Below are 144,179 nucleotides of genomic sequence, written 5' to 3' on the forward strand. Positions count from 1 at the left end.
ATACCTTAAAATACTTAATAATATATATTTATAATGAAAAAATATATATAAACATATACAATACATATATATAAACATATACAATCATGAAATTTTTTTAGATTCCTACCACAAAAATTAAATGTGAAAGCAAGTTAATGGTATTTGTCTTTTAATATTTGAAAAGTTCTCTTAATATTATTGTTTTGGAGTATATATATTTTATGCTTACATATCAGGTATGACTATATTATTTATGTTATCAGTGTAGAAGTAAAAATGTAAAATTATCACCACTTAACAAAAACTTTACTAAATTTGTCATCAAGCTCCATACAAGATAACTATGAAATGTTAAAACAAAATTGAGCAATATATGCAAGGATCCCATAGAATCTGAACTATTTATATGTAATATCACTCTTAGATCTAGGCAATATTAAGGCAACTATTTTCAATGCGTGTGTGTCTATGTACACATATGCACATACAGATATATGTGTATATACAAATACATACTAAGAATTCAATGAGCTAATTATTTTTATGAACATTAAACTTATGTATTCATTTAGCTATATATTTCATAACTGACTCTAGAAAATGTTCCCAATCATACACATAGTTTTAAAAAAAATGAATGTTTTAACTTGAATTATTTAAAAAATTGTTAAAATTAAATCACAAATCTTAATTTTAGAGATAATAATACAATTCAAAGTTGGATATCTGTTTAGTCTATATTTTACAAATTCCAAATATTAAGTGGATCAATCTGAGAAACCCAAGACATAAGTCATTGCTCTGTCCTGATTAAAATAGTGAGGATGTGATTATGATCCAAAATTAATGAATTGTGCTACATCAAATCATAAATAGACATATAATTTAGTTAATGGTCACTGTTTGAGATACACACACACACACACACACACACACACGTATATAAAACAAATGTTGGATTTACAGAAGAAAGTTCTTCAAGTGGTATCCTCTTAAACTTCAGTGGCAATGAAAACTGCTTAAATTTTCTCTGTCTCTGATACTATCTTTCAAATTATTGCATTATGAGAATAATAATCAAATTATTCAGTCAAGTACTGTATAATAATATGTATCAATCATTTCTATTCTGGTTTGATGTCAATACTATAAGAAAATTTTAAGACTCAAACTAACTGCAAAATTTTATATAAACATTATATAAAACTTGACAACCTGGAGGAAAGGGTTCAGGACAGTCAAATTTACAAGTTAACCCATTTTAAATAACATTTACAATTATTTAAACGTCTATGTATTTATTTATCAACGTGTTTGTGTTTATGTTTTATTTTCTTATAAAGGTAATTTTATATAATTTTAATGGAATATAACAAATTTGAATTGATTGGGGAAAAAAGAGTAAAACCAAGCAGCATTTTAATTGCAAAGACTAAAGATTTTATTACAAAATTACACATGTAAGAAATAATGTACTTGTTGGGGATGGGTTTCAGTGCAGTTCTTTGCTTTCCAGATGAACCTGGCCTTGGGTAAAAATGTAAATGGTTCATAAGATCAATGCCAATCTACTTGCTCAGGAAATGCATAAGCAATCTCAATTAAAAGAAACAGAAAAACAAAACAGAGAGTATTTTCTTCAAAGGAAATCTCTATTGCTTTGTAACCATAAATAATATGACTGTCAGTTGCTTTTCATGGAGATGGATTTACACAGTCACATAACTCAATAGCTGCAATTATTTCAAGAGAATTCAGAAGAACATGAGGTGATGCAATTACTCACTTTTCTTATTGTCTGAACTACTGAACAGTAGATTTCAGACTGTGGGAAGAACTGATAAACAGAACAGCCTTGGGGAAATGTGCCACAAATAGACTTCTCTCAGAAGAGTCTTTGATAGATAGATGTTGGGCAAAAGGGAATTTGAGATTGTATTCCCTGGCAAGTAATTGGAATAAAGCAATTCTATGCTGCCAGATAAATATTGACCTACATGTTATAAGAGACAGTCAAGCTCGGAATAGAGTTGACCTTCTCTCATGGAAATTGAATAGCCTAGCCAGGATATGTGGCTGAATGAAAGGCTATCTGACATCAATTTTATAGGTACTTGAATGAGCACCTGCAGGCAGGGCAATGTTCTCCTGAGCATAGTTCTAATCCACTACATTTTTCAGGGGTAGCCAACTAAATATTCAAAACTCTCCTATGGTTATCATAGTCACAGCTCCTTTAAGTAGAAAACTTTTAAGCTGATTGTTATATGTAGCTATACACCACACAATTAAAAGTGAAATAAAATAGAAAAATTAAATAAATTGAAAGTATCCATGGACCACTTATCATTTAAAATAGTTTCATATAATTTATTTTTCAGCTACTATAAATAATTGTAAACAGTGTTCAAATTATAAAAATAAATCTATTTATGACATGTTTGTGTGTTTTAAACACTGGGAGCAGTCAAAGATTGCAAAAATTGCGACTGTCTAATATTTCTCGTGGGAATGTAAAATGTTGAAACCACTATGGAAAACATATTAATGGCTCTTCAATAAGGTTAATGTAGAATTAAAATATCACTTCACAATTCTGACTCTAGTTAAAAAATAAGTGGTCAAGCACAAACATGTATAAAAAGATCATTTAGCAGCACTATTCATAATAGATAAAAGGTAGAAATAACCCAAATATTTATGACTGATGATAAGCCAAATGTACTACATCTATAAGATGGAATAATATTTGGCATGAAGAAAAAAGAATGATATATTTATGAATGTTACACATTGATAATTTTTTAATTCTTAAAAGCATTATGTTAAGTGGAATATGCCAGACACCAAAGGTGATGTGTGTGATGAAATATATGCTTTGTATGAAAGGTTCACAATAGACAAATCTACATAGAAAGCACTAGTGGCTGGCAGAGGCTCGGGCAGGAGCAAGTGAGGAGTGGCTGTGTAATGGACATTAGGCTTTCCTTCTGGGATGACTAAAAGTTTTGGAATTAGTGGTGTTGTGGTAGAACAGTGAGGATGTACCAAATATCACTGAATTATATAATCTAAAATGCAAAATGTTAAATTTTGTTGTATGTATTTTACTTCAGTGAAATATGGATATTACTATATTTACATGAAGAAAACTTGTTTTAAAGAAAAATCCAGCCTCTGATAAATGAGGGTTTAATTCTTTAAAACATTTGAGGAATAAACTGTACTACTTTTATACAAATGCTTCCAGTGAATAGAAAGATCCGATACTTTTCCCAACTATTAAAAATAGTTTGGTACAATTTATTTTTCATCTACTATAAATAATTGTAAACATTATTCAAGCTATTAGAAGAAATCTAATTATGACACGTTTCTGTGTTTTAAACACTGGATATGTCAAGGATATGGAAAAATTTCAACTATTTTCATATTTCTCATGGGAATATAAAATGTTGAAATCACTATGCAAAAGATATTAGTGGCTCTTCAATAAAGTTAATATAGAATTACAATATCACTAAGCAATTCTACTCCTAGGTTAAAAGTAAGTGGTCAAGCACAAATTTAAGGGCAATGTGAATTTGATATCAAAAATTGTCCAATATATTCCAGAAAACTATTATAGCTGATTAACACAAATTCCATATAAACATTTCCTGCTCATCAGTTCTAGTCAGGTCTTTAGTTAGAGCAGCAAATTTGAAAGCTGATAAAGGCTCTTTACCATTACATTTATTATAATAAATATTATAAACAATGGCAAAATCTCTTCCTGAGATCCCTAATGGTTCTAGAATTCCATAAAAAAATACATATTCAGGGATCCAACATGGCGGCCGGCGAGGAAACAGCACTCTCAATATCTCCAGATTAACGGGATCAGAAACACTCATTAAAACAGCTACATTCTACCTACTGAGGATCATCTAGCAAAATTCCATGGAAAGAAGACCTGCCGAGAATTAGTAAGTTTATTAGACGTGACAGTTTGCCCCAGACAAGTGAAACTTGACCAGCGGGCGCAGAGTCCAATCCCGCGGCCACCGGCCGCTTCTGCAAGCTGCAAGCGGCAGGCGGCCCAGAGCAGTGCGGCAGAAGGGTCCCCGCCCGCCTGGTTCTTAGCCATGAGGCTGCAGCCGCCCGGCTTTACAAGCGCCGCCGGCAGCCCTACTCGGCGAGAAGGGTCCCTGCCCAGCCGACAGACAGCTTCCGCCATCCCGGCTACCCTGGAGGCCCCGCTCTTGCCCTGCAAACAGCCACCCCGCCCGCCTGGTTCTTAGCCACGCAGCTGCAGCCACCCGGCTTTACAAGCGGCCCCCGGCGGCCCCGCTCGGCGAGAAGGGTCCCTGCCCGGCCGGCAGACAGCTCCCGCCATTCCCCTCTGGCTCTGCTAAGATAACAATGCAAAGATACAGCGCTATGGATTCTGCAGGCTCCCGCCAGCTGTGCAAATACTGTACTCAGAGCTGAATTCTGGGCTTGAGACAAGGAAGGAAGCCATCCAATTCGGTTCTCCACATCGGTCAGACCACAGAGGAAGCCAGCGGCCACCATCTTGGAGAGCTGACGTCATCATCTCTGTTTTTTTTGACTGATCACAGCTCTTTCAGCTATAGATCAGCGGGGAAAACTTAAGGGCCCCTCCCAGCTCTCCTGTGAGCGCAATAGCCAGACCGAGGGCGGCACGGGAGCCGGCGGCAGCCGCGGCTGCGGCGAGGGAGCCGGCGGCAGCCAGGGCAGCGGCATGGGAGCCGGCCGGAACCGGCGGGAGCCGCAGCAGCGGCGCGGGAGCCGGTGGGAGCCGCGGCGGCGCTGGCACAGGAGCCGGCAGGAACCGCGCGGCACGGGACTCCCAGCTACCGCTCCCACCAGTGCTGACAACTGAGGTCTCTTGCACCGACTCGCCTTGGCGTGGGACTCACGGCTACCACTCCCACCAGTGCTGACAACTGAGGTCTCTTGCATCAGATACGGGGGTGTGGCTACCAGAAGGTAAGCAAATTTGCTGGGGGTTCTCAGCCCCAAGCTCTACAAACTTAGGGCCTGAGGGAGGCAAACAAGGAGAGTGTTCCCAGGCACTAATGAAACAGATGCTCCACTAGTGTGCAAGGTAGGCGGAACTGTGACCACCGACAAAACAGGCCCAGTGGACTGCCAGACACATCGCTCAGATTGGGGGAGGGGCAGAGCCGCTGGGCGCCTGCAAGTTACGCAGACCTGCGAATCACCAGCAGATCAGGCCCAGCAACCGCGGAGCGGCAGAGCCACCCCCGGGCCTGCAAGGTAGTCGCACTTGCCACACACCAGCAGGTCAGGCCCAACAAACTGCGGAGGGGCACAGCTGCCCCATGATCCTGCTAGGTAGGCAGTACCCTGACCACCAACAGAACAGGCTCAGAGGACGGCCAGACACATCGCCCGCCCCGGTTGGGGGAGGGGCAGAGCCGCCAGGCGCCTGCAAGGTAGGCAAACCTGCGTCTCACCAGCATATCAGGCCCAGCAACCCGCGGAGCAGCAGAGCCACCCCCGGGCCTGCAAGGCAGGCGCACTTGCCACTCACCGGCAGGTTAGGCCCAGCAACTCTCGGAGGGACACAGCTGCTCCACGCACGTGCAAGGTAGGCGGAACCGTGACCACTGACAAAACAGGCCCAGTGGCCCGCCAGATACATCGCCCCGATTGGGGGAGGGGCAGAGCCGCCACCAGCGCCTTTTAGGTAGACAGACCTGCAACCGACAGACAGAACAGGCCTAGTGGCCAGCGGAGGGACAAAGCCGCTGCTCATGCCTGCAAGATAGGCGGACCTGTAACCACCGAAAGAACAGGCCCATCAAAAGTACAGGCACAGCGGCCTCCCGGCGTGGTAGACACATTGCCTCAATTGGAGGAGGGGCAGAACCACCACCAAAGCCTGCGAGGGAGACTTTGCAGCTATACAAGAGCAATATAAATATATAGGGGGAAAAATCAATAACACAACAGTTTCACCCAGCAGAAAGAAACGCGATCAATATGAAAAGACAAGGAAAGAAAGGACCACAAGCAATGCAGGTCAACTCAACTTTAGAAGAGGTAATATCTGCAGCAGATGGAATGTCAGATAAAGAATTCAGGATATACATGCTTCAGATGATCTGGAGTCTCAAGGAAGACATTAGACAGCAAAATCAGACAATGAAAGACCACTTCGACCACTTTGACAATAAATTACATAAACAAATCCAAGAAGCAAAAGATCAATTATACAGGGAGATAGAGGTTATAAAAAACAAACAAACAGAAATCCTGGAAATGCAGGAAACAATAAACCAACTTAAAAACTCAATTGAGAATACTACCAGCAGAGTAGAACACTTAGAAGATAGAACATCAGACAATGAAGACAAAGTATTTCAACTGGAGAAGAACATAGACAGCTCAGCAAAGCTGTTAAGAAACCATGAGCAGAACATTCAAGAAATATGGGATAACATAAAGAGACCAAACTTAAGAGTCATTGGGATACAAGAAGGTACTGAGGTCCAAACCAAAGGAATGAGCAATCTATTCAACGAAATAATACGAGAAAACTTCCCAGACTTGAAGAATGAGACAGAATCCCAAATCCTAGAAGCCTACAGGATGCCGAATGTGCAAAATCATAAGAGATCCACACCTAGACACATTATAATGAAGATGCCCAACATACAGAATAAGGAGAGAATTTTAAAAGCTACAAGAGAAAGGAAGCAGATTACATTTAGGGGTAAACCAATCAGGATAACAGCTGATCTTTCAACACAGACTCTCAAAGCTAGAAGATCCTGGAATAACATATTTCAAACACTGAAAGAAAATGGGTTCCAACCAAGAATCGTGTATCCCGCGAAATTAAGCTTCAGGATGGAAGATGAAATTAAAACCTTCCATGATAAACAAAAGTTAAAAGAATTTGCAGCTAGAAAACCATCTCTTCAAAACATCCTTGGCAAAATATTACAGGAAGAGGAAATGGAAAATATCAATGAAAACCAACAGCGGGAGGTAGTACAGTAAAGGGGGGGGAATAATCAAAGAGGAAAACAAACCATGTTTAGTAACATAAATAAACAAATATGGCTGGAAGAACAACCCATATCTCAATAATAACCCTAAATGTTAATGGCTTAAACTCACCAATTAAGAGACAAAGGCTAGTAGAATGGATCACAAAACAAGACCCAACAATATGCTGCCTTCAGGAGACGCATTTGATAGGAAAAGACATACATAGACTGAAGGTGAAAGGTTGGGAAAAATCATATCACTCATATGGACTTCGGAAACAAGCAGGAGTGTCCATACTCATATCAAATAAAATAGATTTCAAGCCAAAGTTAATCAAAAGGGATGAAGAGGAACACTACATACTTCTCAAGGGAACCATACATCAACAAGACATAACAATTATAAATATATATGCCCCAAACAATGGTGCAGCTATGTTCATCAAACAAACTCTTCTCAAGTTCAAGAGTCTAATAGACCACCATACAATAATCATGGGAGACTTAAACACACCTCTCTCACCACTGGACAGATCTTCCAAACAAAAGTTGAATAAGGAAACTATAGAGCTCAATAACACAATTAATAACCTAGATTAATTGACATATATAGAATATACCACCCAACATCAAGCAGTTACACTTTTTTCTCAGCAGCACATGGATCCTTCTCAAAAATAGATCATATATTATGTAACAGGGCAACTCTTAGACAATACAAAGGAGTAGAGATAATACCATGTATCTTATCTGACCATAATGGAATGCAATTGAAAATTAACGATAAAAGAAGTAAGGAAAAATCATGCATCACTTGGAGAATGAACAATAGGTTACTGAATGATCAATGGGTTATAGAAGACATCAAGGAGAAAATTTAAAAATTCTTAGAGATAAATGAAAACACAGACACAACATATCGGAATCTATGGGACACATTGAAAGCAGTTCTAAGAGGAAAATTTATTGCTTGGAGTTCATTCCTTAGAAAAAGAAAAAACCAACAAATAAATGATCTAATACTTCAACTCAAAATCCTAGAAAAAGAAGAGCAAAACAACAGCAAAAGAAGTAGAAGACAAGAAATAATTAAAATCCGAGCTGAAATTAATGAAATCGAAACGAAAGAAACAATTGAAAAAATTGACAAAGCTAAAAGTTGGTTCTTTGAAAAAATAAATAAAATCGACAGACCCTTAGCCACGCTAACGAAGAGAAGAAGAGAGAGAACTCAAATTACCAGCATACGGGATGAAAAAGGCAATATCACAACAGACACTTCAGAAATACAGAAGATTATCAGAAACTATTTTGAATCCTTATACTCCAATAAAATAGAAGATAGTGAAGGCATCGATAAATTTCTTAAGTCATATGATTTGCCCAGATTGAGTCAGGAGGATATTGACAACCTAAACAGACCAATATCAATTGAGGAAATAGAAGATACCATCAAAAGATTACCAACTAAGAAAAGCCCAGGACCGGATGGGTATACAGCAGAGTTTTACAAAACCCTTAAAGAGGAACTAATACCAATACTTTTCACGCTATTTCAGGAAATAGAAAAAGAGGGAGAACTTCCAAATTCATTCTATGAGGCCAACATCACCCTGATTCCTAAACCAGACAAAGACACTTCAAAGAAAGAAAACTACAGACCAATATCTCTAATGAACCTAGATGCAAAAATCCTCAATAAACTTCTGGCGAACCGGATACAAAAACATATCAAAAAAATTGTGCACCATGATCAGGTAGGATTTATCCCTGGGATGCAAGGCTGGTTCAATATACGGAAATCAATAAATGTTATTCACCACATCAATAGGCTTAAAAATAAGAACCATATGATCATCTCGATAGATGCGGAAAAAGCATTCGACAAAGTACAGCATCCCTTTATGTTCAAAACTCTAGAAAAAATAGGGATAACAGGAACATACCTCAATATTGTAAAAGCAATCTATGCCAAGCCTCAGGCTAGCATCATTCTGAATGGAGAAAAACTGAAGGCATTCCCTCTAAAATCTGGAACAAGACAGGGATGCCCTCTCTCACCACCTCTGTTCAACATAGTTCTCGAATCACTGGCCAGAGCAATTAGACAGACGAAAGAAATTAAAGGCATAAAAATAGGAAAAGAAGAACTCAAATTATCACTATTTGCAGATGACATGATTCTATACCTAGCAGACCCAAAAGGGTCTACAAAGAAACTATTAGAGCTAATAAATGAATTCAGCAAAGTGGCAGGCTATAAAATCAACACGCATAAATCAAAGGCATTCCTGTATATCAGGGACAAATCCTCTGAAATGGAAATGAGGACAACCACCCCATTCACAATATCCTCAAAAAAAATAAAATACTTGGGAATCAACCTAACAAAAGAGGTGAAAGACTTATACAATGAAAACTACAGAACCCTAAAGAGAGAAATAGAAGAAGATCTTAGAAGATGGAAAAATATACCCTGTTCATGGATAGGTAGAAGTAACATCATCAAAATGGCGATATTACCAAAAGTTCTCTATAGGTTTAATGCAATGCCAATCAAAATCCCAACGGCATTTCTTGTAGAAATAGAGAAAGCAATCATGAAATTCATATGGAAAAATAAAAGACCCAGAATAGCAAAAACAATGCTAAGCAGGAAGTGTGAATCAGGCGGTATAGCTATACCAGACTTCAAACTATACTACAGAGCAATAGTAACAAAAACAGCATGGTACTGGTACCAAAACAGGCGGGTGGACCAATGGTACAGAATAGAGGACACAGAAACCAATCCACAAAACTACAACTATCTTATATTCGATAAAGGGGCTAAAAGCATGCAATGGAAGAAGGATAGCATCTTCAACAAATGGTGTTGGGAAAACTGGAAATCCATTTGCAACAAAATGAAACTGAATCCCTTTCTCTCGCCATGCACAAAAGTTAACTCAAAGTGGATCAAGGAACTTGATATCAAATCAGAGACACAGCGTCTGATAGAAGAAAAAGTTGGCTATGATCTACATACTGTGGGGTCGGGCTCCAAATTCCTCAATAGGACACCCATAGCACAACACTTAATAACTAGAATCAACAAATGGGACTTACTCAAACTAAAAAGTTTTTTCTCAGCAAAAGAAACAATAAGAGAGGTAAATAGGGAGCCTACGTCCTGGGAACAAATCTTTACTCCTCACACTTCAGACAGAGCCCTAATATCCAGAATATACAAAGAACTAAAAAAATTAGACAATGAGATAATGAATAACCCAATCAACAAATGGGCCAAGGACCTGAACAGAAATTTCTCAGAGGAGGACATACAATCAATCAACAAGTATATGAAAAAATGCTCACCATCTCTAGCAGTCAGAGAAATGCAAATCAAAACCACCCTAAGATACCATCTCACTCCAGTAAGATTGGCAGCCATTAGGAAGTCAAACAGCAACAAGTGCTGGCGAGGATGTGGGGAAAAGGGTACTCTTGTACATTGCTGGTGGAAATGCAAATTGGTGCGGCCAATTTGGAAAGCAGTATGGAGATTTCTTGGAAAGCTCGGAATGGAACCACCATTTGATCCAGCTATTCCCCTACTCGGTCTATTCCCTAAAGACCTAAAAAGAGCACACTATAGGGACACTGCTACATCCATGTTCATAGCAGCACAATTCACAATAGCAAGACTGTGGAACCAACCTAGATGCCCTTCAATAGATGAATGGATAAAAAAAATGTGGCATTTATACACAATGGAGTATTACTCTGCATTAAGAAATGACAAAATCATAGAATTTGGAGGAAAATGGATGGTATTAGAGCAGATTATGCTAAGTGAAGCTAGCCAATCCCTTAAAAACAAATGCCAAATGTCTCCTTTGATATAAGGAGAGTAGCTAAGAACAGAGTAGGGACAAAGAGCATGAGAAGAAGATTAACATTAAACAGGGATGAGAGGTGGGAGGGAAAGGGAGAGAGAAGGGAAATTGCATGTAAATGGAAGGAGACCCTCAGGGGTATACAAAATTACATACAAGAGGAAGTGAGGGGAAAGGAGGAAAAATATAAGGGGGAGAAATGAATTACAGTAGAGGGGGTAGAGAGAGAAGAGGGGAGGGGAGGGGGGAGGGGGGATAGTAGAGGATAGGAAAGGCAGCAGAATACAACAGACACCAGAATGGCAATATGTAAATCAATGGTTGTGCAACTGATGTGATTCTGCAATCTGTATGTGGGGTAAAAATGGGAGCGCATATCCCACTTGAATCAAAGTGTGAAATATGTTATATCAAGAACTATGTAATGTTTTGAATAACCTACAATAAAAATTAATTAAAAAAAACAACAACAACAACAAAAAAAAACTACATATTCATCTCTTTCACAGTTAAAATGGAAAAATCAGGTAATACCAAAATAATTAGACTTATACTATTTAAGTCATAGAATAAACAAATAAAATGTTACTATTTGCAAATGGATAAGTATTTTAAATACTCAAAAATCTCCAGAAAAATTTTATAACTGATGAAATCTATCATCATAAAATGAATATACAAATACCAATTTTTCATCAACTTTATTGAACAGAAAATTTAAAAATTAAGTAATACAATTCAATATTTTATACACAAATCAAATAAATTTGACTCTTAAACAATGTTAATAAGTTAACACTAATGCAATTATACATTTTCACATCTGCACAATTATTGATACATTTAAAAACTGTAAATGTAGGGTTATGTGTTGCTCAAGTATTGAAATAATCAATTATAATAACCATATTATATTAGATAGAAATTGAATCTAAACACTATGATAGCATATTTGTACATGTGTCTCTCTGTGTGTATAAGAGACAGAGAAAGAAAATTAATAGTTCAATTTAAATATATATGTGAAAAAGAACTACTAACAGGAAAATTAATTGAGAAAAAAATTTGAAGGAATTATGTGACCATACATTAGGAATTATTGTAAAGCTATTCTAAATTTGACAACATTACATAGACAGAAAAATCAAAACTGTGAAACAAAGTAGAAATTCCAGGAATATCTTCTCTATGTGTGCTCATTTAATTTATGGCAGGAAATATTATAATATAATCAGGGAAGAAGATCTTTTTAAAATGGTGTAAAATGAATGGGATGCCTAATTGGGAAAAAAGTGATACTTGATTTCTACCTCATACCATGTATAAATATGAATTTAACATCTATTCTATACATATATAGAAGAATTAAAGAAGTAACTATCAGACACTAACATAGAAACCTATTATTATGAATTTGAGATAAGTCAATATAAGATAAAACAAAATATCTTTAATCATAATATTAAAGATTAACATATTTGATTACATGAAAGAAAGACTTTTTATTAATAAAAGGGATCCTAAAGAAAATGAAAACTCGTATCTTAATTATGTACAAGACATTTAATATCCATGCAAGCAACAAAATTCTTGTATCCACAATATATACAAGCATCTTCAAATCATACACACACAAAAAAGACAATCTGGTAAGAAATAATGGGGGGAGAAGGATTTGAATGAACACTTTGCTGTGATATTTAAATGATCAATATGGAAATTTCAAGATACTCATCTTCATTTATGTATATGTTAGACAAATTGAAGCCACAGTGAAGTATTTCTATCAGAATGATGAAAATATTACGGGCTCGATGGTGAGGACATAGAAAAACAGAAAGAATTCGACACAGGAGTTATGAGTAAATGTTTGTAAAAATCACTTTGGAAAACTTTTTCCATGGACATTACACATCACAAAATGGTGTAAAAACTACTAGATATATAAATGGATGCACATTATGACTCCTTTTATACTAAGTAAAAAGGGAAGTATTAATCTATGGTGATAGCAATCAGAGGTGAACTTGTTCTTGGGAGTTTGGGCAGTGTTTAAAGAAACCATCTAAAATGTTGTGTGTGTGTGTGTGTGTGTGTGTGTGTGTGTGTGGTTCAGGTAATATTCCTTTCACCTTTTTACAAATCTAAGTAATAGTAACACAGATGTGTTCATTCTGTGATAATGTATATTTTGTACATGTAAAATTTATGTACTTTCCCTATCTAATATTTCAATTTACCTAATAAACTAAAATGAAGAGGCAATCAAATGTGACACCTTTATATTAAGCCAAATTCTAGTTATGTGTCTTTTATATATGCTCTCTAGAATCCAAGATACAGAAAATTTAGATTTATAAATCTAAGGTTTGTAAAATGTGAGAAAAACCAGTATTAAATTGCATGATGCTAACAACTCTCTTCTATCACATCTGTGATGTAGTCATTCCAGGGCATAGAAGTTTAGTCAAATAGTGTGTATCAACAATGATGCTTTAAGTGTATATGAAAATAAAGGTGTTATAAACATTTTTATTCAAATTTAGCTTAACATTTAAAATTTGGCGTCAATAAAGTGAAACAACACTTAATAAAATGACCATAACATTTCCAAAAATACATATCACTTCATCCTAAACAGAAGACATACTCATGTTCCTTCATAAAAGATCTTTAAGCAAACCAACATTAGCTTTGTATCAATTATAAAACCAACCTTTGTAAAGCTCTATTTGTTCATGTTCACAGGAGTAGATATTTTATAGTCAAGTAAATATTCTGGTGAATTGAATACATTTTTTAAATGGAAAATTTCAATCATCCATCAAATTAAACCATATCTTAGGGAAAAATGGGACAGAGAAAGAAAAAAAGGAAGGAAGGAAGGAAGGAAGGGAGGGAGGGAGGGAGGAAGGACAGAAGGGAGAGAGGAAAGAAATTTCCGTTGTAGATTTTGTACTCCCATCTTAGATTCCCTGTTTAAAATTTCCACTTTGAAGTATACGGTGTGTATCACAAAACCAGCTCCTAGGATGGTTATGTTTTGTGAACTCTTCTTTAGTTTTCTTGTCTCTTCATGCAATGAATGTGGTTTGAACCTTTTCGTAGGACTTTTTTTATTTTTTTGCTGCACAATTTTATTTGCTGTCTTAAAATTGTTACATCTTAGTTTAATCTACTTGGCTTCCTAACACTCTGTTGCAATTGGTATTTATTTATTTTTATGTTGTTTCATAATAGTTATACATAAGAGTTATGCATAACATTAGGATTTGCATGGAGTTTATTTTGCTCCGAAGTCCCTAGTATTTCCCCTTTCTCTTCCTCTTCTTCATCCCTTTGTTCCCTTCCCTATACTCTATTGATCGTTTTAATTATTTACATTTTTTCAAAAGGATTAGCATTTTAGGAATATATGTAATGATGAGAGTCATTGTATATTTTCATATATGTACACTGGAAAGTTAGGCAAGTTTCATTTCTCTGTTTTTCTTATCCTGTCCCTACCCCCATCAACCTTCTTCTAATCATCTGATCTTTCTTTTATTTTGATGGAATTTCCCAGTTTCTTTTTTCTCTCTCCAACTGCCCCTCAACAATTTTGGCTTCCACATATCAGAGATAACATGAGTAATTTTGAGTCTGACTTATTTCACTTAGCATTATAGTCTCCAGTTCCATCCATTTAACAGTAAATGACATAATTTTATACATTGTCATGGCTGAATAATACTCTATTGTATGTGTATGTATATATATATATGTATATATATATATATATATATATATATATATATATATATATACATATATATATATACATATTTTTTTTTTTTCTTCATCCATTCATCTGTTGAAAGGCACCTGGTTTTGTTCCATAGTCTGGCTATTGTGAATGATGCTGATATAAGCATTTATATGGCTGTCTCCTTATACTATGCTCATTTTAGATCTCTTGAATAAATACCAAGGAGTAGGATAACTGGGTCATAAAGTGGTTTCATTCCTAGGTTTTTAGGACTTTCCATTCTGCCTTCCAGAATGGTTGCACTATTTTTTTTTCTTTTTAAATTCAACATTCAATAGGATTTTAATTGTTTGTGGAAGGAAGAGAGGAAAGAAAAAAGAAGGGACATAAAGGGAAAAATAGTAAAGAAACAGAGATTAGGAGTCACTACTTTGTCCTTGTCAATTGTAATGTACAAATAGAAACTATTTTCTTATCTAGTATTTTAACCCTATAGAATTATACCATTTTAAAAATATACTTTTCAGTTAATTTTTTTGTTATTATTTGTTATTACGAATTATTTTATTTAACAATATTTTGAATATTAGAGAATTTTTTTTTAGTGCTGGGGATTGAACCCAGGGTCTCTTGCATGCTAGGCAAATATTCTACCACTGGGCTACTCCTACACTCCCAGCCTATATTCTTAATATTAATTGTGAATCACAAAGAAAGCCAAAATAAACATAATCTGGGAAATAAAGATAAAAGTACTTTTCAAGCTTAAAAATAAAAGATATGCTGGTACATGATAGAATAAAACAAGAACTGACTCTCTTTACCTATTCATTAAATTTTGTTCCATATTACCCAGTAAAGGTAATTCCACCCAATTATCATATTCACCTTTTAGGCTTATGCTCTATAATCTTATCAGAATTGTACTCTACAACATATTAGAAAAGTCCTAAGTACAGACAATCTTGTTTAGTTATACAAAATATATGCCTTAGACAATTTGACAAGCTCTGATCTCAATCCTGATAAATCTTTCTTTGCAACGCAAAATGTCTCTGATGTATTTTTCAGAGTAAATGAGGGATTTATAAAAGTTGATTTTTTAATATTCAAAGCATTAATAGCATGTACATACTCTTTTCTCCCCAATTTCTGAATTCATATTTTATTAAAGATTTCAAATAAATCAAATCCAGGTGTTTTCAATACAAGATATTAACAGTTGTGAATTAATGATAATTATTTTATTTTAAAATTATTTTGTTCTTTTTAGATATATTTGACAATACGGCATATTTTGATATATCATATGTACATGAATTATAACTTATTCTAATTAGAATTCCAGACTTAAAGTTGTACATGATGTGGAATTTCACTGTGTTGTATTCATATATGAACATTAAAAAAAAAAAAAGGATTTTAAGATGGGCTACTCTGAAATCATAGAACTCCTCTTCAGGATCAAGGGTAGAATCTCCTGCCAAGTATGAGACAGAATTATAAGAAGTTACAGTTTTTGCTGTGGCCGAATCTAGCAATATGAACAAACTGAATAATCAATAGAGAGACAGTAAGAAATGTGATCTAACCAAGTTCTAACAGGAGCATGTGAAGTAATATTTTGTTGTTTTAATAGGCAAATAGAAGTGTGATGCAAATAGCAAAAAGTGACTGAGGAAAAGGTGTCTTTTGATCCCTGTCAGTCGTTCCTAAGGCTGAATTGCAAAGTCTGAGTAAGAGAGAAAGCTGACATGCTCAGGTAAGAGAGGTTTTATTTTGTTGAAAACAGTTTCAGGAGTTCTAAAAAACGAAAGTTTATCATGAGATGGCTTTTTTACAATGCAAATTCAATTTATTTTTAACTTTTTACAATTTTTTTAGCTTATACATAAAAACATACTAATCATACAGATTAAGGGGTATCATATAGTATTTCAATGCATGCATAAATTATGTAATGTTTAAATTGTGTTGAACATATCTATGTCCTCAAACATCCATGGTTCCTTTATGACAAAAGATTTCAAAAGTATTCCAGCATTTTGAAATGTAGAGTATCTAAATGCTACCTGTATCACCCTATCATGTAATAGCACACAAGAACTTTTAAAAAATACCATTTGTATTGGTGCGTATTTATTATGTAGAATAATGTATATGTGATTTATTATAAAATGAATGTGGCATCTTTATACATGAACATAACATAATTTGATCAATTTGTCTCCCCAGTACTATCTGTTACACTCCCGTCTTTCTTCTTCCTGAACACCTTCCTCAACCGTTATGGTTTCCCTTCTACTTTCAAGACATACCCCTCCCCCGCTTTTAAAAAAATTTTCCAACCAGATTCCACATATGAGAAGGAACTTTACAACACTCATCTGAGTTTGGCTTATTTTGCTTAACCTGTTATCAAGTCCCATGCATTTTCCTGCAAATGACTTCATTTCATATTTTTGTGGATGTGGCTGAACAAAATTCTACCATCTATGTATACCATGTTTTCTTTATCTAGTCATCTGTTAAATGGACACCAATGCTGGTTCTACAACTTGGTTGTTGTGAATTGTGCTGTGATAAACATGATATGCATGTGTCTCTAAATTAAGCTAACTTTAATCCTTTTGGAAAACATCAAGGAGTGATAAAATTGCATTGTATGAAAGTTCAATTTTTTATTTTGGGGGGAAACCTGCATTACTGACTTCCATAATGACTGCACTGCCAACAGTATATATGTTTCTTCCCCCACATTCTCATAAGCATTTTTTATTTGTATTATTGACAATTGCCTTTCTGGCCAGATGAGAATTTCAGTGTAGTTTTGATTTGCATTTGTCTGATAACTAAAGGTACCAAACATTTTTTTTCATATACTTTTGACTATTTGTACTTTTTTTGAGGATTGTCTGTTTGATTTGTTCATTTATTGAATAGGTTATTTTGGGGGAAAGAGTGAGTTTTTTTTTTTAGTTCCTTTTTCTGGATATCAATCCTTTGTTGGTGGACTAGTTGGTAAAGATTTTTTTCCCCTTCTGCAGACTTTTTATTCACACTATTGTTTCCCTGGTTGTACAGAATCTTTTTAATTAGATGCCATCCCATTTATTGATTCTTGGCCTCATTTCCTAAGTTATAGGAGCACTCTTCAGGGAGTCATTGACTTTGCCTTTGTGATGCAGTGTTTCCACCATGTTTTTACTATAATAGTTGTAAAGCTTCTGGTCTACACCTAAGTGTCTAACAGAATTTGAGCTAACTTTTGTGCAGGGTGAAACAAAGGGATTTAGTTTCATTCTTCTGCATGTAGATACCCAGGTTTCCCATAACTGTTTGTTCAGGAGGCTTTCTTTTCTCAAAACATTTATGCCAGAACTTCTTGACCTTATGTAACTATATCTTATACCTATTGATCAATCTTTCCATGTGGTGCTGAGGATCAAACCAGGGCCGCACGCATGCCAGGCGAACCCGCTACCGCTTGAGCCACATCCCCAGCCCTATTTCATTATTTCTTTTTATGGATCAAAGTATTCCATTTTGTTTATGCACCACATTTTGATTATCAATTCATCATCTGATGAAAACCTCAGTTGTTCTCAATTCTTGGCTCTTGTCAATAGTGCTGCAATGAACAAGGGGGTGTAGGTGTCTGTTGAGCAAACTGATTTCATTCCTTTGGGTAGATACTCAGTAATGGAATTACTGGGTCATGTGTTAGTACTATTTTTAATTTTGAGAAATCTCAATACTACTTTTTATATTGCCTATATAATTTGTATTGCACCAACAGAGTGTAGGTCTCCCCTATTCTTCATATTCTCACAAGCACTTATTATCTTTAATGTTTTACTAATAGCTATTCCTACTGGGGTTAGATGACATACATCATTGTAGATGTATTTTTAATTCACAAATGATTAGTACAATTGAGAAATATTCATATAGTTGTTGATCATTTGTATTTTTTTTTAGAAATGTCTATTTAGATGTATCATTCATTTTTTAAATTTATTTATTTGGGTTTTGTTCACTGTGGTATTTGTCTTTATCCTTGAAGTTTTGCTCCTTTATATGCCCTAAATAAGAACTCTTTTTCAGTTGTTACATATTCTTTTCCAGTCCACAGGTTGACCTTTCACTCTGCTGATTGTTTTATTTGCCCCACTGAAGCTTTTTACTTTGATGTATCCAGCTGCTTATACTTCTATTTTGTGTGCTTTTATGACCCCTTTTCAAAAATCTGTAAATTCCAATGTTGTAAAACATTTGCCCTATGTTTTCTTCTATTCATCTCATTGTTTTCATCTATGTTCAACTTTTTAACCCATGTGAGTTGATTTTGTAATTGATGAGTGGTTCTAGTTTCATTCTTCTGCCTTGTGAATATGCAATTCTTCTAGAACCTTTTATTGAAAGACTCTTCTTTGTCCAGTTCATAATCTCAGGTATATTTTGAAAATTGGTTGACTGTAGATGTGTGAGTTTGTTAGGATCTTTATTCTGTTTCATTAGCCCATTTGTCCATGTTTATGTCAATACCATACTGTTTTAATTACTACAGCTTTGTAGTGTTTTTCAAAATCAGATAGAGTAATGCTTCCTGCTTTATTCATTTTGCTTAGAATGGCTGTGGCTGTTTTGGATTTTTTTTTCTAATTCCATATAAAATTTAGTATTTTTCTCATTATTAGAAGAATGTTATTGATATATTGATAAGTATTGCATTTAATCTGTAGATTGTTTTGGATAGTATGGCCATTAAGCCAGGCTCATAAAATTAAGAGTTGTTCTTTATTGATCAATACAGAACCTAAAGCAAAATAAGGAAAAAGGGGAGGGGGTCAGATATCATAAAGCTATGAGAAGACCAGGGGATTAGGAGAGAGAAGCAGGAAGAAAAGGATAGGGGAGGAAGTGTGAAATGAATTTAACAAAACCATACAATTTGCATGTATCCATATACTGCAGTGAATTCTACCTTTCAGCGTATGTCTAAAGCACCAAGCAAAAATAAATGAGTGAAAGAAAGACCAGTGGAGGGGCTGGGGATGTGGCTCAAGTGGTAGCACGCTCGCCTGGCATGTGTGCAGCCCGGGTTCGATCCTCAGCACCACATACAGACAAAGATGTTGTGTCCGCCAATAACTAAAATAAATAAATATTAAAAATAAATAAATAAATAAATAAAGACCAGTGGAGAATGTTGAATGGGGGGAGAGTGGAGGAAAAGGAAAGTGAGGATGGACTGAAATGAAGTAAATCAGATTTCATGCATGTGTGATTTTATCAAAATGAACCCATCTGCTCTGCAGAAATAAAATACTCTAATAAAAAATAAAATAAGCTAAAAAATGTTTATATTGGGACTAGGGTTGTAGCTCAGTAGTTGAGCACTTGCCTCACATGTATGAGGCTCTGGGTTTGATCCTCAGCACCACATAAAAATAAATAAAATAAAAGTATTGTGTCCAACTACAACTACAAAATAAAATATTAAAAAAAGAAAAAAATGAAATGTATAATACTGCAAAGTCAAACCAAAGAAAATAGTATTTTACTTATCTTCTCACAAAGAAATATCTTATATTACAACTTTCACAGTGTATTCATAAATCTTGTTTGACTAGATTTACACAATTGGCTATTCATTGAAGTTATACTCTTAATTGTTATATACTAGTAATAGATAAAATAATTACATCAAGAACATTAAATAGCAATGCACTGAAAGTATATACACCAGATTCTTTGCATCCTTTAAGTTTATGGACACATAAGGATATTTGAAGATCCTATAGATGATTAATGCTAATTTTATTAAATTAAGTTTAGGGATGAATTTCTGTTCAATTTATAGAGCACCATCTCCGTTTGACTTTGTTTTAAAATTTTTATCATTGCTATTATAGTCTAATGAATTGAACATACGTCTAAAGTAATTTTTACTACCAAAATTGAGGAAATACATACTTCTTAATGGAAATTATTGTATATTTTCTACCACTTTGTTTCCAAGTAAATGCACCTGTAATCACTTCAAATTTTTAGACACTAATATTTTGATTAGGTACCCCTAAATTTGACAATGAACATGGATTGTTCCCCAGCAATATTGGGTTATATACTTATGTGCATTCACATAAGCCCAGCATGTGAGAAATATACATTTGATGGTAGAATCAACATACGTGTATAAGTTTTAGTAATAAGATAATTTCAGGCATATTAAAAAATAAATGAATCTATTTGAATGTTTTTGAAGTTTTCCTTTAATATTTTTAGGTCAATAGTGATCATTCATTTGTCTGGTTATATATGTGAAAAAGTATATTACTATAAAATTAAATGCTTTATTGTTCAAACACACTGAACTCAATATTATCTTACAAATTGAGCCAGTAGTGTATCATTTGGCTATCTATGCATTTTAAGAGAAATTATTCACTGAAGTAGTGACATGTTTCACTCTATAATGCCTTTCATTAATTTTTGTTGATCTGTATCTCATATGTCTTCAATACTCTTGGCTCTATATGCACCTAAATGTTATTGGTGGATTTTGTACATGGTTTTATGCACTTTGAATGAATAATAGTTTATTAGTTGTCTATTATTAATGTAACAACTTATAACAAGCCACAAGATTCCAAACAATAAAAATTGATCATCTTAAATTTCTAGAGTTCAGATTTCTGAAACTGACATTTTGGAGGAAATTTAAGGAGTATAAAATACTGCATTCCTTTTGGAGGCTCAAAAAAAAACATCACTTTCCTGATACTCAGAGCCAATAACATTCTCTTCCTTGTGATCCCATTCTTCCATTTTTAAGTAAAAAAATATATAAAATAAGCAAACAAGCATAGTCCTCATGCTTGTGTAAAATTATCAAGGGATATCTAGCTCACATTTCTGCCCATCTTTTCTTTTGGAGGGATCTTTTATTAGATTCCATGAGAGAATTGAACTCCAGTGTCTTTCTTCCTGTATCCATGAGATCACAATGGGTCTAAATTGATGTTTTCATTAATTTCTTGACATTACACTTCTATGAATTAAATCATAATACAAGTTACAAGAGATCACATAAACTCTCTCCCCTTGTCACCCAGATCAAATTCCTAATATGTTTGATCCCTTTAGTGTTCTTGTGTGACTAAAAAGTGATGTTTTATATATTTTGTCCTGTTATAATCAGTTTAGGGGCTCAATCTGATAGAAGAAAATCTGTGACAACTAGAAATGAAAATTAAATAGTTTTTTTTTATACTAATAATCATTATAGTTTACTTGGATCTTTACAGGGTTGGGTTCTCCTCCTTCTACTTCTCCTTCTTCTTCTTCTTCTCCCCATGGGTTTTTCCACTGAAATGTTGTATCAAAAAATAGTCCCTGATTATACTGTCAAAACTTGCCACTTGCTCAAATCTCTATTGCATGATATGTATACTTACTTTTTAGTGTCTTATTTGGCACTATTTATAATAAATGTGTGCTTGCACTTGTGTCTGTTTCATGTCACAATGAATTCCTGCGTTAAATCATTTGTCTTCAACATTTCAGTATCCTCAGCATGCATAATAGCATTATTCATTTCTCTGGTAAAATATATGTGGAAAAATATAATATTTTAAAATTAAAGGTAATTATAGTTATAATTAAAGGTAATTATAGTTATAATTTTATTGGTTATTCAAAACATTACAAAGATTTCAGAATCACATCAGTTACACATCCACATTTTTACATAATACCATAATAGTAACTGTTGTATTCTGCTACCTAAAAATGAATAATGCAACAATATCAAAAGACAAATGCAGATTTTTGTTGTATGATATTTTAATATATACAAAGTGATATTTTAAATTTACAAAGAAGGGTTATGCATTAAACTTGGCTCAGAAAATTGTCTATGCATTCAAGAAAGAAATGTAGTAAGAGTATTCTCTCATATATTAATAAATTCTGGATGGTTTGAAAAGATCTATATGGCCAAGTTATCAGAGGCACACATAAAGAATCTTGAACATCAGAAGACTTTGAGCATATTTTTCAATAATCAAGAAAAACAATTTAAGTCAAATATTCAAAATGTTTTAAAGGCAAAAAACTGGAAGTACAACTAGTAATAATTCAAATATTGGCAATATATTTTTACCATAATCAAATATGTCTGGAAGACCATTATCAATAGTTGTTTCAGGAGTCAATATCAGAACATGTCTGATATTTGTGGCATTTTTCATACCTCCTATATCACGGTTGTAAGTTATAAATATCACCTCTTTAAATATATAAAATTAATAAAGATGTATCATTCCTCCATTTTTAAAGTGTGAGCAGAAAGAGAATCATGATAGTTGACAATGGTTGGGGTAAACAATCAGCAAGATCTAACTTATGGAAATATAGATAGCACATAGTAAACTAAGTTTTAAAAGAATTACAAAAAAAGAGAAAAATCTCCAAATTAATAAAGAAAAAAACTTAGAAATAGTCAAATTTTTAAAAGGTTCCCAAATAAGAATCTACAAAAAATATTATAAGCTAAATCTACAGAATCTTTATAAGTTGCAACAGTGGAGTCTATTTGGTGAATTGTTGGGGAACCCTCAAGACAACAATTTATGTAAATATTTTAGAAGTACTTGGAAATCAGGGCTGAGGTTGGAGCTCAGTGGTAGAGCACTTGCCTGACATGTGTAAAACACTGGGTTTAATTCTCTCCACTGCATACAAATAAGTGAATAAAACAAAGGTCCATCAACAACTTAAAAAAAAATTTAAAAAGGAAGTACTTGTAAATCATTGAAATTTAAAATAATATCCTGTTTTATCTCTCACTTTAATTTGATGAAATCTGTATTAGAAATAAAAATTAACATTTATTAGTTAATTTTAGCCAAAATTATTTGAGGCATTTGCTTATAAAATTATTTAATTTAAAAATGATGTCATAAAGTATTTACTGGCACTGCCTTATCTTATGAATAAGAAATTAGAGGCAGAGAAGTCAAAGCAACTTTCCTGTTCACACAGGTCAACAGGAGATGAGAGTCTACTCAGGGCATTCCATCTTTTTAACATGACTCTTTAATGTAAAGAAATACATGCCCCTTGGGGTAAATATGCACAGATATGTTTTATAATTCTAATAAAATGGCAAATAAATTTTGTTTAATAGTGTAAGGCAGTTAAATATTAATTATCACACTCTAGAAAATTATGGATTTTTTCAAAAAAATGAGTTAAATAAAAAAGCAAGGGGATATAGAACAAAGACATTAAAAACTAAAACCAAAAATATACACACATGCAAACAAAAAGCAAATGACTTAAAAACAATTTCCTTTAGAGAAAAATGGAAATTGGGTGGAATTTTATGTTTTGATCATTATAATTCTGTTCTTTAATAAAGAACTAATAGAAATTTTAAATAAAAATGCCAATGTAATAATTTTGATTAACAATCAGAAACTATCAGCATACTAACTTTTAAATATGGTTAAATATGAGAAGCAGGGCTAAGAAATGTGGGGAAAGGAGCAGTAGATTTTAGCTCCTTTTCAATTTATAATGACATTATTTATTTTGAAACATGTGTGTGAATTGCTTTTGTAATATAAAAACAGCATTGCACAGCAGTATTGCTCTTAATGTCACTGAAAAATGGTCAAATGTAAAATTTTGTGTATTTGACCACTATGTAAAAAATAAGTAAATAAATAAAGCAATCAAAAGAAGAGCATGGTTAGCATAATCTTATTTTAATAAGATTTTTTTTCTTAATTCATCCATCAGTTCTTCTAGGTGTCCATTCATCAGTCTGTCTGTATGGATCAAGAGTAGTCCAGAGAAATGCCATCTAAGTTTATGAGATTTTTATTGACTGTAAGAGTTTGGACATTAACATTTTTTGTTTGTGTTCTCTTTTCTTTTTTATGCTTTAATATATTATTTGAAAAGTTCATTATGTACATATGTAATTTTTAAATGAGCTATACAAATATTTCAAAATACAAATTAATTATCCCAGTGGCTAATATAAAAATAGATTTATAACTGTATATGAAAAGAAAAGAACCTACAAAAATGATAACAACAATATATTTTTCAGATAGTATCTCCTTTGCTCATTTCATCACTTTCTAAAACTGGATTTTTTTTTCTTTTCTCCCATTAGAAAATTGAATGTAAAAGCCAAATTCCTAACGTGTCAGATGGAGGAGTTACATGTTCATTATAGCTTCAATCCATTTTCTTAATTACATTGAATTTTATTGTCTTATTACTTTCTGTCTCCATTTTCTGATCCAGAATTTGTATTTTTTGTTTCTTTGCTAGTCAACTGCTATCTAACCATCTGCCAGCAGAGAAAAAAATGTCACAGATGACAAAATATACAGGATACTCCATTGCTTCCAATATGAAGCATGTAGTGCTCTTGTTTACCAAGTCTCATTACAATGTTGTTTTTTTACATTTGGCAAAATGTATTTCAATTTAATCCAAAATGTTCATTTCACTGCAGCATCATTGCTTTTAAGCAATTATTCAGACATTATGTTAATTTAATGGTTTGCTTTTGTCCCATCCACAATTCACCTCTCTCTAACCTTCCATTCTACAGTCCCAACTTCAATGCTGTGGTCAACAACTAAACATAAACAAGACTATCCTTATCTATTAAGAAGGGAAATTTTTTTGTCCTATGTGTATTCTTGAGATTAAGTATTTTTCACAAGAGTAGTATTAGTAGAGTCTGCTTATATTACTATTATTTATTTGTTATTCTTTCCTTAATTTTAGCTCTATAAGCAGAATAAACATTAAGAATAAAGAGAGTGATATAAATTATTCTTTTTTAATAGACAGTACAGTGTTTAATATATAACATTTATCACATTGTAATTCTTTTAAAATACTTCTTTTTAAGGTAAATCATTATCTCTAGTTTTGCTTCAGTGAAAAGTTAATTCTAAATATCTCAGAAGCCATGTTGAAATAAGCTTTCATTATTAAATCATCCGGTGTACTAAGTCTTTCAATTATTATTGAAAGAGGAAAGTCAAAAATGTTCTCCACTTCCAGACAATGGTTTGGCTTCAAGTGACAAAAATAATGAGGTAAATTAAAATGTTTACTTAGATAAGGAAAGTAAAAGTGAAGATCTTGTTTAACTGGTGCTTGCCAAAATTTTATTGAAAATCCACCATGTGTTTGGATATCTTTTGCATGATTGAAACAGCAGATAGTTATTATTGGGTGTGATCACTGTCCCAATATAGCATTTGCTCTCAAGTGAAGAGGTCAGCAGGCAATTGTCCTGAAGTGTGACTAGGGCTACCAGACAGTATGTATAAAACCTTATGAAAGCAAAGAGGGTGTTTCTCAAGAAAACTGCAGGCTAGTTGAATAGTTTTCAGTGTCTGAGTAAAACTAGCATGTGTAAAATGAAGCTTTAGGTAGTATAATATGAGTGATAGTTGAATCAGTTGCTTGAGGAAAGGGTAAGGAGATGGCAAGATATTCGAATGTCTGATATAAAATACATGTAAAACAAATTTGCCATGACTGTGGTCCATCACACAATGCTGTCTCCCTGATCTATTTAGTAGCCTCCTATCCAGGACCTCACCTCTTCCCCTTAGATAGTAAAAAGTATGACTATATTTTTAAAATACTAAACAGATATTCATAGTTACTCTCTTGAACTATTCTATTTTTAACCAATTATGAAAGCCCATGGGTCTTGTTTCCCATTCAAGTTTCACTTATTTCCATCTATTTATTGTTTTCCAGGCATAGTAAACTTGCAAATTCTCAAAATCAATGAGATCTTTCCCTTGTAAGAGTCTTCAAATTTACTTTTTTGTGCATCTTAAATCCCTCTTCTGTCATCATTTTTTTTTACTAGCATCTATGTATTCTTTCATACTCAGATTGAGTATTTTTAACAGGGTGTTATGTGTCAGACCCAGTGATTTACCCTATTTATTGTATTCATTCCCACATGATCTTAAAAAAATAAGAAATAAGAGCAGAAATAAGAGCTCAGTATGCGCTTATGTGGAAAGATAAATAACACTACAAGAATAAATAGAAAATGGAGAGCTCTAAATTAAGCCTTCTGACATGGGAATATATAGGAGAATGTTAATCTGAAACTGGAAGATGATTAGGAGAGGTGTTGACAAGAGTATTTTAAATCATCCCGGAGCAGTGCTTAAAATATACTGGGCTTAAGGTGTGCACGTTTATGATTTTTCAGTATTACTTCTATAAAAGAGAAGAGAAAAATGTGAACTGTAGAGAGAAGGAAACTTACAAAGTATTTTTGATGCAGCATAGACTTACATAATGTTAAAACTTATGAGAAGGACCTAATTAGGAAGTAGATGCAAAAGAAAAACTGATAGCTAGGTAAGGAAATTCCACTCTTGTGAAAGCACAAATACTTGGGACTCATATATTAGAATTAAGAATTTGGTTTAGAAGCCAAGAGGAAGAGGGAGGTTCAGAAAAATTTACATGCTTAGTGTCAAACAAATATGTTAATTTATATCTAGTGTCATTAACTCATGAGAAATGGAAATTCATGTCATCTTCTGAAAGTGACACCAAGTTGAAATGGTCAAAGGAAACAGAAAACTAAAAATTTAAAACTGCTACCTGATACTATACTGAATGAAAATATGAGGTTATTTTTATTTGTTTTCAAAATAGTCAACTAGCTTTAATTTATATTCTCATGAATTTTCAAATGTTTTGCTCTGTTAATTCACATTAAGTAAAATTATTGCATATTGTAGAATAGAAGAGGTAAGAATATCACATTTCTTCTTTTTCTGGGGGTGAGGGATGGTACAGGAGATTGAAGTCAGGAACACTCAACCAATGAGCTACATTCCCAGCCCTATTTTGTATTTTATTTAGAGAAAGTGTTTTTACTGAGTTGCTTAGCACCTCACTGTTGCTGACTTTGAAGCCACGATCCGATCCTCCTTTCTCAGCCTCCCAAGCTGCTAGGATTACAGGCATGTACCACTGCCCCTGGCCACATTTCTTATTATTAAGTCTATTCCTGACTGTACCTGGTGGGATTGTTCAAAACTGCAATTGTCAAGTGGGAAGGTATTACAGTAGGAAGTGGAAGTTCACTGAATTCAGATCATCAGTTTTGATTAGCCAGATTTTTGTGAGTTGAAGATAGAATATACACTTGAGTAACACTGTTAAGTTAAATCAAATTGTCCAGTTTTAGGATGGGAGAACCCCCACTTTGTCAAATTCCCCACATGATATATTTTTAAATAAAAAAAATACCTTAAAATTTGTACATTAAATGGGTTCAGTTTAATTTATATTGCAGTTAAATTGTAATAATTTCCATAAAATACTTTAATGTGTTTAATTTTTTTAAAGAGAGGAGAGAGAGAGAGAGAGAGGAAAGAGAGAGAGAGAGAGAGAGAGAGAGAGAGAGAGAGAGAATTTTTTTAATATCTATCTATTTATTTATTTATTTATTAGTTTTCGGCAGACACAACATCTTTGTTTGTATGTGGTGCTGAGGATCAAACCCAGGGCGCACACATACCAGGCGAGCACGCTACCACTTGAGCCACATCCCCAGCCCAATGTGTTTAATTTTTAAATAAAAGAAGACTTTGAAAACATTTGCAGCTTTATAATACTGTCTACAGGTGTCTTATTCCCTGCTATCTCCATATAGTTGGAGATTCATTACTTCTAGAGATCTCATCTTATGTAAATGATTAACTGAGAAATAATTGCATTCAAAGAATGTGGCTTCATTAAAGAATACAAAAATAAGCACTAAATCCCTAATTTTTCCATATCAACTTTTTATTGTTGCTATAAGAAAGTCTAATGGGAAAACATACATCAAAATGTGTTGTATTGCTTTTGTTATTATGTTTCTCTATCAACCTCTAGAGAAAGTATTATTATTAATAGCAGTTATTGCTATTGAACCTATATTGCTTTTCCAATAAAACATAATCCAGAAATCCAGAACTTTTTGAAACTAGCTAGGTAACAGATGTAATAGTAGCAAAGGTATCTATGGCTTTCACCCCAAAATCATAAAAGTAATTACAAGAGATGCTGTCTAGGCTAAATCCCCTTGATGATTTTACAGAATAATATTTTTATTTATTCCCTATGCTACAGAATGATTTTATTTTTTCCACTGAATATGTAGTTGTGAACCAATTTCTTGATTTCTGACAAACCAGGACCAATTTCTTGAATCTCCTTGAAAAATCAGGTGTCTCTGTGGACACAGATTATAGCTTTTATCATTTATTTATTGACTGATTAATTATTTGAAGATATGCATTCCAGATTTTCTTGATGGGTTGGTTACACTCAAAAGATATTGAAATGAAGATATAATTTATTCAAGTGTATGAATTAGTAAAATGCATCAAGATTTTGGAAAAGTTCTTTTTTTCAGTTTTTGGCTAGTTTACTGAAATCAGTTAACATACTATTCTTGGGCTTGAAATCTGTCTCTCAAGAGTTTACAGAAGGAAATTTGGAAGACGTTTGAAGTCACCTTGTGGAATGAAAAATAATTAAGGAGTATGTGCATTAATAATAACATTTTAAATAATCTGTGGTAAAATTCAATCGTAAAAGTCTGGATTCTCCATTAAGAGAAAACAATATAACTACTATGCAAGGTAGCCAGGCAGACAGATTCTGCTTGAACACAGGATGAATTCCACAATTTGTTTTTAGTGAATTTGACTACCTATTTCCAGGTCTTAAGGCCTTCTTAGCTTCACTGTATTCTACACAGGAGCAATCCTGCCCTGGGATCAGAAAACTTTTTGATTCTCTTCAGATTATCATAGTCACTACTCAGAATTATCCTAGTAAAACCTCATTAGTGGATCTTGCAGAGGTTGGTAAATCCCCTTTGTATACACTCTGAGAAATGCCTACTTCTGTTTGCTTAATGATTTCACATTTTCCCCATATCTAGGAGTAGTACTTTAGGTCTGTTTCATCTCTCCCCTGATATGTCTATAAATTGAAAAGAAAAAAAATTTCAGCATCTCCATCAACAAAGAAGATTTTATGGTTTTGAGATAAGATATGAAGGATCCCTCTTTGGAACTAACTACAGATATCATGACACTTTGAGAGAGAAAATTTATTTTCCTTCTTCACAGTAGCAACTAATGAAATGTTCTCTGTTTATCCAAAGAAAAATAAAACATGGAATACTGGTTTGGTGGAAATACGTAGGAGTGTGTTAAAGAGATTGAAATAATAAGTAAATACATATTTAATTCATAATCTTTGCATTTTTACAATATTTATATTTTTGCAATATAGAATATTTTTTTCCATTTTATTTATTTATTTATTACATAGATGACAATAGTGGAGCGAATTACATTCATAATTATCCATTCACAGCACAATTTTTATGGAATAATTTGGCATGAGCATTCTTTGTATACAGAACATGTTTATGACTGAACTTCTAAGCCTAACATTTCAAAAAACATCAGGCTTAACGAAAATAGTTGAAGATTCAAAATGGTTCATTCACAAAGGGTTTGGGATTTAATTGTGTGTTCTTTTTCAGCTGCTGAGCCTAAAAATGATAGTAAATTTCACATTGCCAATTAGTAAAAAAATTATATTTTATATAAAAAATATACAATTTCGTGAGGGAAAAATGGCTCATTAGATTTTGAGATCTTAAATATATTTTGAATATTTTCACAATATTTTCATGATTAATTTGCTAAAGCACACTGTTGTCATATTTCTATTTCATGTGTCCAGAATACACAGTGTCCTAGGGCATCTGCTATGCACCAAATATGAGATTGTAAATAAGATGTGTGTGTCCACTCCTGATCTCACAGGGTATTTTGCCAATTTGGTTTAAGGGAGAAAAATGCAATGGTACAAAATATGTAGTGAAAATATGTAGCAACACAAATGTATGAAATTGCTATAAGGGAAAAACTGGATTTAAATGTTGTAAAGAAATAATAATAATAAAGGAAGACACAGAGACAAGGTGCAAAGGAAGGGAAGGTGGCAGAGTTGCCCTATGTTCAAGGGGCCAGGTTTATTTATACCAATAGGTTACATTAGGTCATTAGTACCATAACTATATTATTGTTTATAGTATCAGTGAGGTTGCTTATTCTATAGTTATATTCTACTTTAAAGGGACATCTAACCACCTACTGTAATTACTTAAATAAAAGTTATAAACTGTGAAACTGACCTAATCTTTTAAGAATTTGCAACAAATTGCCATCATTTTAAAACTGAGATGTAAGAGGAAAGTTGGTATTCAGGATTAGTTTTGAAGAAATGGAAAATGTGAAAACAACAGATAAGAGCCAATGTGATATTAGTCCCCTGGATCTGGGCAGGTTTTTCTAATTTTGGACAAAGGATACATCAGCCTAGGTATGTCCACTGCTCCATTTCATGTTTTCCTGTTGACTCTGAGATTAAAATTTGGTATTTCTTAATATATATATATATATATATATATATATATATATATATATATATATATATATATGTATATTTCTTATTTTACTTAATTTGTAAAATGAGGCAAGAATTTAATGTGGTAATATTTACAATGGACTTACAGAATCACTTAATATATAAACTTAACACATATATAAAATTATGACGTGAAATTGCAAAAATTACACAAATAGAGAAAAGAAAAAGAAACAACTCAAATAATGTGCTTTGTTTTCTTGAATAATAGGCCCTTGCAAGTCATATATGATCCTTCCATAATAAATGAATAAAGGCTTTCTGGAGGAAAGCTGAATGGGTTGAAACCTGAAGCATAAACAGGGTGATAAACAAAATCATTTAGCTATTACACATTTATCCTCTCAGGTAATACATGTTTACTGAATATGTGGTGGGGGAAATTGTGGTACACTGGGTTAGAAACATAACTGCTCCCTCTTTGCCTGAGAATAGTATCCTGAAGGAAAAATATATGCCACGTCCCAGGATTTGGCAATAAATAACACAAGAAATTTGAATAAGTTTAGTATGGTTTCAGATAGTATCTAAGAACGTGAATACACTATTTTGGAACATAAAACAAGATCTATATTAAGAAATCATATGATTGTGATATTAAGAAAATCTATTTTATCCTGAGGAGGATCATAAATGGAAGGCATTTCAGGGTCATAATATAAGTGTGTGTGTGTGTGTGTGGGGGGGGTGTGTGTGTACATGCTTGATAAGAATTCCTTGACTGCAGATTGAAGAACTAATTGAAGAGGTAGAAGACAATGCTATGTAAGCTGTTTAGCTTACTACATCATTACAACAAGTGAGGTTCCCTGGAATATTGATGGTGGTGTTGATAAGCAGTGAACTGAATAGAGAGTGACATGTTACTTAAATAAACATGAACATGTAGAAATCCGTTTCAATTTCCTCAGTATCTAATACATTTGGGGAAACAGGTGACATCTGTGATTATATTATGCACTGTTTTGTTATAAATCATCTTATGTATTACACACTGTGCCTGTCCCAGAATATGTCTCCAGTAAGTGTTACCTATAAAACAGTCAGTAAGGGTAATGTAAGTAACTATTTGGAACTGGAATTCAGACTGTTTATTCAACCAACTTCTACTTATTAGCTGTATGACATGGATACATATTGTTTATTATCGTGCCTCAATTACTTCATTTGTAAAATGAGGCAAGAATTTAATGTGGTAATGTTTACAATGGACTTACAGAATCATGTAACATATGGAAATAAATTAGAATTTCAGGATCCATCTTAGTAATGTATTTTGGTCATCTTAGTAATGTATTTGTCACTGTGATCTAAAGATCTGTCAAGAACCATTAGAGGAGAGGAAGTTTATTTGGGACTTATAGTTTCAAAGTTCTCGTCCGTAGATGGCCAACTGCATTGTTCTAAGACTAACGGAGGCAGAACATCATTGTGGAAAGGTATGGAGGAGGAAAGCAGCCTAAAACATGGCAACAAGGAAGCTTACCAGCAACACATTATATATCCCAAAGGCACACTCCCAATGACCAGCTTCCTCCAGCCACACCTTGCATGTCTACAGGTATCACCCAGTTAATCCATTCAAGAGGATAAATGCACTGATTACTTTAAGATTCTCATAATCTGATCATTTTGCCTCTGAATTTTCTTGCATTGTCTCACACATGAGCTTTTGGGGGACACCTCATATCTAAACCATAATAGTGAGATTGGCAATGATGCCTCTCTAACCCTTTCATGTGATAATACTTTATGACAATTTACATTGCCATTCTTATTCAGAGACCTCAAAGAAGTTCTTGTTTTAAAAACAAAGGTGGTATGAAGATAAGAGGTAATAGGGATGTGTAGTTCCCATGAACAAATTTGCAGTTTCAAACCTAGTAGCCACATGCAAAAATGATGGATAAATATACCAACTGAACTGTTGTTTCTCATGAATGACAATGTTCCATATATTAAAGAAATATAAAGAACACAGAAAGTAGGATTATCTTATTTCTTAAAAAAATTCAAAGAACATAGAAAGTAGGATTACCTTAATTCTTAAATTCTTCAATAAAAAAGCTACAAAGAGGGTAACTACTAGAAAGGAAAAAATAATAAAAGAACTGCTACTTTTAGATCTGAAAGGCAATTTAATTAGCAAATCAGTTGACAAAAAATACATACATGTAGCTCAATTTTGTTTATAGTTTAACATTTAGTCTAAATAAATGTTGCCCTATATAATAATGAGTAAAATTTATCCAGATACAGCAAACTAAGAATAATATCGGTAAAGGAGTGTCCAGACAATTGAAAGAAACATTAGTAAAATATTACTGGACAAATATTTGTGAATAGAAATCTTTTGTTATTTTTGATTAAAAGGATCTTTCTAAAGCAGAAATATAGTTCAGTCTGTGATCACTCATGCTCTACACCAACCCTTCGACAAAGAAGATTATGAACCAAAGACTTGCATGTTGATAGCTTTTTTCCCAAATGGTACCAAAGGAGCAAGATTAAGGATGATGTGGAACATGGAGAAATCGAAATTCAACTAATAAATTAGATATGAAGGATAGTTTGATGGTTAAAATGTTTGTGTCCCTAAACAATTTATGTTTTAATCTAATCCCCAATGTGGTGGTGTTAACAAGTGGGGCTTTTGGGCCTTTGAGAGGTGAATATATCATGAGAGTTTTGTCCTAACCTATGGGATTAGTGTCTTCATAAAAGAGACCTGAGAAATCTGCTTCTCTCCTTTGCCAGGTAAGGATACAGCTAGAAGGCACCATTTAAGAAACAGGGAGCTCTAATCAGACACTGAATCTGAGGGTACACTGATCTTGAACTTTCCAGCCTCCAGATTTGTGAAAAACAAATTTCTGTTGTTTTAAATTATCCAGTTGTTTATTATATCAACGCCAACCAACCAACAAACAAAAAGTAGATGTTTGAAGATGAAATTGGGGTTTCAATTTGGTAACTGGTGAATAACCTCTGTGAGATGTGCTGTTGAACATTTGGAAATGAGTCTCAGAACTTCAAACAGTAAAGGGTAACACCAATTGGTTGCCTGGCATTGATAATGAGGCATTGGTAATGAATGTCACTTACAGGATACTTATGAATGAATGGTAGTTGAGCCACATGTCAAAGAACTAAGTAAGATGAACTGAGTGGGGTAAACATGAAATAATCCAGTCACTTCAACAGTGGCTTATAAACATTAAATAATCCAGTCACTTCAACAGTGGCTTGTCATGGCTAAGGGGATTTAACTGGTATCCCAGAGAAATTGAATTATGTTCTCTAACTCCATCCATTTACCTGCAAATTCCATGATTTTATTCATGAGCAATATTCCATTGTGCAGGTGGCATCACTATACCAGACCTTAAACTATACCACAGAGCAATAATAAAAAGAAAGAAAGAAAGAAAGAAAGAAAGAAAGAAAGAAAGAAAGAAAGAAAGAAAGAAAGAAAGAAAGAAAGAAAACAGCATGGTATGGGCACCAAAACAGACTGGTAGACCAATAGTACAAAATAGAGGACACAAGGGCTGGGGCTGTAGCTCAGTGGCAGAGTGCTTTCCGAGCACATGTGAAGCACTGGGTTCAATCCTCAGCTACACCACATAAAATAAATAAAAGTTTTGAGAAAATAGAGGACATCGAGACTCACCCACAAAAATACAATTATCTTATATTAGACAGAGGTGCCAAAAACTTGCATTGGAGAAATGATAGCATCTTCAACAAATGGTGCTGGGAAAACTGGAAATCTATATGCAACAAAATGAAATTAAACCCCTATCTCTCATCGTGCCAAAAACTCAATTCAACATGGATCAAGGACTTAGGAAAAAACAGAGACCCTGCTTCTAACAGAAGAAAAAGCAGGCTATAATCTCTATCATGTGGGATTAGGACCCAATTTAATTAAATTTATTTTTTGAAACGAATAGATACAAATTTGATATCAATAAATGATTCTTATATCACAGTATTATATATTATATATATATATATTTCTTTAAAAAATCATGTAGATTTGATTATTTTGTTTTGTGTTCTTCATTATATTTACAACTTTTGTGCAAGTAAATTTGTTCTTGAGAAATATTATCAAATAATCAATAAAGCCCTGTACAGATAATATCAGCACGAGTGGTAATTCAAACTCTAATAGAGAAAGGTTTTGTGGAGCAATTAGATTAATTTCTAAAAGTTTTATCTGGAGATTCAATTTGTAATCTGAACTCAAGATGGTAACTGGTAGCTTTAAAAATATTGCACTGAATCTAGTATTCTCTTGAAACTATTTTCATCTGTATCCTTAGATAATTTATGTTGAGAAAAAGAGAAATGATTCTCTGAAATTTAATTACAACATTAATTGGCATTCAGACAAAATTCTAAGCAAGGTGGTGTTAAATAGACCTAGATCAAAATAATGTAAACTGTACACATGATAGATTTTAATTTTCATTTTTTAAGAGAAGATACTCATTTTTCTCAGGCTAAGTGAATTATTTAAATACTATAACAGGACAGAATATTATTTCAACACAGATACACACATTGCCAGCTGATGATTTTGTAACATTTAGAATCCTTAAGTAATAGAATTATAAGTGTATGCATTATTGAAACATAAATGATCAATGTGTCTACATGTAGTCAGTGACAGAACAAAATTAACATGCTAGTCATTCTGGCTCCATGGCCCAAGTTCAATTTCTTCTCCTTTTTCTTCTTCTTCTTCTTTTTTTTTTTTTTTAAACACACAATGAATCTATCAGCATCACTGTTTGAATGTTACCATACACACTGGGAAAATAAAAGCTGCAAGTGTATATTTGATAAGAGTAATTATTAAAAATTTATAGATATAGAGTAATTGTTAAAAATTTTCAAAATATAAATCTGAGTGGAGAAATAATGTGTATCTTGTTGGGAGAAAAACATATTTGTATGTAATGAGGGTTCAATTAAGTGGATCCAAAAAGGGTATCTGAAATCATCTGTAGGTACAGTCATAAGGAAGCAGTATGACAGGAAGTAGCTTGCTAAAGGAGATACTACCGTTTTGAAAATATGGAAAAGTGTTTTTTAAATTTGCTACTTAATTAATTTCTACACTGTAGGAGGTCCAAGAGAACCTAATTAATTACCCCTCCTCCCTAATGAATTCTAACTGATTAGAACTTCATTGAATAGACATATTCAAATATTAACAAAAACAGCATCTTATTTCTGCTATAGCTGCATAGGAGAACTTGCTTTTATTGTAGGAATAAAAATTGTACCAAACCATCTCCATAAATGAATTAAAATAATTATCTCTCTCTCTCTCTCTGTCCTCCACTTCTTATATGAGATGAACAGGTGGAGAATAGGCCCCCATGGTTGGTGATAAATGTAGGGTCTCATCTTGGGAGTGAGGAAGCAGGAAGCAAGGAACACCTGCCCCAAGGACCTTAAGTATCAGAAAAGGAGAGAAAAAAAGCACAGCTTGGACCTACCCCAGATACAAACTTGATAGAGAGCCCAGATCTGCACACTTTCAAATAAGATGCTACCATACTGTCTGCTGAAATATCTGCTTCAAAGGAGAACCATCTCTAAGGAGCTAGCTGCAGTGCTTGAACTGGGAAAGGAACGCAAGGTAAATACAGAAGTCAACTTACTGACAATTTGGTAAATATCATCTAAAATGGCTGAGTAACCAGAAAAAAAGGAAATTCTTGGACATTGTAAGTCTTAGAATGAAAAGATAAATTGAATCAGACATTTTGATTTTCTGTTTAACAAAAAATTGTAGCTAACACTTGGGTGCTTCCTAAGGGAGAGATACACTTAATCCTTAAAACAGCTCTGAAAGCCAGTTACTGTTCATTACCCTTTTTCCTAAATGAAAAATCCAGATACAGAGAATTTAAATACCTCGCCCAGATTATTTAGTGCAATTAAGATTGGTGAAGCTTTTACATAACCCAAGACAACTGAACGTTAGGATTATGTTTTTCATCATCTTATAATAATAATTTTAAGATCTAATATACTATCAAACATTGTTTGTACACTACTATGTTTACTCAATAAAACTATTGAGCAGTATGTTGAATTCAATATATTATTCAAAATAATAAGGATGCCATAATATTAATTTCCACATGAAAAACTAAAAAATAAAGCTTTATTATTTCTCAAATTCTTGAATTTAGTTTCATCGGGAATTCCCATTTGACTAAGTTTTTTTTTAACATTCTGAGAATAATTTCATTAATATATAATATATAAAAGACAGTATCATAATACATTTTTCCTACTCTTAGTAGCTATACAGTCATCTTTAGTTTTGCATCATATAATTTGTAGTTTAAATTAGAAAAACAAAAATTAACATTATGCTTATCACACGATTATAATATAACATAGAGAATAGTATGTGAAGTTAATGAATGTACCTGTAAATAAATGAATGAAATAATGGAATGGGTAGTGAAAAATACAGCCTACAGAAATTTGTTAATCTAAAAAGTTTTTATGTATAAAAGTAAGTGAACATATAAGAAAAACATCAATATATATAAGAAAAACATCAATATATATAAGAAAAACATCTATTGTAAGCTAATACAATGTGTCTTAAACTATCACAGAGCATAATAAGTGGGAAAATCTTTTTAATCAGTTTTTTAATGAAAGAATAAAATTATTTCAAAATTGTCAACAAATACACCAAACAAATAAAGACATATACCAAACTAATTCATGAACACTAGTGTATCAATATTAAATGAAATATTGTATAAAATAAATAGCATATAGAAAGTAAAATGTTAAAAAATAAATTGTGACTTAATGGAATTTGTACCAATCCAAATTCAAGTGTATTAGTATTATTTAATGCTTCACCTAATCTATCATAATATGATAAGAGAAAAGGCAAATGGTAATCATAAATTACAAAAACAAAAAAGATTTGAATATTCATTTATATTAAGAACCCTAAATAAAATGATAAGTGATAGAATTGTATAGTTTTAATCAAAGTCCTCCATTTTGTTTAATGGAATTACAAATACATGTTTCTGCTAAAATCAAATATATAATGTCCTCTTTTTTCATTGCTCTTTACAGTATGGTGGATGATATTGCAATTAGACAAGAACAAAGAAAAAGCCACACAATCTGATAGAAGTGAAGCAAATATAATTGATGATAAGATATATTTTTTTCCTGGAAATTTTAAGAAATCAATGGAAAAACTACAAGGAAACTTAGCATAGTAATATAATATAGATAAGTTGTTGAGTTTTCTGCCCTTGCCCCCTTCCCTACATTTATTATTCCTTGGCTCTCTATCCTTGTCTGGGTTTGAGCAAAGGATTGCTTCTTGGTGCCTGGTCAATTTGTGACCAGTCACCACCACACAGGTTTGGTTGGTTGGAAGCCTATCAGTAAGACTTGTTAGCTGAAATGTTTATACTGATTATGGTCTCCCACTACTAAAAAAAAAAAAAAAACATAGTGTGTTTGAGCATCAGGAAAGCACTAGTTAGGAGCTGAAGATCCCCAAATTAAAAAGTGCCTGAGAGAAAGAAACTACTTCAAATGTTTATCTCTTGGTCTACTGTTTTAGTTTTACAGTGAGACTATGAGGAGAAGACTGAAATCACCCAAGGGAGTGTGCTAACCTGAGGCAGAAACTAGAATCATGTTTCACATTGTCCCCACCCATTCACAACCACAACAAACCCAAGGCCATGGGTAAGAAAGTTTGTAAGTAAGCAAAAATAAAGGCAGCCACGTAAGAGTTTTTAGTATCTGTCCACAGAATTTTAGCCAGAATGCAGGCAACCTGTACAATGCAAAATGCTGCTCAGAACAACAGATGTAAATAAGGAACAGGACATTATTTTTTAAGTCAGGAAGTGAGTCCGTTGACTTTGGATAATAAGAGATTCCTCCAGCTCCAGCTCTTCTTTCCGTCTTTACTTCAAAATCAGGTCTCATTGTCAACCCACCACAACATAAATTAATCTCTTGTGATGCTGAATGGTGGCAGTGAACCCAGCTTTTAGTCAGTCCTACAATATTGAGGAAAAACAACTAATACTCTACAGCGTATGTTGCTAAGCTGCAGTGTGCAGTCTATGTTGCTAGGCTACAATGCTTGATAGGTAAGGTGTATCAAATGCATTTTTGATTTACAATGAGTTTATCAGAATAAAATCTCATCATAAATGAAAGTGCATCTGTAATTTGAATGTGAAGAATGAAGATAAAGAATAACTCAAAAATAGTTAATACTTCTTAAAAAATGGTATTTTTGGTTAGGCTTACTGCTATAGTGGGTGAAGGTTAGATTATATTTGATTGATATTTCATTTCTATATATAACTATCAAAGCCAAATGATGGAGTCATTACTGTCTAGTTTTTTTGCATTTTTAAAAAAATTCTATAAATTATTAAAAAATATTTTGTATATAAAAAAAGAAACCTGAATTAGGATTAGAAAGTACATTCAAAATAAAGTAAAAATGGGAAAAACAATTTACAAGCAAATCATTTCAGTTCCTAAAAGGTTATTTACATTTCAGATTAATTTATGGAATAGTGACAGAAATATATAATTTCTGTGAAAATCAATAAAAGAGTTATCTCATTTTAAAGAGATCAACTCAGAAATACTCAGGCAAGGCTGAAAAATTCAAAATATAAAATAAATGCAAGGTCTGTGGCCCAAATACACTCAGGTGAAGGTGGACTTGAAGATGGTGAACATAACCAAATTAATTAGAATCTGAAAGGGTCACTTCAGAGATTAGCAGAACAATTTCCTCGTTTTATAAGTAAGTAGAAAAAACTGGAGAAACATAGTGAGAAGAGGGTCAAGATCACATTCCTGATGCTCTTTGCAGTTATATATATTTAAAATATGCTTAAAATATATAGTTAAAAGTATAAAGAGATTGCTGGGTGTAGTTTTGTAATCCCAGCAGATCTGGAAGTTGAGGCAAGAAGATGACCAAGTTGAGGCTATCCTCAGCAACTCATCGATGCTCTAAGGAACTTATGGGACCTGCAGTAAAATAATTAAAAAAAAATTGGGGTGTGTAGTTTAGTGGTACAGCAACCTTGGGTAAAGTCTCCCATAGCAAAACAAAATGAAAATATATAAAAGGTGATAAATATCCAGAACACATTAAGCTCAATGATTTAAAACATTTCAAGAGGGGGACTGGGGATGTGGCTCAAGCGGTAGTGCACTCGCCTGGCATGCGTGCAGCCCAGGTTCGATCCTCAGCACCATATACAAACAAAGATGTTGTGTCCACTGAAAACTGAAAAATAAATATTAAAAAAAATTCTCTCTCTCTCTTTAACAACAACAACAAAAAAAACATTTCAAGAGGGATGAACAGGTAGAGGGTGAAATTGTTAATAGAGAGCAGCAGCTCACCTCACATGTTAAAGAGATTAAACAGAAAGAAATGATCTCTCAAAGATGTCAGTGCTCAGTTTTCATAGAAATAGTCAATTTTCTATCCAAAATTCCTATTGAAAATTTGGTACCTTAAAAACTGTGCAGAGCTGGAGATGTGGCTCAAGTGGTAGCACACTTGCCTGGCATGTGCGGGGCACTGGATTTGATCCTCAGCACCATATAAAAATAAAATAAAAATATTGTGTCCACCTAAAACTAATAAATAAATAAATAAAAACTGTGCTTTCTTAATCAATTGATTACACTTCATTTTCTTTCTTATCTTTTTAAATAGAACACTGGGTGCTTCTAACCTAAGCAACATTATGTTGTATGTGCATTTTAATTGCATGTCTTAGGAAAAAATGGAATTCATGATGTTTTGGTAACTCAGAGTGTTTTTTTTTTATAAAAATGAAAATCTTTCTATCAGAATATACTTTGTACTGGGAAAAATAAAATAAACAATAAAATAGACCTATTCAGGGTAAACATTAATTTTTGTAGATTTTAGTATAGGAGAGTCTGTTGTTTCAAAGTGGCTCAACTTCCAATTTAAGATTTTTTATTAGTTGATATTATATTATATTGTCATTTCTTCTTATACTACATCATCTTCAAGCCAGCTCTGAGCACTTAACATTTATTCTGATTAATTGTTGCAAACTTTGTCAGAAACATCTGAAACACTGGTGGTGAAAAAGTTTGCTACAACATGTCCAGCAATTGCTGTGGTTGTCCACAGATAACAATTGCATTTGTCAGGCTCACCTTGAGCTAGTCACTCTTAACCAAGTTGTATTTCTCTGAGGGAGAATTATTGAACGGATTCAGTTTCTATATGGTCAGGTACCTTGGAAAGCCCAGCTCTCTGCTTGACAAGCTTGTTTCTCTCTTTTTTCTCAAAGTCTGTTCTTGAAGTTGGAGTCAGCCTTTGCCAGTTAAAATAGATGCAGTATTCAATAAAGAGGGCCCTGAACACTCACTGGCAATGGCACCAGTCTATCCCACCATCTTCTCTTGCATCTAGAGTGACATAAAGAGAGAGAATCACCTTGATTCTGACTGCTGCTCAGAGTTATGGTTGCATAAATAAATGTTTCAATTCTGAAAAAGGCAGTAAATCGAAGGTTGATATGGTTAACACAGCATCCTGTAGAGCACACGACTCTATAATACAAGGACCACCACAGTATGGCCAAAAGAAGTAAAGAGAAAGTTAACAAAAACTATACCAATGACTAATAATCACATAAATATGTATTCCAACAGCATTAATGTCAGAGAAATACAGATTAAAATTATAATACTGTATGAAAAATGATAAATAGTTCAACATCAAAAACTGAGACCCTATTGTATTGGCAATTATTTGAGTGTGCAGAAGCTCTCATCAACCATTGCTGGTGAAAGTATAATACATTGCAACTGCTTGAAAAATAAAAAGTCTTAGCAAAGTTACAAATATACCCATCATGTGAAAATAAATTTTTCTCTGCAGTGAGTCAAGAAAAATGAAAACATGCAATCAAAAGAGATTTGCCATAGTAGCTTAAAATTGGAAACAGCCCAATAGGTCATCTATAAGTAGATAAGGAAGTAAATTGTGGAGTATTCAACATAATAGAATATTACCTAATATTTAAGTAACTGATAAATTCAATATATAGATGAATCTCATTATATTGAATAAAAGATTTTGGTTATAAATGCTACATATTAAATAATGTCAAAACAAGGAGGTAAGGAAACAACCAAAATTTATGTCTAGTTAGAGAACTAGAAATGTAGCTTGTAGTTGATTATGGAGGAAAAATTGCCCTGAAATGTGCCCAAATAATCAATCTTCCTATTACTTAGACCCATTTAATTTAATTAACTTAATTTTTTCTCTAAATAGTATTTAATATTTGTGTTCTAATTCCTGAAACTTAAACTGAAGTGGGTTTCAATATATAAATAGTATCCTGACATTCCTCTTGTGTTTATATATTTAATATATGTTTGAATTCATTTTTATAAGGAAGGACTTTTCTGTCCATTTTCTGTGTGGAATCTATAGATCTTTGACTCAGGAAGAGTATGCATGATTAATAAAAGTGTTTTAAAAGATAAAGCTGTAAGTAACATTACTATTTTAACACATGTAATGTTTCCATCCACCATTTTACTTGAGGAAAACTATGGTAACATCATTTAAATTGCAATGTTAATAACATAATTTTTTAAAAAAAAGGATCTATGGGAGATATAAATGTAACTGTTTTGTTTTGTTTTTTAATTAGATTTGGCAAAAATCCTTTCCTGTAAAATACCTATATTTAGGTTAATTATCAATTCTTAAAATGACCTTGAAAAAATGTGCCTGTCTAGAGACTAAAGACAGATGGAATTTTATGGATTTGAAAGAGCAGTTTAATTTTGCTTATAAAATATAACAGGAAACAAAATGGGATAGTGAATTTTTTAGTATCACTAATTAGACATACAATAAAGATATTGCAATGCCATAAGATTAAAACTAAATCACTTTTTTCCCCAATTTTCTGATGAAACTTATATGATACATTATACTACTCTCTTCATTTAAAGTATGAGTATTTAATATGTATAATCTATGTCAAAATTTTGTCTGGGAGACAAAATACATTGGTGGCTAATAGCACCATATTTAAAGTAAGAGAGAACAGATTGATTTTTCTCAAATCCTCCCCATGCTCTGTGTCCCACATACATTTGGGCATTATCTGGATATAGCTTTGGTTATCATAATGAGGGCAGGGGTGGAGAGTGTTGCTAGTTTCTAGTGGGTAGAGCCCAGGATGTTAATCCTGTGAGGCATAGAATGTCTCACCACAAGAATTATCTAGCCCTATGAGATCAATAGTGCTAAGGTATATAAACCCTGGATTATAGTGTATTCTACTCTCTGCCACAAAATGCTCATGCCTATCAATTTTATAAGACTGTTTCCCTGTCTTTGGAAATATGTTCAAAATAAAGTCTATTCTGAAAGGTAATATAAAAATTCAGTAAAGCAGCATATCTAAAATATAATAACTTGGTGCATGCATACAACAAAGAACACAACTGATGCCTGTTATTTATTTTCATTACAAAATTTGTTACGTACCTGTATATCCTGAAATGCTTAAGATTTCTGTACTATTCAGTCACATAAAGAGGAAACACAGATTTTTTTTTGTCTACTTCTGGAAGTTCTCCAAAATAAATCAATTGTTAATTAAGTCCCTTCTTCTTTGTGAGTCTAACATTGCTTTTTACAGTCTTATTACAATTTTCTCCATTAGAATTCTAAAAATTTTTTACTTGAGCTTACTCCAAATTTATATACCTACAGTCTCATATCCCTCAGAAGCATTGTGTTATTGATCCCACAAAAAATCTTAGAGAACATCAGTTTCAAAAAGAGAGAGAGATGTGTTGAGTAGAGATTTATGTCATTCAGCTAAATCAGAATGGAACAGAGCTCAGTTTTAGAAACAGTGTCCTGTTGTGCCAAAAATCTCTAAAATATGGCCAAAGAGTCTAGTGTGCAACTGTGTTTTCTAGGTAGGACTTAGAAAGTTTGAAACATCACTCCCTCCTTAATCACACACAAACAAACACATGCAAAACACTAGGACATTTGCAAATCCACAATTTTCTTGAATTCATTTAACATATGGTGTCACTAGGTAATCATCCCCAAAAACCTAAAAAAGAAAGAAAGAAAGAAAGAAAGAGACATATTTAAATATAAAAATGATACTGATACTATACAACTTGGAACATGTGGTACTAAACACCAGTAAGAATTCAGTAAAAAAAATGTTGTATTCATCATTAAAAGAGGGAAAGCCAAACATTATAAAAATTTCAACATCATCTACATAGAGAAATTCATCATCTCTCTCAGAACCCTTTATTAGGACAATAATGTGTGTGTACAAAAATGAAGTAAATGATGGTTGTCATAACCAGGGCAGGGGTGGAGAGTGTTTTTATACTTAAAGATTTCTCACGACCCCTGAGAGCACCCCTCAGTAGAGTGGACACTATGTTAGGAGCACACACACAGATTGTTCTTTCTCAGCCCTCCTTCAAAGCTGAAAAAGTGAAGCCTAAAACTACTGGAAATGAAACAATAATTAACAAAGCCAAAAAATATATTACACAGGTTAAGATATGATTCAGTAGTAAAGTATTTGCCTGGCATATGTGAGGTCCTGGTTTTGATCCCCAGCATGATACACACACACACATATGTGTGTATGTGTGTGTGTATATATATATATATATATATATATATATATATATATATATATATATATATATATATGAGTTTTATGTTGTCCATACCCTATGCTGAAACATATTAAAAAGTTTAATTAATCTCAATATTGTATTATAATCATGCATACCTTGTTATTTTTCTTGTTGACTATATTTCTTATGATCTTTGTGGAGCACTATATGAAGATTTCATTATGTTCTAGTTAAAAATTTGTATGTTTTCATTAAAACATTTATCTTCTTTTTTTGTGAGTTAAGGGTACTGGTTAGGATGTAAAGAATAAAAGTTACAGGGGCTGCTACACCTCTGCCCATATGATGAAGGAGGCTTCATGTCTCAAGTGATATATATATTTAAAAGATAGTAAACCATCCTCAGTCTAAAGTCTCAGAAGGACAGGTTTGCCAATCCTCTGCCACCTACTTGTGACATGAGAAAATATAGGCATACAGATCAATAAAAGAGAATCTATAACCTAGAAACACTACCTGTTTGTCCATCAAGGGAAATTCAATATGATTCAGTACGATGAGTAAAAAGAAAGAAAATCTTTCAAATGTAAGCCTGGCATATTCTAAACTTTTAAATTCAAACAAACAAAGAAACAAAAAACTAGACTAAAATTAACTGAAAACAAATCATTGTCCTAAATGTAAAATCTAAAAATGAAATTTCTTAAATATGCATAAGAGAAAATATTTGTGTCTTCAGTTTAGTTAATCATTTTTAGATATGTGATTGGAAACATTATTTAACAAATTGGACTATATTAATATTTAAATAATTTGCTCTTCAAAAATTACCATTTAAAAAGTAAAAGGAAAAGGTATTAAATATGGGGTTATATTTGAGAACAGCATTTCTGTGTTTGAATTCTATACTGAATTTCTTGAAATGTCAATAAGTAATAGTAAAATAAACAAAGCTACAGTGTAAAGGCACAAAGTCATGTGAAGATGTGGTCCAGAATAAAGGAAAATTTAATGGTACTATTTTTTCCCCAGTTTGTTGTGAATCCTGTGGCCTATATTTTTGAATTTTGTGTAGGAATACAAGATTCAGTAAAGTGGAGACAGTCAGATCAGAAGTTGAATCAGCCATCTCTGTAGGAAGAACTGTACTCAAAATATACCATTTTCAGTGAATAGAACAGTATAATGTTATATAACTTCAGAAATAAGGATCTTCTATTATAACTTTCCTGTTCTTTACATCTTAAGCAGTACTCTTAAATCATAAAAAAAAGAGATTAAATAAACTTTTAAAGGAAACACATAAATTTATTATTAGGATATTTTTAAAAAACTATTCTTATACTACGCCACAAATATTATAAGAAATCTAATTAACTAATATACAGAGATTCAGATATTCTTTCTTGCTCTGAAATTTCCAGCCCATTGCAGTTAGATAGAGTGATCAGAAAGATCCTGGATAATGAAATTTAAGCATAAATCAAATATTTTAATTCCAAGTGTCAGAACAATCTTTGTGTTTCATTCCCCTTACTTTGCCTTCATGATGGAAGAGGTTGCTTGTCCCATGAGCTGTAGTTAAAAGACAATAAATTCTCCATGCCTAAAATCTCACAATGACAGATTTGCCGATCTTCCTCTGACATTATATGTGAAAAACAATATTTTTTGTTATAAGAATTCATTGCAGACTCCAGAATGGCAATATGTAAATCAATGGTTGTGCAACTGAAGTGATTCTGCAATCTGTATATGGGGTAAAAATGGGAGTTCATATCCCACTTGAATCAAAGTGTGAAATATGATATATCAAGAACTATGTAATGTTTTGAACAACCTAAAATAAAAATTAATTTAAAAAAAAAAAAAGAATTCATTGCATTTGCTGCTGTCATTGTAGTAGTGGTTTTAGCAGCATGATTTCATCCACTCTTACTAGTTACCATATTTGTTTCAGTAATTGGTTATTGTATGTATAAAACATCTGAATGTGTGGCACTGGCTGAGAAATTGAGTTTCAAGTATGAGGAGCTTCATGGATAAGATAGAACAGATGGAATTACCTGTTATATAGTGGCAAAATAGTCCTATGATGTAAAAAAAAAAAGTATAAAATCTAGGTGAACAAGTTTGAAAACCAAACCTAATATTGAATGGAGAAAATTATTATGAGGTTTACTCAATCTAATAAAGAAATGAGGAGCTTAGATAAAGGCCCATTTAAAAATGGGAAAAAAACAAACAAATAAAACATAAAGGAATAAAAACATAACTAGCATTAAAAAATCGTCCCTCACACAAAACATAAAAACAAACAAACAAAACACAAAAAACAGTGAATGATGTCTTCATTCTTTTCTTTTTCCTGGAACCCAATGTCTCTTCTCACAAATTTGCACTTATATACACAAATTGTTGTCTCCAAATATGATTTTCCAGTCTTTTTATTATCTTATACTACTTATTTTCTCATCTTCTATACAATGAGACTTTATCTACCAAACCAATGCTGACTTTGTCTACTAGATTCCACTCAAATAAATTTTCTTACCCTTTCAGAACTCTCTTTTTTCCAGAAAAGAAAGATGTATCTCTTACTTTTCGCATCTCCATGACGTCCTGGAATTATACCTTCTATAAAACTATACTTTCACTTTGACTATTACGCATTTTAATATAACTTTGTCTCACCAAGGCTGAAGTGCCCTTGAAGTCAGATTCTGTTTTTTTACACAATTTTCCACTTAGTACCCAGCATTTAGTACAAGCTAAATCAAAACTTAGAAATGGCTGAATTAACCAGACAGTTTCATTTCTTGCATTAACTGAAGAAAAATATATTTTGTGTGGCAATATTTTAAAATTAAAAATAATTAGGTGGCATATTGTAATTAATGATATTTTTTGACATTTTATTTCTTTTGGATTCCTCATTTTTACTTATTGATTTCTTTCTTAATGGAAGCTAATTAATGAGATACCTCAATTTCTATTCAGCCTGAAACCTCTCAGATCTTTCAATAGAATTTTACTACTTTTCTTGCTATGCTTTGATATAATGCAATTTTTTTTCTTTCTGGTTGTATAAATAGCTATGTTAAGAAAATAGTATTTGAACTTTTCATCTCATGTTTTCTACTTGTTCTTCTAAGAATCACTATGTTAGAAGAGTGGTATTAGACTTTTCCAGAAAAATAGAACCAGAGTGCATGGGTATGTACATAGACACATAGATAGAAATATTTCTAGATGTAGATAAGAGAGATAAGAGAGACAGAAAGGAAGAGAAAGAGAGGTTTACCATTAGAGATTGATTTCTCATGCATGTTGACACACACATGTAATTCCAGAAACTTGGGAAGCTGAGGCAGTAGGAATGCAAATTTGAGCCAGCTTGGGCAAATTAGCAGGACTATATCAAAATGAAAATGAAAAAACCAAGGTAACATAGGCCAGTGAATACAGTACCCCAGAGTTTAATTGCTCAGTTCCATACTGAAAGGAAGAAAACAAAGAGAAGGAATGAGGGTGGGGGGAAAAGTTGACTCATAAAATGTGGGATCATGTCCCAAGTTCTGTAGAGTAAGTCAGAAAGCTGAAGACTCAGAAGAGTCACTGGTTAATTCTGCTCTGAGTGCCAAGGCCTGAAAGCCTGGAGAACCAGCCTCAGCAAGTGAAGGCTGAAGATCCAACAAGTTACACTGCTTCAGAATGTATTTGGAGGTGAGGGATTGTCAAATTACTGTTCAAAAGTTTTTTATCAGAAAAAAAATTTTCTTAGTGGAGAAATCATTTCATTTTTCTTTTTTTTTTGTTTTCTATTCGGGCCTTCAACTAGATTGGATGAGTCTGCCAAGGGACCAGTGCTGGCTTCATTAAAGAAGGTTGGATTCCTGAGTAAAATGCTAGAGAGTTTTAAATTAAAGAGACAAGACTCTAATTACCTTTAAAACCAGCTCCAGGACAGCTTCTCCTAGCTCCAGCCTCCAGCCACCTAATCGGTAGCAAGGTTTACTGGAGAGTCAAGAGAGAGAGAGAGAGAGAGAAGAGAGGAGGGGGGGAGAGAGGGGGAGAGAGAGATAGAGGAGAAGAAAGGAGAGGGAGGAAGGGGAGAGGGAAAGAGAGGGAGAAGGAGAGAGAGTGAGAGAGAGAGAGAGAGGGAGAAGGAGGGGGAGAGGGGGAGGAGGAGAGGGATAGGGAGGGGGAGAGGGGAAGAGTTGGCAGGGGAGGGGGAGAGGGAAGAAGGGAAGGAATGAGGGAGGGGGAGGGGGAGAGGGAGGTAGGGAGTGAGGGAGGTGAGGGGAGGATGGGGAGAGAACATGTCAGGGAGTGGACTTTTATTGGGGAACTAAAAATTCTGGGGAAAATCTCGTCCAACGAAGGTTAAGGGAGGCAGCATCCCAAGGTCAGGAGCAATGATTGGGTCTTCAGGGCAGTGGCCAAACATGCCTCTGCACTAACAAGCCCTTGGACCTGGAGAAGGGTGGGGAAAGCTCTGACACAACTGTGTCTAAGCATCTCTCACACAGCCAGGGAGGTAACTCAAATCATGTGCCAGGATGGCCACCCACAGATGAGATTCTCTTATATTAGGGATGGGGATATGCTTTATATATCTGCTCATTAAATTGATTACCTCAAAAAAAACACATTTAAAAAATGAATAATATTTGACTAAATAACTGAGTACCATGTGCCTCAATTAGACTCATAAAAATAACCATTTATTTCATTTTCGTAATACACGTAAAGTTTACATCTATAACTAAATTATATAATGATTTTTAATTCAATATTTAGCTATAAATGTCAAATTTTAAAAACTGTGGAAGAATTTCAGAGTTATTTAAGAATATAATATTTTCATAGTTGGTACTGGCTATGAGGAAGGTCAGAAAATAATTGAATATTGAAGTTCAGTAGTGGAGCAGAAGTACAAATTCACCATGATTTAAAGGAGAAATTAGTTATGCCCCCATGACCAAACAGAAAACAAGAAATTAGGGTTCTGTTTTGTTTTGTTTTTGTGTGTGTGTTTCAGGAAAGACAGCACATGCCTATAATTCCAGAGATTTGGGAGGCTGAAGAAGTAAGATAGTTAGTTCAAAGCCAGCTTCAAAATAAGCATAATGGGCTGGGGCTGTAGATCAGTGGCAGAGCACCTCATGAGTGAGGCACTGGGTTTGATCCTCAGCACCACATAAAAATAAAGATATATAAAAAAATAAGCATGATGATGTAAATAAGGATGGCATATTTAAAGTGATTTGTTTTTCTCTTCTTGAAAAAGGAACTGTAGACGCAATTGGCTAAATGTCTAATTCAAATGTTTTTTAAAAGTTCACTGTCTTGAGGCTGGGGCTATGACTCAGTGGCACTGTGCTTGCCTGGCTTATGTGAGGCTCTGGGTTTGATTCTCAGCAGCACATGTAAATAAATGAAATAAAGATCTATCAACAACTAAAAAAAATTTTTAAAAAATAGTTCACTGTCTGAAATGGTTCCAGCTTATTATACATAGAAAGAATGTGGAGATGAGTTGGGACAGAACCATCCACTTAGTAGTTTTAAGTAAAAGTTATCTGGGTTTTGTTGTTGTTGTTGTTGTTGTTTTGTTTTGTTTTTGTTGTTGTTGAATCATACTATTTAGTAAAATAAACATAATCAATGTTTAAAAATTTTTTATATGAACTATTTTAAATTATATTTAGAAAATAATAAGGATATTTGCCAGGCACAGTGGTGTACACCTATAATCTCAGCAACTTCAGAGGCTGAGGCAGGAGGATATGTAGGTCAAAGACAGATTCAGCAAAAGCAAGATGCTAAGCAACTCAGTGAGACCCTGTCTCCAAATAAAATACAAAATAAAGCTATGGAGGTGGCTCAGTGTTCAAGTAGCCCTGAGTTCAATCCCTGGTACCCTCCCCCCATAAAAGAAAATAATAAAGATATTTGGAATATCATAAATAAAGATTATTGTGGCTGGTAAATTATGCTGGATAAGAAATCAGTCAAAAATATAAATGTTTTCTAATTTAAACCTTTATATAGTAGGCTTATTTTAAATGAATTTCAAAATTATTTTTCTCTCAGTTGTCTAGAAGTGTCCCTTTTTTATTGACTCTTTTTAGGATACATTTTGATATAATCACAGAAGCCTGGAACCTAATTTGTTCTAATTCAGCCTTTAGCATTGCCTCCCTTCCCTCCTCCCTCCCCCTTTACCGCTTTGTCTACTCTACTGATCTTTCTGCAATTTACTTACAGGTTTGTTTTTGTTGTTGGTTTTGAATGAGTGTCCACTGGATTAGCTTATCTGCATTCCTTATGTTTGGCAAGCTGCCAATAGTAGGGGAAGATTGAAGGCATACATAATTCTGTGAAGGTGAAAATTGCAGTGTGACAATATCATTTAAATTAAAAAAAGGTTTATTGTTTTAATGTATTTAATCATTATTTGTTAGTTTAATGCAACTGAAGTTTTTTTTTTCTTTCTTTCTTACTCATGTGAACCTGAAATGGATTTTCTTGGTCAGGAGTCTTTCATATAATAATCAGGGACCCATGTTCAATCCCCAGTTTGATGTGCCCTCCTTCAGAAATCAACATTCTGTGAATTCAGCAAAAAGGTTGCATAAAGTATAAGATTCACTCTTGGGAGATATCTAGGACTAGACCCACATTTAGAAGTAATCCATAGCTTCTTACTACATTATGTTTTCCACAGCTCAGTCACATGACCAAAGATAACTGCAAGGTAACTGGGCAGAAATCTGCAATGGAAAGATGAAATTTCTCATCTATATTTCAGGAGACCCATAATTTTCAATTGTAAACTTCTTCAGAAATGAAATGATTTATACAAATTAGCTAATATATAAATGTAAGTAGGTATACTAGTTGGATTAAAAAAATATTCCTAAAGACATATAATAATCCATCATAGGATTTTTCCGTAATAGCATATTCCTAAATTTCATAAGTAATATTTTTAACCCCAAGTCAGCCACAGAAAACATAAAGTAATAATTTAGACTGTGACTAAAAAGAGAATCTCTAAAACTCCATGGAAATCAATAGGGATTTTTGAAAAACAATAAAAAAATTACACAGAGCCTTGCTTCATTGTCGGATATCACAAAAATTAGAGGAAAAATGTTAATTATCCCATACAATATGTTTGATTTTGCTATTAGAATTTGGAAAGATAATTATGAAATATACACCAAACATGAACGCCAATTTGAACAGGCAAATATTAATTCTGAAAATTAAAGTTCAAGACATTTAAATATATAGAAAATTGAAGTGAAAAGTTGTGATTTGCCTCAACAAGATTCTTATTAGTGTGAAAATCAGATCCACACACATGGCTATAGGAATTCGTTTTTGTGAGCATGGAAAATATATATATCTCATATGTATTGATTTGGGACTTTATACTTTAGTTACTGACATTATTGTCAATTATATTCTATACTATAACCACATGAATAGCTTGATAAATGCTAATGAGCTTAAGGTACTGTCATCACATATTATCTAGTATAAAATATCAATTACTTAAACCATTATTCATTATAAAATATTTTAGTTTTATTTAGAGATGATAGTAATGTATCATTTGTAATTAAATATAAGAATAATATGAAATAAATGAAATAGTTTTGATGTTCTAAATCTTTCTCACATTCTGCCTTTCCTGAATCACATTTGGATGATTTTCCCCCTACGTATTTAAACATTTTATATAGTTTTTAAAATTAAGAAATTCAACATATGAATTCAGTCTCATTGCGAAAGTACAAAATACACAAATCTGATATGATTACAATCAAGATAATAAACATGTTCCCTTGTGTCCCTTAGTCTTCTTATTGTTTGTTTATTTGGTGGGTTTTCAGAGTTTTTTTTTGGGGAAGGGTAAGAATATAATGTGAAATCTTCCCCCTTCACAGATTTTTTAGTGCACAGTACCATATTACTATTTCTAATTATAGGTGTCAAGATTATGGGAGACAGCAATTATTAATTTAACATAATTGAAATTTATATTCATTGAACAAGTTCCCATTTCTACTACTTGCCAATCTGGTGCAACTGAATTATATTCTCAGCTTCTATAAAATTATATATTATATTGTATAACTTATAATTAATTTTATTTACATATTAATCATATAAGTTGAATCATGAAATAGTTTTCCTTATATGACAGGCTTATTTCACATAGCTTAACATCCTCCAACTTCATGTTGCAAATGGAAAGACATAATTCAATGCATGTATATATCACATTTTCTTTATCTATAATCTATAATCTATCAATGACATTAAGCTGTTGACTTTTCATATCATGACTGTTATTAATAATGCTGAAAAACATATGGAAGTTCAGACAACTCTTCAAGATCCTCCTTTCAATACTTTTGTGCTATGCTCTGAATGTGTCACTTTCATACTTATATTGCAGTTTTTTTGTATTGGATTAGTGACTTCCATATATATATATATATATATATATATATATATATATAAAATTTTCATCTCTTGTCCCATGAATGCATCCAGAAATTCCACCTTAGAAACACAAAGCAGCTCTCATCAGATGCAAAATCTGTTGGTACGTTAGTCTCGGACGTTCCATCTTCCAACAAATATGAGAAAATTGATTTTAGTTTCCATAAATTATTACATTTCATGCATTTTGCTACTGCAGCAGGAATGGACTAACACATTTTGGATATGTACTCAATAGTGGTAATGTCAGATTGTGTAGTACTTCCATTATTAATATTCTGGAAAACCTCAATAGAATTTTCCATAGTAGCTGCACCATCACACTTATCCACCAGCAATGAAACCAATGGTCTATTTTTTTTCATCCTCATGAATACCTATTTTAAATTATGGCCAATCTAGTACATATGAACTAACATTGCATTTTTAAACTACCTTGATAATAAAAGATGGCTAGTGTTTTTTGTTTGTTTGTTTAGATATCTACTGGCCATTTGTATGTCTATATGGAAAAATGCATGTTCAATATTTTGCAAATATTCAAATCAAGTTAGGGCATTTAATATGTTTTCCTTGTGTTGCTATTAAATTGCATCCTAGACTGCTTGGTCAGCTATAAGAAAAATGCCCCCCAAATATTGAAAATTGTAAATGACAGAAATGTTTCTCATAGTTCTATAGGCTGGGAAGTAGATGAGGGTATCAGCATGGTCAGGTTCTGGTACAAACTTTCTTTGCAGATGAGTGTCTTCTTACTGCAACCCCACGTGGAAAAGGGTACTAGATAGCTCTTTGAGGTCAATTTTTTTTAAGGAAATGAATCTGTTATTCAAGCAGAGCCCTCATAACTTAATGACACCATATTAGTTATTAGGTTTCAATGTATAAACTTTACAGGGAAACAAACATTCAGACCATAATAAGCAATATAACTACCTCATATATTTTGAAAATCACCTTTTTTATCAGATTCATGATTTGCAAACATTATTCCTTGATCCACAAGTTCCTTTTTCATTTTGTTGATTGCTTATTTGCCTCTGCATTTGTAGAAAAGAAAATCACAGGCCAATATTAATAAGAAAAAAATGCAAAATACTCAACAAACTACTAAGATACCAAATTCAATAGTACACACAAAAATCATACATCATAATGAAGTGGAATTAAACCTGGGTATACAAGGATGTTTCAACTACACATAACAGTAAATATGTTTGTTATGCCACATTAACAGAATAAGGGTAAATTTTGCTCAATTATCTCAAAAGAAATAGAAAAATCATGTAATAAATAATGGCAAAATTAAGCAGAGGAGGTGTAAAAAGAATGTAAATCAACATAAGGAAAGTGATATATAAAAAAAATCCAAAGTAAACATCAAACTCTGTGATGAAAAATTGAAAGATATTTCCTTCAAGATAGGAATAAGATATGGTTCCACTCACTATTGCTGCTCAAAAATGCCAGAAGTTCTAGCCAGATAAATTAAAAAAAAAAAGATTCATATCAGAAAGGAAAATGTCAAATTATCTCTACAGATGACAGAGCCCTACAAGTAACAATCAAAAATTCTACACAAAACTAACAATATAAATAAGAGTAAAGTTGCAGGATAAAAAATCATGATGTAAAATGTCAGTTGCATTTTTATACACTAATCAGGAGTACATGAAGAAAACAATTCTGTTTATGATAACATAAAAAGAATAATGTACTTATTTCTAAGTACATTATTTTATTTCTAAATTAATTAATATATTAATTTATTTCTAAATTCATTCAAGGTGGTGGAAGGTTTGTACAATGAAAACTAGAAATATTGGTGAAAGAAATTAAAGACAAAAATGCATGGATAGACATCTCAAGCTCATAGACTGAAGGAGCTAGCATCATTATAATTCCCATACTACCTAAACTTGTCTACAGATACAATCTTATTTTCATCAAAATTCCTATGATACTTTCATAAAAATAAAAGAAACTATCATGAAATTTATACAAAACCATATAAAATTCAATATAGCAAAAGAAACCTTGAGACTAATTGAAGACAAACTCATCACACTTTCTGATTTCAAAATATATTACAACGCTAGAGTCATTAAAACAATGATACTGGTATAAATACAGAGAGACAGAACAATTGTATTGATAGGCTGTTTGTGCCTGTCCTATTCATATGCTGAAATTCTTCCCCCCAATGGGATGTAATTAAGAGATGAGGTTTTTTTGAGGTCATTTGGTCTTGAGGGTCTAGTCTCTATAATTGGTGTAAGTATTCTGATAAGAAGCCCCAAAGAGCACTTTCACCCCTTTGGTCAATAGAGGTTGCTACAAGAAGATGTCTATTTAGAAAGGGACCTGAACAGATGCAAAATATACCAGAGCCTTGACTTTGGATTTCCAGACTCCAGAATAGTGAGACACAATTGTTTTGCTGTTTAAACCACCTAGTTTATTGAATTTTTAATATCAAATTGAAAGGACTAAGACAGTATAGGAATACAATGGGAAGTTCAGAAACATCTTTAGCTAATTTTCAACAAGAGTACCAAGAACACAGAATTGGAACGTATTGTTGCTTTAACAAATTGTAATCAAAAAACTGGATATCCTCATGTAATAAGTGAAATTGAACTCTTATAGTATACCCAAAAAGTTACTCAAAATGGAAAAGAAACTTAAATTTAAGAACTGAAACTAAAATTTCTTGAACACATAGTGGTGAATGTTCTGATATTTGTCTTTGCAATGCTTTCCTGTGCAATGACATGTGGATAAATTTTTAAGTCAGAACAATAGATACACATATTTTTTCTCCAGTAGAGGAATCTGAGTATGCAGCAACATCTTTTCAAAAATGTATAATTTTTTTTTCTTTTCTGGTTTTCATCCACAGATTTAATTAATTATTTTTCTAAGTGGTGGGCATCCTTTTAATGTTTTGATGCTTGTTCTGAATCTGTGTTTTCTGTGTATGAACATGTTCATATAACAACCAAAACTCATACATCTGCTTTCTCAGCTTCTTAGTCTGTTAACAGTTCAGCATTCACAGCGGCAAGATTAACAGCCAAATGTACATGCACAAACATAGCAATTTTAAATGCCATTGATTGTTAAATAATTTCAGAGATATTAAAAAATGAAACATACTTTAACACAGTAATATGAAGCTTTTTAAAAATAAAACTTGACTTTGGATTTCCAAGACTCCAGAATATGATACCGTAGACTATCAAATTTTACTTTCCTTTAGTTAGTTTACAATTAACTTATTAATTGTAAAAAAATTTTTTATAGAAACATTAAATATAAAATCAGAATGTAGGAATATTTTTCATATTGATATGAAATATGGTTCTTTTAAAAAAAGATATGTTTAAAATTATGGTATACATTATAGGATCAGTCACACTGTTGCTACTCAGGAAGATTGCATTTCATGTTTATCATATTGGACTGTAAAAATAGTTTGTATATGAACAGTCTTGTTTGATGATGATGAGAAAATGTTGAGTTTTATTTGAAATCATTAATTAGAATATTTTGTATATTCTAAGAAATGCTTAAGGCACATATGCAAAAATATAGATTAAATTTAGTTGATGTTACAATATCTCCTAGAAAATGGAGATGGCAATAGAATATGCCATTTGCTGGGCACAATGGCACATGCCTTTAATCCCATCTTCTCTGGAGGGTGAGGCAGGAGGATTTTGAGATCAAAGCCAGTCTTAGGAATGAGTAAGGTGCTAAGCAACTCAGTGAGACCCTGTCTATAGATAAAGTATAAAATAAGGCTGGGGATATGGCTCCGTGGTCGAATACCCCTGATTTCAATCCCTGATACCAATAAGTGAATAAATAAATAAATAAAGTATATGCCATAGTGGTAGACAGAATAGTAGAATACATTAGATATGGAGAAGAGGAAATGCTGAATTTTACTAAGATGGTGTAAAAGTTTTCACAGCTTAAATCTATAAGTGTTCTCTTCCTTGGGAAATACTGTGGATAAGGCCATTCTACCAGATGACACAAAATAAGCCAAGATATTGAAGGGTGAAACCACATAGTTTCCACTTGGAGAATACAAACCCATTTCAAGCATAAACCAATATGTACACAACTTTTTGATCACATTAAATATTTTATATGTGCGCAAATCACAGATCCCTAAGGCGATCTGTGAATCATATTTCTCTGGAAAAGAAAATAAGAATAAAAGAAAAATACCAGTAACTATAGTGCTTAGACCTATAGTATCTGAGCTCTAGCCTGTCTTAGAACACTTAAATATAAGGTAGTGTTAAAAGAAGGCCTTTCTCTTCATGTTATTGATAGTTTCCTTTGCTGAGAAAAAAACTTTGTGGTTTGAATGCATCCCATTTATTGATTCTTAATTTTACTTTTTATGCTTTACAAGACTTGCAAAGGAATTCAGGTCCTAAGCCAACACGAAGAAGATTTGGGCCTACTTTTTTTTCTATTAAGCATCGGGTCTCTGTTTTAGTTTCTGAGTCTTTGATCCACTTTGAATTGAGTTTTGTGCAGGCGGAAAGATAGAGGTTTAATTTCATTTTGCTACATATGAATTTCCAGTTTACCCAGCACCATTTGTTGAATAGGCTATCTTTTCTCCAATGCATGGTTTTTGGCACCTTTGTATATTATGAGGTAACAGCATTTATTTATTTATTTATTTTTAATATATATTTATTTTAGTTGTAAATTAACTTTTATTTTATTTATATGTGGTACTGAGACTCAAACCCAGGGCCTCACACATGCTAAGCAAGTGCTCTAACACTGAGCCACAGCCACAGCATGGAGTTAACAGTATTTATGTTGGTTTGTCTCTATTTCTTCTATTGTGTACCATTGGTCTACATGTCTATTTTGTTGCAAATATCATGTATTTTTGTTACATCTGGTATTGTAATGCCTCCTGCTTCACTTTTGCTGAGGATTGCTTTGTCTGTTCTGGGTTTCTTATCTTTCCAAATGAATTTCATGATTGCTTTTTCTAGTTCTATGAAAAATGTTATTTGCGATTTTAATAGGAATTGTGTTAAATCTGTATAGCACTTTTTGTAGCATGGCCATTCTGACAATAATAATTCTGCTTATCTAAGAACATCAGAGAGCTGTTCCTCTAGGGTTCTGTAGTTTTTATTGTATAGATCTTTCACCTCTTTTGTTAGACTGATTCCAAAGTATTTCTTTTTTGAGGCTTTTGTGAATGGGGTAGTTTTCCTAATTTCTCTTGCAGTTGATTCATCAATTATGTATAGAAATTCACTTGATTTATGGGTATTGATTTTATACCAACCTATTAAAAACTCAAAAAAACTTAACACACACACACACAATAAATAAATAAGTAAAAGAAAGAAAGAAAGAAAGAGAGAGAGAAATAAAGAAAGAAAGAAAAAGAAATTACCAAATCAATAACTGGGATAAAGAACAGACCCTTTACAGAAGAAGAAATACAATCAGTCAACAAACACATGAAAAAAAAAGTTCATCATCTCTACATATAAGAGAAATGCAAATTAAAACTACTCTAAGATTTTATCTCACTCTAGTCAGAATGGCTATTATCAAAAGTATAAGCAAAAGTGTCAGTGATGATGTAGGGGAAAAGGTAAAGTCATGCATTACTGATGGGACTGCATATGGCACAACCACTAAGAAAAGCAGTATGGAAATTCCTTAGCAAACTTGGAATGGAACCACCATTTGACCCACTTATCTCACTGCTCAGTTTATATCCAAAGCACTTAAAATCATCATACTACAGTGACACAGCCACATCAATGATTGTAGCAGTCAATTCACAGTAGCTAAACTATGAAACTAAACAAGATGCCCTTCAAAAGATGAATGGATAACCAAGTAGAAAAAAAAGAAATGGAAATAAAAAAGCTGCTGTGGCAAAATCACATTAGACTTGTTGATCTTTTGTGATATGAATTTATATTCCTGTTTTTTTGTATATCTCATTTCCCCCAGAATATTTTTAAACAAATGTATAACCTGATGTAATCCCAAGCCATTGGCAGGCATCTTTAGAGTGTTAATTTATTATTGACAATAACAGATACATAACTGAAAGATTTCTCCAAAGCATCATATAAATATGAGTTTCCTTAAGTATTATTCATGCTGTATGATGAACATCACAATGATAAGCAGAGGTGTCCTCTGTGGGTGGACTCAATAATAATTCTCATATTTGAAACTTGTACATTTCCAGGTGTTAGAGACCACCTGGCTCTCGACAATTAAATTTTATGTTGAATATGACCCAGTCTTGTGTTACTTTTTGTTTTTGGTCCTATAACTATGTATACGACTTAGAATTCTGGTTGTGTTTTTCACCGTTACCTGGTGAAATGTGGCCCTATTTTTAAAATTTTTATTGCCTTTTTCCCTTTTGTATGGCTGAACTTTATGTTGTTTGTGATCAATTATATAAAATGGCACATGGATGGAGGAAATTGTTCAATAAGACTAGCAATTTGAAGTAGCCCCAAAGCATACCAAGCAGAATGCTCCAATGCACCAGTATTCTTTGGACACTGCCTTGGGTCACCACTGAAAACTTTATGAAAGCTTTCCTTTTGAATCATTGTTTCTCTTAGATTTTGGGGATTTTCCATTCATTTGAAAGTGCACATTGTCATTCTCCAAGGTGGGGACAGTGAGTTTAGACCAGGATCTAGACCAATAAGGTGCAAAGCAGCACATTCTTTCTAACTATATGCTTTCACAGGGTTGTCTCAGCTGAAGTCTGCACCCTAACTCGGTAAACTCAAGCTTTGCAGTACATCTAACTCTTGTCATTGCTATAAATAGCATTTCTGTTTTTCAAAATTGCACATTCTTAACAAAAAAAACTTTGCTCTGCTTTGGCTATTTAGGGAGAACTTTGATATGACTTGCATTGTCTTCTAGATTCTTTAGAAGAGAACTTAAATATACAATATTTAATGATCATAATTTGATGAATGGTATAGGGGAAAATTCCAACCTAGTTTTGAATACAAAAATTTTAAAAAAAAATACTTTTCCTTTAAATACTAATAAATAAAATATGTAAAAATAATCAATCTGCCACAGTCTGGCTGGGCACAAAATCATGAGCCACTCAAACAGGAACAAACTTTATTTTTGAAACTCCCGCCAATGCCCTGTATGCTCCCGGGAAATATGCCGACCCACACACATGGCGTTCTCCCAGACCCACACACACAGGAAATCCCTCCTCCGGAATTCCCTCCTACCGCACTTCCCCAACCAATGGGAACTCTCCAGGAGTCCTGAGGCAGGCTGAGGTGGATGGCAGGGGTCTAATATCCATTTGAATGCAGAATTTAACATAATCATATCATCTCAATGGCTTGCTGGCGTCACCTTTCAACCAAAAATGCCATGCATCATTACTACTTGGCTATGGCTCTTAGCATCTCCCTCCTTCTTTTTAATTAAGTAACAAGCAATGTGGTTTAGGGACCGTGCCTGTTAGGTTGTCCAATTCAACGTATGGTCCTTACCCGTCATCAGATGAGCTGACCTCTAGGCATCAGCCTCCTGTCTTAGGTTGGTACCACTGCAATTGGATCATACCCATCACTGACTACTGATCCAGCATACAGCCATACTTGTGGATAGGCCTATGCACCAATGGGGGGGTGGGGTTCTTTGCCTCACCTCTGTTGGCCCCCAAATCCTTGGTGCCAGTGGGGGGGGTGAGGTTCTTTGCCTCACCTCTGTTGGCCCCCAAATTTTAGACCATCACTAGCAGAAGGGAGGAGGATACAGAAATGCCACGACACCAAGCCCAGTTGACGGATCCTTTGGAAAAATTGTATCACCGGTGACACCATCAGCAAAGATATGCCAGCACTACCACAATTTGCTGCACCAACAGATAGTTCACAATGCATACAAGTGATACATAGTCCAGGCAAGTTCTGCAAGTAGTTCAAAGCGGAGGAATCTATCAATATGTCCATTTCCTTCCAAAGTAAATTGACTCCTTGATTGAGCATTACTTGTTGAGTTATTATTCATTAATACATCAGTTTATACAGTTTGTTGTGATAACTATGGAAGAAGCTGTAATTTGGTTTCATCTTTGTCTTCACCGGTACTGGGATGAAGATAGGAATTCTGACAATGATGCTAAAAAAAATTATGTAACATTCCAACAGGTACTAAGAAAACAATTTTCTGAACAATTTACATTATCCTGAACAGAATTATTAAATATAATGAAAAGGAAAGGTGAAAGTAAATAAACAGATCTGTTAATCTCCTTATTTGTTCACATATTAAAACGATCTTCAACAGCTGTTTACCCAATTTAAATTAAACACTTAAAATCACATGAATAAAAAAAATTGGATCCATTTATTCATGAGTGCTCCTCATATATGATATATGGAAATACGCACATACAAACATACAACACAAAACAGAAGTGTGCACACATAACATACAACACAATATTAAAGGCCTTGTAGCTATACATAGGTGAAATCTCCATTGCAATGTTTAAAAACTCCACAGTCAAAAAATAAAACTGATCAGAGAAACATTAACCTAGGTCTGTATGAGCTCAAAAAATAAAATAGAATTTTATGATGTGGGAAAAGGCAATAATAAAATAGATATTGAAAAAAGCATCCTGGTTAATTGGTGTTACAGATGTAAGAATAGCCAAGCTGGAGCTCTGGATATTAGCTGTTATGGATTTGAGTCAAATCATCTTCTTTTTGGTCTGTAGAAATCACTTTGGTTAGTCCCTCTGGAATCCAAATCGGCTGCTGTTCTCCCTGTGGAAACACACAAACAGAACCCCGACTACAGACAATCACTGGGTCAGGACCTTTCCATTGTCCTGTTAGAATATCCTTCCAAAGTACCTTAGGCTTATGTACATTTTTAGGATACATATGTCTTTCCACAGCACTAAGTCCTAATGAATCCAAATTTAAAAAGTTTAGAGTAAAAAGGGTTATTTTAAGTTTATCTTTGGGGGATATATACTCCTTTCCAGTTCCCTCTTTTTGCTTTAATAAGTACATTTTAATAGTTTGATGAGCTCTTTCAACTATGCCTTGTCCCTGTGGATTCTATGGAATTCCTGTTATGTGAGTAATGCCAAATGATGAGCAAAACTGTTTAAAAGATTTAGAGGTATAGCCAGGATCATTATCTGTTTTTAACTGTTTTGGAATGCCCACAGTGGCAAAATTTTGTAAGCAATGAGCTATAATATCTTTAGTTTTTTCTCCATCATGAAAGGAGCCCATCAAAAATCTGGAAGAAGTATCAACTGTAACATGCAAATATTTTAATTTTCCAAATTCTGGCAAGTGTGTGACGTCCATCTGCCAAATATGGTTAGGTATAAATCCTCTAGGATTGATTCCAAGATTAACTTGTGGTAATAATGTCACACAATTTTGACATTGTTTTATTATATGTCTGGTTTGTTCCTTAGTTATTTTAAAACACTTTTGTAAAGCATTAGCATTGACATGGAACCTTTAATGAAAATTTATAGCTTCTTCTATTGTGGAGAAAATATATATGTCATGTGTAGATTTATCTGCAAATTCATTGCCCAAACTAAGGGCTCCAAGCATTCCTGTATGTGCCCTGATATGTCCTATAAAGAATGGATCTTTTCTGTCCCAGATTAGACTTTGTATAGTGGAAAACAAAGAGAAAACAGTAGAGGAAGGGGAAATCCTACCAGCATCTTCAAGGGATACTATAGCATTAACTACATACTGACTATCAGAAAATAAATTAAATACAGAATCTTTAAACATCACAAAAGCATGTAATACTGCATGGAGCTCTACCTTTTGAGCTGAATGTTTGGGTACTAAAAATGTAAAAGTTTGATCAGGGGTAACTACTGCTGCTGTACCATTATTTGATCCATCAGTGAATATATTTGGAGCATTCATGATAGTTTTTTTTTTTTTTTGTCATTTTTGGAAAAACTACAGAATTTGAAGACTAAAAAGACAACAAAGGATTAGATGGTAAGTGATTATCAAATGAAACATTAGATTTACACAGGATTATTGCCCAAGTATTTAACTCATTAGCTAACTCATCAATTTGATCTATAGTATATGGAGTAATAATTTTATTGGGAGAAATCCCAAACACTCCCTTTGCTGATATTATTCCTTTGAGTATTAATTGTTCTACAGCCTCAGGATACCTAGAAAGAATAGTGTTAGGAGAATAAGATAAATGTATCCACAATAATGGATCTTCTTGCCAAAATACTCCTGTAGGAATATTTTTTGTTGGTAGTACAATAAATAATAAAGGCAAACTTATATCAGTTCTATCCAAATGCATATTTTCCATATATGTTTTAATGATTCTTAATGCCTTTTTTGCTTCAGGTGTTAACATGTGGGGTGAATTTGGATCTGATTGACCTTTTAGGATATCAAATAAAGGTCCCAATTCTCCTGTTGGTATGCCTAGATAAGGCCTTATCCAATTTATGTCTCCCAATAACTTTTGAAAGTCATTAAGTGATTTGAGTTGATCTACTCATATTTGAATTTTTGGTGGACAGACCATGGTTGAGGATAATAGAACTCCTAAATAATTAATTGGAAGATTTAATTTTACTTTATCTATTGCTATGTCTAGATTATAATTTTTTAATAAATTTTTAAGTGTGGCATAACATACTAGCAATGTGTTTTTTTCTTTATGTGCCAATAATACATCATCCATATAGTGAAATATTTGTAGTTCAGGATTTTGATTTCTAAGTGGCTGGATTGTTTTGTTAACATAAATTTGACACATAGTTGGACTATTAGCCATCCCTTGAGGGAGTACTTTCCATTCATATCTCTGATCAGGACCTTCATGATTTAGTGCAGGGATAGTAAACGCAAAACGTGGACTATCCTCAGGATGAACTGGAATTGAAGAAAAACAATCTTTAATATCTATAGCTAAATCATACCAGGTTTTTGGCAAAGCAGACAATTGGGGAATCCCTGATTGAGGAGGTCCCATAATCCCATCTCATTATTAATGGCTCTTAAATCTTGCAATAATCTCCATTTACCAGATTTCTTTTTAATGACAAAAATGGGAGTATTATGGGGAGATATGGAAGGTTGTATATGTCCCTCTGCTAATTGTTGTTTGACCAGGTCATGGGCTACTTGTATCTTTTCTTTAGTCAGGGGCCACTGAGGAACCCATACTGGTCTTTCTGATTTCCAAGTAATTTTGATTGTCTCAGTGGCCCCTTCTGAATACCCAATCCATGTCTATTTATTACTTGATCTATTTGAATTGGTGCTATTATACCTTGTTCTTGTTCTCTTAATCTTTTTTCTTTCCTAAAGCTTTGTCTAGCCCTAGTAGTGGACGCATTAGGATTGATGTTATTTGTTAATGTCAAATCTAATTGATCTAGGACATCTCATCCCCATAAATTCATAGGAAGATGATACAATACATATGGCTGTATAGTTCCTTCACATCCTTCAGGATCCTTCCAATCTAATACCATTGCACTTCTATGGGGATTAGTTACCACTCCTAGGCCTCGAAGCGTTTGAGTGGCTTGTTGTATGGCCAATGTTTTGGCCATTCTTGACGAGATATGATGCTAAGGTCAGCTCCTGTTTCCAGTAGCCTATTAAATTCATTTCCTTGAATATTTAGTTTTAGCATTAGGCGAGAATCTAAATTTAAAGACAGCATAGCCCAATCCACACCTGTGGAGCCTAATCCCCTGGGAACTCTTTCTACAGTATGACTGGACAATTTATCATGCAGGCTGGGTATTATTAATAACTGTGCTATTCTATCTCCTGGTGAAATTACTGATATACCTCTTGGAGAACTAGCTATAATTTTTATTTCTCCTTCATAATCGGGATCAATTACCCCAGGACTTATCATAAGTCCTTTTAGTGTAGAAGAACTGTGTCCCAATAATAAGCCTACTGTTCCTTGGGGAAGAGGTCCTTTTATTCCTGTGGGAATGATTTGAACTCCCATCTCTGGAGTTAGTACTGCTCTGGCAGAGGTGCAGATGTCCAACCCTGCAGTCCCTCTGGTTTGTCTGATGAGGTATTTAATGGATAATGTGTCCTGAGCACTACCCTGATGGTGTTGCTGGGTTCCTCCATTGCCCCATATATTTGTGGTTGTGGGCCCTGGAGCATTGGTTTTTTGGCAATGGAGCCTAATGCCTTTCTACACGATATCATGGGTAAACACTTGGTCCTTGTCTGTTTTTTGATAATGGAATACCCTCTATGGTGGTTTGAGAACGGCATTCATTAGCCCAATGTCTCCCTCTGTGTCATCATGAGCAAATACCCAATATTCTATTCCTTTGATGCCTAGCTTTGTTAAACCCTCCTCCTATGGGGCAACTCCTTTTAAAATGTCCTGTTTGTTCACAATTGTAGCATGTTTTTGGCCTGGCATCTAAAGCCTGTTGTACTACAGCTGCCAAGACTTGCCTTTGTTCATTAATGTCTCTACATAATTTGATATATGTGTTTAAATCTTCATGTCTCCATGGTCTAATGACCTTTCTGCAGTTGTTTTATTAATGGCATCACTTGTTCTGTATCCCCAAAAATTCTGGTAGATGTTTGAATAAGCCTATCTACAAATTCAGTGTAAGGTTCATTAGTTCCTTGTATTACCTTAGATAATTGTCCTTGTAAATCTCCATGCCCCTGTAAAGTTTTCCATGCCCTAACCGCATGTACAGCAATTTGTGCATATACAAGAGGATCATATTCAATTTGTTGCCATTGACCCTCATAAGGTTTCTTTCCTAACAACATATCTAGATTTCTTTAAGGGTAACCGGGTGCTGAATTTCGCCTAGCTGTCTCCTTGCAAAATTTCTCATTGGCAACCTTCCATAACAAATATTGTCCTCCATTTAGCACAGATCGACACATATTAGCCCAATCTGCTGGCGTCATGTCCAAGTTGGTAATGGATTCAACCATGCTTACTGTGAAGGGTGCTTGTGAAACATAGGTCGTTACAGCCTCCTTTAACTGCTTCACTGTTTTGAAATCTAAAGCACAGTGAATTCATTGCCCTCTTGCCTGCTCAAGTACAGGGCATGCTAATATTTGAGGTCCTGCCTCAGGATTCCATCTATCAATTACGGGGGTTGAGGGCCACTCAGCTGTATCTATAGATGGAGCAGTTGGTTGAATTATGCCCTCTGGTGATAGATCAGAGTTAGTAGCAGCCTCCTATTGTAGTTTACTGCCTGATAGCTATTTGTCCTTTAAGCTTTCTTCCTTTAATTTTTTTTCCTCTATCTGACTAGGTCGAGAGACCTTCCATTTTGCTTGAGCTAACATGTTTTCTACCATAGTTTGGACCTCTAACAATTTACTTAACAGTTTTTTTGTTTGTTTTTTATTAATTTCTATTCTACTATAAAGATAACACAACCCAACAAGATAACATAAAACAAAACCGAAACAGAATGAAACAAAAATGGAACAAAAATCGTTGTATCAATTTTCTCTTTCTCAGGGCCAAACAACTTCAAATCTTGAGCCAACCATTTTTTTCCCAGTTTGCCTGAGAAAGTTCTAGGGATAGGCAGCTTGAAACAAAAACAAAATAAATCAAAACAAGAACACATTGCTTTTTGAAATGGTCACCCATTCTCTTGCCTTCCCTCAGGGGCGAGCAATTTTACTTACCTCTGAGCTTCAGGCATTCCCCGCATGAGCCACCAATTGCCGCAGTCTGGCTGGGCACAAAATCACGAGCTACTCAAACACGAACAAACTTTATTTTTGAAACTCCCGCCAATGCCCTGTATGCTCCCGGGAAATATGCCGACCCACACACGTGGCGTTCTCCCAGACCCACACACACAGGAAGTCCCTCCTCCGGAATTCCCTCCTACCACACTTCCCCAACCAATGGGAACTCTCCAGGCGTCCCATAGCAGTTAAGGTGGACAGCACAGGTCTAATATCCATTTGAATGCAGATCTTAACATAATCATATCATCTCAATGGCTTGCTGGTGTTACCTGTCAACCAAAAATGCCATGCATCATTACTACTTGGCTATGGCTCTTAGCATCAATCAAACAAAAAACAAGGTAAAAACCTTTAAGTGGCTTTCCTTTCAGAAGTCTCCATGTCCAGAGATTTTTTTTTCCACATTTACTCCAGTCCCCCCAAAGTGAGTTCTAATTCACAGTGACAATCGTCTCCCATTTTCTGGAACAGTAGTTTAAGGTCAGGAACTCTTGGCACATGAGTTAACTAACACATTATTAAAGGAAAACTTGAAGGATGTTTTCAATACTTTCCAAATGCATGAAAATAAAGAAAGAAAATCAGGAATTTAAATTCTCCAAGGTGGTTAATATTCCTGTCTTCTGATTTTTATAAAATTGAGTAGACAATGTCAATGGTCATTCAATAGCCAAAAATTGGACAGGGAGAATGATCACGGATAAAGAAGAAGTCCCAGAAATGATATGAAAATACATAGATATAACCAATCTGAGAATGAACTTTAAAGAGTTCATGTGACAGGATAAAACATTTCCAAGAAAATTTCACAAATATATCTTACAAAATGGTTTTACCTAAACATAGGTAAATATAGTCTTATAAAGAATGAATGAATGAGATAAATTGGCAATTTCAAAAATTACTTAAAAAATACACTTAGACCTTGTCAACGTAAGAGTTGTATTCAACAAAATCCAACAAGCAAGGCTATCTTTTTTCAAAACAATTGAAATAGGGGATAGGGAATAACATCAATTGCATTCATACACATACACATGCATACACACACATACAACCCATCACAAACTGAACTTTTAGAACAAGGGTTAGAGAAATTACAGACCAACTGTGTTTGCTAATAGTCTTTACCCTATAAAAAATATTTTTCTCTCATTTCCATGGTACTTTTCCTAGGTATTTTTATAATTTAGAGGAAATACTCAACTAGTTAGGTCCTACTCTCCCAAGGTGCCTGGTAGAAGGGGAAATTATCCCTTGGAAGTTTATGTGTCAAAGAGATAATTCTCAGGTTCTTGAGAAGGACATTCATTGGGGCTTAAAACTGGCAAGATACTTCAAAGGAAGTTATATATTTCAAATAGAACTGAGGAAAACATTATAAATTACAATTTTTTTTAAAATACATGCTCTAAAAAGTGGTTATTAGAGAGACTATAGAGCAGAAGAAACTTGTCTAAAATTAAGGCAAAATAAAAGGAATGCCAAAACTATCTTAGCCAACACAAATTTTAGATATAGACTTTGTGTGGATATTTCCACTGAACATCCCACAATTTTTTGAATCATTTGCAATAAGAAATTATGGCCTGTAAAGGAAAATAGGTAGATTGACAAATGTCCCCCCTGACCAATCTACAACATCAATGCTCTGCAAATATCTGCAAAAATAGATAAAATAACATTCATATTAAATTGATTGTTTTTATTCTACAAATAAAGCAATGCGATCCATGTACTCCATTGACAACAATTAGAAAATACTTCATTTGATATAAATGTTTGCAGACATTATGAAATAGTAGGTGCTTTTTAAAAAATAATTTTGCCAAGATAAAGAGGAAGAACCTTATGAGATTTCAGGCAGTAACTGTGAAAGAACATATCATATAACTTGCATATATTCCCTTAAGCAAAAAAGAAGGAATTTCTCTAACAATAGGGAGGAAAAAAAGGCAGAGCTTCTGAATAGCAGAGACACTACTTTGCTAAAGGTAAACCCAAGTATGATATGTTACTACCTCCACTGGGTTTCAAAGTCTACTTGAGAGGTCTGGGATCTCTAATTCCTCCTAGGCACTTTCATTTATCTAAACCTGTGTACTCTCAAAAATTAACATTTAATTCCTTCTCTATTTCACCTGACTTAGAAGAGAAGCACCCCCTTTCTAAATCAAATTACCAGATCAAAAGCTCCTAAAGACTTCTAGTTTCCAGTCATATTCAAGGACTTTTCACTTCTTTCAAGAATTTACTTCACTTCTCCTACTTAAGCCACCCACACACTTGATATTTATGAGGATAGGTCTTCTACTTATGTAGGTAGAGAAAACACCTGAAACTCAGTTCATCAGAGAAAACAATAATATACTTGAGTTCATAGCCTAAATTTTCAATACTCTAAAATTATGAAGCAAGAGGGCTGAGACTCTCAGAAAGAACTAAACAGGTGTTCATTTTTCCTGTGCTAGTCCCTGTTACATTTCAGAAACCAAATGATATATAGATTTAGGCTCTTGTGGGATCTGAGGACATGAAAAAAATGGTAATATCCTCAACTTGATTGTATACTATCCATAACTTTTCTTAAAAAATATATGTGTGTGTGTGTGTGTGTGTGTGTATGTATGTGTGTGTATATGTGTATGTATATGTGTGTGTATGTATATGTGTGTTTATATTTATATATATATATATATATATATATATATATATATATATATATATATATATATCTGTAGATGGACACAATATCATTATTTTTATGTAGTACTAAATTTAAACCTAGTGCCTCACACATGCTAGGCAAGCACTCTACCACTGACCTACAAACCCAGTCCTATCACAGCTTTTGACAATATCATCAAAAGTTAATCTAACAAAAACAAAATAGAACAAAACTCTGGGGTCAAAAATACCATTTTGAAAAGTATTATGATACTATTGAGGACTAGTAAAGTGCTTGTCTAGTGTACATAAAGGTTTTTCCATGGATATGATTTCACTTTAAAACATAAATTTTGATTTCCTTTTTTTAGTTATAGTTGGACACAGTATCTTCATTTTATTTATTTTTATGTGGTGCTGAGGATTGAACTCAGGGCCTCGCACATGCTAAGCAAGTGCTCTAACACTGAGCCACAATCCAAGCCCCAAGTTTGATTTCTTTATTTGGTACATAACATTGATCACTCATTATCTCACAATGGTAGCCAGGTGTGCGCTGCATTCTCAGCTACTCAAAAGGTTGAGGGAGGAGGATGGTTGAGACCCTGGGGTTTTATGCCAAACTCCACCTTAAAAATTAATTAATTAGACTGGGTGCAGTGTTGCACACACCCATAACCCCAGTGGCTCCAGAGGCTGAGGTAGGAGGATCACCAGTTCAAAGTCAGCCTCAGCAAAAGCAAGTCACTAAGCAAAACAGTAAGACTTTGTCTCTAAATTAAATATAAATAGGGTTAGGGTTGTGGCTCAGTGGTTGAATGCCACTGAGTTCAATCCCAATACCATATTCAAAAATTAGTTAAAATATATATCAAGTAGTAAATGTCAGTATCACTATTTCAGTATAAAAAGAGAATATTTTATTTATTGTACTCTATCAATTTTCTAAATTCTTTGACAACATATCCCTTGCTTTATTTATTTATATTTTATTTTTTATTTTTGTATTTATATATGATAGCAGAATGTATTACAATTCTTATTACACATATACAGCACAATTTTTCATATCTCTGGTTGTATACAAAGTATATTCACACCAATTTGTGTCTTTATACATGTACTTCAGATAATGATGATCATCACATTCCACCATCACTAATAACCCCGTGCATCCTCCCTTCCTCTCCAACTCCTCTGCCCTATCTAGAGTTCTTCTATTCCTCTCATGCTCCCTCTCCCTATCCCAGTATATATCCCAGTATATATATTTTGATATTGGGATATCAAAGAAAACATTCAGCATTTGCTTTTTTGGGATTGGCTAACTTCACTTAGCATTATCTTTGCTAACTCTAACCATTCACCTGCAAATGCCTTGACTTTATTCTCTTTTATTGTTGAGTAATATTCCATTGTGTATATATGCCACATTGTTTTTTATCCATTCATCTATTGAAGGGCATCTAGGTTGGTTCCACAGTTGAGCTATTGTGAGTTGTGCTGCTATAAACATTGATGTGGCTGTGTCCCTGTAGTATGCTGTTTTTAACTCCTTTGGGTATAGACCAGGGATTTATTTGATAATTTTATTTATGTTTTGAAAATCAAATTTGGAAAGAAACACTGCATCTGCAATAGCTATCATCCTTACGCAGGACATCTTAAATTTTGTATGTTGGGTGCCCTCTTTTGCCTTTGCTCACCCTTGGCCATGGCAGATGAGGGCAAAAAACAACTTGAACCTGTAAACATTAGCTGACATTCACAGGACAAACTGCCTGGTATTAGTCTTGGTTTTTCTGATTTTGTGGATAAAAGATGAGCAAGCAGAGAAGTGAATTATGTGGCCTATTAAATGATGTTGTGTCAGGGGCTAGAAGGAAATTCTCTTTCAAAGAATAGCCTGACAGCCGCCTGGGAGACATCCTGCCTGGGAGACATTCTGCAGCTACCTATCTCCCTGGAACATCCTGCGGTTATCAGGATCATCAGACATCTTGCAGCTGGCAGTTTTACCACCCACATCAGCAACTGTTGATTAGAGAGCTTCCCTATCCCCAGCATATAAATACCCCTGTATGAACAATAAAAGTTTGCAGCTTGATCAGAATTCCTGTCTTGCTGTCATCTCTCCTGTCTCTTGTCCCTTCATTCCTCCCCACCTAGGTTCACCGCCCACATTGATGTGTCCTGCTGGACGGGACATTTGGCGCCCAATGATTGGGGCTTGAGCCTTTGACTGAGGGGGAACACTGTCCTCTGGGAAGACTTGGCCAAGCGGAGCTCAGGATCGCCTCAGCAGACACGACCGAGAGACAGATTCAGGAGGAGAGTGGGGACGACTCACGGTGAGTGACCCACCATGGGACAAGCAGTCTCGTCACATGATTTGTTTTTGTCAGGCATCAAGGAGGCCCTCAAGACACGGGAGGCGCGTGTTAAAAAAAAAGGACTTAAAATTATTCTTTTCATACATAGGAGAATTGTGTCCGTGGTTTCCCCTTGAAGGGACCATTGATGGTAAAAGATGGCTTAGAGTAGGAGACTGTTTAAAAGATTATTATGAATCATTTGGCCCAGAAAATGTTCCTGTTCCCACCTTTTCTTACTGGAACTTAATTAATGAAATTCTTAAAAGTTCACCCTTTGACAATGGTACCTTAAAACTTGTCAGGATTGGGGAAGAGGCTATGCAAAAGACCTCTCGTCCCTCTAATCCCCCTGCCACAGTCCCTCTAGTCCCCCTGCCATAGCCCGGCTGGCTGGGCAAAATAACCAGGGGGTGACGAACAACTTGTGTACATTGATACAGCAGGAGTAGGAGCCAGCTTATCTAATTAACATAAACTAGATACAGCAGTCAACCAATAAGGAATCTCCACACTTAATGGCTCACTGGCATTACTTCACAAACCACTCCCTCTGGCATTTTGCCAGGCGCCATCCAGACTTGTTTACAGACTGTTACATTTCCCCCTCGGTATGCCCTTCAGTTAGTATAGACATAGACCCTTCTCAGTCTCCCCAGGACCCTGGGAACCTTCTTGGTCCCCCTCAAAATCCCACCCTAATGAATAAGGTTCCAATGGTTACCAACCGCCTTTATCCAGTTTTAAATCCTGGAGACACATTGACCCCTGGGGAGGAAGCTACCTTGGAGAAGGAAGCAGCTCGCTGCCATTCAGAAGACCCGCCACCTCTCTGGGCCCTGCCACAGCCTATAGGACTTACACATCCACCTCCCTCCTATATCCATTCAGCCTTTTGTGCTCTGGCCCTTCAGGGGCCTACTGCCCCCTCAGATATTTTTCCCCACTTCCCCTGCCTAACCTGGCTCCCTTGCAAGAGTCTCTCCAACATAGAAGGAAACAGATCCAACTCTTAAAAGAACTAAGATCCCTTGACTCTGAGCTCTGCTCATTAGCCTTAGGCATGGAGTCAACCCGAGCTGGCCCAAGGCGGTCTAATACAAAGGCTAAGCCGAGTCATCGGCCTGTTCTGCCTTCCCAGTAACCCGCAGTCAGACAGGTAAGCCTGCCCAGGGTGAGGTCAAAGACTCAGAGGAGGAAGCAGGGGAATGGCAAGAGAAAGATCAGGACTCAGAAGATGAGGAGTTCACCCCTAGGCAGGAAGGAACCCAGAGTGTCTATAAAAAATTAAGCCTGCATTTTCTTGAAAAACTTAAAAAGGCTTGTGCTCACTTATGGCCCCACTGTGCCTTACACATTTGCTTTATTAGAAAGCCACAGCGCACAATGGCTTATTCCTAATGATTGGAAATTTTTAGCCTGAGCTACCCTCAGTGCTGGAGACTTCCTGTTATGGAATGCAGATTTCAAAGAGCACTGTCGGGAAACTGCTCAAAAAAATTTAACTAAGTTCTCCTCTAAATCCTGGACTTATGTTAAGCTAGTGGGCAATGTGCCTTTTGACACTAACCCTAAACAGGCGTGTTTCCCTGCTGGACTTTTGGCGCAGATTCAGACGGCTGGCTTACATGCTTGGAGACACCTCCCACAAAAGGGCTCAGCTACCACTTCCCTGGCAAAAATTCAACAAGGGCCTGACGAGCCTTATAGCGACTTTGTTGCCTGGCTTAACCTAGCCGCGAAACGCTTGCTTGGACCAAGCAAAAATGAAAGCACCTTTGTAAAACATCTTGCCTTTGAAAATGCCAACCCGGCATGTCAGGATGTTCTTTGACCACATAAGGATAAAGGGGAACTTTCTGACTTTATTAGACTCTGTGCCGGGGTGGGTGCAGCCCATGCCATGGGTCTCACCATATATGCCACCTTTACCAAGGCCTTTCGCAATCCTGGCTCATGTACTTGCTTTACTTATAAACAACCTGGCCATTTTGCAGGAGAGTCTCTGACAGACAAACAAAGCCTAGGGATAGTGTCTCCTAAACCTGGTCTAAACCGCCCCCAGCCACCCTTTGCCCTAGATGTGGTAAAGGTCGTCACTGGGCCAATGAGTGTAGATCTAAGACAAATGCCCTTGGACAGCCTATTTCTTTCCACTTCTCCGGAAACTCCTTTTGGGCCAGCCCCTGGCCCCGACCTCCCCCAGGACAAACCCAGTGGCAATAAGGTTTGTTCCCTCCCAAACTCCCTCCTTGCTTAATAATTCCAACCCCACCCTTGCTGATGATTGCTGGCTCTGCATGACAACAGGGGCAATCATGCCTATGGCAGTTCCTATTAATTCTATCATAGACAATGATAATACATGCCAACCCAGATTTTCTTTTAAAGTACAGCCTATAGGAACTTTTACATCATGTCTTTTAGGCGCGATGCAGAATGCAGAATAATACCTATGATATTGATGTTGGAGTTACTTCCTTTGGAAATTGCTCAACAGTACAAAATTATTCCTCACCTACCCCACCTCTTTGTCCCCCCAATGGCACAGTTTTCATGTGTGGAGGAAATTCAGCCTTCCCAAGGCTTCCAGCGAATTGGACCAGTGGCTGTGTTCTTGCCTTATTACTCCCTGATATAACTATTGTCCCAGGAGATGAACCTCTACCCATTCCTAGCCTAGACACCTTAGTCAAAAGACACAGGCAGGCAATACAGGCCTTACCACTCCTTGCCAGCCTTAGAATAACAGCTGCTATGGGCACAGGTACAGCTGGCTTAGGCAGGCTATACACTCTTACCATCGCGTTTCTCAACAACTTATAGATGATGTACAAACTCTATCAGGAACCATTAAAGACTTACAGGACCAAATAGACTCCCTGGCAGATGTGGTCCTTCAAAACAGACGAGGCTTAGATTTGCTGACAGCTAACCAGGGAGGTATTTGCTTGGCCCTAGGGGAATGATGCTGCTTTTATGCCAATAAATCAGGCATAGTATGCACTAAAATTAAGCAGCTTCAAGAAGATTTAGAAAAGAGATGAAGGGAACTATTTGAAAATCCCCTCTGGACCAGGCTTAATGGATTTCTACCCTACCTTCTTCCCCTCTTAGGCCCTTTGTTGGGTTTACTTTTAATGGTGTCCATAGGACCCTGCATTATAAACAGGCTGGTACAATTTATTAAAGAACAGATTAATATTTTGGACTCTAAGCCCATACAGGTCCACTATCATCATCTGGAGATGGAAGACTGCGCTGCCAACACTTAAAAGGATGTTCCACCCTTCTCACAGGCTTATTTCTTAAGTTTACATCCCCACAGACCTCTCTTTCTTATATAGAAGTATAAGTATCATCTCTGACCAACCATCTTCTGCCCTTGCCATAAGGGTTAAGTTATCGCTCCTCCATGGACCCCTCCACTTGGGGGAGGACATACCCATGGAGTGAAGACATTAGGCCATAATAATGGAGGGTGCAGGAAGGACTGCAGCAGGATGGATCCACGGATCCCAAAACCCAAGACCTCTGAGTGACACGCTCTGGTGCATGGCAGTTGGCATGCTTCCCCCTCAAAACCATCTCCTCCAAAAACATGCCAAGGCCACGAAATCTCCTAGTGAAGACGCTCACTCGGATCACGAGATATTCTAAGGCCTCCTAGAGGAACAGAGCCTCTATCACCCCCTAAAAACATGGCCAATAAGGTATGGTCTTATATTTTATATAAGAAAGGGGGAAATGTCAGGGGCTAAAAGGAAATTCTCCTTCAAAGAATAGCCTGACAGCCCCCTGGGAGACATCCTGCCTGGGAGACATCCTGCAGCTACCTATCTCCCTGGAACATCCTGCGGTTATCAGGATCATCAGACATCTTGCAGCTGGCAGTTTTACCACCCACATCAGCAACTGTTGATTAGAGAGCTTCCCTATCCCCAGCATATAAATACCCCTGTATGAACAATAAAAGTTTGCAGCTTGATCAGAACTCCTGTCTTGCTGTCATTTCTTGTGTCTCTTGTCCCTTCATTCCTCCCCACCTAGGTTCACCGCCCAAGTTGATGGGTCCTGCCGGATGGGACAATATTGTGGTAATTTAGACTTTCAAATCACACAAGAATCTCTTCTGATCCATCCCTACAGGAATTACTCAGAGAAGATATTTTAGGAGATCCAGGTAAGTATAGCCAAGTAGACATAATAGAAAGGTATCAGTTTGTTTTATTTATTTAATATATAAAAATATATGTACTGATAAAATGTATTTGTTTTCTAATGATTTTTAAAAATCTAGCATTCTACAAAAATCTGACTTAATAAAACTAAAGAAACCAGGGATTATAGCCTAAAAATAATATGAAAAAACAGAAAATAAATTAATGAATAAATGACAAAATTTGCAAATTATTACATTATTACTTAGAGTACTCATCATGAGGGAAAACACAGTATTTAGGAAAATGAGACGCTTCACTAATTATACTTCAAATATTTTGACTTATTTGCAAGGATCTTGGCATTGTATTTTTCTTCAAACTTTATCAAAAGTTGCTACAAATGATAATAATCAAATTTTAAATAATTTTTTCATTGGTGAAAAATGCTGTGCAATCCCAACAATAAATTAAGGGAAACAATGCTTTTCTATGATCATCAATTAAAATTGTGGCGCTCTCATGTTCATGCTAACAAAGTAGGACTCATTATTCAATTATTCAATCATATGAATTATACAACTTAATGAGTTTCATTATGATACTTCCATACATGCAAATAACATGCTCCTATCATATCCACCGTTCCTATACTTCCCTCACCATTCCTTTCTTCTTTCCCCCTTTCACCCAGGCCCTTTTCCTTCCTAACAGCCCTTCTATTTTCATTTTAGATTTTTAGTTTACACATATGAGAGAAAGAAAACTTACCTTTTTGTGGTAGTACTCATTCCTTGATAATGACAAATGCACTTTGGCAATACCTTAATTATAATGCTCACATATGTTAATTGGTAAAGGCACAAGTGTAAATGCACATACTTTATATTTAATTGTTTTTTAGGTGTACTTACCTTCCCATAATGGTTTATATTTAATTTTCCCTGTATACTTCTATGTTGTTATCCAATCTAAAATCTATAAACACTTGAAAAATGACAATATCAACTAAATTTAGACTTTACTATTAACACCTGTTATTTTGTAGGAAATCACTAAGCATAAAGCGATTTCATAATGTCTTTATGAGTTTCTATGGTGATAAGGAACTTGCATTGATAGACAAATATATTTGAATAAGTGATGGTATCTCTTGCATTATAAAGAATCTGTTATCATTATCTGTATAACTCATTAATCTCACATTGTTCCTAAATCTTCTCAAAGTGAATAAAAACTTAAAATAGATCTTTTGTGGAACTCCATAGGAACTGCAGCTGGGTAATTTGTTCGTCTCCAGTAGTGCTGAAGATTCCAAATGACACCTAAATGCACTCCCTGGCATACTTGTGAGACTGCTAACACATCAATTATAGATGCCTCTGTTAAACTTTACTGGAAGTATGTGTCCCAGAGAGCTAATTTATAGACCTGAAAAATTTGATAAAGGTGTCAATTAAGTTGAATTTGTATTTCCCATAATCAGAATATGATAATTGAAATGTACATTCCTTTTTCAGTATAGATAATCAGTTCCAGTCTTTTGCATATTCATTCCACTATTTTTCCCATTTTATTTCAACATATCCATTTGACCTTCACAGAAAGTTGAGTGTGGTATTACCTAGTGAAGATTTTTTCTGCTAGAGGAACATTGCAAGAGCTGATATGTGCAATAATTTTACTGAAAAGAGTATAGACATTATGTCATTGTAGTGTCCTGCATGATCCTATATTATTTTGATCACCTCTTATACCAGGGATTGCTGGGCCAAAGTCTAGAATCAAAAATGCATGTTTTTCTTATTGGTAGTAATATATCTGGACTGTGGTACATGGCTGAACCTCAAAGCTAAAAAGTATTTTGATAGTCCCCCAAATCTTTATGCATGTAAAATTAACCCAAAGCATTCTATTGAATGTTCTCAAATCTCATCAGCTTAATAAGACAAATGTTTTGTTTTTCATACATCACACTTTAATGTAGAGAAGTAGCATGAGGATAATATTTGCTCAGTATTTTACCTACTCAGTTTTTTTTTCCATTTTTACCATTGACCTGAAATCTGCCCTAACATATTCAACCAGAATATACAGAGAAAGATAATATGAAAGATCTCATTTTTTGGAAGTTTAAGGACCAGGGCTTGAAATGGATTGTCCTCATTATTTCTATACTTATCCCACTGCCTGTTAATTTATCTAGACACCCCAAATTCAAACAGAAAGGAAAATAGAAGTTGAAGTAGCAAGATGTAAAAAATGCATGGATATTGGAAGATTTTCATTTTATGCTATGATATCTTTTCTCCTTTAGTATTTAATACCCTACCCTATACTTTGTCAGTGTTCTTTCATGTTGAATGTGTATATTGCATTTGCTTTCATTCAGTGTGGATGTGTTTGCTTTATTTTGAAATGAAATGGTTAAGCATTTATTAGTGTCTTAATTTGTTCAGCATTTGGTTTGGAAAGCCCTTTATAATTGCATTTTCATTTGAGAGTATTGAGAAATGATTAAAAGACATATCACAGTTTACATCCTAATCTGAAAATGGTGAAATTACAAAATTAGTGACTACTTATAGAAAGAAGTATTAGAATTGTATAAACATTGTCTCATTCTGATAGGTAATGCCATTTAAATATCTACCCTTTGATTATTGTTCTACTAATCACTCAGAATATGCTATACTTACTATCTATTAATCCCATGTCATATTATGGATGAGTTAGTTAACACAAGCATAGTTTTCAGTTCAGTTAGAAGATGTTAAAACAATAAGCACCAAAAACCTAAAATAAACTCATTGAAATAGCTAGCATCATCACATACAATGAGACAATGGCATTATCAAGAGACCAGATTTTTGGAGCTGCTCCATCTCTTGTTTTATGTTGGTTTTTGTTTATTGCATTGAATACTTTATCTATTGCAAAAAGCCTCATGTTAATTGAATGCCTCTTAGTATATTTACTCTTATTATATCACTGTTACTGTTTTATTTCTAGAGCTAGTTATTTGGTTTTAGAATTGGCAATAGGCCATCACTGTAAATACTATCCCAGAACAATACTAACATAAACCTGCTTTAAATGTCCAATATCAGGTCCTTTTCTTCTGTATTCATTTTGTAAAACTTGGTTACTATATCTAAAAATAAAAATTTTTATAAAAGAATGTGCTGGAATACACAGGTGGAACAACAGTAATACAAAAGCTGAAGCAAAAGTTTTATCAACGGTGTTCCTCCCATAGGTAGTCAAATCCTACTTCATCTGAACATTTAATGAAATTTTCACTCTATTGGGAAATATTAAAATTTTATGACATATTACACTGGGAATAAACATTTAAAATGATCAATTTCTTTTGAGAGCTTCTATAGAAGGAAATTAAATAAATCTTATGAATCAATTAATTCAGTCTTTTAAGACCATGTGGTATTGGTAGTATTAATACCCCATTGTGTAGAGGGGAAGAGTGAAACAAAAGGACAATAATTTAGTCTTTCAGCCTTTGCAAAGTTCTTATCATTCCTTTCCAAAGTACGAATTTAACTATTATTACCAAATAGACATAAAATTTTAAAATAGTAGAAACAGATAGGAAATGTTCACAATATATAAAGACAAAATTGACAACTCAGGTGTTCAAAAATTTTTCTGATAGGGTGGTTTGCCTAAATTGGCAATATATTTTATTGTACATTAACATATGTGATTTCTCTGAATCAAACATATAATCTACATACTGGTTTCTAGCCTTAAATTTTTGCATAACAATGTCTAGAAACAATATCAAGATAAATGGTAATGGTAGATGGGATGGGGTCCATTTTTCAGTTAAATTTAATTAGTCTATAATGCAAGTGATTTCAATTCATAACACTACTCATGGAAACAAAAGTTTCTCATGTCATATGAAAAAGCTATTCTTACAAAGATTCGTGAAGAATCCTTAAAAAAAATGGTTCAACTTTTTCTCAAGTCTTTTAGATCAGTGAGGGAATAAAAAATGGTTCTTGTCTCAAGTGACAAAATTCCAGTTCATTGTCCCTCATCACAGTTAATAATGCCTGCTGTGGATAATAGCCCGATGTGGAAATGACTCTTATTATCATCCCCAAACTGTTCTTTCCAATACAGTAGTCATTTCCACAGTCATGCTAATCAAACTTCAGTGTTCAAAAGACACTTCTGGATAGTGACAGTCATGTGAAAAATCCATAATTATAGACATTTCCATCACTAAGGAAAATTCCATGGCACAGCATTGATGGGAGATTTATCTTAAAATTCTGAGAGAAGCTTTTGAATACCTTCACTTTTTATGAAGCTTTAATATTGTTTAGAATAATATTCTTTTTTATGGATAGCATCAGTGCAATAAAATTGTCTAGTATTGGTATCTCACATTACTTATTATTTTTCATGTGAATTTAATAGTGTTGCATGTTGCAATTTTGTATCAAATTCTTAATGGAATCTAATTTTTTATTTCATTTTTGATAAAAAAATACTTTAGGAACAGTGGAAAAATAAGCATATTTTCTCTTCAGGGTTAATTAACCATTCATTAGATATTTATGGTTAAACTGAAAAAATACCTCTGAGTAACTTCTGAGCAATTTAATAATATAAAAGAACACTACCATCATGTGCTGTAAAATTGTAATGAATATAAAAATTAAACACCTATGATTTCACATCTTTACTATTCTACATGGTAGGAAAAAAACAAACTCATTAATGACATCAAGATTTAGAATTAATTGAATGTACTTGATTACTTTCATTCAGAAAAATAATTTGGAACTATAAGAAAGTAACCATCTATTTCATTCTTTGTTGTACATAATTGTACACTTTGTGATAATTACAATCAACACTTTACACTTCCCACGTAATGTATACATCCCATTCCAGATACAACTAACTGATTAAAGCACTAAAGGGTTTTGTTTGTTTGGTTTTTTGTTTGGGTGTGAGAAATGTAAATTAACTTCAAGTTCAAAGTGCTAGTCACTTTATTAGTTTATTCTGATATCTATCATGACACATGATAATCACTGGAGCCAGGTGGGATAATGTTTCTAACTTCAGCTTTAGATTTCTAGATTTCAATAAGATTAAATTACTTCTTAACAGGCTTAGACTTAACAGATGATACAATTGTAATTCAAATATGGGTTTCAATACTTCACTCTGAGACAGATTTTTTTCATTTTATTTCTTTGGTCCTGGTTGAAATGTTCAAGTTCAAAAACATAGAATATCTCAAATGTTTTCTCAACTAATATGTTTGTAAAAATTAGTATAAATTCTTTAGTTAAGGATCTCCTTATCTAGCTATATAAACAATGTCCATGCTTTAAACACCCATGCTTGATTAAAAGTCCATTTTCTATAACTATTTTTTCTACTTGAGAATTTCATGTAAATGTTCTTTATTATTCCTGTCTTCTTCTATGCAACATAATGTTCCTTAAATTTTTATGTTTTGATGCATATGATTTATTCTAATACATTACATAAATAACACATTGCACAAGTTGTTTATCCAGTCTTAATAAACATTTGAGTGATTTTTAATTTTGGGTTACTTTGTATCTTTGTTTGCCCAGGCATAATGATAAATAAATTTGATTGTTAAGGACATTGAATAATACTTGGCATTATAAAGTTTGTTATTTAAGTGTGTTTCCAGTATATTTAACTGTGCGTAAATAATACCTCTATTCATATGGTGATCACAAAGAACTATGGAACACAAACTCATTCCATTCACTACCTTTATTCAAACACTTCAATTATTCCTTAAATCTTTTAGGAAAATATCAAGCTTTTTTTTAAAAAAAAAAAAGATTTCTACAGGGTTCTTCTCCTATTTTATCATATACTACCTACCTTGAGTGCTTTCCATCTACTGGTCTAACTTGATGTCCTTGCAATACTTTCACATCAAAATCATTAAAAAATTTACTTTGCTATACAAGCTAAAATAACTATGTCTGTGCATTTTTTGAAATTTCTCTCTCTCTCTCTCTCTCTCTCTCTCTCTCTCTCTCTCTCTTTGGTACTGGGGATTGAAGTCAGGGACACTTATCCACTGAGCCACAACCCCAGGACTATATTGTTTTTTATTTAGAGACAGGGTCCCACTGAGTTGCTTAGTGACTAGCTGTTGCTGAGGCTGGCTTTGAACTCGTTATTCTCCTGCCTCAGTCTCCAGAGTTGCTGGGATTACAGGCATGAACCACTGTGCCCAGCTCTTTCTCTGTGTTTTATGTATTATTTTTACTGTGTAGGCATATGACCATGACCATGACCACGACATCACTTCAACCCACAAACTGACAACTTTATCACTCTACAAAACAGATTAGAATCAATACTTCTGACTTGAGTCAAGTATCACCTCAATAAGAAATGTGGTTAGATGAATGCATTTTATAATTCCTGCTCCACCATTTACAAAGTGTGGAACTATAGAGAAGACACTGAGTCTTTCTATTTCTTATATTCTTTATTACAAAACAGGATATTACAAAATAGAGGTGATTATAGATAAGGTTTCAGACTCAGAATTAAGCAAACAAAAGAAGGAATACAGGGTTATAACCTAAAAGTATGCCATGTGACAAACATGCATATATTAGATATTGATTGCAATGCTACAAGTTTCAAAAATTATCTATCCTTTTGCTGCAATATCCTGAACACTTTGTTAAAGTTTACACCACTAAAATGGAATCATCTCATAATTCCCTAACATAATTATATTTTCTTTATACTTAAGCATCTAAAATAGATATAATATTTTATACTGTAAGAAGCTGTCACAATGTTTGCTAAATAGTAATATCTAAAAATAGTTTGCTGAATTAAGTTAAGCTGAAATAAGGAACACTTATTTTAAATACAGCAATATTCTTGTTGTTAAAACAATTTAAATTAGTTTTTTGCCTGTGTTACACAATGATGTAGATAAAATAATATGGAGGTATGTATAACCCCCATTTCACATCAATTTGTCATTATTTTTCACATCTTTATGTTATAAATATATTGAAGCCTTTTTCTCCTCAAATAAATTTATTTAACAAATACATATTTAGCATTTGCTTTAAAGAAAACCTAAGCTTATGTGACAGAATTTACTTTGAATTAAAAAATGTTATTCTGCATCTTTCTTAAGTTTGGTTTCAGGTACCAATAAAAATTGTTTAAAGTACTTATTGGATAGGTAAGAAAACAGATTTTTTATATTTTCTGGAAGTGAGAAAATTAAATAACTGGAATCTAATTAAACTATATTTATATATCTGTATAATAATTTTCTATAATACTAATAAAAAGAGACAACAAAAATGTCCAAAAAATCACATTCTTTATACTCTTATATATTTAAAAAATAAAATATTCAAATCAAAATTAATAATTTTGAATTTTATATATTATATTCTAAGCTGTGTGTACATATGCACAATATCATGGGAAAGTAAATGAAATATTCAAAACTTGTTTATATCCTGCATAGAAACAAAGCAAAGGAGTTCAAAAGCCCCACACATTTGCTATTAAGTACAATAAAATGTTGGATTTTATTATTGATTTTTTTCTCTGTGTGAGTCTTTGGCAGGTCATATTCTTTTATTTCATGTCTTTCTTCCTTATAAAGTACAATAAATTGCATCATTATTATAGATGCATTTGCACATTGTTTCATACTCCCATATTAAATTTAGACTTCAATCAATCAAAACCTTTATTCATCAATAATCCAAAAATATAAACAAACTGTTCATTGATATATATTTCAATATTTTTTAAATGAGCAAAACAAATACACATATCAAAAAAGACTAGTTATAATATATTAATAATAGAGTACTGAATCCTGTTTTTCAGCTTTAAAATTTTGGTAGACCTATATAAATTAGCTTAGTGTGATAACCAAGCTATAATACTAAATATATATTCTATTTGTAAGGAAAAAGAAAATGAAAAAAATAATAATTCTGGAAGATTATCAATTTCTCTATGCAGGGATTGAATTTTGGAGCATTTAATTTCCTATCTTTCTTTCTCTCCCCACCTACAAACACAAAAAACAAACACACACACACACACACACACACACACACACACACACACCCATAAATTTTAGTGAAAAATTTTAAATTACAATATGCTATTTGGTAATATCATAAGTATTAAGTTCAAATATTTGTTTTTTTATTTAGGTTGAGTGCCTAGTCTTCCAATATTTTGTGATATTGTTGTGTGTATCCTTTTTGGGTGGTAGGGTACTGCAGATTGAACCCAGGGGTGCTCAAACAGTGAGCCACAACTTCAGGCCTTCTTTTAAAAAAATATTTTTAGTTGTAGATGCACAAAGTACATTTATTTATTTATTTTTATGTGGAGCTGAGGATTGAAGCTATTGCCTCACACATATTAGGCAAGTACTCTACCACTGAGCTATAATTCCAACCCCTCCAGTCCATTTTAATATTTTATTTAGAGACAGTGTATCACTAAGTTTCTTAGGGTCTCACAGAGTTGTTTGTGCATGATCCTCCTGCCTCAACCTCCCCATCTGTTGGGATTACAGGCAGTTGCCACCAAGCCTGATACATAGTATTTTTATTTTGAGAGTAATAGGTATTTTCTATGGGACAAAAATTCCTAAATCTCCTTTAATTAATTTTAAAGAAGTCAGTGTTTTATCCATGTTAAATTCTAACAAATGGAAAATCATTTTTGGTAAAAGGGTTTTCACTTATGAAATGTTCATATTTTATATTACTGTGGTTTAAATAACTTAAGATAGAGAATCATAAATCATAATCATTTTCATATTAAACAGGGAATGATGTTTCCTGGAATCTCCTACCATATTTGGTTTCAGATAAAAATCTTAAAACAGTGGATTTCTCATGTTACTAAAAAGTCACAAGGCATACAAGTAATCTCTACAGGAGGCCAAGACAGGAGGATCAAAAGTTCAAAGCCAGCCTTAACAGGAGGCACTAAGCAACACAGTTAGACCTGTCTCTAAATAAATTTCAAAATAGGGTTCAGAGTTTGGCTCAGTGCTTGAGTGCTCCTGAGTTTAAACCCTGGTACCCTCATCCCCTCACTAAAAATCTCACAAATTATACCTACAGCCATTATCCCAGAGGGCTTCTGGGATCATACATTGTATTTGTACAAGGTTTATTAACTTGTGCTAATGTTTTTGGTAGTGATATACTATTCAGTCATTCAACCAAACACTTTGTGTTGTTCCTTTAACTGAACAAGGCTATATTCCTAAAAACTGCATTCATTTAAATATGTTGACATTTTTCCTAAGCTTTATAAATGAAAGAGTACCACAATTTATTTGAGTTAATTAAAATGTTGAACAAATATACAAGCTTTTTCCCATCTTTCCATTCATAAAACTTAAAGTCTTTTTATATATACTAGTCATGTGTCTGGGGAAACACAAATGTTATTAATATGTAGGAGAAATAAATGAGATTCTCCCTAAGGAAAATCCAGGTATGAATTTGTCTATTCTTTCACATAGCTACTTTGTTTGTTTGTTTGTTTGTCCAGGACTCCTCTTATTATCCATTAACATTAATATATACAGTGGGGGAGAGAGAAGTTTTGGGGAAGGTTATTAAACAGATTATATTGCTAGATGAGTGCATGTACAAATATGTAAAAAGAAATCCCATAATTATGTACAATTATAACAAACCAGTGAAAATGGGGAGAAAATAAGAACAAAAGAGCAAAAAAATACAGTAATTTAGTTTTTCTTTTAAGAATTTTATCTATAAGATAAACTAGACTAGTACATGTCATTTTATATAATTTTTACAATGATATCAACTTTTTAAAATTAATTTTTACTATTTATTACTTTGTGTTTGATCTTAATAAGTTTGTATATTTAGGTGTTTGTGTGCACAGAGGTACATAAATATATGGTTATAATTATAGTAAATAAGATGAAATGACAGAATTTATTTCTATCACATTACATACATATTATAATTAACTAAAAGAGTATGCTGGCATTTATATCATAATAGAATTTATTGAAAGCCAGACAATATTTCTGAATCTAAAAAAGAAATTATTCTATTTTGTTTGAAAATTATCAACTCCTATGAATTTCATCTAGGCCTTTATAACTAAAACTCTGTGTTCTTATGATTAAATTATTAAAATTCTTTAACTCCTGAGAAAGTCTCAAAGTGGCTTGTATTTTTTCTTATCTAGGAAGGAAGACTATTAACAATTTCCTTGTTAAATTGTTTCTTCTGAGGTATGTTTTCAGTTAAAGAAAAAGTTTTTATAATTTAATTTTATACAGATAGTATAAAATGCTTCTCTCACTAGATATTTCTAGAGTGTGCATATAATGATAGAAAACTTCTTATATTTATCACATTGCTGAAGTTTCTTATTAGAAAGTAAACTAAGAAAAAAAAAAGGAAAAAGAAAAAGATACCTGACCCTGAGAGAGGAATATACATAATTAGCAATATGAAAAGCTCATTAACTTTTCTCTGCAAGCAAGAGAAAGAAATTATTTGTGGAAAGACCCATGTTTTTTCACATGCATAAAGAAAGAAAGACATTATGCTTTATTAAATAATAACATTCTGAAAATTGTTGTTTGCTGTATGATTAACAAAATAAAATTATATAAGTGTACCACAAGGTAGAGAAATGAAAGAGTGGAATATTTTCCATGTTAACTACTATAATTTCCTCTTTTTTAACTCATAATAAAGAATTCTCCTCATGACAATTACATTACTGTTTGTCTAATCATTCATCAAAGGAGCAATCAATTGTCCCTTAGTCATGGAATTTTCCGTATTTTATTTAGTAGAATTAAGCTTTTCAAAAAGGTTTGCACATGAGAAATTCAATTTGGATAGAATGATGCTTGTAAAAATCTTATTTCTACACATTCTGGCCAAAATTAAGCCATAACAAATTCAGTGTCAAACAAGTCTTTCAGCACTAGGCAAATGCAACAAAATAAAACTGGTCTCAAAGTTACTAATGATTAAATTAAAGGAAGTCTTTGCATTATTTTGAAAAGTTTGAAAAATTAATTCTGGGCAAAAGGGCCTACTAAACCCATGAGAACTTTTGAGAAACTCCAAGGACAGGCCATCAAGACTATGTTGATCTTCTGCCAGTTCTTTTCCCTTTTAAACACATAGCTGACAATAATTGGAATAGACACAATGACAGATGGTAGTGCTGTTGAACAAGCCAGATTTTCTCGCAGGAAAAGAGTTTTGAAATATGATCATTTAATCTAGTGATTGTTTTTAAAGTTCCCTTTCCTAAGGGACAAAATGATGTGAGAGTACATGGGAATTCCATGATTGCAACATAGATTAGATATATGTGTCGTGATCAAGCTTTGTCACTAACATAAACCAAACACATTTGTGTCTTTCCACAGTGTCAGAATGTATTGGATAACAATACATTCACAGGCTACCCCACGTTTATTAATGACAATTCTCTGAATATTCATGGATCACCTGATATTTATAAGCTGGGCAAACACAAGATTTTATTATTATTATTATTATTATTATTATTATTATTATTTTAATTTATAATATCTATAACACTCAATTTGCACAACACAATTCACACAATTATATATAAATAGATCCCAGAAAGACTAAGAAAGAGTTAGGATGGCCAGTTGGAGAATGCTGAGCCAAGAAGACAGGTGGAGAAAGAGGTGAATTAGAGTTACTGTAGGTGATAAGATACAGATTTATTGAATCCATTCTCCAGTGTTTTCAAAACAAAGGGTCCCAACAGACAACTGTTTCATTTGCTGAATGTGAGCTCAAGGTGTCAGCTTGGAGTTTCTGCTTAAAATGAAGCAGCTCATGGCAGACTATGACTTTACAAAATGGAATAACTCAGATTTGGGCAGAGCCTGAACAGTCTTCTCTCCACAGTATGACTTTTCACTTTATCTCACTTTGATCATCTTGGAGTATAAATCTGGAGACTTCTTAGCACGATATTTCAAACTGATGGCATTAAGGATGCAATACTCGATCTGAATGGAGCCTCCAGAGACTGACAAGTACTGAATCTCCAAACATCCACCAGAAAAAAGAAAACCAGAAAAGTTTACTTAAAACCACATTGAGGCAGAAGGTATACAATCACAACAGCATTTTAAAATTTCTTAATAGGTTTTCAGCATAATAAATTTGAGAAAAAATACTTTTGCCTATTAAAATAAATGTATTAATAAATATATCATGGCAACCATTACATTTTTGAAATATATTTCTAGGATAGATAGACAAGACACTATGTGCATATGGTACAAAACCACATGCTCTTCAATATTTTTGACTGGCTCAGATAACTCTCCATCAGGGGCACTTCATGGTTTGACATCAGCTAAGGAGACAAAGAAAAAAAAAAGAAATTAAACATTTCAGCAGTTCCCTTGTTCCCCACTAAATATGTTTGAATATGTGGCATATTAATGGAGATTGAAATGCTGTATTTTAAATTAGTTCCAATGTTATTCAAAATATGTACAAAAGGTAACTTTTCAATGTATAGTTATTATCATTAGTATAAATAATTGATTTACTCATAATTGAAAAAAATCAGTGCAATAAATTTTATAAAGCATTAAAAAATAAAATGAGCACAACAAAATTATTTGAGTCCTTGAGTAGAGAATTAGTAAGATAGTGATGTTTGTCCAAAGGAAGAATTGATGAATTGTGGACTCAAATGAATTTTCCAGCAGACAAAATTTAGAAACTGTACTGATTTTAAATGAAGGAACATTTCAGGTTGTATTTTCTTTTCTTTCTTTTTTTTTCCTTTGCATAGGGAAATAAGAACTCTGTTCTTTGGCCTTCAGGTTATATTTTCTATTACATAATAAATCAATTAAATAATTTCCCCAATGCCTGAGATATATTCCAACAGAAAAATGGAAATCCATAGTTACATTTTGTAGAGAACAAATTATTCATGCTTGCCTCTGTTATTCTTTAGCATGACCTTACAAATCCATCTTATAAACATATTCCATTGTTTCTAAGTTTTGGATAATTGTTCCTTATAACTAACATCAGTACATTTAAACTTTTTAAAAATTTCAAAATTATCTGGGCTTTATAAAATTTGAATATTTTTTCAAAGAACTCATATTTATTTTCCAACTGCCTTTATCTAATATGAATATTTTACCTTGATTTCTAAATACCTTTGTTCAATGAAGGAACCAGTATTCTCATTTAAAAAGTAGTTGATTCTTGATTGTGCTGATGTATAAGACAAGATGTATGTGGGAAATACCCTTTGTTTTCAGAAGCAAAAAAAAAAAAAAACCTGTATCAAAAGAACCCAAGAGACAACTTGATGATTTCCTACTTAGTACAGTTGAAGAAATTGGAACATTTCCCTTGTTTATATATATATATATTATGACACAGAGGATATCTTAAAACAAAGGGAAATTGTTCTGATAACTATTGAATAATAAAAAATAGAATATTTCATAAGTAATTTTATCACTCCCATCCTCCAATATAAAACTTTATAGTTAAATAGTGTAAATTAAAAATAAATACTTTCTGAGTATAAAATGGAAAAGTTAGTATATCAAAAGTCAACTTTTGCTTTGTTTTGTTACTTGTAGTATGTATATACAGTAGCTGACCATTTGAAATTACTTAGAATATTCAGCTTACACACACCTTCAAAAATGTGCATAAATAAAGATTGTTAGCTTTACCAATTTGAAAGCCAAGAGTATGAAATGTAGGCTTTCTAGTCTGCATTTACTATTATAAAATATGTATTTATTATAACAAATACTATAATAGGAATTTACTATAATAAATAAATATAATCAGTATCAAACAATGATTATAATATTAGAAATAATAATAAAATAGTGCATTAAATAGAATGATAAAATACCATAAGTATTTAATGTAATAAAACCAGTAGAAAAACAGTTATTAAACTCATGAGTTAATGAATTTATTAATTTTTACTGAATTTCTACTGTATACCAGGTACTCTCAGAGAGCATTTCCTTCCTAGAATTTTCATTAGCATATAAACTTTTATCTAGCACTTAAACATGAACAAGGCACATTTTAAATACTGTTCACATACACTCATTTAACTTTTAAAACTTTGTGTTGTAATTGGGTTAATATGTTCTTGTTACAAATTAAAACCAAAATTTAACAAATAAAAAAAGAATAAAACACCAGAGACAAATAATTTTCATTTGATGGTTTACATCTGGAACTTTTAATTGAAGGTGTTACATTGCAATATGTATGTACACTTTCAAATCAAAAAAAGTCTGTTGGTTTTATAGAACTGATAATCAAAGAGTTAATTTTTAAGAACTTTGAAATACAGCTCTACAAATAGCATTATTTAATTCCACTAAGAAAGATAAACAAAAATCACCTTTAGTGATTACTAAATTTCCATGGAAACTAGAACTGTGTATTTATAGAAAACTCAATAGTTTATAAATATCAAACTGTATGATTATCTGCAGATGAGATGTGCCGGTTCTGTCAAACTAAGCCAAAATTATGTAACTGTTTCTAGAACAAATTGTGATGAAAATGAAATATAATGAAAATGCCATTTCTCTTCCTAACTTGAAATTTTAAAAATTGGTACCTAATGAAAGATAAAATTTATTTTTTATTTTAAAATTAAAAATAGATTTGGTAATTCTAATATAATCTAATTATACTTGGTGACTCAACAGTCAATTGAAATTTTTATGACATTACTGAATCTCTTAAAAATATTATTAAATTGTTTTTCTTTCAAAAATATAAAATTTTAAAGAAAATAATGAGATGCAAACTTACTGTAAGCAGTAAATGTTACTAAGGTGTATATAAGCCATAATTCTAATTATTTATTAATAGTGTAAAAGATGTATAGGTCTCATATAGCAAATGCAAAATGAATACATATACTTTTGCACTAATCAAAATTGGGTAAGAAGAGAGGACTTCTTTCATAACTTGCTTACTAATTCCTTCTCTCATCCCTCTGTTGTATTATGTTATTTAGTGCTACATAAAAGAAAAGAAAAGAAAATCCATTCAATAAATAGTTCAACAAGGATGATTATATAATACTGTTTTTAGCCAATTCTTGACACAAAACATGCTATGTATTAATCATATATTTTTTCCTAGCAATGCCAATCAATCACAACATTCGTACACAAATTCCTTTGTCTTATATATAACTTGGAAATAACAATCAGGAAATAACTGATTAGTGCATATTATTGTCTAATAAAACTAACCAGGACTCACTTCTATTTTACATAATTAACATTACATTAAAATATTACTCAAGCTTTGCTATGTAATCACTAAAGCATATATGACTTTACATTAATGCTATATCTGCCACATTTATAAGTATATTAACTTTTCTGTTTTTATACTTTAATTGAAATCATCGGTTTGGATGAATCGTTATTAAATTATTTAGCAATTATGCAACCATTCTTGTTTAATATATGATTGTCCAGGCATCTCTCAATGCAACCTTATCATTGAGGTTTTTTTTTTTAAACACCCACATCGTTTTCATTTGCGTATATATGCTCATATCAGTTCCAACCTTTGTTGATAGCAATTTGGCAGCAAAAGTCCAGGTTATCGGCCTTTATGAACTAATGAAAGTGGTTTCCTTAGCAACTGAAGCACTGTAGAATCTCTCAGAACACCTGTTTTTCCCACTCATGATTCCTGCAGATGAGATGTATGCACTTGAAAACTGCCTTTTTATTTTGATTGCTTTTACATGATCAGGTAGGTTAGAATTAGGGGAGTGTGCTGAGCTTGACTACTTACATAGTTCAAAAGACTGAAGAATCAGCATGCTTTGACTTAGTTCCATGGATAGCAATTAGTATATCATCTTCTCAGCCCTCAAAGTATTCCTCATGTATTTTCCAAAATCTTTAGTATCCAGCAATAATGGTAAGATTTGCAAATCCAGCTAGGGCAGTGAACATTCTGTAAGTGCGAATGACAAACGTGGCTTCATTGTCACCCTCAGGCTTTTTATTCAGCCAACATTCATAATTCATTGGGCCTGGTAATATAAAAGGGCAATGTGCCTGGCTGCTTCAGAAAATTACTGTCATATTTTAGCTTATAATTTTTTTAAATTATTCATTTTCTTGATTGTGTAAGGTCATTCTTCTCTTTTTCTTGAAAATTTAACTGAACTTATTCAGATGTACTATGTGTATTACAGCTCATAAATGCAATTATACCACCTAAAAAAGTTCACTCAGTTATTTTCTCTTAGAACAAATTAAACGACCTAAACTTAAGTTGTATTTTACCTTTCCATTCTAAAATTTCATAAAAAGTTTCTTCTAATTTGAGGATCAACCTTAATAAGGTATCTTTTAAAAAAACTAAATGTATCAAAGGACAAAAATGTCTATGCAATCATACAATACTTTCTACATTCTGAAATCCTTCACAAAGCAATAGCTCAGAGGAGAAATTAAAGCTATTTTGTAATATCTTGTCCAATCAATCAGTTGTCAATGTTTTCCTCATACAGCAATAGACCCTGCTATTTGATTGAACACTTTTCCCTTATTTATAAGTCTTTTTTTTTTTTTTGTTACCAGGCTAACTCAAACACTGAGACATATCCTCAGTTCTTATTTCTTTCTTTCTTTATTCATTTTTTGAGACAGGGTCTCACTAGGTTACTTACACCCTTGCTAAATTGCTCAGTCTGGCTTCAAACCTGCCATTCTCCTGCCTCAGATTCCTGAGCTTCTAGGAGTACAGGCACGAGCCATTACACCTGGCTCATTAGTCACTTATTTATAAATAAAATTAGTCACATTGTCCAAAAGCTGACTTTTTACTAATTAATTAAATGCTTTAAGAAAAATTTTAAAAATTAGCTCAACATCAGATCAAACTCTAATTAAAGGTAATTATTATTTTCCTGTTAATAAAAAGAAAATAAAGCAAAGATGCAAAAGTTATTACCAATTTTTCATTCATTATTTTCCTCAAATAAGCCTATTTAAAAATGATTATATAAACATGTCACATTTTATAGTTAATTATAATTAATTATTGACATAAATATTATATGTTATATTATTAGAGACCCTTATATTAGTTATATCAAACATGAATTAATTTTTATTTCTCCTTTACCATCAGGAACAATTCTCTTTCTTCTGGAAAGTATATGTATGCCATTGTGTACTCAGCATCCTAAGGAAATATATATTTAAAGATACCTTTTATTGTTCAGAAGCTCTACTGCTTTAGGACACCTTCGTTATTACATTTTGAAATATAGACAGGAAGAAATAGCACAGTTAAACTTTAGATTCCATTCTCTGATAGCTCCTTCTCAACACGTAACTCATATTTGAATTTTACCAGGTGATGCTCCCCATAGTGCCATCACAACTTTTTTCTTCCTTCTTAGATTCTTCCTCATCCTCCACATTCTTCATTCTGTTGAATTTGTTGTATTAATAGTAGGAACATGTTTTCTTCCTTCTTCAATACTGTATCCCCAGAGACAAACATATGTGACTAACTTTTAAAATGGGCTCAATATAACTTTTATTGTCCACAATCATTTACAATCACATATAAAAAACTAAAGATTTTAGAGCTAAAATTAGCATTATAGGTAAAATAAAGCATTACAGCTCTTAGAGTAATTCTACCCACTGGAACAAGTGAATCTATAAATTTTTCTGGCATAGTGTTATAGACATTTATTTCATACTCAAATAACAGTGCTATGGCATTATATTCTCCAGTGTGCCTGCATAGTAATCCAGAGATGAGCACAAATACAGGACTTCTGCATTGTTTTTCATACCCAGGTCCTCTGCATCTTTACAGTTAGTAGATTTCAAAACATAAAATATAGTTGTTGTTTTTTTTTAAAAAAAAACAAACATTTTCAGAACAATTTTATGAAGACTTTGAGAAGTTACTATGAAGATTTCCAATACACCCACACTCAGCTTCTTCTATTAACACCTTATGTTACCACGGTATTTGTTAAGATTACTTAACTGATATTGGCCCATTGTTTTTAAATAAAGTCCATACCATAATAAATATTCTTAGCTGTCCCTTGATCACAAAGTGGATAGAGGATGCCACCTTAAATTTAGTGAATATATTTCTTAGTCTATTCTTGAAGGTGACTGTTTCACAGTATTTTCTTTTTTTTTGATAACTTTGACCACTCAAGTATTTGTAGAATATGCCTCAGTTTTAATTTCTATATTTTACTTGTTTTTTGGTGTTACATATATGGATTTGGGGGTAGAATACAATAGAGGAAAAATGCAGTTTTACCAAATCACATCAAATTGTCTATTATAAATGTTGTTTTCCACTTCTTGTATTGACCTCAACTATTTACTTGAGATAGTGTTTGTCAGGTTTCTCCACTATAAATTTATTCATTTTTCATCTTTCAATTTTGCACTCTTTAAAGGGAAACAAATTATGTAACCTGCATTTATGGTGATGGTGGAGGCATTTCAGGGTGTCTAGGAAAGTATTTATACTTCTTCTGCATGAGAGACTTGTCCATTATCTTACATATCTTTATTCAACAATTTATTTATAACAGCATCCACTATTAAACATTTATTTCATCTCTTGTATTATAATCCAGTAGTTCTTTATAATAGAGAGTATATTCACCCTCCTAAAAATTTTCTGTGATCCCCTATTAAACTAGCCCTCTCGCTTGAAACCCCAACAATTATTACTTTTAACTATTATTTTTTTAAAATTATTTTAATACTATACCTTTTCAAGATATGATATAATTGGAATCATATAGTATGTATCCTTTACAGGATGACTTCTTTCACTTAACAATATACATTTAAAGTTCATCAATGATTTTCTAGGACTTCCATAGTCAATTATTTTTATTGCTGAAAAGTATGCAGTATGCGCATTTCTTTTTATCCATTTATCTATCAAAGCATGTTCTGTTTGCTTCAAGTTTTTTGATAAGCATAAATAAACTGCTATGAAATACATACATGCAGGACTTTGCACGAACATAACCTTTAAGACTAGTTTAATAAATTCTGAGGGGAACAAGTAGTGGATCATGTGTTGAGACTGGTCTCATTTTATAAGAAACTGAAACTTGTTATCCAAAGTATCTGTGCTCTTTGTATTACAAGCAGCAAAAAAATGTGGGCTTTTGATGCTTCACATATTCACCTGCAGTTAACATTATCAGTTTTTCTGTTAGTAATTTTATTAGGCGGCTAGTGTTATCTCATTATTGTTTTGGTTTGAGTTTCTGTTATAAAAAATATAGTTTACATCTTTTCAGATGTTTATTAGCCATCTTCCTATCAGCTTAGATTCATATCTATCAGAACTTTTGCCTGGGTCTTTAAGTAATTTGTTTGTATATTTTATTGTTGAGTTTTAAAGTTCTTTGTCACTTTTACATACATTTTCTTAAGTATATATGTTGTGTGAAAAGACTTTTTCTATTAGTAGTGATTAAACTACTCATGTTACTACATATTGCAAACTTTATCCAGTAATATAATAATTAAAATTATTTTACATTTTATTCCCCTACATTCCAAAAATATGTTACATATCAATGTAATATATATTATTTTAAGATAAATGTAAAAGTTTTGTAAGCATTTTATTGTTAAAATTTTATTATTAAACCTTTTAGTACTTGTTATATTTAAAAATGATTCAACATCTTATCTAAATATTCTTAATAATAGTCACTTTCATTTCTTTTATATTTGAAAACAAAATTCACTCAGCTAAGTGTTCTTAAGTGTTAACATTTTACCTGTTACCAAATATTTTATATTTATTTTTAGTTATACATGACAATAGAGTATATTATGACATAATTATAAAAGCATGAAGTATAATTTCTTCAAATTCAGTCCCAGATATTTCCACTTCCTCATTATTTTTTTCTATCAGACTTTCATTTTCTTTTGTCATGTGTTTTAAACATTTTTGGAATCCAGATATGCTATATTTGAGAATAGAAACTTGAATAAATGGTTTTAGCTTGTTGTTTTGTATTCACCTCATTAGGTAATACCCTTGTTTAATATTTTATTTTTATTTATTTATTTATTTATTTTTTGCTTTTCTTTTTGTTGCTGCAATTGCCAGAGGCTTTCAAACTCCTCTGACATCCTGTGTTTTGTCACACTTCCTGTCTTTAGGCTTTCAAAGAACATCTCCCAAATGGGGGTCTGTGCCTTGCAGCCCTTTCACTTGCAGACCTATTTATTTGGTGGGAATCAAACTGGAAAATGGAAAATATTCTATAAACTTATGTTTAAATAAGAGTCTTTTAGAGCATCTATGTAATTCTGCAGTGACCTTAAAAAGAATGTATCCTTCCCTTCCCATATCTTAACTGAGTTGGATGGTTTAGTTGGAGTGGGGTTGTATAATAGTTCCTTTCTCTCCTTAGATAAGGTTTCCCTGCAGTAGCTTTCCTTGACAAATGGATTTTTTTTCCCCCTTGGGAATTGGCTGGGCAATTCAAAATATTTTCTTTTCCCCTTACTCTGCCAGAATATAAGAGGTTTCCATGGACCTCCATGAGAGGTTTCATACTGAGAACTTGGTAGAAATGTGTTGTGACCTTAAGAGGTTGGGTAATTTCTGTGTCATATAGTAGGAGTTTACACTCTGCTATAATGGAGTACTATTTAAGTGTTCATGCCACTTTGTGGCTCTAGTATGTTCCACTATTGGATAGTAGATTCTGGATGTATTTATTTTTATTCCCATTTATCTCTAGTTTTGTGGTCATAATGTGTCCTGTGACCTAAATTCTCTGATAGATTAAAGGAAAAATCTTTAATTTTGGTTTGCTTATCTATTTTCTATCTGGAATCTCAGAGTGGCAACTACCAATTTCTGCATGTTAGAGTTGAAACTGATTGTCTGACACATTGACTTTTACTATTTTTTTTGAAGAGGCACATCAAGTAGGTCTCAATATAATTAGCAAAAAATTATTAACATGGCTCCAGTTGGAAGCAAAGTATTCTGAGGAGTATAGTCAGTCCCTTGCTGAACATCTATATCCTTTTGACAATGCCTTACAAAGAATCACAGGATTTGGTGGACAGTTGGCTCTCTCACATATGATACCTATGAAGAAAAAGACACAATCAACATTGAAAAAGCACTTTCAGACTTCTGAATACAATGCATTTGTTATGGTTTGCATCTGGAATTCTCCTCCATAATGCCCATATTCTGAAAGCATTGTCCCTATTGCAGCAAAGTTCAGAAGTGAAACTTATATGAAATGATTGGATGATTACCATTGTAGCCTTATCAGTGAATTAATCCACTTGATGGAGCAATTTTTGTTTTGTTTTGGGGTTTTTTGGTGGTGCTGGGGATTGAACCCAGTGCCCTATGCTTGCGAAGCAAGCACTCTACCAACTGAGCTATATCCCCAACCCCTGAAGTAATAATTTGAATACATTACTGGATGGTGAGTGCAGGAAAGTGGGGTATGGATTGAGGAAATAGGCAACTGGGAGCTTACCTATAGGGACTATATTTTGTCCCTGGCTCCTTGTTCTCACTCTCTGCTTCCTGGCTTCTATAAGCAGCATGGTTTTGTTAACCATGGCTTTCTGCAATGATGTTCTGCCTCACCTCATGCCCAGAGCCATGGAATCAGCTGACCATGGATTGAAACTGTAAAATCATGATTTCAAGTTAACTTTTCCTCTTCCAAGTCATTCTTCTCAGGTACTTTCATCACAGCAACACAAAGCTGACACAGTGGTGTGTTTTATGTATGTGATTTCATTTATAATTTATTACAACAAAAGATTATTAGACCATGTAGTAAATTTGATCAGAGAATTTATTCAAATACTCAAGTGCACACCTAAATCCTTATAACTCCAAAGGCCACTTACTATGGAAAATAGTTCAGCTGGGTAAGAGAATTTATTGAAATTTAATGTAAATATGATCATACTTATAAAACCATTTGAGAAAAATCAATCATTTGTAGTAGAAAGCCTAAATCAAAAAATGTTGCATTTTTCTTTACTTAGTCAAGTTACTTCTAATTGACTTCCTTATTGAATTCAATTTTAATATTTTCTTTGTTGAATCTACTGAGTATACCAAGAAGCCAAGCATATCACTAGAAAGCAATAATGCCACTTAATTTTCAGTATTATAGATATTTTTTCATATTGTATTTTCTATGATATTATAAAACAATAACAATAGTAGTAAGCATGTGTGTCATTTATACATCAATTCCTCCTGTTACTGTTACAAAGAACTCTCAACTAGTCTCTGTTTGTATTCAATATAATCAATCTCTAATATAGTCATGTTTAAAGTTTTGCTTAAAGTTTGATTTGTACTGGTTAGATAATTAATGACAGGAAGTATGAAATTGATGTCAATGACAACTTCCATAGAGATTTTCATACCATCCACTGCAAAATTTGTGTTCTATCCCGGCGATTTTCTTTAAAATGTTTCTAGTTCTTTGAAACATCTTGAATAATTATACAGAATAAATAGGAAAAACAGAATCCTGTTAATAACTGTATTTGAGAAAGAAAAAAAGTTACCAGAATCTGTAGATACTATAAATTAGGGTTTCCCGATGCATGGCAATCTGGCATGAAGAGTGATGGAGGAATTGGTAGTATCCTCACTGTCCTCCCTCATTCCTACTCCTGCCAATAATACTCTCAGAAAAACCCACCTGGAAGCCAGATCATAAGGGAGCTCATTAATAAAGTCCAGAAATGTAGTTTTACTAGACACTGTGCAGAAAAACAAGAAGCAATGGACAAAGCTTGTGAAGACTGCAAAGGAAATAATGCAATACAGCTCACCCCTATTCATCCTTGAGATATTGTTTCCGAATGCACAGTCAGATCAACTATTGTAATTCTGTGTGGTAAGAGCAATTCAATCATAATAATTTTCAATCCTAAATTATTAATTTTCACCAGTGACTTTCATATAAGCCATTGCAAACAAAATAAGGAAATAAATATCTAAAATAAGTGGAGTAATTATTATCACTGTTGCTCTTATCAGGACACAAACTCTAAATAACTTTTATTTTTGCAATTGTATCTTAAAATTTTTAGGCATCTTGGGAGAATTTAGACATGAAGAAATGATGCAATTCTTTCTTTCTGTGATATCTGAAACCCTATTTTGGAGTTTGTTGTATTTTTGTACTTAAACAAGGACTTTTAAAATAGTGTCTATATTACAGAGTAACTTCCTGAGTAGATCTGGTTCCAGACATAGTTCCTATGGCCATATTAGAAGAATAAAAATTACTTTCAATAATCAGGATTTATTCCTGTTGTAATTGTCCCCATGTCTGTTGTTTGAGACTAGACAATTACCTTAATTTCAAATTTAGCAGAAAAGCTATATATATAGCTTTTCTGCTAAATCATATATACATATATATATGTATATATGATTTTGTTGGTTGATAGGCTTCTGATGGTGTCTTCTGTTCCATTGCTTAAAATTTAGCTGTTTAAATTGTGTATATTATCCTGATTCAATTTAGGCAAATCAAATTGATGCCAATGACAACTCCCATAGATATTTTCATAACATCCACTGAAAAATTTGTGTTCTGCCCCTGTAATTTTCTTTAAAATTTTAAAATTTCTTTAAAAATATTATACACACACACACACACACACACACACACACACACACACACATATATAGCTTTTCTGTTAAATTAGATATTTGTATATATGGATAGATAGATTTTTTTCTCTCTCTATACAGAGAGAGAATATATATATACTGATAGAAACAATCCTCGGGCTACTCTTAAGTTCCTCTCATGTTTTACACCTCTGCATTTTTTAAAAATTCTAATTTGTTATATATGACACTGGAATGTATTACAATACATATTACACATGGAGAGCACAGTTTTTCATATCTCTGGTTGTACACAAAGTTGAGTTACATAATTTATATCTTCATACATGTGCTTTGGGTAATGATGTCCATCTCATTCCACTGTCTTTCCCATTCCTCATGCCCCCTCTTTTCCCCTACAACGTCTTTGCCCTATCTAGTGTTCTTCTAATCCTGTCATGCTCTCTGCCCCAACCACTTCATGAACCAACATCCTTATATCAGAGAAAATATTTTGCATCTGTTTTTTTGGGATTGGCTAACTTCACTTTTTGTTCTTCAACTCCATCCATTTACCTGCAAATGCCATGATTTTATTATATTTTAATGCTGAATAATATTCCATTATGTATTTATACCACATTTTCTTTATCTATTTATTTACTGAAGAGCATGTAGATTGCTTCCACAGTTTAGCTATTGTGAGTTGTGCTGCTATAAACATTAATGTGTCTATGTTCCTGTAGTATTCTATTTATTGGTCCTTTGGGAATTGGTTGAGGCATGGAATAGCTAAGTCAAATCGTGGTTCTATTCCAAGTTTTCCAAGGAATCTCTATGCTGCCTTTCATATTTGCTGCACCAATTTGCAGTCCCTCCAGCTATGTATGGGTGTGCCTTTCCCCCCACAACCTCACCAACACTTATTGATGTTGGTATTCTTAATAGCTGCCATTCTGACTAGAGTGAGATGAAATCTTTGAGTAGTTTTGTTTGCATTTCTCTAATTACTAGAGATGTTACACATTTTTTTTCCATATATTTGTTGACCATATATCATCTTCTGAGAAGAGTCTGTTCAGTTCCTTGGCCCATTTATTGATTGAGTTATTTGTTTCATTGGTGTTAAGATTTTTAGTTCTTTATATTCCCTACAGATTAGTGCTCTAATGATGTGCGTATGGTAAAAATTTGCTCCCAAAATGCAGGCTCTCTAATCACCTCACTAAATGTTTCTTTTGTGGAGAAGCAGCTTTTTAGTTTGAATCCATGCTATTTATTGATTCTTGATTTTAATTCTTGAACTATAGTAGTCTTATTAAGGAAGTCAGGGCCTAATCTGAAATGATGGAGATTAAGGCTTACTTTTTTTTTCTAACAGGCACAGTCTCCATGGTTTAATACCTAGGTTCTTGATCCACTTTGAGTTAAGTTTTGTGAATTGTGAGAGATAGGGGTTTAATTTCATTTTGTAGTATATGGATTTCCAGTTTTCCCAGGACCATTTATTGAAAGGCTATCTTTCTCCAATGTGTGTTGTTGGTTTCTTTGTCTAATATAACTATAATTATGTGAGTTCATCTCTGTGTCTTCTATTCTGTACCATTGGTCTACCATTAGTGCCAATACCATGCTGATTTTGTTACTATTGCTCTGTAGTATAGTTTAAAGTCTGGTGTAGTGATGCCACCTGCTTCACTCTTCTTGCTGAGGATTGCTGTTTCTATTCTGGGTCTCTTATTTTTTCAGATAAATTTCATGACTGCCTTTTCTTTTTCTATGAGGAGTGTCATTGGGATTTTGATGGGGGATTGCATTGAAAATGTATAGTGCTCTTGGTAGTATGGTCATTTTGACAATATAAATTCTGTCTATCTAAGAGCAAGGTAGATCTTTCCATCTTCTAAAGTCTTTTTTTATTTCTTTCTTTAGTTTTCTGTAGTTTTCATTGTATAGATCTTTCACCTCTTTTTTTAAGTTGATTCCAAATTATTTTATTTTATTTTTTGAGGCTATTTTAAATGGGGTGGTTTTCCTCATTTCCCTTTCAGAGGATTTGTCACTGGTGTACAGAAATGCCTTTAGTTTATGGGTGTTGATTTTATATTCTGCTACTTGGCTGAATTAATTTACTGGTTCTAGAAGTTTGCTGGTGGAATTTTTTTGGTCTTCTGGGTATAGAATCATATTGTCAGCAAATAGTGATAATTTGAGTTCTTTTTTTTTCTATTTTTATCCCTTTAATTTATTTCATCTGTCTAATTTCTCTGGCCTGTATTTCAAGAATTATGTGAAATAGAAGTGGTGAACGAGGGCATTGCTGTCTTATTCCAGTTTTTAGAGGGAAAGTTTTCAAATTTTCTCCATTTAGAGTGATATTGACCTGGGGCTTAGCATACATAGCTTTTACAATATTGAGATATGTTCCTGTTATTCCCAGTTTCCCTACTTACTTGCACATGAAGGAGTACAGTATTTTGTTGAATGCTTTCTCTTGATCTATTGAGATGATCATATGATTCTTTAAGTCTATTGATGTGATGAATTACACTTGTTGATTTCCATATGTTTAACCAGCCTTGCATTCCTGGGACAAATCCCACTTCATCATGATGCACTATCTTTCTGATATGGTTTTGTATTCAATTTGCAAGAATTTTATTAAGAATTTTTGCACCTATGTTCATTAGCAATATTGGTCTGAAGTTTTCTTTCTTTGATGGTCTTTGCCTGCTTTTGGAATCAGGGTAATATTGGCCTCATAGAATGAGTTTGGTCAAGGCATATATGAAAATGATAAATGAATGCTGAGATAAAAACACAATATTGGTGTGTTTTTTAAATTATGTGTTAAATATTTTATGTAGCTGAATATATGCACAAACATAAATATTAGAAATAGAAGTAATTTCTGTCTTGAAGCTCTGGGTTGGCCAGGAGACCATGGAATATAATATTCTAGTGAAAGGACACACACACACACACACACACACACACACACACACATACACACACGCACATATTGCCTATATCCCTCATTTCCATATAACCTACGAAGAGTGCTTAAGCCTCACCCACATGGTCCTTGAGATTTATATGTTGTATGATTGTATATAATAAATAAATGTGAATGCAGTTTTCTCCTAATATTCTTTCTATTTTCATGTTGTTTTAGAAGATGTAACAATAGATACTTCAAAGAAAAAAATTGAAAAGTAAATACAAAATTTAAATCTACAAAATTTCAGAAAAAAATAAAAGTTTCTGAAACCAAAAACACAATGTAAAAGAAAAAAAAGTTGTAGGGCACGGTGGCACACACCTGTAATACCAGTTGCTCTGGAGGATGAGTCAGGAGGATGGAAAGTTCAAAGCCAGCCTCAGGAAAAAGTGAGGTGATAAACAACTCAGTGAGACCCTGTATCTAAATGAAATAAAAAATAGGGCCAGAGATGTGGCTCAGAGGTCATGTGCCCCTGAGTTCAATTCCTGGAACCCTCAAAAAAAACCAACAATTTGGCCCAAGTTATTCAGCAACCACCAAGGACTCAGCAGCTCCCCCTGTGAAACACTCCTCCTGTAGTCCATTTTGACAGAGGAAAGGGAATCCTGTAGGTGTCTGCTATCCAGAATGGCCATGCTTTTGAATTTTTTGCTATACAAGTGTGGGTGATGGCCTGCTTCCATTTATCACTGAAGGTTGTGTTCATATAAGAAATTAGCAGATGAATGGATAAAGAAAATGTGGTACAAGGGAATATTAGGAGAACTCAGTGCTGTCTAATGTATTTCTGGCAAGTATAATATAAAAGAAACTAGTGAAGTTGTTTAAGAAATCAGTCTTCAATGGCTATAATTGAGCATAACCACTGCCATAGAGAACCAAAGTTAACCACTGAAAATAGTACACATCCAAAATATATAATCAATAAAAGTTTAAATACTTTTTAAAACTATAAAGTATACAATAAGAAAGATGTTTAAACTAGACAAAGTATTTGGAATAGACATTTCACAAAATTATGTAAAAAGTAAATATGCTTTTGAAAAAATGTTAAGCAAGAATATTAATGGATATTAAAATGAATGTAACACCACTATATATTAATAAAAATCTAAATTAAAAAAAATTATTAGTGTATTATTGTTATACATAATAGTTGGGCTCATTTTGTTATAATTATACACGTATGAAATTTAATTTTCTCCATTTCAAAACACAGAGCCTCCTATTTCTCTCCTCTCCTTCTTCCTGGTGTTTCTCTTCCTCTGCTGGTCTTGCATCTTTTTATCTGCAAATTATTTATTTTTTTCTTTTCAACCAAGAAATTTATTGGGGGGGCTGCCCAAAGGAGAAGAAAAGGAGAGACAGAGAACAGAGAAAGGAGAAGAGGAGGGCAGAGAGAAAGAGAAAGAGAGCAAAAAGAGGAGAGAAAGAAGAGGAAGAGAGCAGAGAGCTGTAAATTTATTTTAATAGGTGCTTTATACGTATACATTAAAGTGGCATTCTAATATATGCACATAATATAATCTTGTTAAATTCATTCCACATTTCCTTTCCTTTTCTGTTTCTCCTCAATTTTTTTCATCCACTCCACTGGTCTTCTCTCTATCCTTGAAACTCTCCCCCCACCCATTCTTTGCTCTAGAGTCTTAATATAAGCAAATACATTTGACTCTTGATGTTCTGTGTCTGGCTTATTTCACTTAGCATTTCCATTTACTCCATTTCCATTTATTTACTGTAAAATGCCATGATTATATTATTCTTTATGGCTGAGTAAAATTTGACTTTGTATTATATACCATATTTTCGAATCCATTCGTATTTCTAATCCAGAGGGCTCCTTCTGTTTCCATGACTTTGTTATTGTGAATTGCAGTGCTATATACATTGCTGTGACTTCATTACTATAATATGCTGATTTTAGTTCTTTTGAATAAATATCATGGAATGGGATAGCTGGGTCATATGAACTTACTGTGAATTATTTCAAAATTATTACTGATGTTATAATTACATGGAAAATAATGATATCCTTAATTTAAAGTAAATGGTTTTGGTATGGTAGCACTTACCTGTAACCTCAGTGACTCAGGAGGCCAGTGTGGGAGGATTGTAAGTTTGTGGCTTCCATGTTTTTTTTTTTTTCATTATTTCTTTCTTTCTTTTTCTTTTTTTTTTTTTACTATAAGTTTGTGGCAAATAAGTGAGAAATGACTGAAAATTTTTTAAAAAATAGAAAAAAATTCCCTGAATATACAATTCCATGGTAGACTCTCTAAGGGTTCAATACATTGCACCTAAATAAATACATAAATAAATAATATAGAGCAAATGTAAATGCACAGGATTGTATTCACTAAAATATAGATCCATGAACTTAGAGTTGTTGATTTTCTTTTCAGTTTGCAAGGATTTTACATAACAAAATATCAGAGAGCAAAGAACCCACAGAGCATGAATATGAACAGAAATATCTTTCCTGAACAAGTGCAGGCTTTATAATTTAATTGTATTTACACTGATGAGTGCACACAAAGAAAAATCAATTTGTGGGAGTTTATTTCATTGGTATTGAAATTGTATCTTCCTTGATAAGCTTGGCACAAAGCACATAGTTTGTCTCCCAAGTTCATTAAATTACAATTTTACTATATTCTGTGGTGTTATGCAGTTTTAGATAGTCTTGCTACTGAAATGTTCAAAATTGCTTTTCCAAACTACAGAATATTAACTTCCAATATTTACCCCCCAAAATCTCATTTATTATAAAGTCACAATAAAAGCACATGAAATGAATACAAATATATGATTTTTCCAAGATTCCTCAAGAATCACTTAAAAGGTATTAAAAATAAGCTGAAAACCTGGGTTTATGGCATTGATTATTTTATCTACCAATTTAATAATACCATTAAAGCTTCCTCGATATGCATTTAATAATAAGCAAAGTTGTACTTTTCCATAAGTATGCTTCAGAAAGTCTGGAAGGAAAAGTACAAAGCATTTCTAAGGTGTTCACCCTAACAAGATAAAATTAGCACCTGTAAGTCAATCAATCCCTGTAAGTCAATCAATCAATCATCAATAAGAAAGTAACCATATGTTCCCTCTTCAACCTTTAAATGCTTCTCTATCATGAATTTGATTGTTCCCTAAGTTCAGTTCTTTAAGAGACTCCTTATCCTCCCAGTATCCTGCATTTCAGAATCCAGAGGTAGAAATTTCTGCTTACTTGATCCTTATGTTTTGTAGAAGTTGTTTGTTGTTCTCCATTCAAGAGTCAAAATACTCTTTTTCTTAAGCACGTGAAACTACTTGTGTTCTTTGATAATGAATTTATTAGTTATACTTAGTAAGAACCTTACATATAATTTTTCTGTACCCACCTCTAAATTTCTAGGACCCAAAGTTAAACATGATTACATTTTCAATCTATATGACTGTTTATTTCCCCTTTGGATAAGTTTTTCTCAGGATCATCTCTTTTATTAGTTATTTCTCATTACTTAAAATATTACCCCTAACCTTAATTTATAAAAACAATAAACATTCATTATGTCTCTTTCTTTTGGACAAGATTTGAAGAAAGCATTACCTATATCTTGTAGCTCAGGATCACACATAAGACTGTATTCAGGAAGTCATCTAAAGGCACAACCCATGGAGGATGAACTTCAAGGTCACTCATGTGATTGTTAGATGTCAGGTCCATGCTTAATGTTGACAGGTGATACCATTAATATCTGGGGTTTTCCAATGAACAATTGCAGAATGTCAGTTAATTTCCCTTAGAATGAGAGAATAAGAGAAAGAAATGGCTTCCAAAATGGAAGCCAAGGTGTTTGAACAACATCAGAAATGTTATTCATCACTTCTCATATATTTCTGTCTTACAGAATTGAGTTAATAGATTCAGGGAGAACTCAAGATTGGGTATTCCTTAAGGGCATTAATACAAAGAGGTAGGAACCACATGGTACAATTAGAGATTGCTCATCAAACCTCCAAATTTTAAATAGTAATTTCCTTTTCTATAGTTTCATTTTGTATGATTTTATTTATTCAATCATGGTCCAAAAATAGCAAATAAAAAATATTCATAAACAATTCAAAAGTTTTCAATTATGCACCATTCTGAGTGACATTATAAAAATCTCTTTGTCTGGGGTGCTCCTATTGTATAGGGTACTCACTCATTATCACCCCAGTGCTCAGGTTCCATAGAACATGATTTAGTAATGTTGCCAAAGTATAAGAGTAATGATGCTAGCAACTCAGATATACAAAAGGGAACCTTTAAAGTGCATTTATTTGCAAGGAGGGTGGGGGAAAGGTTACTAAGTATTGAACTCAGAGGTATTTGAATACTGATCTACATTCCCAGCCCTATTTATATTTTATTTAGAGACAGGGTCTCACTGAGTTGCTTAGTACTTACCAGTTGCTGAGGCTGGTTTTGAACTCTCAATTCTCCTGTCTCCATCTCCAGGGGCCACTGGGATTACAGACCTGTGCCACTGCACAAGTCTAAAGTATATTTTTTTGTGTGTGAAAAGGAAGTCATTTCTAATATAAATTGAGTTCCCAGATCCAGCCAAATTCTTAACACCTCATCTGAAAGTGAACAATTTACTCACATGGTAACCCCCACCTTCAGCATTTATAACTCTAAAAAAGGCTTATTTTATGGTTTTAATAGTTTGGATAGGATAGTTTTGTGTGTGTTTTGAAACATTGTTGGAATTTCTCTTTTCCCCACATACAATTTTGTCTAAAAGTAATATTTATACCAGATGTCTGTTAAAAAATTTTATTTTGGACCCTTGCAATATAATAGAAAATGTTGCAATAATGAGTGGAGATTGAACTCAACTAGTAACATGGTAAAGAAAATGGGAATTTATAGTTAATGAACTGGGGTTGGTGGATAAAACAAGATTCAATTATTAAGAGTGAGGAATTTCTTTAAACTGAATTCTTGCTCAAGGCAGAGCAAGGTAACCAAATGTCAAAATTAAGGACATTTTCAATAAATTGGCTTATCATCATTATTTTCTAAAAAAGGACCAGAAAGCCTAACTAAATTTTGATCAAGGAGCAAGTGTTCTCTACTTTAAGTGGTCACAGAACAGGAAAGCTGGCTAAAATGAATTGTAGAATGCTGGCAATAAACTCTACAGAGATTGAGGAGTTTCCCAAGATAACTTTTTTGAAAGAAAAGTTGTATTTTCTTTGGCTCTCCTAATGTAAAATGATTGGCCTCTTGCATCTTCAATTACAAAAGAGAAAATAAATTGTTTAGTGTATCTATCACCATTCTTAAAATTATAAAACATGTTGTGACATTCTGATACCAGTATATTCATTATCAAACTATGCATCCAATTAAGATTATAATAATTACATTTTGTATGATTTAACTTACTGCATATGCAGGTAACTTCATTAAATGGTCATTATTCTGAGGGAAGAAAATGGGACAGACATTGGTAACTATACATTTCTGGTTGAGCTAAAATACTGATATTTTAATATCCTATTCAAAATGACACCTTTAATTTTTATACAATTCCTAAATAAAGAATTAATAGTTGTATATTAAGATATTCCAACTATCTTGGGTATAACATTAGAAATATGACAATGTAAGTTGCTCTAATGTGCCCTATTGGTGAGTCAAATAAAAATAACTGTAGTAATATTGCCATTAGCCACATGAGTTTAAGTGTTCTAAGAATTTGGAGATTTCTATAATGTAAAAGAATATTTCTTTTTTTTAATTTACACATGGTTGCAGTCTTGGAATTTTTATTTCATATTAAATTATCCAAAGAATCATAAAAATTATTAATATTTTTTTTGCGAAACAATTACAGATGATTGTTACTGTGCATAGCATCTGACAGGGAGCACTGCTGCTGTAAGAGATCTAGTATTGCTGACTCTCCTCAGAGGGAGGCTATTATTTCTTTTCTGTCATTTTAATGACTTAAATGCCCAGGGATTTCCAAAGAGAAGCTGGTATTGCCATACTTAATATTTAGGATTTCTGGAGGGTGCATGAAGATTCTAATAAGATGTCAGTTAATTGAAAAAGACCATTAAAATAAAATGAAGTGTTATTCGGTTGTACTATGGCCTAAATAGAAACTATATATGGCTGCAGATATACAGTATAATATTTAAACATTCTGTTGATATTTTCTACTAGATGTTTATTACTTCAATATTATTCCTAAATGAGTCCTTCACACCTTCTTGTTAACTTACAAAACTTGTGATAAATTCTTGCTCAATGTCTGCTAAAGTGTAATATTTAAAATGAGAATTAGGGAGAGGGAAAAATAACATAGTTTATTCACAGATTGAGCAGTAAATATTTTGGCCCTATACAATATAACTTTTTTCATTTAATGCTTATTAAAATTTTGATTAAGTATATCAAAACCTCTCATAATGAAAGATGTGATATGCATATATATATATATATATATATATATATATATATATATATATATATTATTACTGGGTATTGAACTCAGGGACACTCGACTACTGAGCCACATCCCCAGGCCTATTTTGTATTTTATTTAGAGAGAGGGTCTTACTCATTTGCTTAGTGACTAGCAGGTGCTGAGGCTGGCTTTGAACTTGTGATCCTCTTGTCTCAACCTCCCAATCCCTTTGGATTACAGGTATGCACCACTGCACCCAGTGTGTTTTTATAATTTTTGACATGAAACCATTTTAAAGTAATTATATATTATGCTTTTTAATTCTTACTTAATTTCCATATTATTTTTAGGAAACTATTTTGGTAAGTAATTTCAGAAATATATTGGATTTTTTTCTTGTCAATGGTCACTGAGTACATGTCTAAATACTCCTTCGTATATAAGTAATTCAGTCCCTAAATAAGTAGGTCATTCAGTTGATTAATTATGTAAAAATATAAATTACTAAATCCATAAAATATATCTAAAATTTTATTTTAAAAGGCAATGGGGCTCCCAACTAGTCTCTAAGAGGAGGTAGTTCTAATACTAAAATAACTTTTAATTATTGGGTAATTATTCCATTTATTTATCAAACTAATCACTGAAGACTTGGCAGTGGTTAATGAATCTTTAGTCAATTATTACTTGAGAAAAAAATTCTTAAATAATTGAAATGGGATAATTTGTTCAAATTCTCTCAAAGAAGCATTGTTTTCATGATCAAACTGTCTTCTCTTTTTGAACTTTACAGCCAGGTAAAATATAACTCTTAGAAACTTCTGGTAGACTTAAATTGATGTAAGTTTCTAGCTTACAATTTTATAAAGATTTTGACATGGACCACAGATTCATGATTTTTATCTGACCAGCTCCACTTCCACCTGTCTCTACCAAGGATGAACACATCTTGTGTAGCCTCATTAAACACCACAGTGGATTAATCATATTAATTCTTTCATTCTTTATGGTTTTAATGAAAGTCTGAGAAATAAAAAGAGCACCACTCTCATCTCCTCACTGTTATTGGGTTACAGGTTGTTTCAGTCTTCTTGAAGAGAAAAAAATTAACTAATCTTAAATAGGAGAAAATGGTGTTGCACCCACACAGAGAAGATGTGAAGTAGACCCATAGTTGTTGTAATGTCCTGTCCCCAAATTCAGGTGTTAGGTCCTCTGACATTCTCTGCATCCTAAAAATCATACTTTGAATATTAGATGTCTTCTGTATTTTCAACACAAATTCTCAGACAAAAGTGTAACTTGATTTGAGGTTGTCAAGTGAAAGAAATTTGACTAAAAATGTATCCCTGCTACACCAGATATTTTAATTTTAATTCTGGTTGCATCATTAGATAGCACATTTAGTGCCTAAAATGTAGTAAATAAGCACTAGTTGTCAAAGCATGATTCTGCAAGTTATGTATGAATTGCAAAACAATATGTGAAATTTCCAGCATTTATACTAAACATTTAGCTTGGCATAAATAATAATGAGATAAGTTGATATGAGTCTTCTGATGTGGTAAAGAGTGTGTCATTCAGGAAAAGTTCTAGCAAAAATGTATTGCCTCAAGTAGTCAAGACAAAGTATTATACCCACAAAATATAATAGTGCAAAAAATGCAGGCACTAATGCCAGGTTACTTGACACCAACAGGAAGCAATTGAACAGATTCAAGATGTAGAATAGTGTACACAATAGTAATTGATTTAGTGTCTCAAAAAGTCAATATCAATGAAATTGCTATAGATAAATACACAAAAGAATATAACAACCTAACAGCCAATGTGAAGTATGGAATTAAGTACTTATTATTCTTTTTAAAAATCTATGTAGAATTTTAAATAACCTGGAAAAGATAGATATGGCCTAGCTATTAGATAATATTATAGAATGATAATTATGAGTTTTATTATAATACTATAGAATTACTAATAATTATCTTGATTCTGTAAATTAATGTTAATGTTTTCACATCATTAGGTATTGAAAGAAGTCACCAGCCCTCACAAAGTATGCTTACATTGGGCTTCTAAAAAAAAAAAAACCCAACAAAAAAACAGCATATAAAATAACAAAAGAAAGCAAGAGGAAGCACCCCGAAAACTAAAAGATGTCCAAATTTCCAGGAGCTTCCTAAAGGCTATTTTTTCTCCCTGTCCCCTAGAGGATATATTTAATTTCTCCAGTAGGAATAGATAAACTTTTGAAAATATTATTGGCTTAGGAAGAATGTTCCAAAATTTCAAAGTGAATCTTTTTGCAAGCTGCCTTACTGGTTATACCAGATGTAACCCATCAATTACTGATATGCCATGGAGCCACCATAGGAATTTCAAACTTTAAATGGCATATTTTTAATCTTGGCTTTACCTTAGTCAAGAACCAGTGCAAGTCTTTCAAATGTTCCAGGATAGAATCACAGAGCTGTCTCAGTCCAGAGGTAAAATAACTCTATCTCACCCATTAGCAATATTTCCTATAAAGTTAATGTGTAAATATCTAAACATCTTTCTCTTGGACATTTTAATGATACATTTGATTTAATACTAATTTTATGCTGCATAAATGAAAATATAATAAGACTGAAGTAATTCTTAGAAAAGAAAATTTACAATATTGATAGATGAGGTCTAGAGAAAAAGATAATCAATTTGATGATGTCTATACAAATGACTATCTCCTTGAAAGTTGAGGAAAATGTGTTTGTGCACAGATGAGCCAGAGAAAAATAACAAGAAAGGAAAATCTTACAGTATGATTCATGGATTGGACATCTGGAGAAAATATTATTTGCAGAAATTATTCAAATTCAAAACATAAAATTTTTCCCAAAAAGAACAAGTTAACTATCATTCCCTATGTTGAAACTTGTAAAAATGTTTCTTATATTACCATGAAGTTTCACAATGTGAGAATTTATCTTTTGATAAATAAAATCACTTTTTATAAAAAATTCTGTAAGCTAAGACTCTACAATAATATGTTGAGCAATTTATGAAGATCCTTTCTTACAAGAAAACAAGAGTAGGGATAACTAGATGTATAATTTAAATTTACAGAGGGGTACAATTCTAGAGTAGATTGTAATTAAGGCCATCATTGAAAATGCCACAGGTAATTCATTAAATATTTTTATTCACTCATTTGCAAATATTTATTAAATGCTCTCTTTCTGCCAGACACTGAGCTGGCATAAGACTTGGGGAGAAAAAAATCGCACTACCTTTTCGAACTTAAGTGAGAAAATACACACATCTTTAAAGTTATTTCCAATTTTGAAAAGTAGTTCATAAGGAATAAACAAAGCCCAACAATATCATCAACAACATCAAAAACCCAGCTTCAGAAAATAAGTAGAGAAGACTCTTAGAAAGACAAAGTAGTCTTTGAGGCTGGGCCATTAAACAAAACTTCAATTTTGAGGTGTTAGCAAGGAAAAGGCAAAGAAAAACTTTGAGGAAATTGTGAACAATTTATGAAACAGTATAAAACTTGATAAACTTAAGGAATTAAGAGTCTTTGCCCCACCGTAACTTAATCAATGATTCTAGAAAACTGAGAAACACATAGCTAAAACCACACAGGGTCTATTGGACTGAAAGGAATAATTGATTGATTTCTAAGAGACATAAAGATCTGTTGAATGACATGTAAAGTGAAATGATATAAGCAAATGTTTTCCACAACAAGAAATGCAGAAGGGATGATTAATGAGGGAGAAGGGAAATTAAGTAAGCAAGAATTAATTTTCACATTGATTTTCCTCAGACATCCCTTCCTACCTGTCCCAAAATTTTCGAATTTCAGTGGTGATGTCATCATTCTTCTGACTGGAACCCAGAAATTAAGCATTGTCTGTCTTTCTTATTCTTTAAGGCAGTACTAGTAAAGATAGAGAAAAGAAGTCATGTTGTATAGTATTTCAAAGGTAAAAGCAATACACTTGGAGTGCTTTCAACATAGCACACAGGAAAATAAAGAGTCAGCTGGATGCTATCTCTACCTTCAGTATGTGAGCAATCAGTGACTCCCTGGTGCAGTAAAATGTTAGTAATGCATAATATTTAATAGTTGCACAAACATGAGGAACACTAAAATATTTTTTTTAATTATAATGATGGTTGTGGGTCAATAGGTTGATATCTCTAAGAAATATTTGTAAGAAATGAGGATCCCTAGGCATTTGCTCTGTGCATTGTTGATTAGGCCACAAAACAAAAATTAACTTCAAGTAAACTCATCTGGATTTGGAATGTGTTGGAAGAAAGAAAAAAAGAAAAGAAATTCAATGTGAAGCAAGACAAAATTAAAAAAAAGCAGAAGAAAAAACAAAGGGAAAGAAACAAAAATGAATGACAAAACAAATAGAATTGAAAATTTATGCCACAGAACAAGAACTTTATCATGATTTGAACCTTTCAAATACCAAAAACAATTATTCTTGGGATTGTTTTCTTTAATTTTAGCAGACTCTGGCAATAAGTCTAATAGTATAACACTCAGAATTAAAACTAATTCTTGAGTAAACGACCATTTTTAAAAGTCCAACATTCTCAAATAATTAGCCGATCATTTATTAAATTAGCAAGTCAGACTATGATTGAAATATTTCTTCAGAAACAACTGGTCATTTTTTTAAACAATGACACATTAACAAAGCCTATAGGTGCCAAAGGCATTCCGTGACCTATTTGGTGATGCTGCAGTATGGCATGTAGTGCTGCCATGGGCAGATGCTTTCTGGCCCTGTCAGATTTCTGATAGTGGAGATTACCACATGGGGAGGGCTGTGGCATTGGCTGTAATGTGGCACAATGGAGGAGGTTTGGATGGAGCCACACATTGCTGACTAGGGAACCTCAGTAATATGCAGTGTTCCTTTCCTCCGTCTTTCTTTCTGACAGCTGGCTGCGTGGTGTCGGGTTGATTCCTCCCAGGACACTGGGCCCCGAAGTGTCTCATTGATTGTTTATACAGCCTTTATATCTCTAAGCTTCTTGGATGGTGATTCCATTTCCTTCATTATTTTAGGAAAATGTTCAGTTATTTATGCTATCAAATATTTATACTTCCCTTTTCATCTTTGAGCATTTCAATGACTTATATGTTAGACATTCAGAGCTGTGCCACAGCTCTTAGATGCCATCTTCAAACATTAATCACTTTCTATTTCTTATTTGTGTTTGAATATGTCCAATTTCTCTTGTTAAATCTTTTACTTTGGGGCTGGGGATGTGGCTCAAGTGGTAGCACACTCGCCTAGCATGCGTGAGGCACTGAGTTCGACTCTTAGCACCCATAAAAATAAAATAAAGATATTGTGTCCACTTAAAACTAAAAAATAAATATTAAAAAAATCTTTTACCTTGCTGCTACCCCTTGTCTAAAGCTAGGATTCTAATGAAATCATTGGTGTTGCACTTTGTGGTAAATGTAGTAGATGAACCATAGTAATATTAACCTGTGCAAGTAAACTGAAATTTAACAAATTTGAAATATAAATTTATTCCTCCATCTCATAAAACTTGTAAAAGTCAAGTCATTAGAACTAATACTGATTGCCACTATGGGAACTTTAGTAGTCAATGTGCTATTTTAACTACATATTTTTATTTTAATCTTTTAAAATACTTTTACCCTTAAATATCTGCTGAAGGAGGCATAAAATCATATTATTTCTAAAGCCTTCTTTAAATAGTTGTGTATTCAATTTAACTGATAAAAAAATTAACTTGTATATTGCTGTATACTCGAAATGCGTCAGTTCTATAAAATGTAAAGTGTATATTCTTTATGAGTGAATTCAGCTCTAGAAAGCAGTAAAATGTCGAACTATTTTACCTTTTAATATAAAATATCCAATTTCTTCAAAAAATATTCAGAATATATGAAATTTTGGAACCCAGAACCATGGTGCTAACTCACGTGGGAGCCAAGGACAAAGTTAGTACCAGGACTACTGAGACAATGAGAAGAACCAAAATGGAACCCAGGCCCACCTCACCTCTATCTTGCGACACTGCAACCATTGCCATAGCTCTGCCCATGCAGTAGCCTCACACTTGGGACAACAGATAGAGCATGGAGGCAACTTCATCTGTAAACAGACAGCCCCCCTTTTTAGCCCCATCTCTGAAAGTGGTTGCAAACCATCTTTGGACACCCTCACTGCTATCTTGAGTTATCTCTACTATTTCCACCACCACCTTTAGTTGCAGTAGCATTTATCATGGGACACCAGCCAGGGTCTAAAAGCCCAACACCAAGGTGAGGTACAGGTAATCAGTATGGACACTATAAGAGCATAGGGTAGAAACTCTTACCTCAGATCTACACTGCAAGAAAGGAAGACACATAGACATAGACAACATAAAAAAAAAGGGATGAAAGAGCCCCAAATAAACTAAGATACTCTAATAATATAATCCATGTATTGCAGAGTTGATTAAATTTTTTAAAATGCGGTTCAGAATATACATAATTAACATGATCTACTAATTAAAGAATGACCCAAATGAGCAACTACAGGGAAAAAAAATATCATTCTGGGGCAGGGCTCTCAGTGGGAGAGCACTTGCCTAGCATGTGTGAGACCTGGGTTCGATCCTCAGCACCACATAAAGGTAAATAAATAAAATAATAAAAAAATTATCACTCTAACAATGAGATAAGAAATCAAATATAGGAAACCTTTGATCACAACAGCAAAGAGATAAGGAAGCAAATACAGGTAGAAAAAGACTACTTGAAGAAAAAGATAACTAATCTGAAAAAAAAGCCAATTAGATATCCTTGAAAAAAAAAACAATAAACCACATAAAAAACTCAATAGAAAGCATCACCAACAGACTAGATCACTTGGATGACAGCCTGTCAGATAATAAAGAACAATCTTGAAAATAAAGTTGACCACACAGTGAAGATAGTAAGAAACTATGAACAGAACATCAAAGAATTATAGGAAAATATAAAAAGATGGGATAGAGGAAGGTACAGAGTCTCAAACCAAAGAATGCACACTATTTTCTATGAAATAATATCAGAAAAATTTCGAAACATGAAGAATGAATTAGAAAATTAAATACAAGAGGCTTACAGGACACCAAATGTACCAGACTACAACACATCTAAATCAAGACATATTAAAATAAAAATGCCTAGCATAAGGAATAAAGATAGAATTTAAAAGGCATAAGAGAAAGAATTCAGATTACATGTAAGGGGAACCAAATAGGATTTTGTAGATTTTTCAACACAGACCCTGAAAGCTAGAAGATCCTGGAACAACATATACCAAGCTCTTAAAGAAAATGGATGCTAATCAAGAATCTTATATTCTACAAAATTAAGCTTTAGATTTGATGAAGAAATAAAAATCTTACATGATAACAAAAGTTAAAAGACTGTACAACTAGAAAGCATACACTAGAAAACATCCTTGTTAAAATATTTCATAAGGAGGAAATTAAAATAAATAATGAAAATTAGCAAAGGGAGGCAGTAAACTAAAGGATAAACAAATCAAAAGAGAAAGCAAGTTAAGTTAAATTCCAAAAATAAACAAAAATGATCAAAAATACAAATCATGTCTCAATAATAAGCCTGAATGTTAATGGCCTAAACTCAACAATCATAAGACAGACTGACAGATTGGATTTTAAAAACACCCAACAATATGCTACCTTCAAGAGACTCATCTTGGTCTGGGGATGTTGCTCAGGTGGTAATGCACTCACCGGGCATGCGCAGGTCACTGGGTTCGATCCTCAGCACTACATAAAAATAAAATAAAGTTGTTTTGTCCACCAAAAACTGAAAAATAAATATTAAAAAATTTTCTCTCTCTCTCTCTCTCTCTCTCTCTCTCGAGAGAGAGAGAGAGAGAGAGAGAGATTCATCTTATAGGAAAAGACATCCACAGACTGAAGGTGAAAGGTTGTGAAAAATCATATCACTCATATGGACTGTGGAAACAAGCAGGGGTTTCCATCCTCATATCAAATGAAGTAGACTTCAAGCCAAAGTTAATCAAAAGGGATAAAAAAGGGCATTTCATACTGCTTAAGGTAATGATATATTGACAAGACATAACAATTATAAATATATATGCCCCAAACAATGGAGCATATACATTCATCAAACAAACTCTTCTCAAGTTCAAGAGTCAAATCAGCCTAAAACTCAATATTTCTGGGTGACAATAACACACATCTTTCACAACTGGATAAATATTCTGAGCAAAAGCTAAACAATGACACTATATAACTCAATAATACGATCGATTAAAACTTAGACTTAACAGACATATATAGAATATTTCATCCATCAACTAGTGAATACACTTTCTTCTCAGTAGCACATGGATCCTTCTCTAAAATAGATCACATATTATGCCACAAAGCAACTCATAGCATATACAAAATCTACAGATACTACCATGCATTCTATCAGATCATAATGGAATGAAATTAGAAATCAATGGTAAAATAAAAAATAGAAGCTAGTCCAACAACTGGAGACTAAATAAAATGCCATTGAATGAGCAATGGGTTTCAGAAGATATCAAAGAGGAGATTTAAAAATTCTTAAAGATAAATGAGAACACTGATACAACATATCAAAATCTCTGGGACACTATAAAGGCATAAGTAAGGGGAAAGTTTATTGCATGAAGTTAATTTTTTAAAACAAGAAAAATTCAGAAAAATGATGATAAAACATTACATCTCAAAGCCCGAGAAAAAGAACAAACCAATTCCAAAAGAGGTAGGAGGGAGAAAATAATTAAAATCAGAGCTGAAATCAATGAAATGTAAACATAAGAAACAAGGTTAATTTTATAGATGATCTTAGAAGATGGAAAGATCAACATTGTTCTTGGATAGGCAGAATCAGTATTGTCAAAATAACCATACAACCAAAAGTACTATATAGATTTAATGCAATCCCAATCAAAATCCCAATGATATTCCTCATAGAAAGAGAAAAAGAAATCCTGAAATTCATTTGGAAAAATAAGAGATCCAGCATAGCCAAAGAAATCTTTAGAAAGAAGAGTGAAGCAGGTGGCATCACTATACCAGGCCTTAAACTATACTATAGAATAGTAACAAAAACGGCATGGTATTGGCACCAAAATAGGCTTATAGACCAATGGTACTGAATAGAGAACATAGAGATAAATCCATGCAAATACAGTTATCTCATACTAGAAAAAAGATGCTTAAAACATATATTGGAGAAAAAATAACCTCTTTAACAAATGGTGCTGGGAAAACTAGAAATCCATATATATCAAAATGAAATTAAGCCTCTATATCTAGCCATGCACTCAAAATAGATCAAGGACCTAGGAATTAAACCAGACACCACACACCTAATAGAAGAAAAAGTAGGCCCAATTCTTTATCTGGTTGTATTAGGCCATGATTTCCTTAATAAGACTCCTATAGCACAAGAAATAATATTAAGGATCAATAAATGGGATGGATTCAAACTAAAAAGCTTTTTCTCAGCAAAAGAAGCAATCAATGAGGTGAAGAGAGAACCTACAGGATGGGAGCAAATTTTTACCACATGCTTATCAGATAGAGCACTAATCTCTAGGATAGATGAAAACTCCAAATCTTAACAAAAAAACAACCGTCCAAACAATAAATGGACCCAGGAACTGAACAGACATTTCTCAGAAGAAGATATACAATCAGTCAACAAATATATGAAAAAAAATGCTCAACATCTCTAGCAATTAGAGAAATGCAAACCACAACTACTCTAAGATTTCATCTCACTCCACTCAGAATGGCAATTATTAATACAAGCAATAGTAAGTGTTGGCGAGGATGTGGGGGAAAAAGTCACACTCATACATTGCCTGTGGGACTGCAAATTGGTGCAGCCCCACCAGCAATCCTTACCCTAAGTACATGTATGAATACATGGATGGTGTGGCTCTACTTTGTGAACAACCAGAAACATGACAAATCTGGAAATCAGTATGGAGAATCCTTGGAAAACTGGGAATGAAGCCACCATTTGACCTAGCTATCCCACTCCTCGGTCTATAACCAAAGGACTTAAAAACAGTGTACAATAGAAATATAGCCACATCAATGATTATAGTAGCACAATTTATAATAACTAAACTGTGGAACCAACCTAGATGCCCTTCAGTAGATGAATTGATAAAGAAACTGTGGTATATATTCACAATGGAATATTACTCAGTATTAAAAGAAAATTAAAATATGGTATTTGCAGGCAAATGGATGGAGTTGGAGAATATTATGCTAAGTAAAGTAAGCCAATCCCCAAAAACCAAAGGCTGAATATTTTCGCTGATATCTAGATGCTGATTCATAATTGGGTGGAGCATGAGAGGAATGGAGGAAATTTAGATAGGGCAAAGAGGAGGGACGGGAAGGGAGGTGGTAAGGGGGTAGGAAATATGGTGGAATGAGATGGACATCCTTACCCTAAGTACATGTATGAAGATACGAATTGTGTAGCTCTACTTTGTGAACAACCAGAAACATGAAAAATTGTGCTCTATATGTGTACTATGAATTAAAATGCTTTCTGCTATCATGTATAACAAATTAGAATAAATAAATAATATTAAAATTAAAAAAAATAAGAATGATAAAAAATATGAAATTGGTGTTTGTTCAAAAACAAACCAGAAAAATATATACCTATTATAAAATTTTACAAAGCATAAGTTTCTCAAGGAAGTTAATAATTTAAAATTTTTCTATTCTTTAGAATGTGTATTCTAATTTTTAAATGTAAATTAATTCACTTGTCTTTTAAAATTCAAATCCAAACAAATTCTTTAAATTTGGCAATTGATTTGTTTCATTCCACCATATTGCTTTTTGCCTAAATAACTAATTTAAGGAAAATCTGTAATATTGTATTTAAAAGATAAATAGTCCTTTTTGCTCTTCCTTAGCCACATTTGTGAAAATATGGAGATAAGGTTGTAGAAATTACTATAATTGCCTTTAACATAAACATATTCTTTTAATATGAAAACATGAATTTTTGTGTAACCATATACCGGTACTTTATATTCATTTTTTTGCATATTTACATATATCCTATTTAGAAGGAAATCTCATATAGTCAGTCAACATATATACACACAAAATTCTTACTTATAATTCTAGTAAATAAGTATGACTTTATTTTTTAGTGATAACATTTATTGAATATTTTATTGTTTAAATTATTAATTGGGACAAATGTTTTACTGTCACCTGATGAAAATGATCATCTAGAAAATATTCATTCAGGCTTGAGTCCTAAAGCTGTTAAAAAGGATCTACAGGATTGAGAAGCTGAATAGCAAGAAAACACTACCTGCAAGTTAGCATTCCATTCTCTCATAAACATTGCTGTGTAAACAAACCAGCCAAGAACTAGACACTAAGTAAACCACAAGGCAGCAGCTATGCAAATGAATAAAGTACTGGCTGTGTTACAATGAAACCAAAATTGTTAACAGCCATTCTTCAGCTTTTTTTTTTTTTTACTTTTTTCTTTCAAATTGTATTTTTTTTTCTTTAACAGAGTATTTACAAAGTGCCGCAGTCTGGCTGGGCACAAATCATGAGCCACTGAAGCAGGAACAAACTTTATTTTTAAACTGCAAGAAAAAACCTCACACAAGCTCCTGGGGAATTCTCCCGAATGCCACGAGGCTGGTGCAGGAACCCCCAGCCAGAAATATCTCCCCCAGAAATATCTCCTCCTGCACTTCCCCAACCAATGGGAACTCTTGGGGAATCCCTGGAAATCCCCACGAGAACTCCAAAATAGTGTGAGAACTCAAAAGTAGCGTCAGAGGTGGATAGTAATGCTTTGCCTGTCAATCAATACTGTTGGCAAAATGCCAGGGGCCATACAGACTCCGCTGTGGCTCTCAGCATCTTCCCCCTTCTGTTTAATTAAACAACAAGCAATGTGGCTTAGGGACCGTGCCTGTTAGGCAGTCCAATTCAACATATGGTCCTTACCCGTGATGGGATGAACTGACCTCTAGGCGTCAGCCTCCTGTCTTAGGTTGGTACCACTGCAATTGGATCATACCCGTCACTGACTACCAGTCCAGCATACAGCCATACTTGTGGATAGGCCTTTGCACCATTGGGGGGGTGAGGTTCTTTGCCTCACCTCTGTTGGCCCCAAAATTTGGCCTTGGTGCCAGTGGGGGGGTGAGGTTCTTTGCCTCACCTCTGTTGGCCCCCAAATATTAGACCATCACTAGTAGAAGGGAGGAGGATGCAAAATGCCATGACACTAAGCCAATTGACGGCTCCTTTGAAAAATTGTACCACCAGTGACACCATGAGCGAAAATACTCCAGCACTACGACAATTCGCTGCACCAACAGATAGTTCACAATGCATACAAGTGATACATAGTCCAGACAAGTTCTGCAAGCAGTTCAAAGCAGAGAAATCTGTCAATATGTCCATTTCCTCCCAAAGTAAATCGATTCCTTGATTGAGCATTACTTGTTGAGTTATTATTCATTGATGCATCAGTTTATACAGTTTGTTGTGATAACTATCGAGGAAGCTATAGTTTGGTTTTATCTTTGTCTTCACCGGCACTGGGATGAAGATAGGAACTCTGGCAATGATGCTAAGAAAAAAATTATGTAACATTCAAACAGGCACTAAGAAAACAATTTTTTGAACAATTTACATTATCCTGAACAGAATTATTAAATATAATGAAAAGGAAAGGTGAAAGTAAACAAACAGATCTGTTAAACTCCTTATTTGTTTACATATTAAAACAATTTTCTACAGCTGTTTACCCAATTTAAATTAAACCATTAAAATCACGTGAATAAAAAAATTTGGATCCATTTATTCATGAGTGCTCCTCATATATGATATATGGACATACGCACATACAGACATACAACACAAAACAGAAGTGTGCACACATAACATACAACACATAAGATGATAGTAAAGGCCTTGTAGCTTTACCTAGGTGAAATCTCCATTGCAATGTTTAAAAACTCCACAGTCAAAAAATAAAACTGATCAGAAAAACATTAACCTAGGTCTGTATGAGCTCAAAAATAAAATAGAACTTTATGCTGTGGGAAAAGGCAATAATAAAATAAATATTGAAAAGAACATCCGGTTAATCACTGTCTCAGATGTAAGAATAGCCAAACTGGAGCTCTGGATATCAGCTGTTATGCATTTGAGTCAAATCACCTTTTTTTTCCGTCCGTAGAATTCATTATGGTTAGTTTCTCTGGAATCCAAATTGGCTGTTGTTCTCCCTGTGGAAACACACAAACAGAACACCGACTCCAGACAATCACTGGGTCAGGACCTTAGTTAATCTCTCTGGAATCCAAATCGGCTGCTGTTCTCCCTGTGGAAACACACAAACAGACCCCCTATTCCAGACAATCACTGGGTCAGAACCTTTCCATTGTCCTGTTAGATTATCCTTCCAAAGCACCTTAGGCTTATGTACATTTTTTCTACACATATGCCTTTCCGGAGCACTAAGACCTGATGAATCCAAATTTAAAAAGTTTAGAGTAAAAAGGGTTATTTTAAGTTTATCTTTGGGGGATATATACCCTTTTCCAATTCCCTCTTTTTGTTTTAATAAGTACATTTTAATAGTTTGATGAGCTCTTTCAACTATGCCTTGTCCTTGAGGATTGTATGGGATTCCTGTTATATGAGAAATACCAAATGATGAGCAAAATTGTTTAAAAGAGGTAGAAGTATAACCAGGACCATTATCTGTTTTTAACTGTTTTGAAACGCCCACAGTGGCAAAATTTTGTAAGCAATGAGCTATAACATCTATAGTTTTTTCTCCAGCATGAAGGGAGCCCATCAAAAATCCGGAAGAAGTATCAACTGTAACATGCAAATATTTTTATTTTCCAAATTCTGGAAAGTGTGTGACGTCCATCTGCCAAATATGGTTAGGTATCAGTCCTCTAGGATTGACTCCAAGATTAACTTGTGGTAAAAAGGTCACACAATTTTGACATTGTTTTATTATTTGTCTAGCTTGTTCCTTAGTTTTTTTAAAATGCTTTTGTAAAGTATTAGCATTGACATGGAACCTTTTATGAAAATTTGTAGCTTCTTCTAGTGTAGAGAAAAGATGTATGTCATGTGTAGTTTTATCTGCTAAATAGTTGCCCAAACTAAGGGCTCCAGGCAATCCTGTATGTGCTCTGATATGTCCTATAAAGAATGAATCTTTTCTGTCCCATATCAGACTTTGTATAGTGGAAAACAAAGAGAAAACAGTAGAGGAAGGGGAAATCCTACCAGCATCTTCAAGGGATACTATAGCATTAACTATATACTGACTATCGGAAAATAAATTAAATACAGAATCTTTAAACATCACAAAAGCTTGTAAAACTGCATTAAGCTCTACCTTTTGAGCTGATTGTTTGGGTACTAAAAATGTAAAAGTTTGATCAGGGGTAAGTACTGCTGCTGTACCATTACTTGACCCATCAGTGAATACATTTGGAGCATTCATGATAGGGGTTTTTCGTGTCATTTTTGGAAAAACTACAGGATGCAAAGACCAAAAAGACAACAAAGGATTAGATGGTAAGTGATTATCAAATGAAACATTAGATTTACACATGATTATTGCCCAAGTATTTAACTCATTAGCTAACTCATCAATTTGATCCATAGTATATGGAGTAATAATTTTATTGGGAGAAATTCCAAATACTCCCTTTGCTGCTTTTATTCCTTTGAGTATTAATTGTCCTACAGCCTCAGGATACCTAGTAAGAATAGTGTTAGGAGAATAAGATAAATGTATCCATAATAATGGACCTTCTTGCCAAAATACTCCTGTACGAATATTTTTTGTTGGTATTACAATAAATAATAAAGGCAAACATATCAATTCTATCCAAATGCATATTTTCCATATATGTTTCAATAATTTTTAATGACTTTCTTGCTTCAGGCATTAATATTCGGGGTGAATTTGGATCTGATGGGCCTTTTAAGATATCAAATAAAGGTCCCAACTCTCCTGTTGGTATGCCTAGATAAGGCCTTATCCAATTTATGTCTCCTAATAACTTTTGAAAGTCGTTAAGTGATTTGAGTTGATCTACTTGTATTTGAATTTTGGGTGGACGAACCATGGTTGAGGATAATAGAACTCCTAAATAATTAATTGGAATATTTAATTGTACTTTCTCTATTGCTATCTCTTGATTATAATTTCTTAGTAAATTTGTAAGTGTGGCATAACATTCTAGCAATGTGTTTTTATCTTTGTGTGATAACAATACATCATGCATATAGTGAAATATTTGTAATCCAGGATTTTGATTTCTAAGTGGCTGGATTGCTTTGTTAACATAAATTTGACACATAGTTGGGCTGTTAGCCATCCCTTGAGGGAGTACTTTCCATTCATATCTCTGATCAGGACCTTCATGATTTAGTGCAGGGATAGTAAATGCAAAACTTGGACTATCCTCAGGATGAATTGGAATTGAAAAAAAAACAATCTTTAATATCTATATCTAAAACGTACCAGGTTTTTGGCAAAGCAGACAATTGAGGAATCCCTGATTGAGCAGGTCCCACAATAACCATCTCATTATTAATGGCTCTTAAATCTTGCAATAATCTCCATTTACCAGATTTCTTTTTAATGACAAAAATGGGAGTATTATAGGGAGATACAGAAGGTTGTATATGTCCCTCCGCTAATTGTTGTTTGACCAGGTCATGGGCTGCTTGTATCTTTTCTTTAGTGAGGGGCCACTGAGGAACCCATACTGGTCTTTCTGATTTCCAAGTAATTTTTATTGTCTCAGTGACCCCTTCTGAAAACCCAGTCCATGTCTATTTATTCCTTGACCTATTTGAATTGGTGCTGCTATACCTTGTTCTCATAATCTTTTTTCTTTCCTGAAACCTTGTTTAGCCCTAATAGTGAGCACATTTGGAATGATGTTATTTGTTAATGTCAAACCTAATTGATCTAGGACATCTCGTCCCCATAAATTTATAGGAAGATGATCCAATACATATGGCTCTATAGTTCCTTCACATCCTTCAGGATCCTTCCAATCTAACACCATTGCAGTTCTTTGGGGATTAATTGCCACTCCTAGGCCTCGAAGCATTTGAGTGGCTTGTTGTAACGGCCAATGTTTTGGCCATTCTTGACGAGATATGATGCTAAGGTCTGCACCTGTACATTAGTTTAATTCTCAGCTCAGCCCAACACCTTGTTGGACTTTTGGTGATGTTAAATTCAACTCGGTTTCTCCCATATTGCCTCTTTCCTCTCCTGTTCTCTGTTTTCTAGAAAGCATCTCTAGGTTCACCCTGCAGTTAGGAGAATTTGGGTTATGCTTCACTTTTTTCAGGTTGGGTATCCACATACCTGATGTCATATCATCACAGCAACTAGAATATTTTGGGAAGGGTGTTTTGAAGCTGCACAAGTATTCAATTTCTCCTTGAAGTTTTCAGACCAAGTTTGGTTTTTAATACTTTTTCTTGATTATAATGTTCTAATTAAGACTATTTCTCTTATTCCTTCTTTGTTTATTAATTAAAATTCTTTTATATGAGGTTGACTTAATTATCTAATCACAAATTTACATTATTGTGGATGAAAAGATATTTCATTAATTTGGCTATAATCAAATGCAATCATGATTTATTTTGTTAATTCAGCTAATAATATTTGGTCATTGAGAGTTATTTCAGTTGGCTCCCATATCATTTTAACAAACCAAAACCCTTTTTACTTTCCCTAATTTTTTATGTCTACATGTCCTAGGCTCAACTTTTATTCACCCTGCCTTTTTCCTAGAATGCAGCACTTCTACTAGAAAGTGTTACTTAGAAACTTAGGTCTGGCTTTGTGCAAGGTATTCTCATTGCTTCTACGCCAAGACCTCTCAAAGAGAAAACCAGAAAACATGTATATAATCTCACCAAGTTTACAGACAGACCTTCTCTGTAGTCTATTACAGGGGCCCTGAACATGACTTTCTAAATTATGGTGACTTGGCTTCAAGAATTTGAACTGAAGAACTTCTAAAGGACCTCAGAAGCAGTCTTTTGATGTCTTCAGTCCTTCCTCCTCCTGCTTTTCTTCTCCACAAGGACAGGCTGTAGAAAAGAATTTTTTTTTGGAGGTGGGTCATATATACCAGGCTTCATCTCTCAAAGATAGTTATAAAAGCAAAACAAAACAATAACAACAACAACAATAACAAAATATCACTCCTGCTTTCCACTCCCCTATGGGTAAAATCTAGCCATAGAGAAATTCTCTGAGTTACATCAATTGACATGAGATTTTAGCACACTTTTTGTGGAAGTGGTCATGCCCCATTCCAGGGAGGAAGGATGCCACCGAGAGAGGCCAGAGCCTGGATAGGCCTTGCTGGGTTACTCACTCAGTTGACTCATATTATCTCATTCTTTTTCTTTGTACAATTAAACTTCTACATGCTTGTTCATGCTTCATCCAAAAAAAAAAAAAATAGTTCACCCTGGGATTTTCAGAATAGATCTGAATGTTACCATGCCAAATAAAAGTTACATCAGAGAACTTTGTTATTTCTTATGGGCATGTCAGCCTATATGCTTTGTGATAGACAGGAAAGAGGTCATCTCTTGTGTTGCCCCTGCTAGAAAAGAAAAAAAAAAACACGACTGAAGAATTTAAATGAAAGAGTGACAAGATCAACTCAAAATTTAGAGACTGTTTTTCCCTGGGGCTAGCTAGCCTAAGACAGATTGTATAATGGATCAGGACAAGAGAGGGCAAAGCTTAGACCCCTGAAGAAATGAGTTTAACCAAAGTGTAGATATCAAACATTTTGTACTGATTGACCAGAATTCAGAGGATCGGAGAGATTAAAATGTGGGAGTGGATCTGTCATGTGTGACCTTCTCCTCCACACTCTGGGGATTCAGAAGATGTGTGCTTCACCAAAACTTTAAGAAACTAGTTTGTGAGGGAAGCAGAAGGATCCTTGAAGAACTCTATGATTGCTCTTTTTTGCAGGCCAGACCTTACTGTGAGAGATGTGGTCAGTCAATTAGAAAATTTCAATGTGATGGGCATAATAGAATTAAGAGGATAAAAAGGCCAAGTGGCTGCACTTAATTACCAAAAACAGGGTGCTTGTAGTTAACATAATGGAAAGTAAAGGGGAAGAAATGAACACAAATGTTCTGACTTCTGTTGACTCCTTGCATTGGCTAATTAGTCATGGTGTTTTTAAAAGCCAAATAGATGGGAAACCAACTAAATTCTTACTTGACTTATATAAACAGAAAAAAAAATCATAGTAAATGTACAAATATCTTCTCCAGACCATAATAACAGAGAATAATAATTTCTCAATTACTTTCCAGATTTAAGTCAATTTACAAATCCTGAACCCCTTAAATGAAAGGAAGATGAAGTCCCTTTGAAAAAGGACACTGGTACACTACCAAAAATCTTTCTGTTAATCTTTCTCCCATATTTCCCCAAAAGGACCTAGGGCCTCTTAGCAGAGTAACTGGATTGGGGAAAAGGCATTGATCAGATTTTTCAGGGACCACTAGACACAGGTTCTGAATTGACCTTAATTCCAGGAGAACAAGAATGTCATTGTTTTCTTCCAGACTTATGGAAGTCAGGAGATCAATGCAGTTTTATGCAAGGTCTGACTTACAGTTTTTTCAGTGGGTTCCTAAACTTCTCCTGTGGTTATTTTCTGAGTCCTGGAATGTATAATCAAGATAGATATACTTAACACTTGTCAAAACTCCCATCCTGGTTCTCTGACCTATGGAGTGTGGGTCATTGTGATGGAAATGAATAAATGGAAGTGTCTGATGTTGCCTATCTCTTGGAAAATACTGAATCTAAAGCAATGCCACATCCCTGGAGAAATTGCAAAGATTAATGCTATAATCAAGAACTTTAAAGATGAAGAAATAGTGATTCCCACAAAATTCCCATTTAACTCTCCTATCTGGACTGTGCAGAAGACAGATGGCTCTTGGAGAATGACAGTTGATAATTATAAGCTTAATCAGGTTGTGACTTTAATTGAAACTGCTGTACAAGATGTTGTTTCTTTGCTTGAGTACATTAATATATTTCCTGGTACCTGGTTTGTGGCTATTGATTTGGCTTTTTTCCCCCTCCATCCTAGTGTACAACAACCAAAGGAATAAATTTACTTTAGCATGACAAGGCCAGCAATATACCTTCACTGTCTCATCTCAGAGGTATGTCAACACCCTAGCATTGTGTCACAGCTTAGCTCACAGAGACCTTGATTATTTTTCTCTTCCACAAGGTATTACATTGATCCATTATATCAATGGCATTATGTTGTTTGGACCAACTGAGCAGAAGATAGCAAGCACTTAGAACTTGCTAGTGAAACTTTTGTGTATCAGAGGATGAGAAATAATTATCACAAAAATTCAAGAGCCTTTCAACTTCAATAAAATTTCTAGCAGTCCACTGATGTAGGTCCTTCTGAGATATTTCTTCCAGAGTAAAGAATTAGTTGTTGCATGTCTCTCTTCCTAAAAATTAGAGAGAAATGCAATGCCTGGTGGGTCTATTTAAACTTTGGAGACAGCACATTACTCCCTGGGGTGTGTTACTTCAGCTCATCTATGGAGTGAATAGGAAAGCTTCTTCTTTTGAGTGGCATTTAAAAGAGGAGAAGGCACTGCCAAAGGTCAAGGTTGCTGTGCAGGCTGCTCTGCCATTCAGGTGACATGATCCAGCAGAGTCAATGGTTTTTGAAGTGTCAGTGGCAGATAGAGACACTGTCTGTGGCACCCATTGGCGAAATAGATAGGGCCATTGAGATTTTGGAGCAAGGCCCTGCCATAATCTGTAGACAAATTCTCTTCCTTAGAAAAGTAGCCCTTGGGCTACTGGGCTACTGAATGCTTGTCCATGGGCCACCAGGACACTATGTGACCTGAGCTGCCCATTATAAACTGGGTGTTATCTGACCCCCAAAGCCATATAGTTGTGCATGTTCATTATCACTCTATCTTTGAGAGGAAGTGGTATATACTTGATCAGGCATGGGTGGGACCTAAAGGAACAAGAGGGTTGCATAAAGATGTGGTTAAATTGCCCATGGCTCCTACTCTTGCTGCAGTATATTCTGTTTCTCAGTATGAGCCTATGACTTCATGGAGTGTACCTTATTATCAGTTAACAGAGAAAGAGAAGATTAGGGCTTGCTTCAAAGATGATTCTACAGATTACACAGGTATCACCTGGAAGTGGACAGATAAGACCATATTTCCCCTTTCTGGAATGACCATGAAGGACAGTGTTAAAGTAAAATCTTCACAAGGGGCAAAACTTCAAGTACTGCATCTGATTGTGCATATTTTTGTGAAAGTAAATTGGTCAGATGTGTGACTGTACACCATTGTTGGGTCATTTCTATGAGTTGGCTAGCTGATCAGAGAACTGGAAAGAACATAATTCAAGAATTGGCAACAAGGACATTTGGGGAAGAGGTATGTTTATAGACTATTCTGAATGTGCAAAGGATGTGAAGATAATTGTGTTTCATGAAAATGCCCACCAAAATTTGACCTCAGCAGAGAAGGATTTTAATAATCAGATAGATGGTCTAACCAAATCTATAGATAGCAGTCCACCTCTTTTCCCAACCACCCCTGTCATTGCCCAATGGGTTCATGAACAAAATGGTCATGATGGCAATAATGGTGGTTATGCATGGGCACAGTAACATTCAATTCCACACATCAAGGCTGATTTGGATACTGCCACTTCTGAGTGCCCAATTTTCCAGCATTAGAGACAAACACTAAGCCCCTGATATGGCACCATTCCCCAAGGAAAACTGGCAGCAACCTTTTGGCAGGTTGACTATATAGGACCCCTCCCATGATGAAAGGGGCATCAATTTATCTTTATTGGAACACACCCTTATTCTGGGTATGGATTTGCCTTCCCTGCACATAGTGTTTCAGCCAAAACCACCATCTGTGGATGTACAGTATGCCTTATCCATCATCAAGGTATTCCAAAAAACAATGGTTTGGACCAAGGAACTAACTTCATGGCCAAAGAAGTGAAGTAGTGAACTCATGATTAAGAAATTCACTGCCCTTACCAAATTCTCCACCACTAAGAAGCAGGTGGTTTGATAGAACAATTTAGTGGACAGTTGAAGATGTAGTTACAGCACCAGCTAGGTGGCAGTACATTGCAGGGCTGGGGCAAGGTTCTTCAGAAGGTTTTCAATGGTCTCTGAATCAGCACCCACTATATGCTGCTGTCTCTTCTATTGCTGGAATTCATGTGACTAGAAATCAAGGTGTGGAGACAGGAATATTACCCCTAATCATTATTCCTAGTAACACAGTAAGAAAGTTTTTGCTTTCTGTTCCTGCAACCTTAGACTCTATAACCCTGGAAGTCTTAGTTCCAGGAAAAAATGAATGTTTCTGTTTGGAAGTAAAGCAATGATTTCATTAAACTGAAAGTTATTACTTCCTTCTGGCCATTTTGGGCTTCTCATGTCTCTGAGTCAACTGGCAAAGAAGGAAGTTAAGATGTTTTTGGTGTGACTGATCCAGATTACCAAGAGGGAACTGGATAGTTTTACTTTACAATGGATGTAAGAAAGCTTTGTCCTAAATTGCAGTAGATCCCTTACTGCATCTTTTGATATTACACACTCCCATTATTAAGGTGAACAGGAAACTACAAATATTCAATTTTGGATTTTTTGAAATAGTTTGTTTTTTTATTTATTTTTTTTATTTTTAATAAAGTTTTTATATCTACCTATCTCTCAACATTGTCCAGTCTTTTATTTTTAAGAGAATAACTACTTTGTAAGCTTCTTAAGAGCCTTATATTGGGTGAATATTCAAATAATAATATTTTAATATATTGTGTGACATATGCTCATCCCAAAACAGGCCTCACTGAAAATATGGTCATTAACTCTATCTGCTATAATAATTTCTGAGCCAGACCTTGTTCCATTCAATCTTATAAGAACAAAACTTTTTACAGATGTTATCTTTTGTTGCTTAAATTCAAATATATACTAATAATTAAATTCTAGAACAGGTCAAAAAAATCTGTTGTTAACTTACTATATCATTAAGTGAGGGATAAAGGAGAAATAAATATTATTGGACAAATAGGAAAAAAAGAGAAACAATGAAAAAAAGAGAGAGGGGGAGAGAGAAGAAGAAGCTGTAAAAGAGCAATTTCCACAAAGGTAAAAAGGACAGAGATGGATGGGTGTTATTTGAGTTTGTATCAGATAGTGCCATGGGGTGAGTAGGAGGTAACAGAAGCAAGTATAAACTACTACTAGAAAAAAAAAAGCAAGAAGATTGATTCCAGTTGATGCTTTAAACTATTAGATAAAATAAAATAAAATTGAAGATACAAAGTTGACAATTGGTTTTACAATTATTATTCAAGGGAAGAAGTCATTTAAATGATCAAAGTTGATGTTAGAGTTGTTTATATTATAACATTACCAGGTTAAGGAAATTCTTCTTGATTATTTAGATTTCACTGGAGTTTGTACATTTAATGAATATTCTTCAATATTATGACATAGGTTTCTTCTGACTTGCTGGGTGAGAGAGACCAATTTTCTAGTTTCTTTGATTATCCTAGCAATACCTTCTGCTTTGTCCAATCAAAGGCCTTCTGCTGACTGCAAGATAGTGCAGTGTTTTTTTTTGTTTGTTTGTTTTTTGTTTTGTGTGTGTGTGTGTGTGTGTGTGTGTGTGTGTGTGTGTGTGTAGAGTAGTTTGGGATGTAGGTTCTGGGGTGGACCTGTGATTTCTGTCAGTGTGTAACTGTGCCTCTCTATTGGATCATTTTCATAGTAATAAATGTCATAGAACTTATCTGTGGGCACAGAACCTCTGTGGATTTTGTTAGGGCAGTGAAGGGCCTCCAGTTGTTTAATTGGACTCCAGTTTCTACCACCTCAGGTGGTGAATGGCATGTGTTTATTCCCCATACAATGACCCCCCGCCAATTATCCATAGAATTTCCTGTCATTTTCCATTTAGGATCATAGTTCAGGGTGTGTAACTCTTGTGGCTGGTGTCAGCTGTCTTTTTTCTGAATAGCCTCAGGCAATTTCCTACTAGTCTCTATACTGCTGGATATGAAGATAGCTTCCATCTTATTGGTTCTGGGATCTCCATTCAGCAATCTGGATCCCAGGGACTCTCCCTAGTCTTCCTTTCTGTGTTGTGCCCCCTCATCTTAATTTCAGTGTCCAGGAGTATATTGAACCCACCTTTCTTTTTTGGGGGTAAAAAAGTGATTTTTTGTTTCCTCTGTCTGAGTCAAGTGAGCTAGAAAAAACTCTACAGAGATTTTTATCCTTGTCTGTGTCACAGAGGCTGAACAGACATTGCTGTACTTCCCAGCGCAGGTGAACTTGAGCTCACTTGATTCCCCTTATTGGTGGTGAAAGGAGAGGAGGAGAACAATTTCAGCAATTTATGGCTAATTGTGGTCGTTTTAGAAGTTCTTTCTGGCCCTAATTTTAAGGGTTTCACTGTAGGGGGCTTCCCTCTGGTTTAACTTGCAGCTATCTGAGTTTGAGAAGACACCATGCTAATTTAAGAGGTTGACTGGGCAGCTTAAGGTTCCGATATAGGGATTTAGTATAAAAAAGAGAGAAATATAAGATTTTAAAGGAAGCACCCTCAGGTCATTAAAATGAAGAATTAAGCCATTGAGATGCAGAAAACGTAGTTGTAAGCCTTGTTCATTCGTTTGTAAAATGAAGAAAAAGCACATTGAAGAAAAACTGACCTGAATTTTGAAGCTCCACCTTGAACCTACCTCCAGTCCAGCCACTGATATAGCCCTCCTATAAATATTGGACCCACAGCCCACATCAGGCCTGTTTCCCAGTCTCAAGGCAGTCCTATTTTCCCTTGCTGAGGCTGGCTTTGAACTCACAATCTTCCTGCCTCATCTTTCTAAGCCACTGGAATTATAAGCATGAGCCCCTATTCCTGACAGAAAAAAAGGATTTTTTTTTCCAAATCCGGGATTCAAAGACTACCTGCCAGGTACTCCCTGTAACGAAATTGTGATTCACTTGTTAATTTGGAAGATAGCTATTCCTTAGATCTTCTGGTGGCATCTTTGAAGTCTGAACTAGTTGGTTACTCTGGTGGGTGTGTTATATAAGCTGTCTGAGTTATGGTGGGAAAAGGCAATCTAGTTTCTAGCCCCCAAGTTATGAAACAGGAAAGAGAGATACTAATACAAAAAGACAAGAAATGTATGCAGACATGGATAAACAGTATGTTACTCAAATCAAAAGGTTCCATGTAGCAAAGTAAACAGGAAACAGGCAAAGAGACAATCTCTAAAATGTGTGGGGGATATTTACAAACTACATATAACACAATGGTTAATATCCAAAAGAAAGTACTCTTAGAATTCTACAGAAATGCATAAATAACCGAGTTATTTTTTATCTGAAGAGATTACTTCCCCAGAGAAGATGTAAAGAAACAAAAAAACAATGTTGATGCTCTCTATCAGCAATACTCAGGGATATGCACATTAAAAACATGAGGAATGTGCTAATCAAACTTGATTAATGAATCTGTACTGTCACAGTTGTAGGTGGGAGCTAAGCATGGGGAATGACTAGGGCCCCTCAGCCCCACCTACATTCTTTCTTTGAGGGAAAACTAAGGCATTTAAGGGGTAAAGAGAAGAAGATGGATGACCACAAGGGGAAACCAAGACTATGAAGGAAAGGTTTTCTATATTGAACATGTCAATAATCCAAGGGATGAACCTAAAGCTAACTTGTTTCTACTTAACATATCATGAACACTGTGGATTTCTCCCTCTCAATGCTTTATCTGGGCTTTGAGGAAAAAATTTATGCATGGGCACTAGAGAAGAAATGATGTCAAATTTAGCTGTGTATACAAGTGCCAAGAAATTTCAGGTACACCCAGGTTAGAATGAGAAGAACTAGTGCCACACAATAAAAGCAAACTCCACTTTATATGCAGATGGGGCCTTGAGCTATTTTGCAACTCAGCCCACTCTGCTCTTCCAGGGTGTATACTTTTACTTTCAGTAAACCTCTGCTTTACCTGCCAACCTCTTGTAACTTCTTCAATTCTTTGCTAAGAATGTAAAAGTCCTAGACAATGAACTTTCTGGGGACACTCTGCCCACTTGTGGTATTAATAAAACCTCATTGTAGCCCACAAACATATACAAATATATTTTGTCAATAAAAAAGTCAAATAATAAAGCCCAGAGTGATATTCAATCTCATATGAATTAGGGAGGCTATCAAAAATAAATAAAAACAAATGATGAAGCCTAATAAAGCAGATATGGGGAATTGTAATAATTGTATAATGTTGGTAGAAATATAAAATAGAGAAGCCTAACCCCTTCAGAATATGTGTATACAAGTGAATTGAAATCAAGATTTATAGAAAATATTAGGACTTCCAGAGTCATGACAGCATTACCCCCAATAGTCAAGATGTAAGGATACCTAACATTCACAGATAGAAGACTAACGAGCATGTAGCAAATTATTCAGACTTTAAAAATAAGGTAACACCAGCATTTATGACAGGAAAAGGTATGGGAGCTCATTAGCCAAGAAAAAATATTGAGCAAGAGAAGAACACAGTTTAGAAGATCCATCAATAAAGAAGTTTCTGAAAGAGTCAAATACAGAAAATCAGAGCAGAATAAATATCTGGTTACTAGAGGCTGGTGCAGAAATGACACTGGACAATGTGTATAACTATAATGTGTTTAGTTCTAAAAAATTTATGTATATCATTAGGTCTAGAGTTTTCAATGTTTTAGCACTTAAATATTTGATAAGAGGGTGTAATTCATGGCTAGTATTCTTTTTTGGAGAGAGAGAGAGAGAGAGAGAGAGAGAGAGAGAGAGAGAGACTGCAGCTAGCTGCATGGATATTCAACCTATATAATCACACATGGCTCTATGCTCAGAGGGGCCTTATGCAATTATTAATTTCATCTTTGTGCTTATGTTTTATTGGTGAAGTCAATCAGGAAGTGGGATGATAAGCATAAAATGTACATGGAAATGTACCTGCTGCCATTCTTTGTACCGTTTTGTATATAGCATTCATGATCCTCTGGCAAGGTTCTCATTACATGTTTAGGTTGATCATGGGCTCTTATGTTAAAAACCACTCTTTGCTTAATTCAATTATCTTTCAATAAAATTGTGATTTTTGTTAATACATTTGTCCTTGAACTTGGATTTTATCATTATCCCCATAACAAAACCAGAAACTACCCAAAAGAGTTACAATTCAATACCCCTGATGAGAATAGATGCAAAACTTCTCAAGAAAATACAAGCAAATTGAAACTAACAGCACATAAAATATTATACACCCTGACTACATGGAATTGACCATAAGAATGCAAAGATGGTTACACATAAAGAAATCAATAATGTAAAGTTTTATTTCAACAGAATAAAAGACAAAAACCATTGGAATATCCCAATAATAGATATTCAATACAACTCAACATTTCTTCATAATAAAACCTCTTAAAACAGATAAAGAACAATGAAAAATGCTGCCTACATAATAAAAACACATAGTCAACATCATACTGGGGAAATGTTGAATGGAAAAATTCTGAAATCATTTTCTCTAAGACCAGAAATAAGACCAAAGTGTCTGGTTTTTACCACTCTTATTCAGTGTACCATTGGAAGTTCTTCTCAGAGCAGAAAGAGACAGAAAAAATGGTGCCTACATAGGAAAAAAGGAAACTGAATCATCCCTGTTTACATAATGTGTATTTCTATGTAGAAAATGTTGAAGACACCAGGTGCAGCTGACCATTTGTTTGCACATATCCAGGGAGGAAGCAGCTAATCCTGTGGCTTTCTGGGGCTGTGTGCACAGCTGGGTCACCCTGCACTGATCATCAACTATCAAACTGAGGCAGAGGCAACTTACACCACTTGGACTTAAATAACATCTTGTTTCTAGATTAACTGTAGCACAATTTGAACATGAGCTCATGCCCAGGTTTGCTTGTCTATTAAGTAAAAGTAGTGAGTTCCCAAAGAAGAAAGGTTTATTGTTTTTTGCCTTTTTATTTGTTTGGGGAAGGAGTGCATAAACTAATCAGCACTTAGTGATTAAATAATGTGAACATAAGCAATTTACTCAGGTTTCCACATTTAAATAAGAATATAATATACTTCCATCACACAAACTAGACTGTACATCAAAAAGTGTCTCAGTCTGGGGTTGAAGCTCATGGATAGAGTGCTTTCCTCACATGGGTTTGAAACTCAGCACATAAAAATAAATGAGGTAGAGGTATTGTGTCCATCCACAACTAAAATATATATTCAAAAATCTCTCTAGAGAAAAGGTCATTACACAATTTTAATAGAATTCACTTACCATTGTTTAACTGTGAAAGCCTACATTAAATGGAAGAAAGATATCAAAATAATAACCTAATTTTACACCTCAAGAAATTTTAAAAAGAAGAGGCAAATGAACCCAATTTTAGCCAAAGTAAGAAAATAGTAAAGATTAGATATAAATAACACAGGTAGCAGAAAAACTGAAAAACAAAAGCACAAAGCCAAAAATTGACTCTAAGAATGTCAACAAAATTGATGAAATTATACCTAAGCACACTGTAACAAAGACACAGATGCAAATAAACTAAAATCAGAAATGAATATAAAGACATTGCCTAGAAACATATAAATTTCCAAAATTGCCTTTTAGAAAAAATAGTAAATTTGAGGAAGAATCTGTAGTACACACTTGTAGTTGCAGAAACTCAGGAAGCTAAGACAAGATGAAGGAAAATTTCAGGCCATCTTTGACAGCCTATTGATAATACCTTGTCTCAACATTAAAAATTAAAATGGCTTGTATGAAGCTCAGTGGTAAAATGATCCTGATCATAATACCCATTGTGCTCTAAATTATATGATAAAAGAGGATATAAAAAAATTGAACAGATATGTAAGTATTGTAAAAATCAAAGAAATTTTCAATAACTTTCTAAAAAAAACTCCAATATTGCATGGGTTTACTGGTAAAGTGTATTAAACTTTAGAAGAATTAACATCAATGCTTCTCAAACTCTTACAAATGAAAATTAGTAGGGTATATTTTCTAATTGATACCATAAAGCAGAATTATGTTGATACCAAAGCAAACAAATATAATTATATATTTATCAAAACCCATAAAATATTCAAAACCAAGAATAATGTGAACTAAGGAATTTTTGGAATAAATAGTTTCCAAAAGAAATTATCCTATTAATGCAATGATCATACAATATTAGAAAAATCAATAAATGTAATGTACCAAATTAACATAGAAAAAACATCAACAATCATTTCAATTGATATGGAAAAGATATTTGAAAAGATTTGTTAATAAGTACTTTAAAAAAAACTCAGAAAACTAGGTAAAGAAAAGGAGATTTTCAACATAAAGCATATTTATAAAAAACCCACACCTGACATCTTCCTGAGTGGTGATGAACTAAAACTTTTCCCCCATAAAAAAATTGGATAGGTATAACCTCTTTTCCTTCTTCTGCACAACTTTGCACTAAAAATTCTAGGTAGATCAATTAGGCAAGAAAAAGAAATAGAGGAGACATTCAAATTCAATAGGGAGAAGTAAAACTACCCCTGTTTGCAGGTGACATGATCCCATATATAGAATATCCCAAAGAATCTAGGTTAAAAAACATCACTCCCAGATCCTATATAATGAACTCAGCAAAATTATAGATTATAAGATAAATACTAAAAAATCATCTTTTATATAACCATAACCAGGAATGAGAAAACCAATATAAATTTTTAATAATTTTATTTGCATTTGTATGTAAAAATAAAATGCATAGGAATAAATTTAACCAAAGAGAACTAAGATCTGTTTTCTATGATTATTAACCACCCCCCAAAAAATTAATCCAAGGTTTCTTGCTTTACAAAATTAGAGCTGCACACAAAAAATGTTTTTCTCCAGTTGGGGCTTATTTACATTTGTCTGATGATGGAACAAGTAGGGTTTTTTGTTTGTTTGTTTTGTTTTGTTTTCCTTTGAGGACACCTTCTCTAACTACTGGAAGACAGATACTGTCAGACTTCAGATGCATCACCAACACTACCAGGCTACTGAGACATCAGCTAAATCTCTATGTTCCATGTTACTTCACTTTGAAAGCCTCAGCTTCAAATATGAGTGGAAGAGAAGAAAAAGGAGGCTTCTAGTTAGGGGATGTAAAAAGGAATTTTAAAATATTTCTCTTACTACATCATAACCAGCACACAGGTTTTTGTTTTTAATGTGCTACACTACTTCCTTTAATATTAGCAGAGTTATTATTTACATAAAATTTCATTGTTTTGTAATTATTGTAATTTATAATATTATAAGTATTATTATCTTACATGAGTGATTTTTAAAGTATATAAATTTTTGAAGAAGAATAACTTAACAGTCAGGTATTTTTACCTGTAAATAAATTTCTAGATCTTTAATGTTTCAAATACTTTTTTAGAAATTTGTTCTCTCAAAGATACACCTACTAAAACTTCTACATAATATTATATTATTTTTACTACTAACTTCACATAAAATATGTAGTATACTTACATAAAGCAAATAAAATTTCATTGTTTTGAAATGTTCCAAGGTAGTTTATATCACTATTACTTTGTCTTTCTCTCCATACAATCTCTCTCTCTCTCTCTCTCTCTCTCTCTCTCTCTCTCTATATATATATATATATATATATATATATATATATATATATATTATATATATAATATATATAATATATAATATATATATAAACATACATGTGTGTGTGTATATATCTTTCTCTCCATACAATATTTATATATCTATATATGTTTATCTATCTATCTATATATGTATCTCTTTCTATATATATGTATATATGTATAAAGATATTATATATATATATATAAAGATATTTTATATATATATATATATATATATATATATATATATATATATATATATATATATATAATCTTCACAGTCTGAAATTCTTCCCACTCCACTATTTCTGACTTCATTCATTATAACTTTTCTCAGAAAAAACACACTGCCTTTTTCAATCATCAAAACCTCTCCAACACTTCTATTTCCACTACCACTTCTGTTATTTCCCCCAAGGAAATTTCTTTTAAGAAAGGAAAATATATAGAAAGTGTTCCATTTTCATAAGCAAACCAATTCAGCTCTTATGGAAATATTCTGTCCTCACCTTTTCTGTTTGTATATTGCTCAGGGTTCAATAGTTTAACATCTAAACAGACTACTACACATATTCCAAACTCAATAATATCCATCCACTACTAATTGTCAACTTCTAAGCTATATTAAAAATAATTTTCTCAATTTTTTATTTTGAAGAATACATTTTAAGGTGACTTTATTAATGATAAGTTAAATATTTTGTTGCTAAACTGATTTATAAAGAAAGAATTAATCACAAGATTAATTTTTATAAAATATCATTAAATTTAATCCCTGCTATTAGTAATTAAGTAAGAAGCCACTATCATTGATTTTTCTTGGCTTATTGGATCTTCAAATATTTATACCATTTATTTGGAATTCCTATCACTGTTTATAAACAATAAAATATTTAATTGTCATAGGTATCTAGGTGAAAGATAATGGGTTCTGATTTACCAAATCTTATTTCAATAAAGAAAAAAAAATGGCTTACCATCCTGCTCCTAGGGCAGTAGAATGAAGAGTGTATATTTTACCATTGAAATCAAAGGGTATTCTAAGTTGAATGAGAAATGATGTACAAGAGATATTCTTTCTTTCATTTTAGTGGAGCTTCTTTCTTACAAAACATATTTGACTGTCTATGATTTATGAAGCACAATAGCTTTTTTATGACACTTATGTTAATCTTTTTCCCCTTTCCATTACCTAAACATATCAGTATGTTTTCTTGTTTAAATAATTTGGAGCAGTAATTTTCAAATTTCCTCTGATAGCCCCTAAGGTACAATAAATTTTTCAAATCAGTAGAAGCCCTTGAAATGTATTTTCAATATCCTGCCTGCAAATGAAACTAGCAAGCTACAAATGTGCAAGTGTACAGAAAATCAGAAAGAATGTATTTTTCACTTAAACAGATTTGGATGTCTCCTTAATTATTAGTAACCCAGGCCCTTAAGGAGTTTCTTGTTTTAGAATTCGATTTTACAACTAGAAGATTTTTGTTTATTTGGCTATATTATATTTAATGTTTTGGGGTCAGAAAGAACATAAAGACAAAGTTTATTTTTTTTAAAAAAATCATTTTACAAAATTCTGAGGGCTTCCCACAAAGATAATTAAATCAATATAAAATCTTTAACTTGGAATACAATAACAATAAGGATTTGTCTAATCTAAATTTGACATATATTAAATATGAAATTCTGTGACTGACAACTTTGGCAAGAACAGGTGTCAGAGGGTTAATATGCTGAATTTCTTCAGAGGATGATATTAAATAACCTCTGTAGTACAATTCTGTTAATACTATAGATTTATTATAATTTTTGTCTTTAAAAATTTTTATAATATTTCCCATATTTGACACTTGTTTTTTTGCCATACATCTGCATGATGTAATCTTGAAATCAGACCACTGGGTAAAGAAAAATCTAGCTCCTCTACTTATTAAATTAAAATTGCAACTTTGGATTAACAGCACATAAATTAAAAATCAATGTTATAATGCATAAATGGAAGCATTTCTCTCATGTAACAAAATTTTAAATGTCAATTCTCTTGGTTCCCTAGGATGATATAATTAAAGCAATAGAAAGCCAAACTCCTTGAGTCCATAAATCTATATGGCCATATGAGAATTCCATCTTCAAAGCTACATCATGATTACTTCAGCTATTATAGTATTTTTTTATTATTATTTCAGGAAACACAATGGAGGCAAACAGTAAAGAAAATGCCTTTGGCATAACCGAGTAGTGTTCTTCCTTTAATGAAACTTCAGGAGATTTTTAACTTCCATTTACATCCCATTGGCTCAAACTTAATCTCTTGGTTATGATTAGATACTGTTACATTCACATGATAAACACCTAAAACAACATACAATCAAGAAGACAGCAATATGAGTCTTTTATTTCTGAATGACCAGAAAAAATACTGAAATCTTATGAATAATTAGTTATCTGTGATCCATGATATTTGATGGCTGCCTAAGAAGATGGAGAAACGATTAATAATCTGTCATTGGGCTGAAATAATTCAAGGGTATTGTTACTAAAGTGTCTGGAGGTTGGTAACTGCCGTTCACTAAAATCTCAGTTGGAGCTATCAACTGGATCACCTCCATAGGTCATCTCCATGGGATTTTGGGACTTTCTTCCTAAACAGGCTAGAGTAGATATCCAAAAAAAAAAAAAAAAAACAAAAACGGCAGAAATTATGAATTCCTTTTTTACCAGGACTTGAACATCAAGACAATGGCAGTTGGATGTTCTCTTGTTCTTTCACACACACACACACACACACACACACACACACACACACACACACAAGGCTTTCTGTAATAAGGGAGAGGAATTAGGCCATGTGCTTGATAGGACAGTGGTACATTTCTATAAAATCATATATTGTGGGAGACAATGCTTTGTTCATCTTTGGCAAATCCAATCTTCTGGAGTTATAATTGAGTCTCAGAAAACCTAGTTCTTTCACAGGGTGCATTTTCCTCTACAAAAAATTGTGGTTTGACTACTTTCATAACAGAGTGGGGTATTAAGCTCAGGTCTTTGAATGACCTCCACTAACCTATCTGTAAAATAGGTAATAAAGTCAAATCCATCTCTAAAATTTGTAATTATCAACAAGTGAAGTAATGCCAGCTATAATTTGGGGGATATTTTAGAGTACTATGATGTCCTAAGAGGTTCCCACAGAGCTTGATGAGTTGCTTCACAGGAGTTCCATGGCCCTTCTGTGGCATGTTAACTTCCTACTGCCATAGATATTCTTCAATATATTATCATAATCACATGATTCCAAACATTTACATATCAAGGCTCACATCTTAAGTAATTAATATTATCTAGAAACTGGTGTGTCTAAAGAACTCTGGGCAACCAACCTCTATCCCAACTCACTTGTCTGTTGATGAAATCAATACCTTAGCAAACCCTTAAAATACTCTCTATTATCAATACTTCTTGGGCCAAGAAGCTCTATCCTATAAACAACTATGGAATTTTCCCTTCTTACCCAATTAATAAATTACTCAATCATGTAAAATATTATAATTATTACCAGTAATTTATATAACTCTAAAATAAGTTCAAGTTTTCAAATTTCTAAACTCTAGATAAATTTAAACCTAGATACCATATCCAATGGAAATGTTTTTGTTCTAAGCATTCATTAATTTGGTGTTGGATAGGCAGTGTATTTCTATTTCTGTAGAAATCTCTGAGACTGAACTTTACATTTTTGTATATGAAAGTAATTTATGTTTTTAGTAGTATGCTGCATTTCTTTTGATCTAACTCTCTCTATTAACTCCAGGGGAGAAGAAAACAGAACAAAAAAAGAGAAAGAGTGTGGAAACAAACAAGGAGGGAAAAAGAAAGCATCCTTAACCATGTGGACTTTACAGACACATACAGAAGATTGGATAGTTGGTGTAAAGTGTTGTAGTAAGGCAAAAACTTAAATTAGAAACATGTAAATCTTTTAAACTTTGATATTTAAGATGCATTTTGTTATAAAGAAGGCCTGAAGGTATCACATTTTATATGTCTCATGTTATAACTTTCTACTTTGGTCACAGTGTTTGTATGTTTCCAGAATCCTTAGTTGAAATTTATTCTCCAGAGTGATAGCATGAAGAGGCAGGGCTCTTTGAGAAGTAATTAAGTCACAAGGACTCCACTCTCATTAAAAAGTTTTAAAAAGAAGCTTGAGAGAGATGCCTGCATGTGCCATTTCTTCTTCCCTATGAAGGCACAGCCTTCAGCATCTTTTTCCTTCCTCCATTTTACATGTGAGGACACAGCAATAACCTGCCATCTAAGACACAGGGAGAGCAGCCTCCATCAGCCACCAAATCTGCTGACTTGGTTGTGGACTTTCCAGACTGTGATAAATAAATTTC

Source organism: Callospermophilus lateralis, unplaced genomic scaffold (assembly GCF_048772815.1).
Source record: "Callospermophilus lateralis isolate mCalLat2 unplaced genomic scaffold, mCalLat2.hap1 Scaffold_91, whole genome shotgun sequence".
In the NCBI taxonomy this organism is placed as follows: Eukaryota; Metazoa; Chordata; class Mammalia; order Rodentia; family Sciuridae; genus Callospermophilus; species Callospermophilus lateralis.